The sequence below is a fragment of the Perca fluviatilis genome, chromosome 2 (genome assembly GCF_010015445.1).
Source record: "Perca fluviatilis chromosome 2, GENO_Pfluv_1.0, whole genome shotgun sequence".
Lineage (NCBI taxonomy): Eukaryota > Metazoa > Chordata > Actinopteri > Perciformes > Percidae > Perca > Perca fluviatilis.
In genome coordinates this window covers 34,231,020-34,354,224 of record NC_053113.1, presented here as the reverse complement: position 1 = coordinate 34,354,224, position 123,205 = coordinate 34,231,020, and the positions used below count along the sequence as shown (strand labels likewise).

Here is a 123,205-nt window from a genome sequence, read left to right as displayed (position 1 = left end):
CTCCATAGGGTCACCATTGGACATAGGGTAAGGAGCTCAGATATCTAGCAGGATAGCAGAGTAAGGCCACTGCTCCTTTGCATAGAAAGAGGCCAGTTAAATTGGTTCGGGCATCTGATTAGCGTGTCTCTAGCCGCTCCCTTTGGCAGTTTACCAGTAATGTCCAACTAGTAAGAGACCCTGGAGTAGACCGAGAACAGGGATTGTAAATGTTAACTGGTCTAGGAATGCCTCAGGATCCCATTTGAGGAGCTGGAAAGCATCACTGATAGTCCAACAGACGTGAATAATTGCGCCTTTGATGGCAAAAGCATGAGCTTTGGCACACTGTTAGAGCATGCCCTTAGGAAGATTTTTGGCTATAGGGCCATCGCATAGGCAGACATTTTCCAATATGTCCATTACCGGTTGTTATTTCATCAGTAGCTCAGGTTCTAGACCACACAACATCTTGATTCCGGTGGCTTATCCTGAATTTTCAAGGATGTCAAATACATTGGTACTATTTACAACACGCTAGGAACTACCTAACTACCTAATGTATATCTGGCATTCAGGGTACTAAATTAGAGTAAAACCATCAACATATTTAATGTTGGCAGTTATTGACGTTTTCGATAATTATGTGACATGTGAGACTACAATGCAGTAATAACTTTATTTTTTTGGTTTAGTAAGACAAACAGGAGGTCACTCAGTTACATTGGATGGTAAAATGCAGTCTTAGTTCTGATTCACCACAGTGACAAAGGGCATGTATTGATTGATATAATTATATATTATGTTGTACTGAATAAATGCTGTCATCTTAATATGATGTGTTACAAATTATACAATGGAGAAATATTACAGAAGTACAATACAAGTAAAATGAGGAAAGATGTCTACATGAAAGTCTACTTGACACATTGTAATGTAAAAATTATAATGGCATCTGCCGTTATATTATTTAAAGTTTTCAAAATGAATTTGGTGCCTCTTTCCCCATTATATTCTTTTTTGTATTCTTGTCAGGTTTCAGTAAGATAATATAACATTTTGGAATAAAAATACAAAAAAGCAGTCCAAAACTGGAGGCAAGAATAGCAAATATCTCCACAGCAACACTGAACTTCCCAGGAGAGCTGACATACGCTGGGATAAAAGTGATCCATACTGCGCAGAATATTAGCATGCTAAAGGTGATAAATTTGGCATCATTGAAATTATCAGGCAGTTTCCGGGCCAGAAAAGCAAGAATGAAACATAACATGGCCAGAAGTCCTATGTACCCAAGTACAGCCCAAAAACCTACAGCTGAGCCCAGAGCACACTCTAAGATGATTTTGTCCTTGAATTTCTTAAAATTGATAATTGGAAAAGGAGGAGAAATTGTTAACCAGATGATACATATGATAACTTGTATAAGAGTGAAACCCAGAACAGTGAGTTTCTGCTGTGTAGGCCCAAACCATTTCATGACATTACTACCTGGAAGTGTGGCCCTGAAGGCCATTAACACCACTATAGTTTTCCCCAGAACACAAGAGATACAGAGGACAAAGGTGATGCCAAATGCTGTGTGTCGCAGCATGCAGGACCACTCAGAGGGCCGGCCTATGAAGGTCAGAGAACACAGGAAACACAAAGTCAAGGAGAAGAGCAGCAGGAAGCTCAGCTCAGAGTTGTTGGCCCTGACAATAGGAGTTTTCCTGTATCTGAAGAAAATTAATGCCACAACAGCAGTGATGCATGTTCCAGATAAGGATGCTGCAGTGAGCAGCGCTCCCATAATCTCTTCATATGATAGAAACTCTGCCTCCTTCTTCACACAAGCATCTCTTCTCTCATTTGACCAGAACTCAGGGTGGCATCGCACACAGGTGATGGAATCTGAAAAATAATATTATTTGCTCAGTGCATTATTCAATATATTTTGTATTTTTATATACATATATATATATATATATATATATATATATATACACTCACATAAAGGATTATTAGGAACACCATACTAATACCATGTTTGATTTTTCGTGGCATTGATTCAACCAGGTGCTGGAAGCATTCTTTAGAAATGTTGGCCCATATTGATAGGATAGCATCTTGCAGGTGATGGAGATTTGTGGGATGCACATCCAGGGCATGAAGCTTCCGTTCCACCACATCCCAAAGATGTTCTATTGGGGTGAGATCTGGTGACTGTGGGGGCCATTTTAGTACAGTGAACTCATTGTCATGTTCAAGAAACCAATTTTAAATGATTCAAGCTTTGTGACATGGTGCATTATCCTGCTGGAAGTAGCCATCAGAGGATGGGTACATTATTGTCATAAAAGGATGGACATGGTCAGAACAATGCTCAGGTAGGCTGTGGCATTTAAGCGATGCCCAATTGGTACTAAGGGGCCTAAAGTGTGCCAAGAAAACATTCCCCACACCATTACACCACCACCAGCAGCCTGCACAGTGGTAACAAGTAGGGATGCACCGAATATTCGGCCACCGAAAATTTTCGGCCGAAAATGGCCCAAAAGGGCATTTTCGGTTTTCGGCCGAAATACCTTTATCACCGAAACAATACGGCCGAAAATGTTGTGATGACGCAAACAGAAAACGCGACCTGCACGTGTGTCAGTACCCGATCCGTTCCACCTGCAAAGCGTCTCCTAAGCAAAGAGGTTGAGACGGACCACGGAGTGAAAACAATGAAAAGTACGCTCTTAGAGTCTGTCAGCACACGTTTCAGTGAGATCTGTTCGGATCCTCTGCACTTCATCGCGACTGTACTTGATCCGCGTTAAAAAGACCATTACTTGGATGCGGAAATAAAGCAGGGCGCACGAGAAATGATCCAGGCCGCGATGGATGCGGAGAACCCGCGTGGAGACGGAGACGGAGCAGCCGCAGCGCGCCGCAGGAGATCAGAGCGCCAGAAAAAAGACTTGTCTCGCGCACCAGATGAGGGGCATGCACCTCGTTGTCTGATATGTTCAGTGAAATCCTGCAAGAAAGTGCCTCAATTAATAATAATAATAATAATAATAATAATAATAATAAATAATAACAACAATAGGTAAGCTATTCTGTTCTTAGGCTACTGTATACTGTATGTGACTATCAGATTGTAGCCATATTTCTGCTAGATATTTTTTTAATTAAACTTTAATATTAATTTATACAATTGCAATGCCTTGATTTTAGTAAAGTTAGTACACAGTCATAGCCATAAATGCAATGGTACTAATAATTGGCTTAATTTCTTTCGGTGTTTCGGTTTCGGTTTTCGGTCTTGGTTTCCTCTTTTTTCGGTTTTCGGTTTCGGCCAAGAATTTTCATTTCGGTGCATCACTAGTAACAAGGCATGACGGATCCATGTTCTCATTCTGTTTACGCCAAATTCTGACTCTACCATCTGAATGTCTCAACAGAAATCGAGACTCATCAGACCAGGCAACATTTTTACAGTCTTCAACTGTCCAATTTTGGTGAGCTTGTGCAAATTGTAGCCTAATTTTCCTACTTTTAGTGGAGATGAGTACCCGGTGGGGTCTTCTGCTGGTGTAGTCCATCTGCCTCAAGGTTGTGCTTGTTGTGGCTTCACAAATGCTTTGCTGCATACCTTGGTTGTAAAGAGTGGTTATTTGAGTCCAAGTTGAGCTTCTATCAGCTGTAATCACTCGGCCCATTCTCCTCTGACCTCTTGCATCAGCAAGCCATTTTCGCCCAGAGGACTGCCGCATACTGGATGTTTTTCCTTTTTCAGACCATTCTTTGTAAACCGTAGAAATGGTTGTGCGAGAAAATCCCAGTAACTGAGCAGATTGGTAAATAGTCAGACCAGCCCTTCTGGCACCAACAACCATGCCATGCTCAAAGTTGCTTAGATCACCTTTCGTTCCCATTCTGACATTAAGTTTGGAGTTCAGGAGATTGTCTATACCTGGACGACACCCCTAAATGCATTGAAGCAGCTACCATGTGATTGGTTGATTAGATAATTGCATTAACGAGGAATCTTACAGGTGTTCCTAATAATCCTTTAGGTGAGTGTATATTTATATATATATTGTTTCCTGTAAAGTATCATGCTGAAAATGTAAAACAGTTTAAGAGTGAAATGTCCAAACCTCAGTAGATGAGTCCCAAACCATCTGCAATAGTATAATTATTATATAATACTACTACTAATACTACTACTACTACTACTACTACTACTACTACTAATAGTAATAATAATAATAATAATAATAATAATAAAAAGAAAGTGATTCATAATTAACTTTATAATAATCATTTCTGGCCTTGACTCACGCGTGGTTGTATCAACTAATACACAGCTGCTGATAACGCACGCAATAATCCCTCCCTTCTCATCCCATGGATGTGAATGAAGAAGTTTGAGGATGAATGAGCTGAAACAATACAGACTGCCTCAATATTTACAGGGATTTCTCATTTTTTCTTAAAACAATGAATCTGCAGTAATTCTAAATACCTACATACTTGAGTTACATACATTTTTCATATTGTGGCTATGAACTTGCGGACATCAGTCAAATATATTAGTACTTGAGGATATCTGGTATTTGCCATATTAACTTTTTATGAAAGGATATTGATTTTCTTGTTTGGTTAAAATACTGCATACTTAGTATGTAATCCCTGCAGGGACTTCCCCTTCCCAGGCTTTTGAAATGAGATTATAAAACAAATTTCAGATATTTGTTTTTTGGAACACTTAAGTGCAAAACCTTGCATTACATGTTACTACACCTGTCATGTTGCTTATTTCTCCCTCTGCACATCTTAAACAGTCATAGCAGCAGACAGGCTTTCCTTTCTGGAGAACCTTGCGAGTTCCTGGAGGACATTTCTCACTGCAAACTGAGAAAGGCACCTGCATGAAAAAAACGATAATAACAAAAATGTATGGGCATTCACTTTGACAAGGTGTTGGCTTTACAAGTTGATATTATTATTTGATGCATCAAAACAAAGCATTAAGATACCAATACCTAATAATGTACACAATTATTGTAATTGAAATTAACTTAAATTAACAGTTAAACTGATCACATTGTAGCTTACCTGTTGTGAGTTCTGTGCCCAAATTAAAGACTTATTTTGCAAATTCAGCTGTTTGTCTGCAGGTAAAGATGCATCATAAAGACCAACTGTGACAAAGTCCACAATGCCATGTTCTGTTGGCTGCCAGTTTATAATTTCATACTTTGCTGCTGGGTCTCCATTCTCATTAAAGTAAACCTCATCTCCTTCCTTAGTGTTGAATTTAATCTTTTTCAGGCGCTGTAAAATCTAAGAAGATATGCATTAATGTAGTTCATTATCTGACAAACATGTTGTAGGCTTATTGGCTCAACAGCATGATGGACTGACAGCAACAATCTATTTTTGAAAATGTAAAACTTTCCTTGATAATGAGATTTCAAAAAACTAATTCTTCATACAATAATACAAGACTGAAGATAAGAATATAAGTCTTTGGTTTTCAACTCACCGTATATGGATCTAGCTGCACCGTTTTGTTACAGGTTTTGTTACAGGTTTTGTTACAGCTGAGAATATTATGAAGTGCGTGAGCCACAGCATACACTCCTTTATAGACATTGTAAAAGATAGGCATGAGCGACATATCAGTGAAGCTGTTTTGCACTCCAGTCAGATCTTCATGGCCAGTACATTCTGTCTGATTCCCTAATAAAGACATTGACTGTTTGAACTTACAGCTAAATAATTTCTCCCAAAACTCTAGAAACATTTCATTACTAGATGAATTGAGCGGCTTCACATCCAACATAAACTTTCTCATTCCACGGACATGTGCTTTGGGGATGGACAGGCCTACGGCACCATCCAGAATGTGATTAATATCCATGGCTGCAGTTTGGGAATCAAAGATCCAGGCCTCAGTGCCTACCCACTGGTACCCAGTCATGTTGTGGAGAGACAACTCTTGAATTAGCAAATCAATATCCACGAGGGAGAGAAAAGCGACAATGACCATGGAAGTAGAAGCCTTAATAATTTCAATTATCTTTTGTATTTTGTCTGGTGGATCTGTTCTAAAGAAAGATAAAGAGTACTCCAGACAGACACCCAGCTTCTGGGCGGTTTCTGTGAAAGTGGCCATGCCATGGTTGCCATAATCATCATTTGATCTAATAGCTCCAACCCAAGTCCAACCAAAGTGCCACACCAACTGGGCCAGAGCTCTGCTCTGGTAGTAATCACTGGGTATTGTTCTGAGAAAGGATGGGTACTTGGTTTTATCGCTCAGACAAGCACAAGTAGCAAAGTGACTGATCTAAAAGACAAAAAAGAAATGATTTCCCATGATAAAGATGTCAAATATAAACATTTACACAGCAAACTACAATTTATGGAAAAAGACCCTTTGCTATGATCAGCTGAAGGAATAAAATTAATTGTTCACAAATATTTCCCCTCCCATTTTTACGCACCATTGGGATATGAAAGGGTCCAATGACAGTAGCTATAGCCATGCATGGAGAGGAAGAGGTCTCTCCCATAATGGCCTGAACTTGAGCAGGTCTGGTACATGGGGCAGATAGTGCAGATAATACCTCATTACCATTAGCCAAGGCGAGTGCAATCCTCACACTTCTGGTAATTGATTTACAGGAATCATAGATCTTATAGCCAAGAGATATATCAGGCAGTAGAACTGTGCTGTTATTTATCTCCTCTATGGCAAAGAGCATAGCCTGAGCATACTGGAAACCTCTGAAATTTAAACTTAATGCAGACAGTTAAAAATAGTTGGTATTACAAACAATTTGTCCTTGCAATAGAAACAGTAGCATACTAAATAAAAACATTATATGATAATGATACATGCAACATAAAATATGTATATGTTTTTTTAATACTCAGTTTGATAACTTATTTTGTATCAGTACCAACTTCCTCCTAGATATTTTAAATATAAATACATTACTAAATAATAATTTACCTGGTGCATTGCAGTGGCAGTGGTGTGTGCCTGTAGGTATCCTGTCTGTTTATCCAGCTGCTGCGGAAAGAGAAGATTCCCCCCAACATAATGTCCCCATCCTTCAATAGCTGGGGGTTCTCAGGATCCCCTCTCTGCCTGCACACCAACTCCTCAGCCTGAGAGACAGACACCACTAACAACAGTTGTAAGAGGCCCCAACCCTTCTCTGGCCACCTGTGTCTAGACGTCATACTGTCTAAGAGAGCTAAGCCACTAGTTTGCATCACATGTACAATAAAGTAAATCAAAAGCATTAACCGGTCTTTATGCATTTTGGAGTAGCATAAAAAAAATAGAACAGTAATGTTTTATGTCTGTGGACCCACAAGGCGGGGCGAGAGGAAAGAGATTCCCAAATATGAAAACCAAATATGGTGCATTAGCCTCTTCTGGATAGGGATGCACCGAATCCAGGATTCGGATTTGGCCAAATATTGGGCTTTTTGATAGGGTTCGGTTTCTGCCGAACCTTACAATGTTTTCCACCTAAGTTCCGTGTAGGGTACTTCAAAATAAAAGCACTTCCTGTGACGGTTCGCAGTAAAACTAAATTACTGTTAATCAAATAAGGTTGTGTACCTTTTCACATATCAGCTGTAAAGGAAATACTGTAGATAATGTAAATAGTGAGTTTTTTAGAGTTAGGGAAAAACAGGAGCATGAGAGTAACAGGTGGATTGTTGCTGCCTCAGCAGTGCTTGGGGTGTTGTACCTGATCACTGTGGTGGAGAGGGAGATGAGCAAGAAGGCAAAGCTTTTTAGTGGTCAATCTATGGCACAACCCTCACCTATGGTCATGATACGGGATACACAGATACAAGCGGCCAAAATGAGTTCCCTCCATAGGGTCACCCTTGGACATAGGATAAGGAGCGCAGATACAGTACAGGCCAAAAGTTTGGACACACCTTCTCATTCAATGTGTTTCCTTTTTATTTTCATGACTATTTCCATTGTAGATTCTCACTGAAGGCATCAAAACTATGAATGAACACATATGGAATTATGTACTTAACAAAAAGTATTGAAAATAACTGAAAACATTCTTGCTATTTTTAGATTCTTTATTTAGGCCACCCTTTGCTTTTTATTAGTGGAAAAACTTCCACTAATTAACCCTGACAAAGCACACCTGTGAAGTAAAAACCCATTTCAGGTGACTACCTCATGGAGCTCATTGAGAGAACACCAAGGGTTTGCAGAGTTATCCAAAAAGCAAAGGGTGGCTACTTTGAAGAATCTAAAATATAAGACATGTTTTCAGTTATTCCACACTTTTTGTTAAGTACATAATTCCATTGTCGTTCATTCATAGTTTTGATGTCTTCAGTGAGAATCTATAATGTAAATAGTCATGAAAATAAAGAAACACATTGAATGAGAAGGTGTGTCCAAACTTTTGGCCTGTACTGTATGTAGCAGGATCTCAAAGAAAGGCCACTGCTCCTTTGCATAGAAATGGGCCAGTTAAAGTGGTTCAGGCATCTGATCAAGGGGGTAAGTGAGCGTCTGGCAAGCGTAGCTTTTATGGCGCCAACCATTTTGATGCTAACAAGCACTCACCCGCCGTTAGCATTCAGTTGACTGCCATTCATTTTGACGTCACTTTGACAGCGAATAACTTTACATCTGAAGCACTTAAAGACTTTATTTGTCTATTGTTTATTTCTAAAGAAACACAACAATGTATAAAACGCTCCATTGCCTTGTATCTCACTTTATGGCTCCGTAGTAGACGTTTTTGTAAAAATAGACTAACGATTGTATCATAACCTCTACTATGCGACTTACTGTCGCATAGTAGAGGAATTACATATACGTATATTAGGTATAGTACAGGAGAAGCTCGCAGGCAGTTTCGACTTACATTAGCTGTTTAATTTTAATTACTAATGTTAACTAGCATTTTAGTTAGCAATAATTAGCCTGTGCCTATGTTATCTCCTTACATACAGTACAGGCCAAAAGTTTGGACACACTTTCTCATTCAAATGCGTTTCCTTTTATTTTCATGACTATTTACATTGTAGATTCTCACTGAAGGCATCAAAACTATGAATGAACACATATGGAATTATGTACTTAACAAAAAAGTGTGAAATAACTGAAAACATGTCTTATATTTTAGATTCTTCTAAGTAGCCACCCTTTGCTTTTTTATAATTAAGGGGAAAAAATTCCACTAATTAACCCTGACAAAGCACACCTGTGAAGTGAAAACCATTTCAGGTGACTACCTCATGAAGCTCATTGAGAGAACACCAAGGGTTAGCACAGTTATCAAAAAAGCAAGAGTTTGGCTACTTTGAGGAATCTAAAATATAAGACATGTTTTCAGTTATTTCACACTTTTTTGTTAAGTGCATAATTCCATATGTGTTCATTCATAGTTTTGATGCCTTCAGTGAGAATCTACAATGTAAATAGTTATGAAAATAAAGAAACACATTGAATGAGAAGGTGTGTCCAACCTTTTGGCCTGTACTGTATACCGACGCTCTCCTTCTCTGCAAGATTCGGAATGATTGAGATTTCTCTTGGCACATCTACCAGAAGACTTACAACTTTCAGATAGGTTCCTCCCGTCACATCTACATCTTCAAGCTCTGTTATAGGCTGCACAGTAACGCTCAGCCCTCCGTCTTCTAATATCCTTCACTGGTCTCCGTCCAGAGCAACGGGATCTGTTGTTCCATTTCTTTAACTGTCAATGCATCTGATTAGGGTGCCTCTGGCCCCTCCATTTAGCAGTTTACCAGGAATGTCCAACTAGTAAGAGACCCAGGGGTAGACCCAGAACAGCGATTATAAATGTCAACTGGTCTAGGAATGCCTCAGGATTCCATTTGAGGAGCTGGAAAGCATCGCTGATAGTCCAGCAGACATGTGAGTAATTGTGCCTTTGATGGCAAAAGCATGAGCTTTGGCACACTGTTAAAGCATGCCCTTAGGAAGAATTTTGGCTATAGTGCCATTGCATAGGCAGACATTTTCCAATATGTCCATTACCGGTTGTTATTTCATCAGTAGCTCAGGTTCTAGAGCACACAACATCTTGATTCTGGTGGCTTATCCTGAATTTTCAAGGATGACAAATCCAGTGGTACTATTTACAACACGCTAGGAACTACCTAACTACATATATCTGGCATTCAGGGTACTAAATTAGAGTAAAACCATCAACATATTTTATGATGGCAGTTATAGATGTTTTCGATATGTGACGTGAGACTACAATGCAGTAATAACTTTATTTTTGGGGGTTAGTAAGACAATAAACAGGTCATCACTCAGTTACATTGGATGGTAAAATGCAGTGTTAGTTGTGATCCACCACAGTGATGAAGGGCAGGTATTGATTGATATAATTATATATTATGTTGTACCAAATAAATGCTGTCATCTTAATATGATGTGTCAAAAATTATAAAGTGGAGAAATATTACAGAAGTACGTACAATGCAAGTAAAATGAGGAAAGATGTCTACATGAAAGTCTATTTGACACATTGTAATGTAACAATTATAATGGCATCTGCCGTTATATTATTTAAATTTTTCAAAATGATTTTGGTGTCTCCTTCCCCATCATATTCTTTTTTGTGTTCTTGTCAGGTTTCAGTAAGATAATATAACATTTTGGAATAAAAATACAAAAGAGCAGTCCAAAACTGGAAGCAAGAATAGCAAATATCTCCACAGCAACACTGAACTTCCCAGGAGAGCTGACATATGCTGGGATAAAAGTGATCCATACTGCGCAGAATATCAGCATGCTAAAGGTGATAAATTTGGCTTCATTGAAATTATCAGGCAGTTTCCGGGCTAGAAAAGCAAGAATGAAACATAACATGGCCAGGATTCCTATGTACCCAAGTACAGCCCAAAAACCTACAGCTGAGCCCAGAGCACACTCTAAGATGATTTTGTGCTTAAATTCATCAAAATTCTTAAATGGAAAAGGAGGAGAAATTGTTAACCAGAGGATACATATGATAATTTGTATAAGGGTGAAACCCAGAACACTGAGTTTCTGCTGTGCAGGCCCAAACCATTTCATGACATTACTACCTGGAAGTGTGGCCCTGAAGGCCATTAACACCACTATAGTTTTCCCCAGAACACAAGAGATACAGAGAACAAAAGTGATGCCGAATGCCGTGTGTCGCAGCATGCAGGACCACTCAGAGGGCCGGCCTATGAAGGTCAGAGAACACAGGAAACACAGAGTCAAGGAGAAGAGCAGCAGGAAGCTCAGCTCAGAGTTGTTGGCCCTGACTATAGGAGTTTTCCTGTATCTGAAGAAAATGAACGCCACAACAGCAGTGATGCATGTTCCAGATAAGGATGCTGCAGTGAGCAGCGCTCCCATAACCTCTTCATATGATAGAAACTCTGCCTCCTTCTTCACACAAGCATCTCTTCTCTCATTTGACCAGAACTCAGGGTGGCATCGTACACAGGTGATGGAATCTGAAAAAAATATTAAAGCAGTTATTAGACCTAATACATTTGTATTTTGTTTTGTCTCTATGTTAAATATTTGTGATGCATACAAAACTGATACTACATAATTACCAGATAATTGATAGCCTTAGGACAAATCTACATGGTCAGCATGGTATCATCATGAATGAAATTTGGATTTTAAAAGATACAGTACAAAGAGGGAGGAATTATGCATTACATATATTTTTCAAATGTCAATTTTCAGGGCTGCTGCACAAACACATTTTCATCCACTCTGAATGCATTTATTGCAGTTTCAGAGAGAGAGAGATGTCAAACCTCAGAAGCTGAGTCCAAAATCTGCATGCTTAGATACCATTGAGTAAATACTGTAGGTATTTTTATTTATTTATTTAAGAGAGCTGACCCTTTAATGACCTTTTTTATGACCTTTTACCAATATTACTACCAACATGTACATTTTAAGATGTTTCTTGTCTGTACCTGTAATGTTGCTCATTTCTCCCTCTGCACATCTTAAACAGTCATAGCAGCAGACAGGCTTTCCTTTCTGGAGAACCTTGCGAGTTCCTGGAGGACATTTCTCACTGCAAACTGACAAAGGCACCTGCATGAACAAAACAAAATGTATGGCCATTCACTTTTACCAGGTGTTGGCTTTGCAAGCCTCTATTAATACAGAAACAATATTAATGACTTACACTATCATAGAAAATAAATGCACTGTATTACCTTAAAGTGATACCATTGTAGCTTACCTGTTTTGAGTTATGTGCCCAAATTAAAGACTTATTTTGCAGATTCAGCTGTTTGTCTGCTGGTAAAGATGCATCATAAAGACCAACTGTGACAAAGTCCGCAATGCCATGTTCTGTTGGCTGCCAGTTTATAATTTCATACTTTGCTGCTGGGTCTCCATTCTCATTAAAGTAAACCTCATCTCCTTCCTTAGTTTTGAACTGAATCATTTTTATGTGCTGTAAAATCTAAGAAGATATGCATCCATATATATCATTATCTGACCAGCACTTTGTAGGCTTATTGGCTCAACAGCATGATGGACTGACTGCTATTATTAAGGTTAAACAATTTTCTTGTTAATGTGACTTACTTTAAAAACTATATAAAATGTTGGTGTTCAACTCACCGTCAATGGATCTAGCTGCACCACGTTGTTACAGGTTTTGTTACAGCTGAGAATATTATGAAGTGCGTGGGCCACAGCATACACTCCTTTATAGACATTGTTAAAGATAGGCATGAGCGACATATCAGTGAAGCTGTTTTGCACTCCAGTCAGATCTTCATGGCCAGTACATTCTCTCTGATTCCTTGCTGAAGTTTTTGACTGTTTGAATTTACAGTTAAATAATGTCTCCCAAAACTCTGAAAACATTTCATTACTAGATGAATTGAGCGGCTTCACATCCAACATGAACTCTCTCATACCACTGACATGTGCTTTGGGGATGGACAGGCCTACAGCACCATCCAGAATGTGATTAATATCCATGACTGCAATTTGGGAATCAAAGATCCAGCTCTCACTGCCTACCCACTGGTACCCAGTCAGGTTATGGTCGGACAACTCATGAATTAGCACATCCATATCCATGTGGGAAAGGAAAGCGACAATAACTTTGGAAGTGGATGCCTTGATCATGGAAATTATCTTTTGTATTTTTTCTGGTGGATCTGTTCTAAAGAAAGCTACAGAGTACTCCAGACAGATGCCCAGATGCTGGGCGGTTTCTGTGAATATGGCCATGCCATTGTTACCATAATCATCATTTGTTCTAATAGCTCCAACCCAAGTCCAACCAAAGTGCCACACCAACTGGGCCAGAGCTCTGCTCTGGTAGTAATCACTGGGTATTGTCCTGAGGAAGGATGGGTACTTGGTTTTATCACTCAGACAAGCACAAGTAGCAAAGTGGCTGATCTAAAAGAAAGAAAAAAATATTTGTCAAGATAAAGATATAAAATATAAAACATTTACACAGCACACTATAATTGATTTTAAATTTTTTTGTGATGGCCATTTGGAAGAATTACAGAATAATAATAATTTTTCACAAATGTAATTTACTTTTTGCCAATCTTACCCACCATTGGGATATGAAAGGGTCCAATGACAGTAGCTATAGCCATGCAAGGAGAGGACGAAGTCTCTCCCATAATGGCCTGCACTTGGGCAGGTCTGGTACATGGGGCAGAGAGTGAAGATAATACCTCATTACCATTAGCCAAGGACAGTGTAACCCTCACACCTCTGGCAATGGAGCCACAGACATCATAGATCTTATAGCCCAGAGAGATACCAGGCAGTAGTTCTGTGCTGTTATTAATCTCCTCTATGGCGAAGAGCATAGCCTGGGAATACTGGAAACCTCTGAAATTCAAACTGGATGTAGACAGTTATAAATAGTTGGAACTGCAAACTATTTATCCTTGAAATAAAACAGTAGCATAGAAAATGAAAGAATCTGATAGTAGTAATGCACACAACAAAGACTATATCTTATTTTAATACCCAGTTTTATAAAAAGAAAAAATTGTTCCTGTTTTGTATCTGTACCCACTTTCTCTCACATATTTCAAATCTAAATAGATATCTTAATAATAATTTACCTGGTGCATTCCAGTGGCAGGGGTTTTTGTGTGTAGCTGTCCTGTCTGTTTATCCAGCTGCTGTGGAAAGAGAAGATTCCCCCCAGCATGAAGTCTCCATCCTTAGATAGCTGGGGTCTGTCAGCCTCCCCTCTCTGCCTGCACACCAGCTCCTCAGCCTGAGAGAAAAATGCCACCAGCAACAGCTGCAAAAGTAGACAACCCTTCTCTGGCCCCCTGTGTGTGGACGTCATACTGTCTACAAGAGATAAACCACTGGATGGCATCACACGTACCCTAACATAAATCAAAAGCTTGCACTGGTATTTATACATTTTTTGCGGAGCATAAAAAATAACAATAGAACAGTGATGTTTTATCTTCATGGACATACAATATTTGGCAAGAGGAAGGTGCCCAAAAAGAAAGAATATTCAGTTGTGCTGTACAAACGTTTTTTTTTTACATATACAGTACAGGCCAAAAGTTTGGACACACCTTCTCATTCAATGCGTTTCCTTTATTTTCATGACTATTTACATTGTAGATTCTCACTGAAGGCATCAAAACTATGAATGAACACATGTGGAATTATGTACTTAACAAAAAAGTGTGAAATAACTGAAAACATGTCTTATATTCTAGTTTCTTCAAAGTAGCCACCCTTTGCTCTGATTACTGCTTTGCACACTCTTGGCATTCTCTTGATGAGCTTCAAGACGTAGTCACCTGAAATGGTTTTCCAACAGTCTTGAAGGAGTTCCCATGCTCAGCACTTCTTGGCCCTTTTGCCTTCACTCTGCGGTCCAGCTCACCCCAAACCATCTTGATTGGGTTCAGGTCGGTGACTGTGGAGGCTAGGTCATCTGGCGCAGCACTCCATCACTCTCCTTCTTGGTCAAATAGCCCTTACACATACTGGAGGTGTGTTTGGGGTCATTGTCCTGTTGAAAAATAAATGATGGTCCAACTAAACGCAAACCGGATGGGATGGCATGTTGCTGCAGGATGCTGTGGTAGCCATGCTGGTTCAGTATGCCTTCAATTTTGAATAAATCCCCAACAGTGTCACCAGCAAAGCACCCCCACACCATCACACCTCCTCCTCCATGCTTCACAGGGGGGAACCAGGCATGTAGAATCCATCTGTTCACCTTTTCTGCGTCGCACAAAGACACGGCGGTTGGAACCAAAGATCTCAAATTTGGACTCATCAGACCAAAGCACAGATTTCCACTGGTCTAATGTCCATTCTTTGTGTTTCTTGGCCCAAACAAATCTCTTCTGCTTGTTGCCTCTCCTTAGCAGTGGTTTCCTAGCAGCTACTTGACCATGAAGGCCTGATTCGCGCAGTCTCCTCTTAACAGTTGTTCTAGAGATGTGTCTGCTGCTAGAACTCTGTGTGGCATTCATCTGGTCTCTAATCTGAGCTGCTGTTAACTTGCAATTTCTGGGGCTGGTGACTCGGATGAACTTATCCTCAGCAGCAGAGTTGACTCTTGGTCTTCCTTTCCTGGGGCAGTCCTCATGTGAGCCAGTTTCGTTGTAGCGCTTGATGGTTTTTGCGACTGCACTTGGGGACACATTCAAAGTTTTCAAAATTGTTGTTTTCTTGTTTTCTTTCCTGTTTCTTGTTGCAGACAACGGCAGATGCTTAATCCTTAACGTCCTGCGATTGAAATCCTCTACAACGAAATACAGTCACTCTTTACACCTTTTTAGCTGTATTTTAACCGGACCTGTCTGGCCGCAGTTTCTCCGTTGTTTGTAAAACTTTCCTCCGCTCCGTTAGCTAACGTCTAGCTATTTGTTGTGCTAATGGCTAGTTAGCCTGCCTGCTAGCGGGAGGTAACACAGATCCCTCAGGAGTTTTTGCCTCCTTGGAATTCTATTCTATATTTTGGCAGCAGTAACGGACTATCCACAGCTTGCTAACACAAGCAGGAGCACCTGCGTTGTATTTCGACTTGTGAAGAGGGATCGGTTTTAGGAGAGGGCCTCCGTTAACGTTGCTACTAGCTAAACTAGCGAGCCACACGATGCCCCCCCTCAGCTGTTCACCTGGCTGTGACTCGTGCCTCCTGTTCAGCCAGAAGATAGTGGAACTTGAAGCCAGAATATCGACTCTCCACCAGATCAAGGCAAGTGAACAGTTCTTCGACACCATTATCATTGGAAGTTCCCCTCACACACACACTAATGTTGGATGTCTTGATTCCACTGTGCCCTGCACTACTCTCACCCCACCACGCACTAATACAATCTCTGTCCCTGTTGTCTCTCCTTGGCTTCTGCCGAGAACCCAGCCAGCTCTCCCGACCAGCTCCACTCCACACCAGCCTGAGCCATGGCGTATAAGCAAGCACCAGAGCAGGCGGTCAGGACAACGCCGAGGTCCAGCCCAACCCCTACAACTAGAAAATCGCTACACTATTCTGATGAACGTTGAGGAGTTCCCTTCTCTGCCACGTCCCCACGCAGCTCATCCTGGTCCATCCACACAGTCGACGCGCCCTCAATCCTCTCCCCCCTCGGACTCATCAACTTCCACGCTGGTCATCGGAAGCTCCATGGTCAGGGACCTCTACATTCCCCCTTCACCTAGTGGTCCCTCCAAGGTCTACTGCTTCCCTGGTGCCAAGGTCCGTGACATCCAGCACAAACTTCCAAGCATCCTCGCCCGCCACGCTAAGGTTGATAACATCATCGTGCATGTGGGCACAAACGACATCAGAGAGGGACGATCGACAGCACTCTGGAGAGACTTCACCACTCTCATCACCACCCTGATGGGCACAGGAAAACGGATCGTCATCTCTGGGCCTCTACCTACCTACAGGAAGGGTGCTGAGAGATGGTCCAGACTGTTCTGGCTCCACACCTGGCTGGAACCACTCTGCACTTCCCTGAGCATTCCCTATGTCGACAACTTCAACTTGTTCTGGGAAATGCCCAGCCTGGTGAAGCATGATGGTCACCACCCAAACCGACACGGAGCCAGGCTGCTATCTGACAACATAACGACCACACTGAAAGGCAAGTATTGACATTCTGTTGAAAATATCAAAGATTCATGCCCCCAGGTATTGATCCTGATAGCACTATACAAGTGGATGAATCTGAAAATGTTTTCTGCAGGGTAACATGTATGACTAGTACTATTCCAGTTATAATCAACAATAGACCATACAAAGTGGCGAATCCCATAAGTAATAAGAAGTTGACTGCAAACATAGTCAATTTAGCATCCAGTTCACGTCAGCCACAGCCTGTCCCAAAAAATGAGACGGTGTCTGTTCCTCGACTCAGATCAGTTAGATCAAAGGTAACCAAGAGAGGGGCAATACTTAACAACTTAATTGGAATTAAAACTACCACTGCAATGATAGAACAGGATAGGAAAATTAGATGTGGACTATTAAATATCAGATCTCTATCTTCTAAAGCAGTACTAGTAAACAAATTGATATCCGATAATCCGTCATCAAATTGATCTATTCTGTCTTACTGAAACCTGGCTGAGCCATGTTAGTCTAAATGAAGCCACTCCTCACAGTCATATTAATACCCAAATTCCTAGAAGCTCAGGCCGAGGAGGGGGAGTTGCAGCCATATTTGATTCAAGCCTGTTAATTAATCCTAAACCTAAACAAAATTATAACTCTTTTGAAAGCCTTGTTCTTAATCTTAAACATCCAACATGGAAGTCAGTACAGCCAATTATATTTGTTGTTGTCTACTGTTAAGAAAATCAAAAAGACGTGGTCGTTTGATTTCTGAGGAGGAAGGAGAGGCTTGGATCCAATTGAAAGATTAAGCAAAAGGTTTAATGAACAACACGATGAAAACGACAGTCAAAACACAATCAAACATAAAACACGAAACACTGACAGCAGCAGACTGCAAACATGCTTCCCCTTGTGGGGTCACAGTCTGCAACGCTGGTGACATGACAAAACAATAGGCTACACTGTAAACTACTACCAACATGCTTCCCCTGTCGGGTCACAGTTAGCAGTCCTGAAATCATCTCTGTTTCCGAATTATATTCCTGTCTCTCAGGTTAAGGACACAACTCTGAATCTCAGGTTTACTCCAGGTCACAGACAAAGGTCATTTATCATGGTAGTGCCGATTCTATTCAAGTTTACAGAGATACGCATTTCCTTTGTTCTAATCAAGTCTGGCCTAGCAGGGAGTGGCTCCCCAAGTTGTTTAAACAATAAGTCTTCTAGAGCATCTACTTTCATGCTAAATAACAGACATGACCTAATTAATTCTTTAGAAGCTTGAGTTTGGGGTGAGGCAGACAAATGCTAATTAGTGTGGTGTGATGCAGATGTTTTTTTCAGATTCAGTGTTTTTTCTAGCTACAGTGTTCATTTAACTAAAAGTATATTTTTTATCAGACATCACCAATGGTTTAACTTTTTACAACCCAACACTACCGAGCACCAGGTCCATATTCTGAATTTTTATCGGAATTCTCAGAGTTTTTGTCATATGTAGTCCTAAAATCAGACAAAGTACTTATTGTAGGTGATTTTAATATCCATGTGGATGTTGACAATGATAGCCTTAGTACTGCTTTCAACTCACTACTAGATTCAATTGGTTTCAGTCAGAGTGTTCATGAGGCCACGCACTGTTTTAACCACACCCTCGACCTTGTGCTGGCATATGGCATCAAAATTGAAGATGTATTAGTATTCCCGCAAAATCCTTTATTATCAGACCACTTCTTAATAACTTTCGAATTCTTAATACCCGATTATACAAAATTAGATAAAAGCTTCTACACTAAATGCCTTTCTGACAGTGCTATAGCTAAATTTAAGGAAGATATTCCAACAGCACTAAACTCATTACCGTGCTTTAATACAACAGAGGACCTTTATGTAAACTTTAGTCCCTCTCAAATTGTGTAGATGGTGCTACGGCCTGCCTATGGACTACTTTAGACTCTGTTGCTCCCCTCAAAAAGAAGACGATGAAGCAAAGGAAACTTGCACCGTGGTATAACTCCCAAACTCGTAAATTGAGGCAAATCTCGCGAAAACTTGAAAGTAAATGGCGTTCCACCAAACTGGAAGAATCTCGTTTGGATTGGCAAGACAGTCTGAAAACCTATAGGAAGGCCCTCAGAAATACTAGAACAGACTATTACTCATCATTAATAGAAGAAAACAAGAACAACCCAAGGTTTCTTTTCAGCAATGTAGCCAGGCTGACAGAGAGTCACAGCTCTAGTGAGCCTTCTATTCCTCTAGCTCTGAGTAGTGATGACTTCATGAGCTTCTTTAATGATAAAATTATAACAATTAGAGATAAAATCCATCACCTTTTGCCCTCAACTTCTAACGGTTCACCTTTCAACGCAGGACTCAACGCAGGACTCCTAGAAAGAACGACTAGACCTGACATATACTTAGACTGCTTTTATCCTATAGACATTCAACAATTAATGGTAAAGGTATCTTCAGCTAAGCCATCTGCCTGTCTCTTAGACCCCATCCCAACGAGGCTACTCAAAGAAGCATTACCCGTGGTTAACACTTCACTACTAGATATGATGAATATGTCTCTATTAACAGGTTATGTACCGCAGTCATTTAAAGAGGTGATATTATGCTCATTTTCAGGTTCATAATTGTATTTAGAGGTTGTACCAGAATAGGTTTACATGGTTTCATTTTCAAAAAACATCATATTTTTGTTGTACTGCACATTGCTGCAGCTCCTGTTTTACTCTATTTCAACAGAGACTGTTGAGCTCTCTGTTTTAGCTACAGAGTGAAGCATCTTACCTCAGCTCAGCCGTACATGTTCCAACCAGAGTCTGATCCCGAAACAGAACCCGAACCAGCTTCACAACCTAGACTGGAGCAAGATGTTTCAGAGTGGTAAGTTAATTAAGTATTTCAGTTTGAATTCTGCACCGTTTCTATCACAGTAATAACTTTATGTCCATTTACTGTCTGGAGGGTATCTAACGTTTTTTTTTTTTATATTTAGGTGTACTTGTGGAAATTGCTCGGCAATGTCCACTGAAGTTGAAAACATCTGTTGCCAAGAAATACAAATGGTAATTATATTAGAACGTATACAACAGTCATGCAAAGTGGATATGATGTTGACTAACCTTCCTCTGTTGCGAAATACTACAAAATGTGTTGTCATGTTTACTTTTACCGTTGTGTAAAAATGTATCATTTCACATCACCTCCTGGATGTAATTATTTGTAATCAATTATATTATAGGGGCCAATCATTTCTACGATCTTTGACAACACCATTTGTTTTATACATACAAGGTTAATGAATGTAGCTTCATCAATCAGTATCTGCATTTTGCGGTAATGTTGCCTCCTCAGGTAATATTTATTCTAAATGAGTTACTTATTTTTATTATTAGGTTGTTAGAATGCAACAGGTTCCTGTCCCACCTACCTGCATGGTTTATCATCCAGACTTGGAGCCAACCTGTTTGAACCACTACACCCTGCGGAACTTCTACACTATATACAGAGCAGACTATGGACCTTTGAGGTATCGAACAGAAAAAGAGTATGTTTTTAAAACATGTAATTAACTGTCCCATAACATTATTTTACCAATAAACCAAAGACCTAATGAAGAAATCACAATTACAATGTCTTTAGTTTTATCAAATGTTGAAACGCTTATATAAATAGAACAATCTTAATATACATAATATGAAAAAAATACAGATATACACTATAAATAACAGTGATGTTCACTATTGTCCAATCCTGTCCATACAGGCACCTTGCCTATCTTGGCTTTGTCAACTGGTGCTGGGGCTACTTGGGAAGGACTGTTAGGGTGGTAATCCCGTCGTGCGTTGTACGCCGGAAACGCCTGCAGTTTCTTGATCCGGGTGCCTAGTATGTACGGTTCCGACTGTCCCTTGAGCAAAGCGGGACAGATGGCGTGCAACCACTTCCTCCTTTGAGGGTCTCTCATGTTCCGATGCCAGGTCCTTGGGGATGGGGATCAGTTTCAGCACCTCAACAAATGGAGTTGGGTCCTCAAACACCTCCTCGAAAACCAGCCTCATAAGTTCTTCCACATATTCTGTGAATTAATGCATATAAATAATCACTTAAGTGCTTAAGAAGAGCGTTCTTCTCAGACGCCACCTTATTTCTACATATTTGTTTTTTAGCTAGGGCTGCAACGATTCTTCGAATAACTCGAATAATTCGATTACAAAAAATCCTCGAAGCAAAATTCTTTGCCTCGAAGCTTCGTTAAATCAATGTAATTAAGGTTGTACGGCTCACTGCGTTTCCACACGGAGGATTATTACTAGCGCACAAGAGGTTTGCGCTTCTGCGGACACAAGACTGACGGCCCATATTACAAATGAAGGAAGACGAAAAGCGAGGGTCTAAAAGGGAGAGACAGGCGAGAGAAAACACGCAGAAAGTTTGGGATCATTTTAAGCTGCAAACATGCTGCTACATCACCTCTGTAACAAACCTCCAGTGTACTCATCCATTCCACGGAGCCAACCCGACACAAGGTAGCTAACGTCTGCTCCTCGTCCCACCCGCTGTTTACACAACTAGCCTGCAGCATGCTATTTTGCTAATAGCGATGTTTTACACAACTAGCCTACAACATGCTACTCTGCTAATAGCGATGTTTTACCAAGCTAAAACGAAAGCTGTCGGTTTGTAGTGTAACTTTTATTAGTTTGCTTCTAATCTTTGGAAAATGTAGCTGCTGCCGGAGACAAACCGCTCCTCCCCAGCATGGCTACTTAATATGCACGTGAATGACGTCATCATGCATTCTTTATTCTTTCTCCTCACCATAGATATAGCTATGCTCCTCACTGTGTATTAGGCTTCTGAAAATGTTTCCCCCAGAACAGTGTAGTTGAGTAGCCCTGCTGTAAAACCCTCTGGTCAGTGAACAGTTCTTTTGCATATCCAGTGCAAAGAGCCAGAGGCAAGAAGGGGAATTGGGTGAAAAACGTTAGCGCGCTAACGTTAGCTCGCTGCTAGCGCGCTGCAATCATGCAAAATAAAAAGCAATCCAACAGCACATTATACAACGTAAACAAAGACACATTTTCTTGCGGCAGCCTTTATAAAATGAGCAGTGGTGAAAGTTATTATAGTCCATGGATGTATTAAGAGAAAATGATAATCTAGCTAGTCATGTTATGATGGGAAGTGGAAGTGACTATGCTCTTCTTCTCCGTTTTTTGGTGAATTTCTGTAGCAGAAACAGCGCCGCCTATAGGCCTGGCATATGAAGTAGCGTGTTGAGTCATTTACAAGTGGATTCGTTTGGACGCAACTATTCTTGAAACGAATCCAGGGAAGATGGGTAAAAAAAAGATCGTTTTGTTACGTGTGGACGGGGCCTTAGAGGGAGAGGGGGTCATGGGGGGACAACTGCCAAGCAAGGCCCACGTCAATTTCCGACAAGTCACGGCAATTTTTGGTGTTACCTGTAAATTGCCGTGTACAGCCGTAAACCTGAAGTTCCATGACAATCTACAGTGCCGCATACTAACGAAAATCCCACTTTTCATGCAGTGCATGCTAATTATGCTTAAATGTCCAGCAATCAATAAGTTCAACCAGAATCACTTTAGTTTCCACTCACTGTCCCTCCAAAGGTGCAGATTTGAGCCTGCTGAAAATTGCTCCCAGAGTCTATTGTCCGTGACAGTATTACAGCCTTAGCTGCTGACGCTCCCAGTCCACGGTCAAAGTAGTGAAAAATAAACCATACCTCAGTCTCTGGTGTAAGTCATGAACAAAAAAATCTGTGGCGACAGAATGTCCAGAACGACGTGCCGCAGATGAAACCAGGGTGGATTGCTGAGATGGCGTCTGGATGGCAGGGAATCCTAACTCCAATATTCACTCACAGGGTAACGTTCTCTAAGTCACAGGTGCGGGTCTGTGTTAAGGCGATCGCTGTTCAACTCCTTCCAGTCACGAAAACTCTCCTTTAGAGCTTAACTGGCCGCTGAGTAAGATTTGACAACGCTCCTTTCCCGACTCTAACCTTTCGCCACCAGGGCCACACGGAAGGCGGCTGACATCAAACGACTCCGACGCTACTGCTCATAGCTTCGCCGACCTTTGTTCAGCTGAAGCAGTATGTACTAGTCGACGCGAACAGATTCAGCCCTTACTTAAAGCTTAGTAACCCCAACTTGTTGGCGGTCCCTCACACGATAGTTTGGTTCTTTTTTTTATTCCGTTCAAGCGAGAGTGGGGCTCTCCAGTAAACTTCGGCGTACCTTTCTTTTCGCCCCCAACTTCACACACTTTCTTCCTGTTTTTACCCCACCCCCATCACACCAGATAGGCTATCTTGACCTTAACGCTCTACTCCTGATAGGGTGATACACCCATCACAAGTGATGTGGGGCATTAACTATCTGTACCGTTACACTTCGATCTGCAGGTTTGATAGGTCGAGTTGCAGCAAGAAAGCCATTGCTAAGACGTCAGAATAAGAAAAAGAGGCTTGCCTGGGCCAAGAAACATTGTCAATGGACTTCTGAAGACTGGAAGAAGGTGCTATGGACTGATGAATCAAAATTTGAAATCTTTGGTTCATCACGCAGGATTTTTGTACGCCGTCTGAACCAAATCGGCTACCACAGCATTTTGCAGCGCCATGCAGTACCCTCTGGTATGCGCCTAATTGGTCAGGGGTTCATCCTACAAAAAACATAAGTCCAAGCTATGCCAGAACTACCTTAGGAAAAAAGAACAAGCTGGTAAGCTTAAAAACATGGAGTGGCCAGAACAGTCATCAGACTTAAACCCCATTGAGCTGGTTTGGGATGAACTGGACAGAAAAGTGAAAGCAAAGCAACCTACAAGTGCCACACATTTATGGTAACTTCTGCAACAGAGTTGGGAAGAACTTTCTGAAGAATATTTGATTTCCATTGTAGAAAGAATGCCACGAGTGTGTTCAGCTGTTATATCTGCCAAAGGGGGCTACTTTGATGTGTCAAAAATTTAGAATACATTTTGGTTTATAAATTGATTCCATGATTTCTTTTTTAACTTCAATTGTTCATTTGTTCTATTCTTTCATTTCAGAGTACAATAAAACATTGAACTGCATGAATTTCAATAAAAACCTGGAAAAATTGGGGTGTTCTAAAACTAGGGAGTGTTTAATTTCAAACCACGATCTTTTTCCTTAATTTAACTAGTCGTTTTGGTGCCTAAACTTAACTATTATCGCTACATTTTTCTGCCTAAACTCAACTACTACAGCCTCTGAAAGGACCGTCATCTGGCGGTGCCTGTAGCCGGTTCGCAGTCACCATGTTGGCAATAAAACTACTGCCGTTGGCTAAATAAACCAGCAACTTTAATTGTTCTATCGCACTTTCATATTGCAGCGGTTTACTTAGTTCAAAATACTTCTATTTTAGGTATATAATGGTTTATTGAAGAATTGTTAAGCATGTAAATCACAATCATATCAAAACACACACACATATATATATATATATATATATATATATATATATATATATATAATATATATATTATTATTTTGTAATGCAAAGTAATCTTCTAGTTTTCGCAGAGCGGATGGTTAAGGTTCCTGTGATATGTGTGGCTTGGCAAACACGAGTAAACGATGGCAGAGGAGACGGTGTTCGCTCTGCTGAATGGCAAGTTTCATGATAAAAAGCTTCCAGATGGAAGTTTTGATAAAACCAAAGTTGTGTGCACTTATTGCAATGATGAACTATCCTTCAACGGAAGCACGATAAGTTTGATGCGCCATCTTTGGGCGAAACACATTTTTGCTGATGTTAGCAAATAATGCTACTGCTAGGGCGACCTCTAGCTCACCCAGTAAGAGCGTGTGCCCCATGAAGGCTGAGTCCGCCCAGGTTTGAATCCGACCTGCGGCTCTTTGCTGCTTAGATCACCACAGGCAACCCATCGAGGGAAACTATTGTCACGAGAGTACATGAACTGTACAATGCTGAAAAAGCTAAGAAAGTGAGGCAGTTGGCAGAAGGTACTTTTACTGCACTTACTAGAGACCACTGGACATCAGAAAGTAACCATAACTACCTTTAGTGTAACAGCACACATAAACGACTGGACACATTCACTTTGGGCATGTTAAAAACAGAAAAAAAGCATTTTGCCGAAGCATGCGCTAGCCAGTTTTTGAAGCTGCAAATAAGCGGACCAAATTATGGTGGACCAAATTTTAAGTTGATCGGATGACATCTCTAGGAGGAGTTCGTTAAAGTATGACGTGGAAATGGCCAAAATTGCACTAATTTCGAACTTTCAATTCACAATGGCGGACTTCCTGTTGGGTTTAGGGTATGGCTCCAATGAGCTGTTTTGTATGTCTTGACATGCCACATATAGTGTACCAATTTTCGTTAGTCTACGATAAACGTACTGCAGGGGCTCAATTTATTTAAAAGGAACCCCGACTAGTACGACATGTTGGCCTTATAAGATTGATGTGGGCGTCAGCTATTAAAAGGTGATACAAAAATACTCCAAATGTTTTGTTTTCTGCTAATAACGGATGTGTACCCACTCTGTCGTTCTCTGGGACATGTTTTCATGCTAATTGATTGTGTTTGGAGCTTCTATGAAGCTAGCGCGGACCACTGGTTAAGCTAGCTTACAATGCTAGCTAACGTTAGTATTCGGGGCACAGGGAAAGTAAAAACAAATTGCTATTTATACCACTAAAAAGGCTCAAAATATCGGCAAACTTCAACGGTAACATAGTGAGGGTCCCTACATGTTAACCGAAGCATTGAGAACTTTGTTAAGTGTACAGACGAAGAGCTGCGTGAGCTCCGTCAAAGGGCTACGAGAGAGAGAGAGAGCTACCGGTAGTCAATGCCACAACACAGCCACGTACTTTGTGAAACTGGTGGTGTACCTGCGGACATTGTGAAACTATGGCCACCCAACAGGAGTGTCTGTGTTGCACGGAGTGGGACCTGTTGCGTCCCAACACCCAAGAGACGCAGTGTTTTGTACAGTCTGAATATTCTCCCTCTCTGATGAACAGGGACACTTTTTTCCAAGTCCCGAAAATAAATTGGAGACGGCGACCCAGACCGGAGGGACAAGATGGACAGTTATCCACTGAGTAAGTACACTAGCTAGCTAGACAAGTTATGTTTACATCGGTGCGATTATTTAAGATATATTGTGCAAATTGCTTTTGATTTTAGTTGGCATCGCCAGCTGTAAGTCATGACTGGTTTCCCGAAGTACGAGGCTCTGTTGTGGCATAACTCTCTCTCTCGTAGCCCTTTCACGGAGCTCCTGCAGCTCTTCGTCTGTACACTTAACAAAGTTCTCAATGCTTCGGTAGGGACCCTCACTATGCTACCGTTGAAGTTTGGTGATATTTTGAGCCTTTTTAGTGGTATAAATAGCGATTTGTTTTTACTTTCCCTGTGCCCCGAATACTAGCTAGTGTTGTAAGCTAGGTTAACCAGCGGACGGCGCTAGCTTCGTTGAAGCTCCAAACACAATCAATTAGCATGAAAACATGTCCCAGAGAACGACAGAGTGGGTACACATCAGTTATTAGCCCCTAGGTTCGTCCTTTAAGCCTACGGTCAAACTGAAGGCTGAACGGCAGACGTGTTCATCTCGCTGTTACTGTACTGTCAATAGACGATACGTTGGGGTACAACCATTACACGTCACTACCCCAGAATGCATTGAGACGTAAATAACCATTGAAAAAAAAAAAATATTTGGAGTATTTTTGTATCACCTTTTAATAGCTGACGCCCATGTTAATCTTATAAGGCCAACATGTCGTACTAGTCGGGTTCCCGTTTAACTTTGTAGGGGGTGCTAGCGAGTCATTTTTGTGCGCCTATTGCCGGCACCCTTAAAATACGTAAACTGTCACCAGGATTGATGCGACCGTCAAATTTGGTTTGCTTTTGAATATGTTAAACCCTTCAAAAAGGCAATTTATTTGCCGTAATAATAATTCCTTCAGTTTAAATAGGGCCTCCGCCGCTGTTGGCGCTCGTGCCCTAAATATCATTTGCATAATAATTTGGAATGCGGTGTACACATATATATATATATACTAACCAATAACTATGAAAAACATCAGTCGTAACTTTACTATAGCCATCCAGATAATATTTATAGATGGTTTACAAAGTATTTCTTAACTATTTAACAAAGTATTATAGTCATCTGTTGCAACTTTATAATAACCATCCAGACACTGTTTATATACGGTTTACAAAGCAACTAGTAACCCTTAACAAAGTTAAGTCCTAAAGTGTTAGGAATATCTGGTCCATCTATCTATGTAATATTTATAGATGTTTTAAAAATGGTTTCTTAAAGGTTTACAAACATTTTTTAATCATTAACAGATACCTAATATAGAAGGATATAATGTGTGTAACAATAAACTGTTAATTTACAGCACTACTAATAATTAGTAAACATTATTAATTATAATTTCATTGTTTGTTAACAGTAAAATGACTGTTTGCTAACAGTTAAATGACAATTAACTAAAGATTAATTAACAATCAATTTACCATCTATTAATGATGGTTATTATAAAGTGTTACCCATAATTTATCTAGACAAATATGAAAACTATATGAAAAGCTTAATATGTATGCAGATCATATGGATGTATCAACAAATTAAGATTGTTATTGAAATAATTTGCAATTAATCATGATTAATCAGAGCTCATGACTGTAATTAACTTGACTTGAGTCGATTGACAGCACTAATATATATATATATATATATATACAGTACAGGCCAAAAGTTTGGACACACCTTCTCATTCAATGTGTTTCCTTTATTTTCATGACTATTTTACAATGTAGATTCTCAATGAAGGCATCAAAACTATGAATGAACATATGTGGAATTATGTATTTAACAAAAAAGTGTGAAATAACTGAAAACATGTCTTATATTCTAGTTTCTTCAAAGTAGCCACCCTTTGTTTTGCACACTCTTGGCATTCTCTTGATGAGCTTCAAGAGGTAGTCACCTGAAAGGAAGGAGGAGTTCCCAGAGATGCTTAGCACTTGTTGGCCCTTTTGCCTTCACTCTGCGGTCCAGCTCACCCCGAACCATCTCGATTGGGATCAGGTCCGGTGACTGTGGAGGCCAGGTCATCTGGCGCAGCACTCCATCACTCTCCTTCTTGGTCAAATAGCCCTTACACAGCCTGGAGGTGTGTTTGGGGTCATTGTCCTGTTGAAAAATAAATGATGGTCCAACTAAACGCAAACCGGATGGGATGGCATGACACTGCAGAGTGCTGTGGTAGCCATGCTGGTTCAGTATGCCTTCAATTTTGAATAAATCCCCAACAGTGTCACCAGCAAAGCACCCCAACACCATCACACCTACTCCTCCATGCTTCACGGTGGGAAACAGGCACGTAGAATCCATCCGTTCACCTTTTCTGCGTCCCACAAAGACGGTGGTTGGAACCAAAGATCTCAAATTTGGACTCATCAGACCAAAGCACAGATTTTCACCGGTCTAATGTCCATTCCTTGTGTTTCTTGGCCCAAACAATTCTCTTCTGCTTGTTGCCTCTCCTTAGCAGTGGTTTCCTAGCAGCTACTTGACCATGAAGGCCTGATTCGCGCAGTCTCCTCTTAACAGTTGTTCTAGAGATGTGTCTGCTGCTAGAACTCTGTGTGGCATTCATCTGGTCTCTAATCTGAGCTGCTGTTAACTTGCGATTTCTGGGGCTGGTGACTTGTATGAACTTATCCGCAGCAGCATAAGTGACTCTTTGTCTTCCTTTCCTGGGGCGGTCCTCATGTGAGCCAGTGTCGTTGTAGCGCTTGATGGTTTTTGCGACTGCACTTGGAGACACATTCAAAGTTGTCGCAATTTTCCGGACTGACTGACCTTCATTTGTTAAAGTAATGATGGCCACTAATTTCTCTTTACTTAGCTGATTGGTTCTTGCCATAATATGAATTCTAACAGTTGTCCAATAGGGCTGTCGGCTGTGTATCAACCTGACTTCTGCACAACACAACTGATGGTCCCAACCCCATTAATAAGGGAAAAAATTCCACTAATTAACCCTGACAAGGCACACCTGTGAAGTGAAAACCATTTCAGGTGACTACCTCATGAAGCTCATTGAGAGAACACCAAGGGTTTGCAGCGCTATCACAAAAAGCAAAGGGTGGCTACTTTGAGGAATCTAAAATATAAGACATGTTTTCAGTTATTTCACACTTTTTTATTAAGTACATAATTCCATATGTGTTCATTCATAGTTTTGATGCCTTCAGTGAGAATCTACAATGTAAATAGTCATGAAAATAAAGAAAACACATTGAATGAGAAGGTGTGTCCAAACTTTTGGCCTGTACTGTATATATATATATATATATATATATGTATGTTTGATATTATTGTGTTTTACATTATATGAAATGCTGTCATAATATGCCACTTCACAAATGAAATGATATACAGTAGGAAAATTAGTAGCTACAATGCAAGTCTTCAGTAAGATAGATGTCTACATGACATGAAGTGGTTACCAAATGATTAAGTACAATCTATAATGGCATTAGCCACAAAATAGTTATACGTTTTCAGAATGACTTTGGTGCCACCTTCCCCATCATGTTATTTTTTGTATTTTTCTCAGGTTTCAGTAAGATAATATAACATTTTGGAATAAAAATACAAAAGAGCAGTCCAAAACTGGAGGCCAGAATAGCAAATATCTCCACAGCAACACTGAACTTCCCAGGAGAACTGACATACGCTGGGATAAAAGTGATCCACACGGCACAGAATATCAGCATGCTAAAGGTGATAAATTTGGCTTCATTAAAATTATCAGGCAGTTTTCGAGCCAGAAAAGCAAGAATGAAACATAACATGGCCAGAAGTCCTATGTACCCAAGTACAGCCCAAAAACCTACAGCTGAGCCCAGAGCACACTGTAAGATGATTTTGTCCTTGAATTCCTTAAAATTCTTAAATGGAAAAGGAGGAGAAATTGTTAACCAGATGATACATATGATAAATTGTATTAGAGTGAAACCCAGAACACAGAGTTTCTGCTGTGTAGGCCCAAACCATTTCATCACATTACTACCTGGAAGTGTGGCCCTGAAGGCCATTAACACCACTAGAGTTTTCCCCAGAACACAAGAGATACAGAGGACAAAGGTGACGCCGAATGCCGTGTGTCGCAGTTTGCAGGACCACTCAGAGGGCCGGCCTATGAAGGTCAGAGAACACAGGAAACACAGAGTCAAGGAGAAGAGCAGCAGGAAGCTGAGCTCAGAGTTGTTGGCCCTGACAATAGGAGTTTTCCTGTATCTGAAGAAAATGAATGCCACAACAGCAGTGATGCATGTTCCAAATAAGGATGCTGCAGTGAGCAGCGCTCCCATAATCTCTTCATATGATAGAAACTCTGCCTCCTTCTTTACACAAGCATCTCTTCTCTCATTTGACCAGAACTCAGGGTGGCATCGTACACATGTGATAGAATCTGAAAAAATTATATTAAAGCTGTTATTAGACTTGCTCAGTACATTTGTATTTTGTGTTGTCTCAATCTTACATCTTTTCTATGCATGCAAGACCGACAATACCGGATAATAAATGGATAACCATATCATAGCTAAGTGGTATCATCATGAATCATTTAGATCTTATAGTACAACATATAGTATGAATAGGTTTTATTTTTTTATTTTATTTTTTTATTTTTATTTCAAGAAGAATTATATATATATATATATATATATGCATATCAATCAATCAATCAATCAATCAATCAACGTTTTTATTCCAGACTCAAGGTCCATTCAAGAGACAAAGACATGACATACAAAATACCTTAAAAACAAATTAAAACATATACAAAGAAATAAAATCCAGAAGAAACAACAATACCACATTTCTATAAAAGACACTTATACCAGTGTTTCCATAGTGATAATTGGTATCGTATGGCACTAAACCTAGGATTTACAAATAGCATAACAAAGCTATTTCGGGAGACGTTCAGGCGACAAATGAATTTGTAGATGAGACTCTATATAGATGAGACTATGTATATATATATATATATATATATCTTAGAAGGTATCATGCTGCATTTTTCAAATGTCATATTTTTAGTGCTGTTGCACAACTACAATTTCATTCACTCTCAATGGATTTAGTGCAGTTTTAGAGAGAGAGAGAGAGAGTGAGAGAGAGAGAGAGAGAGAGAGAGAGAGAGAGAGAGAGAGAGAGAGAGAGAGATGTCAAACGTTCAGAGGTTAAGATCAAAACTACCTGCATTTTTAGATACCTTTGGGAGCACATACTTTAGACCTTTTTGTTATTTTTAGTGATCTGACCCTTAAATTACCATTTTCTTTTTGCATCAGTCATCATTGCATAATTTGTCTTATTTTAGAAGCATTGATTCATGATGAAATTGTATAGATTTTGTGTTTGCTTTTAAGACTACATATGTACTACATATCAGCCCTGCAGGAACTCCCTTAATGCTTTTAAAATCACATTACAGGACAATTTCTTAAAAACAATGTGAACCTGTACATTTTAAGACTTTTCTTTTCTGTACCTGTAACATTACTTATTTCTCCCTCTGCACATCTTAAACAGTCATAGCAGCAGACAGGTTTTCCTTTCTGGAGAACCTTGCGAGTTCCTGGAGGACATTTCTCACTGCAAACTGACAAAGGCACCTGCATGAAAAAAAAAAAAACATGAACCAGGTTTTGTCTATCAAAGCTGTTCTTTTTGCATGAAAAATAAACATTATGAAACAATAACAAAAAAAAAAAAAAAAAATTATATAATTATAACATTTCAAATAGACTGTAGTCAACAGTTACAGTAATACCATTGTAGCTTACCTGTTGTGAGTTCTGTGCCCAAATTAAAGACTTATTTTGCAGAATCAGCTGTTTGTTTGCAGGTAGAGATGCATCATAAAGACCAACTGTGACAAAATCCGCAATGCCATGTTCTGTTGGCTGCCAGTTTATAATTTCATACTTTGCTGCTGGGTCTCCATTCTCATTAAAGTAAACTTTATCTCCTTCCTTTGTTATGAACTTAATCTTTTTTATATGCTGTAAAATCTATGAAGATATGCATCCATATGTATCATTATCCGATCAATATAATGTAGGTCTATTGGCCCAACAGCATGATAGACTTACAGCATTTTTTATTTTTTTTAAATTAAAACAGTTCTCCTTGTTAATGTGACATACTGTTAAACTATAATTTAAGTATTTGGTTTTCAACTCACCGTAAATGGATCTAGCTGCACCATATTGTTACAGGTTTTGTTACAGCTGAGAATATTATGAAGTGCGTGGGCCACAGCATACACTCCTTTATAGAGATTGTTAAAGATAGGCATGAGCGACATATCAGTGAAGCTGTTTTGCACTCCAGTCAGATCTTCATAGCCAGTACATTCTCTCTGATTCCCTGCTGAAGCTTTTGACTGTTTGAACTTACAGCTAAATAACGTCTCCCAAAACTCTGGAAACATTTCATTACTAGATGAATTGAGTGGCTTCACATCCAAAATGAACTCTCTCATGCCACTGACATATGCTTTGGGGATGGACACGCCTACAGCACCATCCAGAATGTGATGCCTATCCATGGCTGCAATTTGAGAATCAGAGATCCAGCTCTCACTGCCTACCCACTGGTACCCAGTCAGGTTGTGGTTGGACAACTCTTGAATTAGCACATCCATATCCATGTGGTTGAGGAAAGCAACAATCACCTTGGAAGTGGAAGCCTTGATAATGTCAATGATCTTTTGTATTTTGTCTGGTGGATCTGTTCTAAAGAAAGATGCAGAGTACTCCAGACAGATGCCCAGATGCTGGGCAGTTTCTGTGAAAGTGGCCATGCCATTGTTGCCATAATCATCATTTGTTCTAATAGCTCCAACCCAAGTCCAACCAAAGTGCCACACCAACTGGGCCAGAGCTCTGCTCTGGTAGTAATCACTGGGTATTGTTCTGAGAAAGGATGGGTACTTGGTTTTATCACTCAGACAAGCACAAGTAGCAAAGTGGCTGATCTAAAAGGAAAAAAGGAAAATCACCTCAAGATAAAGATGCAAAATATGAAACTTTTAAACAGCAAAGTAAATATTATTTAAAAAACATATTTTTCTATGACCAGCTGGAAGAATCAATTTAAATTCCAATCTTACCCACCATTGGGATATGAAAGGGTCCTATTACAGTAGCTATAGCCATGCAAGGAGAGGAGGAGGTATCTCCCATAATGGCCTGCACTTGTGCAGGTCTGGTACATGGTGCCTCAGTGAGTGCAGATAACACCTCATTACCATTAGTCAAGGCTAGTGCATACCTCACACCTCTGGCAGTGGAGCCACATAAATCATAGATCTTATAGCCCAGAGAGATACCAGGCAGTATTTCTGTGCTGTTATTAATCTCCTCTATGGCAAAGAGCATAGTCTGGGCAAACTGGAATTCTCTGAAATTCAAACTTGATGCAGACAGTTATAAATAGTTGAAATTGCCCATGAAAAAGAAACAATTGCATAGGAAATGAAAGTATTCATTAATAGCCAAAACAGGAATTTTTAAGGAATATTAATTCTTATTTTAAAAGTTTTACCTCCTGTTTAATATTTTATCTGAATAGGTTCATACGGTATAATTTACCTCGTGCATTCCAGTGGCAGGGGTTTTTGCCTGTAGGTGTCATGTCTGGCTTTCCAGCTGCTGTGGAAAGAGAAGATTCCCCCCAACATAATGTCCCCATTCTTAAATAGCTGGGGGTTCTCAGGATCCCCTCTGTTCCTGCACACCGGCTCCTCAGCCTGAGAGAAAGATGCCACCAGCAACAGCTGTAAGAGTGCCCAACCCTGCTCTGGCCATCTCTGTGTGGACGGCATACTGTCTAGAAATAAACCACTGGGTGGCATCACATGTACCGTAATGTAAATCCAAAACTTGCACTGGTATTTGTACATTTTGAAGCAGCATGGGAAACAATAATAGAACAGTGATGTCTCATCTACGTAGAATTACAAGGTGGGGTGAGATGAAGGAGGTGCCCAGATAGCAAAAGGGCTTTGGGTTTAAGCAAACATAGCAGGTATGAAAGCTTCCTCCAGCCTCTCATGGGCTCTGTTGGTCCTTGTGTGTTTCTTTATTATTTTTTTTCCTCTCTAATTCTGGCCGTGTCCCTGCTTATTAAAACAAAGCTATTAAAACTCACCTGGTTGGGAGTCATCCCATGTACAAAGGCTCAGTCCTCACCGCTGCGTGTTTGATTCCAACCTGCAGCCCTTTGCTGCATGTCATTCCCTCTTATTTTTCCCTTTCCTTTCTTAAGCTTTACCCTTTCCTTTATTAAGCTGTCCGGTCAAATAAAGACCTAAAATGTCCAAACAAATAATCTTAAAAAAAAAGGAATTTTAATCTTGAACCTTATCTCCACCAAAATTACAGACCTGAATTCCAATTTTCTTTTAATTTAATCAACGATACCCTCAACACACCTGCGTGTACGTCTTGCCAGCCCCATTCCTGTTCATTCATGTATTCTCATTTCCTTCTATTTGGGCTTGCTACCCGTGCCAGTACGCTTTTGTATCTGAATTTTGTCAAGAAATCACTGAAGTCTTCATATCTGCCTGGGCTATAGCATTTGGGTCCTTCCCTTGTTGCTTGACAGGACAATCTGGCCAAACATGGACTTAGCAAACAGTCACTAACTCTGCCTGCCATTTTCTTGGCATGAGTTTGGAATTACCAAGGAACTTTTCCTAAATGAAGGCCAAGGCTTTTTAACGTCCCTCACTCAGTGGGTTTACACGCACAGCAGTAACCGGGTTATGCCAGTTCTCCCCGTATACAATGGGAAGAATGACGGAGTAACTCTACCTCCGGTACAGTAGGTGGCGATCTGCCAATGCACGACTGGCTTTTTCTGCCGGTTGACCAATGTCAACATTACACCCATCGGCCTCTAAATTAGTAAAATTTAACAACTTAATGTTTCATTAACACAATAGTGTGTAGGAACGCAGTGTTCTCGCCAGACAGCTGACCACTTTTTCGGCAAATTATATCAGTACCGTTAATCAGTGTCAGATGGAATTAGCAAGGTAACTTCGTTAGCTAACTAGCCAATATTAACGTTAGCCAGCGGCCGCAGCAGGGGCTGCTTGGTCCCTCCACTTTTTTGCCGAAACACACTCTGACAGCCCCAGAGATGGACAATCTGTTTAGCTATCTCCTGATGTCTGCTTCTCCCTTGGCGGGGAGTAAAACAGATGGACCGCAGGCTCCATGCAACCGATGGCCTGCTAATTCGGGCATCGCTGTTTTGTTGTATGGTATCATAGCAACGACTATGGCTCACAGTGCTGACGGATTATTTCCAGTTCAGAAATCAACCCCAGGGGAGTGGGGAGGGGCAGTTGAAGCATGCGCAGACGCTTAAACCAATCATAGTCCGGTTATGGTGTATACATGGAGCAATAATCCGCTTACTGAAGGAGTTCTCTACCTCTGTAAACCAGGTTATTTGAACTCCGATTTTAACCGGGGTAAGGCGTTTACATGGCGTTTGCGAAATCGGGGTATTGCCTTAACCCGAATATAATTGTTTTTTTAAACTGCATGTAAATGCACTGACTGCTTCTGGAAACAGTACATTTGTGGCATTTTTCAGAGGGCAGTTTTTTTGCAGTGTTTTTCTCCTGAAACCACCATTCCGGCCTCATCTGCACCTCAGTTAGCTGATCTCCAGCTTTCTCCCCGGGTTGCTAGTTGCTAGGGGGAGGTCGGGGTGGACGGGTGGGTCACAAAACAAAGCGGGGGAGTGGAGTAAGATATCATACGTATCATACGCATAAATGTTTGTCTGATATTGTACAACCTGTTCATGAGAAGGTGTTGGGTAATGTTATTACTTTTATTGGGGCCTAATCCAAATATGTGTATATATATATATATGTACATAATTAAGACAGGAACACCCTCGTCATAGATTTAACCATTTATTGCAACAAATGGAAATACAGTTATAATTGGCGCTGATTGCTCTGCTCTTGACAATGCTCCCTGGACCAGCCAAGCCAACCCAGTCTTACCACAGTTCTTGAAATGGTCATGTAATTTTATCTATTGATTCGTGTACATGGACAGGTTTATCCCATTTTTTGGGACGGTCAGCACAATTTTTTAAACTAATGTATTTCAATGGGAAGCTTCTTTTGTGTTCACAGCCTGATTCTTTCTGCCAGTTGGGCGGCAGCAGAGAAGCTGTATGGCTTTGCTACTATTGGTATTTACTTACTTTTATTTATACCCCATAACTGCTGTTTTATCAACATTTATTCACAAGATCTTATCGTGGTTTATATTTATTTCTTTTTAATATTATTTCTGTCTTATTACCAGTGAAGCTGGATTGCTTTGTTGTTTATTGATATCTTTAAAACTATAACGCTACATAAATCCACATTTATTCACAAGATGTTATCATGTTTCATTTCTTTATTTTAATTATATTATTTTGGTCTTATTACTGTTGAAATAATACAGTATGTATGCTGTAAGACAAACACTTTGCTGAGGGGGCGCAGTCAAAGCCCACTATGCCACAATGCAATGTGGTCATTCATTTCAGAGAATCGGACAGCGATCAGCGGCTCTATAACGCCAGTGTCTCTTCAATGTACTGTACATATTTAATGACTGATTTTGTGACCAGCAACCTTGGGACAAGTTTCTCAGTCTTTTTTCCAATAAGTTGTGCACCTTAGTAATGCAAAGCAAACCTATAATCCGAGACACTCTGAAGAAGTAGATATAGTAATAACTGCTGTATGATAAGCCTATAATATTGTCGCCGGATAGTTGGGTGTGGATTATGCTTCCAATTGAAATACATTAGTTTAAAAAAACTGTCTGACAAAAAAATGGGACACACGTGTCCATATACACAAATCAATAGATTAAATAACCTGACCATTTCACGAACTGCCGTGAGACTGGGATGTATATATATATAATATATGTTTGATAGGATTGTGTTTTACATTAATAATATGCCACTTCACAAACAAGATGATATACAGTGGGGAAATTAGTAGCTATGATACAAGAAGATAGATGTCTTCCTGACAGTCTGGAGTGGTTACCAAATGATTAAGTAAAAACTTAATGGCATTTTACACAAAATTATTTCAAGTTTTCAGAATGACTTTGGTGCTGCCTTCCCCATTATATTATTTTTTGTATTTTTCTCAGGTTTCAGTAAGATAATATAACATTTTGGAATAAATATACAAATGAGCAGTCCAAAAGTAGAGGCCAGAATAGCAAATATCTCCACAGCAACGCTGAACTTCCCAGGAGAACTGACATACGCTGGGATAAAAGTGATCCATACGGCACAGAATATCAGCATGCTAAAGGTGATAAATTTGGCTTCATTAAAATTATCAGGCAGTTTTCGAGCCAGAAAAGCAAGAATGAAACATAACATGGCCAGAAGTCCTATGTACCCAAGTACAGCCCAAAAACCTACAGTTGAGCCCAGAGCACATTCTAAGATGATTTTGTCCTTGAATTCCTTAAAATTCTTAAATGGAAAAGGAGGAGAAATTGTTAACCAGAGGATACATATGATAACTTGTATAAGAGTGAAACCCAGAACAGTGAGTTTCTGCTGTGTAGGCCCAAACCATTTCATCACATTACTACCTGGAAGTGTGGCCCTGAAGGCCATTAACACCACTATAGTTTTCCCCAGAACACAAGAGATACAGAGGACAAAGGTGATGCCGAATGTCGTGTGTCGCAGCATGCAGGACCACTCAGAGGGCCGGCCTATGAAGGTCAGAGAACACAGGAAACACAGAGTCAAGGAGAAGAGCAGCAGGAAGCTGAGCTCAGAGTTGTTGGCCCTGACAATAGGAGTTTTCCTGTATCTGAAGAAAATGAATGCCACAACAGCAGTGATGCATGTTCCAGATAAGGATGCTGCAGTGAGCAGCGCTCCCATAATCTCTTCATATGATAGAAACTCTGCCTCCTTCTTCACACAAGCATCTCTTCTCTCATTTGACCAGAACTCAGGGTGACATCGTACACATGTGGTAGAATCTGAAAAAATTATATTAAAGGTGTTATTAGACTTGCTCAGTACCATTTGTATTTTGTGTTGTCTCAATATTTTCTCTGCATACAAGACTGACAATACCAGATAATAAATGGATAACCATATCATAGCTACATGGTATCATCTTGAATCATCTGGATCTTATAGTACAACATATAGTATGAATAGGTTTTATTCAAATATTTTTGTTTTGTTTTGCTTTAATAAGCATTATATATATTTCTTAAAAGGTATTATGCTGTACAGAGCCCCCCTGGTCCCACTTTGTCAAAATCTCGTGGCCACGTATACGTGTCTATCTGTGGTGTTTTGTTTTGCCTGGCACTGAAGACTCCTCCCAGCGCACCTGAGGCAGATCTCATCAGGAGAGATGCTGGAGGAACACGGAACGCGCTCCAACACACCGGGAGCGCATTGTGATAATGAATGGCTGAGACATAAGGAGGAAAGAGAAGCGGACGCTACAGGAGTGCAGGACGGAGCACAGATAGACGGGCAGGACAGCGGAGCCGGAGCCGGAGCCGGAGGACAGCTGTGGATGTTTGGCGGATCGGCGCGTTGACGTTGTGGTCCGAATGGGAAAAGCAGAGTGGACGTTGCGTGCTGCTGGCCCTCTTCCCCCCTCCCTCAAACAGAAAAGGGTAAAGACTGTAGTCCCTTTCTCTATAGACTGGTTGAAATCAGATTTTCTGTTTTTGCCCAAATCACACTCGCACAACGCCAACGCGCCGATCCTCCAAACATCCATAGCTGTCCTCCGGCTCCGGCTCCGCTGTCCTGCGCGTCTATCTGTGCTCCGTCCCCAACGTTTCTTTTTCGCTCTCTATCCGCTCCTCTTTCCTCCTTGTGTCTCAGCCATTCATTATCAAAATGTGGAGCGCGTTCCGTGTTCCTCCAGCATCTCTCCTGATGAGATCTGCCTCAGGTGCGCTGGGAGGAGTCTTCAGTTCTGTGCCAGGCAAACCAAAACACCACACTATATACAAAATAAAACACCCGAAACACCACACTATATACAACATAAGAAAACTCTGGCTGCCTGGCTTCACTTTGTGACATATATACATGTAAAAAGTATAAATATAGGCTATAAAATATGAAGAAGAATTATAAAGGACTATGGATATGCAGCCTACAAGATTTACATTACTGTATTAACAGAATTGTGATGAACAGTACTAGTAAATAAATAGAAGCAGAGCTGCAGCAAACTATATTGCACACTGAATACTAAAACAGAGAATATTGCACAGAATGTGAAGTATTGCACTACACCACATCTCTACACTATCTTGTGGCCTCGAGATAGTATCTTGAGGCCATGAGATAGTATCTTGATGACACGAGATAGTATCTTGAGGCCAAGAGATAGTATCTTGTGGCCACGAGATAGTATCTTGAGGCCACAAGATAGTTATAAATAATTTTGACAAAGTGGGACCAGGGGGGCTCCGTAATGCTGCATTTTTCAAATGGTATTTTTTTTAGTGCTGTTGCACAACTACAATTTCATTCACTCTCAATGGATTTATTGCAGTTTGAGAGAGAGAGAGAGAGAGAGAGAGAGAGAGAGAGAGAGAGAGAGAGAGAGAAAGATAGAGAGAGAGATCAAACCTTCAAAAGTTGAGATCAAAACTACCTGCATTTTTAGACACCTTTGGGAGAAGGTGAGCACATACTTTAGGCCTTTTTATTATTTTTAGTGATCTGACCCTTAAATTACCATTTTCTTTATTATTCCATGTATCAGTCATCATTGCATCATTTGTCTGATTTTAGAAGCATTAATTCATGATGAAATTATATAGATTTTGTGTTTGCTTTTAAGACTACATACGTACTAAGTATATCAGCCCTGCAAGAACTCCCTTAATGCTTTTAAAATCACATTACAGGACAATTTCTTAAAAACAATGTGAACATGTACATTTTAAGACTTTTCTTGTCTGTACCAGTAACGTTACTTATTTCTCCCTCTGCACATCTTGAACAGTCATAGCAGCAGACAGGTTTTCCTTTCTGGAGAACCTTGCGAGTTCCTGGGAGACATTTCTCACTGCAAACTGACAAAGGCACCTGCATGAAAAAAACAAACCATGAAAGAATGTATGGGCATTCACCTTTACAAGTCTATCAAAGCTGTTCTTTTAGTTTTTAATACATGAAAACTAAACAGTATGATACAATAACAAAAACAAACAAAATTATACAATTATAACATTTCAAATAGACTGTAGTCAACAGTTACAGTAATACCATTGTAGTTTACCTGTTGTGAGTTCTGTGCCCAAATTAAAGACTTATTTTGCAGATTCAGCTGTTTGTCTGCAGGTAAAGATGCATCATAAAGACCAACTGTGACAAAGTCCGCAATGCCATGTTCTGTTGGCTGCCAGTTTATAATTTCATACTTTGCTGCTGGGTCTCCATTCTCATTAAAGTAAACCTCATCTCCTTCATTTGTTATGAACTTAATATTTTTTATGTGCTGTAAAATCTAAGAAGATATGCATCCATATGTATCATTATCTGACCAACATGTTGTAGTGTTTCATTAAATTTAAACAATTATCCTTGTTAATGTGACATACTGTTAAAACTATAATTTAAGTATTTGGTTTTCAACTCACCGTAAATGGATCTAGCTGCACCTTGTTGTTACAGGTTTTGTTACAGCTGAGAATATTATGAAGTGCGTGGGCCACAGCATACACTCCTTTATAGACATTGTTAAAGATAGGCATGAGCGACATATCAGTGAAGCTGTTTTGCACTCCAGTCAGATCTTCATGGCCAGTACATTCTCTCTGATTCCCTGCTGAAGATTTTGACTGTTTGAATTTACAGTTAAATAATGTCTCCCAAAACTCTGGAAACATTTCATTACTAGACGAGTTAAGCAGCTTCACATCCAAAATGAAGTCTCTCATGCCATTGACATGTGCTTTGGGGATGGACAGGCCTACGGCACCATCTAGAATGTGATGCCTATCCATGGCTACAATTTGGGAGTCAAAGATCCAGCCCTCACTGCCTACCCACTGGTACCCAGTCAGGTTGTGGTTGGACAACTCTTGAATTAGCACATCCATATCCACACTGGAGAGGAAAGCGACAATCACCTTGGAAGTGGAAGCATTGAAAATGTCAATGATCTTTTGTATTTTGTCTGGTGGATCTGTTCTAAAGAAAGATACAGTGTACTCCAGACAGATGCCCAGATGCTGGGCAGTTTCTGTAAATATGGCCATTCCATAATTACCATAATCATCATTTGATCTAATAGCTCCAACCCAAGTCCAACCAAAGTGCTTGACCAACTGGGCCAGAGCTCTGCTCTGGTAGTAGTCACTGGGTATTGTTCTGAGAAAGGATGGGTACTTAGTTTTATCACTGAGACAAGCACAAGTAGCAAAGTGGCTGATCTAAAAGGAAAATAGAAAAAATACTCCAAGATAAAGATGCAAAATATGAAATGATTTTAAAGCTTATTTTGCCATGAACAGCTGAAATAATTGATTCCAATTCCAATCTTACCCACCATTGGGATATGAAAGGGTCCGACTACAGTAGCTACAGCCATGCAAGGAGAGGAAGAGCTTTCTCCCATAATGGCCTGCACTTGTGCAGGTCTGGTACATGGTGCCTCGGTGAGTGCAGATAACACCTCATTACCATTAGTCAAGGCCAGTGCAACACTCACACTTCTGGCAGTGGAGCCACAAGCATCATAGATCTTATAGCCCAGAGAGATACCAGGCAGTATTTCTGTGCTGTTATTAATCTCCTCTATGGCAAAGAGCATAGCCTGGGCAAACTGGAATTCTCTGAAATTCAAACTTGATGCAGACAGTTATAATTAGTTGGAATTTGCACATGAAAGAGAAACAATAGCATATTAAATTAATTATTTATATATTATTTGTTGATACCTAAAACAGGGATTTTTAAGGAATATTAATTCTTATTTATCATCATTTATACATTTTAAATCTAAATTAATACGATATAATTTACCTGGTGCATTCCAGTGGCAATGGTTTTTGCCTGTAGGTGTCCTGTCTGGCTTTCCAGCTGGTGTGGAAAGAGAAGATTCCCCCCAACATAATGTCCCCATTCTTAGATAGCTGGGGGTTCTCAGGATCCCCTCTCTGCCTGCACACTGGCTCCTCAGCCTGAGAGAAAGATGCCACCAGCAACAGCTGTAAGAGTGCACAACCCTGCTCTGGCCATCTCTGTGTGGATGGCATACTGTATAAAGCTAAACCACTGGGTGGCATCACATGTACCATAATGTAAATCCAAAACTTGCACTGGTATTTGTACATTTTGAAGCAGCATGGGAAACAATAATAGAACAGTGATGTTTTATCTACGTAGAATTACAAGGTGGGGTGAGATGAAGGAGGTGCCCAGATAGCAAAAGGGTTTTGGGTTTAAGCAAACATAGCAGGTATGAAAGCTTCCTCCAGCCTCTCATGGGCTCTGTTGGTCCTTGTGTGTTTCTTTATTGTTTTTTTTCCTCTAATTCTGGCCGTGTCCCTGCTTATTAAAACAAAGCTATTAAAACTCACCTGGTTGGGAGTCATCCCATGTACAAAGGCTCAGTCCTCACCGCTGCATGTTTGATTCCAACCTGCAGCCCTTTGCTGCATGTCATTCCCTCTTATTTTTCCCTTTCCTTTCTTACAGTCACTAACTCTGCCTGCCATTTTCTTGGCATGAGTTTGGAATTACCAAGGAACTTTTCCTAAATGAAGGCCAAGGCTTTTTAACGTCCCTCACTCAGTGCGTTTACACGCACAGCAGTAACCAGGTTACGCCAGTTCTCCCCGTATACAATGGGAAGAATGACGGAGTAACTCTACCTCCGGTACAGTAGGTGGCGATCTGCCAACGCACGACTGTCTTTTTCTGCCGGTTGACCTATGTCAACACTACACCCATCGGCCTCTCAATTAGTAAAATTTAACAACTTAATTGTTTTTTGCTTTCTTTTTCGGCAAATTATATCAGTACCGTTAATCAGTGTAAGGTGGAATTAGCAGAGTAACTTTGTTAGCTAACTAGCCAATATTAACGTTAGTCAGCGGCCGCAGCAGGGGCTGCTTGGTCCCTCCACTTTTTTGCTGAGACACAACGTTGACAGCCCCGGAGATTCAATTTCAATTCAATTCATTTTTATTTATAGTATCAATTCATAACAAGAGTTATCTCGAGACACTTTACAGATAGAGTAGGTTTAGACCACACTCTATAATTTACAAAGCCCCAACATTTCCAATAATTCCCCCAAGAGCAAGTATTAGCAATGGCTATTGCGACAATGGTGAGGAGAAACTCCCTTTTAGGAAGAAACCTCGGCAGACCCAGACTCTTGGTAGGCGGTGTCTGACGGTGCCGGTTGGGGTTATGATGCACAGTGGCGTAATAATCACAATAAAGATAATGGAACAGTGACTACAATGGTAGTCGTAGTAGTTCATGTCATAGCCGGGCACAGCAGGGTGTTACAGGATGTAACGTGGCACAGCAGAGCATGGGTGACACAGTGGACGCGGCAGGACGCAGCAGGACGTAGCTGGATATTGCAGGGAATCGCAGAGCGTGGGGGGGTGGTGGGAGGGGTGTTGTGTCTGCAGCTATACACCCTGCCCCGCCGGGCTAGGCGTACACTGCAACTCCTCACTCCTTAACTATAAGCTTTATCAAAGAGGAGAGTTTTAAGTGTAATCTTAAATGTGGTGACGGTGTCTGCCCCCCGAACCCAGATTGGGAGCTGGTTCCACAGGAGAGGAGCCTGGTAGCTGAAGGCTCTGGCTCCCATTCTACATTTAGAGACTCTAGGAACGACAAGTAACTCTGCATTCTGGGAGAGCAGTGCTCTAGGGGGACAATAAGGTACTAAGAGCTCCTCAAGATATGAAGATGCTTGACCATTTAGAGCTTTGTAGGTCAGGAGAAGGATTTTAAAGTCAATCCTGGATTTTACAGGAAGCCAATGCAGAGAAGCTAATACAGGAGAAATATGATCTCTTTTCTTAGTTTTTGTCAGAACACGTGCTGCAGCATTCTGTATCAGCTGGAGAGTCTTAAGGGTTTTATTTGAGCATCCTGATAATAGGGAATTACAATAGTCCAGCCTGGAAGTAACGAATGCATGGACTAGTTTTTCAGCATCGTTTTGAGACAGGATGTTCCTAATTTTAGCGATGTTACGAAGGTGAAAAAAAGCTGTTCTAGAGGTTTGTTTTATGAGGGCGTTAAAGGATATATCCTGATGAAAATAGCTCCTAGATTTCTAACAGTAGTGCTGGAGGCAGGGGCAATACCATCCAGAGTAATTATATCTTCGGATAATGAGGTTCGGAGGTGATTAGGGCCCAGCACAACAACTTCAGTTTTGTGTGAGTTTAACATCAGAAAATTGTAGGTCATCCATGATTTTATATCTTTAACGCATACTTGAAGTTTAGCTAACTGACTGGTTTCGTTTGGCTTGATTGATAAGTACAATTGGGTGTCATCCACATAACAGTGAAAGTTAATTGAGTGTTTCCTAATAATATTACCAAGAGGAAGCATATATAAGGAGAATAGAATTGGTCCAAGCACTGAGCCTTGTGGAACGCCATGGCTAACTTTAACGTACCTGGAGGATTTATTGTTAACATTAACAAATTGAGATCGGTCAGAGAAATAGGATTTAAACCAGCTTAGAGCAATTCCTTTAATGCCAGCTAAATGTTCCAATCTCTGTAACAGGATGGTATGGTCAATAGTGTCAAATGCAGCACTAAGATCTAATAAGACAAGTACGGAAACAAGTCCTTTGTCTGCAGCAGTTAGAAGGTCGTTAGTAATTTTCATCAGTGCCGTCTCTGTGCTATGATGCTTTCTAAATCCTTACTGAAAGTCCTCAAATAAGCTATTGCTATGTACAAAATCACATAACTGATTGGCAACTACCTTCTCAAGGATCTTGGAGAGAAAGGGAAGGTTAGATATAGGTCTATAGTTGCCTAAGACCTCAGGATCTAGGGTGGGTTTTTTCAGAAGAGGTTTTATCACAGCTACTTTAAATGACTGCGGTACATAACCTGTTAATAGAGACATATTGATCATATCTAGTAACGAAGTGTTAACCAGGGGTAACGCTTCTTTAAGTAGCCTCGTTGGGATGGGGTCTAAGAGACAGGTGGCTTTACTGAAGAGACCTTTAACATTAATTGTTGAGGGTTTATAGTATAAAAGCAGTTTAAGTATGTCAGGTCTAGTCGTTCTTTCTAGCAGTCTGTCATTTAAAGGTGAACCGTTAGAGGTTGAGGGCAAGAGGTGATGAATAGTATCTCTAATTGTTTTTATTTTATCATTAAAGAAGCTCATGAAGTCATCACTACTCAGAGCTATCGGAATAGAAGGCTCAATAGAGCTGTGGCTATCTTTCAGCCTGGCTACAGTGCTGAAAAGAAACCTTGGGTTGTTCTTATTTTCTTCTATCAGTGATGAATAATAGTCTGATCTTTCTGCCAGTCGGGCGGCAGCAGAGAAGCTGTATGGCTTTGCTACTATTGCCATTTTAAGCCCCATAACTGCTGTTTTATCAACATTTATTCACAAGATCTTATCATGGTTTATATTTATTTCTTTTAATATTATTTCTGTCTTATTACCAGTGAAGCTGGATTGCTTTGTTGTTTATTGATATCTTTAAAACTATAACGCTACATAAATCCACATTTATTCACGAGATGTTATCATGGTTCATGTCTTTATTTAAATCATATTATTCTGGTCTTATTTCTGTTGAAATAATACAGTATGTATGCTGTAAGACAAACACTTTGCTGAGTGGTGCGCAGTCAAAGCCCATATCCCACAATGCAATGCGGTCATTCATTTCAGAGAGTTTGATATGATTGTGTTTTACATTAATAATATGCCGCTTCACAAACAACATGATATACAGTGGGAAAATTAGTAGCTACGAAACAAGAAGATAGATGTCTACCTGACAGTCTGGAGTGGTTACCAAATAAATAAGTAAAAACTTAAAGGGGTGATAGAATGATTAAATAGGGTATTTCACACTGTTCCTTATGGTCTCCTAATGGGGTATGTAACATTGGTTGGGCTGAAAATGGCCTGGTTGATATTTTATTGGCCCTTATTCATCCCTGTGTTTTGGCCCGATTTGTAACAAGAGCTTTTCTTCCAAATATGGTATGTCATGAATATTTAGATGAGCTGCGCGCTGATTGGTTGAGCGAATTGCCATACGCACACATTAGAGATGCGCGCTGATTGGTTGAGCAAATCCCCAATACATACACATTAGAGACGCGCGCTGATTGGTTGAACGAATCCCCAATACACACACATTAGAGAAGCGACAGAATCTCATATTCCAGACACTGCAATGTTTCCTTACCAAATTCACTTCTGAGACTTTTTTATGTGAGAAATCAACTATATAAAGCTCAAATATGGGCCGTTTTACGAAAATTGATGGCTAATTGCAAATTTGGTAAGACTGTGTGTCGGAGTTAAAGATGCAGTAGGTAAGTCTTATAAAACTAACTTTCTGTCATATTTGCTGAAACTGACCCTATATTCCAGTAGAACTACATGAATTATGTAAAATAAAAAAAAACAGCTCCTCTGGCACCTCCTACAGCCTGTAGTGCCATTGGCAAAATTCCACCGCTCCCGGTTGATTTTCTCCAATCAGGGCCACAGGGGGTGTTTATCTGCCTGTAAATCACTGCTCAGGCACGTACACGCATATATAGCGTTCTCCCCTCCCCCAATGCCCGCGCACGAGCTGCAGAAAGGTTTCCCAAAACTCCAGTGAATATTGGAGAGGCTTTTCAGAGGTGGCGTGAGCTGCGGGACTTTAAAGATCTGAAGAACGATGCAGATGTAGCCACATTTCCTCTCGACAGGTAACATAATTACGATGAATGATTTATCTTTCACTTGGTTATTAGTAGTCAAAAGTCCACAAAGCTATGTTGTTGAGGATTATAGTAACGTTTGCACAGTGGTCGGTCTGATATGATGCTGAAATGGCTACTGTTAGTGAGTAAAGTTAACGTTGTGTTAGTGTTTAGTTATTGAACATGTTGTCTGACATGCCTAGGCAGTTCTGTCAAACTCCGTTGTGTGGGAGGGGCTTAGGAGACGGTTTGGGCTGCAGCAGAAAGGGGGGAGGGACTGAGAAGTTGTCGATGTTAAAATTTGTTGGCAAAGTCCTGGATCTTCACAATCTTACCTACTGCAGCTTTAAGCGGCGGTGCTGCTGCCTCGCCGCCCGGCCTACCTTCCTTCACAGACCCTGGCCTGCTGTGAGCTCGATTGAGCTCCGTTACGGCTGGCAGCCCTGACAGAGCTCCAGGGCCTGCAACTCCCCTCTTCCTGCTAGCTAAATGGCCCGTTGTGTGAGAGTTGTGCGGTCAGCGAGCTTGTTACACCAGCAATCTCTTACCACATGTTACACACATGTCACGCCAGTTATACAACATCTAACTAAATGTCTTATAAAGCTAACAACGGTGCCCGATTTCAAGTTAATGAATATTTGTGAAGACTAGGTGTTTCGTCAGCTGCGACTGTCCCTTCAATCCTAGCTGTGTGTAGCTACAAATCACGTATAGATAGCTTCATTTTCGGCGTAATTCGAGTATATTTACAGTTTGAATTTCGTCACGCCACTTATACAACATCTAACTAAATGTCTTATAAAGCTAACAACGGTGTCCGATTTCAAGATAATGAATTTTTGTGAATTCCAGAGGAATTCTAAGAGGAGGCTAGCTAGCTCCATCCAGCCGCAGGCTCTATCACATCCAGCCACAGGCGTGTATTTCACCGATCGCTTATTTAAATAACTCAACACATTATAATTACACACATTATAAGATTAACTGGAACCTGTGGTAAGAGATTGCTGGCGTAACAAGCTTGCTGACCGCGCTCTCACTCACACACACCTGGTAACAGGAAGAGGGGAACTGCAGCTCTGTCAGAGCAGCAGCGTTTGGTAGTAGTCCATTAGCCCACAAAGCGGTGACTTTGCGCGGGTATGAAGTGCCGTGGGTTGCCAGCCGTAACGGAGCTCAATCGAGCTCACAGCAGGCTGGGGTCTGTGAAGGAAGGCAGGCCAGGCGGCGAGGCAGCAACACAGGCATCAGGTCAGTTGTGTAGCCTATGTAAATGTTTGGGCGTGACTGTTCTCTTAATACACCCACGGCTGTGACAAAGATTTTTAGATGCTTACGTAAGCAACTAGCTTTGTTGAGATTCGCCCGTTTTCAGCGGCAGTTTCAAAATATGAGATTTTCATAGTAAAGGGGTGTCAATGGGATTTTGAGCTTATATGTATGTCCTATTTACCCACCGAACTGTCGTTATTCAACTATGACAGGGTAAAATCGGTTTTGCATTCTATCATCCCTTTAATGGCATTTTCCACAAAATTATTTCAAGTTTTCAGAATGACTTTGGTGCTGCCTTCCCCATTATATTATTTTTTGTATTTTTCTCAGGTTTCAGTAAGATAATATAACATTTTGGAATAAATATACAAAAGAGCAGTCCAAAACTAGAGGCCAGAATAGCAAATATCTCCACAGCGACACTGAACTTCCCAGGAGAACTGACATATGCTGGGATAAAAGTGATCCATACGGCACAGAATATCAGCATGCTAAAGGTGATTAATTTGGCTTCATTAAAATTATCAGGCAGTTTTCGAGCCAGAAAAGCAAGAATGAAACATAACATAGCCAGAAGTCCTATGTACCCAAGTACAGCCCAAAAACCTACAGCTGAGCCCAGAGCACACTCTAAGATGATTTTGTCCTTGAATTCCTTAAAGTTCTTAAATGGAAAAGGAGGAGAAATTGTTAACCAGAGGATACATATGATAACTTGTATAAGAGTGAAACCCAGAACACTGAGTTTCTGCTGTGTAGGCCCAAACCATTTCATGACATTACTACCTGGAAGTGTGGCCCTGAAGGCCATTAACACCACTATAGTTTTCCCCAGAACACAAGAGATACAGAGGACAAAGGTGATGCCGAATGCCGTGTGTCGCAGCATGCAGGACCACTCAGAGGGCCGGCCTATGAAGGTCAGAGAACACAGGAAACACAGAGTCAAGGAGAAGAGCAGCAGGAAGCTGAGCTCAGAGTTGTTGGCCCTGACAATAGGAGTTTTCCTGTATCTGAAGAAAATGAATGCCACAACAGCAGTGATGCATGTTCCAAATAAGGATGCTGCAGTGAGCAGCACACCCATAATCTCTTCATATGATAGAAACTCTGCCTCCTTCTTCACACAAGCATCTCTTCTCTCATTTGACCAGAACTCAGGATGACATCGCACACAGGTAATAGAATCTGAAAAAATTATATTAAAGCTGTTATTAGACTTGCTCCACTTGCACCATTTGAATATTGTGTTGTCTCAATCTTACATCTTTTCTATGCATACAAGACCGACAATACCGGCTAATAAATGGATAACCATATCATAGCTACATGGTATCATCATGAATTATTTGGATCTTATAGTACAACATATAGTATGAATAGGTTTTATTTTAAAAAAAATTATAAATTTTTATTTTATTTTAATAACCATTTTATATATATATATATATATATATCTTAGAAGGTATCATGCAGCATTTTTTGTGCTGTTGCACAACTACAATTTTATTCACTCTCAATGGATTTATTGCATTTTTAGACAGAGAGAGACAGAGAGAGAGAGAGAGAGAAAAAGAGAGAGAGACAGAGAGAGAGAGAGATGTCAAACCTTCAGAAGTTGAAATCAAAACTACCTGCATTTTTATACACCTTTGGGAGAAGGAGAGCACATACTTTAGTCCTTTTTGTTATTTATAGTGATCTGACCCTTAAATGACCATTTTCTTTTTCATTCAATGTATCAGTCATCATTGCATCATTTGTCTTAGACGAATTCATTCATGATGAAATTATATAGCTTTTGTGTTTGCTTTTAAGACTACATACGTACTACGTATATCAGCCCTGCAGGAAATCCCTTAATGCTTTTAAAATCATATTAAAGGACAATTTCTTAAAAACAATGTGAATATGTACATTTTAAGATGTTTCTTGTCTGTACCTGTAACGTTACTCATTTCTCCCTCTGCACATCTTGAACAGTCATAGCAGCAGACAGGCTTTCCTTTCTGGAGAACCTTGCGAGTTCCTGGAGGACATTTCTCACTGCAAACTGACAAAGGCACCTGCATGAAAAAAACAAACCATGAAAGAATGTATGGGCATTCACCTTTACAAGGTTTTGCCTATCAAAGCTGTTCTTTTTGCATGAAAAATAAACATTATAATACAATAACAAAAACAAACAAACACAATTATACAATTATAACATTTCAAATAGACTGTAGTCAAGAGTTACAGTAATACCATTGTAGCTTACCTGTTGTGAGTTATGTGCCCAAATTAAAGACTTATTTTGCAGATTCAGCTGTTTGTCTGCAGGTAAAGATGCATCATAAAGACCAACTGTGACAAAGTCCGCAATGCCATGTTCTTTTGGCTGCCAGTTTATAATTTCATACTTTGCTGTTGGGTCTCCATTCTCATTAAAGTAAACCTCATCTCCTTCCTTTGTTATGAACTTAATCTTTTTTATATGCTGTAAAATCTAAGAAGATATGCATCCATATGTATGTTTTTTTAATTAAAACAATTCTCATTGTTAATGTGACATACTTTTAAAACTATAATTTAAGTATTTGGTTTTCAACTCACCGTAAATGGATCTAGCTGCACCTTCTTGTTACAGGTTTTGTTACAGCTGAGAATATTATGAAGTGCATGGGCCACAGCATACACTCCTTTATAGACATTGTAAAAGATAGGCATGAGTGACATATCAGTAAAGCTGTTTTGCACTCCAGTCAGATCTTCATGGCCAGTACATTCTCTCTGATTCCCTGCTGAAGATTTTGACTGTTTGAACTTACAGCTAAATAACATCTCCCAAAACTCTGGAAACATTTCATTACTAGATGAATTGAGTGGCTTCACATCCATCATAAACTCTCTCATGCCACTGACATGTGTTTTGGGGATGGACAGGCCTACAGCACCATCTAGAATGTGATGCCTATCCATGGCTGCAATTTGAGAATCAGAGATCCAGCCCTCACTGCCTACCCACTGGTACCCAGTCAGGTTGTGGTTGGAAAACTCTTGAATTAGCACATCCATATCCATGTGGTTGAGGAAAGCGACAATCACCTTGGAAGTGGAAGCCATGAAAATGTCAATGATCTTTTGTATTTTGTCTGGTGGATCTGTTCTAAAGAAAGATGCAGAGTACTCCAGACAGATGCCCAGATGCTGGGCAGTTTCTGTGAAAGTGGCCATGCCATTGTTGCCATAATCATCATTTGATCTAATAGCTCCAACCCAAGTCCAACCAAAGTGCTTGACCAACTGGGCCAGAGCTCTGCTCTGGTAGTAATCACTGGGTATTGTTCTGAGAAAGGATGGGTACTTGGTTTTATCACTCAGACAAGCACAAGTAGCAAAGTGGCTGATCTAAAAGGAAAGAAGGAAAATCACCCCAAGATAAAGATGCAAAATATGAAACTTTTAAACAGCAAAGTAAACATTATTTAAAAAACTTATTTTCCTATGACCAGCTGGAAGAATCAATTTCAATTCCAATCTTACCCACCATTGGGATATGAAAGGGTCCGATTACAGTAGATACAGCCATGCAAGGAGAGGAGGAGGTGTCTCCCATAATGGCCTGAACTTGTGCAGGTCTGGTACATGGTGCCTCAGTGAGTGCAGACAACACCTCATTACCATTAGTCAAGGCCAGTGCATACCTCACACTTCTGGCAGTGGAGCCACATAAATCATAGATCTTATAGCCCAGAGAGATACCAGGCAGTATTTCTGTGCTGTTATTAATCTCCTCTATGGCAAAGAGCATAGCCTGGGCAAACTGGAATTCTCTGAAATTCAAACTTGATGCAGACAGTTATAAACAGTTGGAATTTGCACATGAAAAAGAAATAATTGAATAGGAAACGAAAGTATTCATTAATAGCCAAAACAGGGATTTTTAAGGAATCTTAATTCTTATTTTAAAAGTTTTAATTCCTGTTTAATATTTTATCTGAATAGGTTCATACGGTATAGTTTACCTGGTGCATTCCAGTGGCAGGGGTTTTTGCCTGTAGTTGTCATGTCTGGCTTTCCAGCTGGTGTGGAAAGAGAAGATTCCCCCTAACATAATGTCCCCATTCTTAGATAGCTGGGGGTTCTCAGGATCCCCTCTCTGCCTGCACACCGGCTCCTCAGCCTGAGAGAAAGATGCCACCAGCAACAGCTGTAAGAGTGCCCAACCCTGCTCTGGCCATCTCTGTGTGGATGGCATACTGTCTAGAAATAAACCACTGGGTGGCATCACATGTACCGTAATGTAAATTCAAAACTTGCACTGGTATTTGTACATTTTGAAGCAGCATGGGAAACAATAATAGAACAGTGATGTCTCATCTACGTAGAATTACAAGGTGGGGTGAGATGAAGGAGGTGCCCCGAGATAACGAAAAGGGTTTTGGGTTTAAGCAAACATAGCAGGAATGAAAGCTTCCTACAGCCTCTCATGGGCTCTGTTGATCCTTGTGTGTTTCTTTATTATATTTTTTCCTCTATAATTCTGTCCGTGTCCCTGCTTATTAAAACAAAGCTATTAAAAATCAAATCTTGGGGGTGCCTGGGTTAACTCACCTGGTTGGGAGTCATCCCATGTACAAAGGCTCAGTCCTCACCGCAGCAGCTGTGTGTTTGATTCCAACCTGCAGCCCTTTGCTGCATGTCATTCCCTCTTATTTTTCCCTTTCCTTTCTTAAGCTTTACCCTTTCCTTTATTAAGCTGTCCTGTCAAATAAACACCTAAAATATCCAAAAAAATAATCTTAAAAAAAAAGGAATTTTAATCTTGAACCTTATTTCCACCAAAATTACAGACCTGAATTCCAATTTTCTTTTAATTTAATCAACCATACCCTCAACACACCTGTGTGTACCTCTTGCCAGCCCCATTCCTGTTCATTCATGTATTCTCATTTCCTTCTATTTGGGCTTGCTACCCGTGCCAGTATGCTTTTCTATCTGAATTTTGTCAAGAAATCACTGAAGTCTTCATATCTGCATGGGCTATAGCATTTGGCTCCTTCCCTTGTTGCTTGACAGGACAATCTGGCCAAACATGGACTTAGCAAACAGTCACTAACTCTGCCTGCCATTTTCTTGGCATGAGTTTGGAATTACCAAGGAACTTTTCCTAAATGAAGGCCAAGGCTTTTTAACGTCCCTCACTCAGTGTGTTTACACGCACAGCAGTAACCGGGTTATGCGGGAAGAATGACGGAGTAACTCTACCTCCGGTACAGTAGGTGGCGATCTGCCAATGCACGACTGGCTTTTTCTTCCGGTTGACCTATGTCAACATTACACCCATCGGCCTCTCAATTAGTAAAATTTAAAAACTTAATGTTTCATTAACACAATCTTGTCACAGTGTAGGAACGCAGTGTTCTCGCCAGACAACTGACAACTTTTTCGGCAAATTATATCAGTACCGTTAATCAGTGTCAGATGGAATTAGCAAGGTAAATTCGTTAGCTAACTAGCCAATATTAACGTTAGCCAGCGGCCGCAGCAGGGGCTGCTTGGTCCCTGAACTCCCGAAACACAACGTTGACAGCCCCAGAGATGGACAATCTGTTTAGCTATCTCCTGATGTCTGCTTCCCCTCGGCGGGGAGTAAAACAGATGGACCGCAGGCTCCATGCAACCGATGGCCCGCTAATTCGTGCATCGCTGTTTTGTTGTATGGTATCATAGCAACGACTATGGCTCACAGTGCTGACGGATTATTTCCAGTTCAGAAATCAACCCCAGCGGAGTGGGGAGGGGCAGTTGAAGCATGCGCAGACGCTTAAACCGATCATAGTCTGGTTATGGTGTAAACATGGAGCAATAACCCGCTTACTGAAGGAGTTCTCTACCTCTGTAAACCAGGTTATTAGAACTCCGATTTTAACCGGGGTAAGGCGTTTACATGGCGTTTGCGAAATCGGGGTATTGCCTTAACCCGAATATAATTGTTTTTTTAAACTGCATGTAAATGCACTGACTGCTTCTGGAAACAGTAAATTTGTGGCATTTTTCAGAGGGCAGTTTTTTTGCAGTTTTTCTCCTGAAACCACCATTCCGGCCTCATCTGCACCTCAGTTAGCTGATCTCCAGCTTTCTCCCCGGGTTGCTAGTTGCTAGGGGGAGGTCGGGGTGGACGGGTGGGTCACAAAACAAAGCGGGGGAGTGGAGTAAGATATCATACGTATCATACGCATAAATGTTTGACTGATATTGTACAACCTGTTCATGAGAAGGTGTTGGGTAATGTTATTACTTTTATTGGGGCCTAATCCAAATATGTGTATATATAAATATATATATATATATATACATATACCGCATTGCATTGTGGCATATGGGCTTTGACTGCGTCCCGCTCAGCAAAGTGTTTTATCTTACAGCATACGTACTGTATTATTTCAACAGTAATATGTAATTAAATAATATAGTTAAAATAAAGAAATGAACCATGATAACATCTCATGAATAAATGTGGATTTATGTAGCATTATAGTTTTAAAGATATCAATAAACAACAAAGCAATATATATATATATATATATATATATATATATATATATATATATATATATATAATTCAGACAGGAACACCCTCGTCATAGATTTAACCATTTATTGCAACAAATGGAAATACAGTTATAATTGGCGCTGATTGCTCCGCTCTTGACAATGCTCCCTGGACCAGCCAAGCCAACCCAGTCTTACCACAGTTCTTGAAATGGTCACATAAAGTTATCTATTGATTCGTGTACATGGACAGGTTCATCCCATTTTTTAGGATGGTCAGCACAGTTTTTTAAACTAATGTCTTTCAATGGGAAGCTTCTTTTGTGCTCACAGCCCGATTCTTTCTGCCAGTCGGGCGGCAGCAGAGAAGCTGTATGGCTTCGCTTTTAAGCCCCACAACTGCTGTTTTATCAACATTTATTCACAAGATCTTATCGTGGTTTATATTTAATTCCAGTGAAGCTGGATTGCTTTGTTGTTTATTGATATCTTCAAAACTATAATGCTACATAAATCCACATTTATTCATGAGATGTTATCATGGTTCATTTCTTTATTTTAACTATATTATTTAATTACTTATTACTGTTGAAATAATACAGTACGTATGCTGTAAGACAAACACTTTGCTGAGCGGGACGCAGTCAAAGCCCATATGCCACAATGCAATGCGGTCATTCATTTCAGAGAATCAGACAGCGATCAGCGGCTCTATAACGCCAGTGTCTCTTCAATGTACTGTACATATTTAATGATTGATTTTGTCACCAGCAACCTTGGGACAAGTCTTTTTTCTAATACATTGTGCACCTTATTAACGCGTAAGCCTACCCAATCCGGATCGTCTGGAAGTGACATTGTAATAACTGCTCCGCAGAGCAAACAACATGATATACAGTGGGAAAATTAGTAGCTACGATACAAGAAGATAGATATTTACCTGACAGTCTGGAGTGGTTACCAAATGATTAAATAAAAACTTAATGGCATTTTCCACAAAATTATTTTAAGTTTTCAGAATGACTTTGGTGCTGCCTTCCCCATTATATTATTTTTTGTATTTTTCTCAGGTTTCAATAAGATAATATAACATTTTGGAAAAAAAATACAAAAGAGCAGTCCAAAACTGGAGGCCAGAATAGCAAATATCTCCACAGCAACACTGAACTTCCCAGGAGAGCTGACATACGCTGGGATAAAAGTGATCCAGACGGCGCAGAATATCAGCATGCTGAAGGTGATAAATTTGGCTTCATTAAAATTATCAGGCAGTTTTCGAGCCAGAAAAGCAAGAATGAAACATAACATGGCCAGAAGTCCTATGTACCCAAGTACAGCCCAAAAACCTACAGCTGAGCCCAGAGCACACTCTAAGATGATTTTGTCCTTGAATTCCTTAAAATTCTTAAATGGAAAAGGAGGAGAAATTGTTAACCAGAGGATACATATGATAACTTGTATTAGAGTGAAACCCAGAACACTGAGTTTCTGCTGTGTAGGCCCAAACCATTTCATCACGTTACTACCTGGAAGTGTGGCCCTGAAGGCCATTAACACCACTATAGTTTTCCCCAGAACACAAGAGATACAGAGAACAAAGGTGATGCCGAATGCCGTGTGTCGCAGCATGCAGGACCACTCAGAGGGCCGGCCTATGAAGGTCAGAGAACACAGGAAACACAGAGTCAAGGAGAAGAGCAGCAGGAAGCTGAGCTCAGAGTTGTTGGCCCTGACAATAGGAGTTTTCCTGTATCTGAAGAAAATGAATGCCACAACAGCAGTGATGCATGTTCCAAATAAGGATGCTGCAGTGAGCAACGCTCCCATAATCTCTTCATATGATAGAAACTCTGCCTCCTTCTTCACACAAGCATCTCTTCTCTCATTTGACCAGAACTCAGGGTGACATCGTAAACATGTGATAGAATCTGAAAGAATTATATTAAAGCTGTTATTAGACTTGCTCAGTACATTTGTATTTTGTGTTGTCTCAATCTTACATCTTTTCTGTGCATACAAGACTGACAATACCGGATAATAAATGGATAACCATATCATAGCTACGTGGTATCATCGTGAATCATTTGGATCTTATAGTACAACATATAGTATGAATAGGTTTTATTTAAATGTTTTTGTTTGTTTTGTTTTATTTTAATAAGCATTATATATTATTTCTTAGAAGATATAATGGTGCATTTTTCAAAGGTAATTTTTTTGTGCTGTTGCACAACTACAATTTCATTCACTCTAAATGGATTTATTACAGTTTTAGAGAGAGAGCGATGTCAAACCTTCAGAAGTTGAGTTTTGTTATTTTTAGTGATCTGAACCTTAAATTACCATTTTCTTTATTATTGTATGTATCAGTCATCATTGCATAATTTGTCTGATTTTAGAAGCATTGATTCATGATGAAATTATATAGCTTTTGTGTTTGCTTTTAAGACTACATACGTACTACGTATATCAGCCCTGCAGGAACTTCCTTAATGCTTTTCAAATCACATTACAGGACAATTTCTTAAAAACAATGTGAACATGTACATTTTAAGACTTTTCTTGTCTGTACCTGTAACGTTACTTATTTCTCCCTCTGCACATCTTGAACAGTCATAGCAGCAGACAGGCTTTCCTTTCTGGAGAACCTTGCGAGTTCCTGGAGGACATTTCTCACTGCAAACTGACAAAGGCACCTGCATGAAAAAAACATAACATGAAAAGAATGCATGGGCATTCACCTTTCCAATGTTTTGTCTATCAAAGCTGTTCTTTTTGCATGAAAAATAAACATTATGATTAGTGCTGTCAGTTACATGCGTTATTAACGGCGTTAATGCAAACCCATTTTAACGGCGTCAAATTTTTTTAGCGCGAGATTAAAGTTCTTTTTGGCATAGCAAACTTTGTAGATCTTTTCACATGCTGTTGCAACAACTAGTAACTAGAAAAACTACAACACCACACCGGATCTAGCTAGACCGGAAACACAACAGGCATGCTGCACACCAGAGTTGCCAAGTCCGCTTATTATAATCGACTTTGGGCTTGTTTTTCTGTAAAGTTGCTTACAAATATTGGTAGTCGCGGGTCGCGTTTTTTTTTGGGCTTGTTTCTAGTTGCTTATTTGGGCTTTTTCCCAGCTTCAAAATAAGTTGTTAAGCAGTCTTGCCTGTTCCCTCTGTCCCTCCCCTTTCCCCATACACACAGGAGACAGCAGAGTTTTTCCCACCCACATCCTGCTTCTAATTGGCTCTGACCCAGATGGCAACGAATACTAGCCAATCAGAGGCAGAGCAGGTCAGTCTGTTTTTTCTGTTTAGGAAAACGTCAGTGAGTGACGTTTAAATGAAAATACGCGCGAGTCGCGTTTGATGGTGACTGGACTGTAGGAGAGTTTTTGGAGGAACAAATGCACGGGGCAAAGTGGGCGAAATATGGGAAGAAATATAACAAAGACTGGGAGAAAGAGAAAGGAGTAAAAGAATGGATTCAACCCGTCGCGGGTTGAATCAATAATTTCTCCTGTTTCTGGGTTATAGTTATTTAAAAATGGGATCTTCTGCAGTCTCTGCAATAATAAATAAAGATGGGATGATATTTATTTGTGTGTGCAAATTTTTATTATCAGAGGTTACTGTATATATAATGTACTTGGTACATCAGTCTATATGTGATATCCCATCAGTTTTCTAATGTTAAATTATGTTAAAAGGTGGTTTAACTCCCTATTGTAGTCATTGTCCTGAAGCTCGGGGGAGAAAAATAAATAAACTACCGTGTGTACAGTTTTGCAAAACTGCGCACAGTTTACCAATCTGTCCACATGGATGTAAATTGACAATCCTTCCCCACGGATTGTAAAACCGTGCACACAGTTTATTTATGTTTCTCTTCCCGGAACCTAGGGGGTCTCCGTAGAACAAGTTGCTTGTTTTGGGCTTCTTTTCACAGGCCTGGTTGCTTATTTGTCTCGCGAGATCTGGCAACACTGCTGCACACACTTGTTTGGGCTTACAGAGCCAGCCAAAGAGTAGCAGGCTAACGTTAAGCTTTGAGTGGGTGGCAAGCGCGAGGCGCTGAAATGGATGCCATTAAGATTCTGAATGGAAAGTTTACTTTTAAAAAGTTGTCGAGGGGGACAGTAGTTTCACGCACACACTGCCTGTGCTCCACGGAGAAAGCAGCCACACTTGAACTGCTGCAAAGTGAAAATGCTGTCTCATTAACCGGTGATCACTGGACATCAGTGAGTAATCAAAATTATTTACATAGGAGTTACTGCACACTATATTGACTATGTATTTCAGCATACGGTTTTAGGACTGTGTTGTTTGTATAATTTTTTTTGGATTGTTTTTGTCATTTGGGACATTGTCAAACCCCCTTTTCTGCCCAGGAGAATTGTTACATTCCTTGGTTTTGGACCATTTTGTTTGTACTGTATAAGCAAAGTGTAAGTGTTACATCTTAGTTAGGTTAGGTAGGCCTACTTGGAGGAATTGTGCAATAATGACAGATTCACACATTTTTCTTTTGTTTACAGTAAATAAATACGAAACAATTTCAAATATAAAGTCAAGTTCATAAAGTAACTTTCTTAGCATTCATTTGATTCCAAATCAAGATACACTGGTAAGAATTGCTTTCCATTGTCAATATGAACTTAAAAACAGTTCTGAAATGCAATGTGATAAAACATGCGATTAATCACGATTAACTATAGAAATTTGGCGATTAATCGCGATTAAAAAAATTAATCGGTTGACAGCCCTAATTATGATACAATAACAAAAACAAACAAAATTATACAATTATAACATTTCAAATAGACTGTAGTCAACAGTAATACCATTGTAGCTTACCTGTTGTGAGTTCTGTGCCCAAATTAAAGACTTATTTTGCAGATTCAGCTGTTTGTTTGCAGGTAGAGATTCATCATAAAGACCAACTGTGACAAAGTCCACAATGCCATGTTCTGTTGGCTGCCAGTTTATAATTTCATACTTTGCTGCTGGGTCTCCATTCTCATTAAAGTAAACCTCATCTCCTTCCTTTGTTATAAATGTAATCTTTTTTATGTGCTGTAAGATCTAAGAAGATATGCATCCATATGTATCATTATCTGACCAACATGTTGTAGGCCTATTGGCCCAACAGCATGATAGACTGACAGCAATTGTTATGTTTCATTAAAATTAAACAATTCTCCTTGTTAATGTGACATACTTTTAAAACTATAATTTAAGTATTTGGTTTTCAACTCACCGTAAATGGATCTAGCTGCACCATGTTGTTACAGGTTTTGTTACAGCTGAGAATATTATGAAGTGCATGGGCCACAGCATACACTCCTTTATAGACATTGTTAAAGATAGGCATGAGCGACATATCAGTGAAGCTGTTTTGCACTCCAGTCAGATCTTCATGGCCAGTACATTCTCTCTGATTCCCTGCTGAAGATTTTGACTGTTTGAACTTACAGCTAAATAACGTCTCCCAAAACTCTGGAAACATTACATTACTAGTTGAATTGAGCGGCTTCACATCCAAAATGAACTCTCTCATTCCACGGACATGTGCTTTGGGGATGGACAGGCCTATGGCACCATCCAGAATGTGATGCCTATCCATGGCTGCAATTTGAGAATCAGAGATCCAGCCCTCACTGCCTACCCACTGGTACCCAGTCAGGTTGTGGTTGGACAACTCTTGAATTAGCACATCCATATCCATGTGGGAGAGGAAAGCGACAATCACCTTGGAAGTGGAAGCCTTGAACATGTCAATTATCTTTTTTATTTTGTCTGGTGGATCTGTTCTAAAAAAAGATACAGAGTACTCCAGACAGATGCCCAGATGCTGGGCAGTTTCTGTGAAAGTGGCCATGCCATTGTTGCCATAATCATCATTTGTTCTAATAGCTCCAACCCAAGTCCAACCAAAGTGCTTGACCAACTGGGCCAGAGCTCTGCTCTGGTAGAAATCACTGGGTATTGTTCTGAGAAAGGATGGGTATTTGGTTTTATCACTCAGACAAGCACAAGTAGCAAAGTGGCTGATCTAAAACGAAAAAAAGGAAAATCACCCCAAGATAAAGATTTCAAATTATGAAACTTTTAAACAGCAAAGTAAACATTATTTAAAAAACTTATTTTGCTATGACCAGCTGGAAGAATTAATTTCAATTCCAATCTTACCCACCATTGGGATGTGAAAGGGTCCGATTACAGTAGCTATAGCCATGCAAGGAGAGGAGGAGGTATCTCCCATAATGGCCTGCACTTGTGCAGGTCTGGTACATGGTGCCTCAGTGAGTGCAGATAACACCTCATTACCATTAGTCAAGGCCAATGCATACCTCACACTTCTGGCAATGGAGCCACAGACATCGTAGATCTTATAGCCCAGAGAGACACCAGGCAATATTTCTGTGCTGTTATTAATCTCCTCTATGGCAAAGAGCATAGCCTGGGCAAACTGGAAATCTCTGAAATTCAAACTTGAGGCAGACAGTTATAAATAGTTGAATTTGCCCATGAAAAAGAAACAATTGCATAGGAAATTAAAGTATTCATTAATAGCCAAAAAAGGGATTTTTAAGGAATATTAATTCCAATTTTAAAAGTTTTACTTCCTCTTTAATATTTTATGTAAACAGGTTCATACGGTATAATTTACCTGGTGCATTCCAGTGGCAGGGGTTTTTGCCTGTAGGTGTCATGTCTGGCTTTCCAGCTGGTGTGGAAAGAGAAGATTCCCCCTAACATAATGTCCCCATTCTTAGATAGCTGGGGGTTCTCAGGATCCCCTCTCTGCCTGCACACCGGCTCCTCAGCCTGAGAGAAAGATGCCACCAGCAACAGCTGTAAGAGTGCCCAACCCTGCTCTGGCCATCTCTGTGTGGATGGCATACTGTCTAGAAATAAACCACTGGGTGGCATCACATGTACTGTAAATCCAAAACTTGCACTGGTATTTGTACATTTTGAAGCAGCATGGGAAACAATAATAGAACAGTGATGTTTTATGTACGTATAATTACAAGGTGGGGTGAGATGTAGGAGGTGCCCAGATAGCAAAAGGGTTTTGGGTTTTAAGCAAACATAGCAGGTATGAAAGCTTCCTCCAGCCTCTCATGGGCTCTGTTGGTCCTTGTGTGTTTCTTTATTTTTTCCCCTCTCTAATTCTGGCTGTGTCCCTGCTTATTAAAACAAAGCTATTAAAAATCTAATCTTGGGGTTGCCTGGGTTAACGCGGTCATCCCAAATACAAAGATTCAGTCCTCACCGCAGCGGCTGTGGGTTTGATTCTAACCTGCAGCCCTTTGCTGCATGTCATTCCCCCTTATTTTCTCCTTTCCTTTCTGAAGCATTCCTCTTTCCTTTCTTAAGCTGTCCTGTCAAATAAAGACCTAAAATGGCCAAAAAAAAAGAATTCTAATCTTGAATGTTTTCTCCACCAAAATTACAGACCTGAATTCCAATTTGCTTTTAATTTAATCAACCATACCTTCACCACACCTGCCTTGTCTTGCCTCCCCCATTCCTGTTCATTCATGTATTCTCAGTTCCTTCTATTTGGGCTTGCTACCCATACCAGTACGCTTTTGTATCTGAATTTTGTCAAGAAATCACTGAATTCTTCATATCTGCCTGGGCTATAGCATTTGGGTCCTTCCCTTGTTGCTTGACAGGACAATCTGACCAAACATGGACTTAGCAAACAGTCTCTAACTCTGCCTGCCATTTTCTTGGCATGAGTTTGGAATGACCAAGGAACTTTTCCTAAATGAAGGCCAAGGCTTTTTAAAGTACACGCACAGCAGTAACCAGGTTATGCCAGTTCTCCTGGTATACAATGGGAATAATGACGGAGTAATTCTACCTCCGGTACAGTAGGTGGCGATCTATCAACACCCGACTAGCTTCCGGTTGACAAATGTCAACATTACACCCATCGGCCTCTCAATTAGTAAAATTGAACAACTTAATGTTAACCCTAATCCGAATATAATGTTTTTTTAAAACTGGGTTAGTCTGCTTCTGGAAACAGTAAATTTGTGGCATTTTTCAGGGGGCAGTTTTTTGCAGTGTTTTTCTCCTGAAACCACCATTAACCTCAGTTAGCTGATCTCCAGCTTTCAGCCCGGGTTGCTAGTTGCTAGGAGGAGGTCGGGGTGGACGGGTGGGTCACAAAACACCGTGCTTTAAAGCGGGGGAGTGGAGTTAGATATCATACGTATCATACGCATAAATGTTTGTCTGATATTGTACGACCTGTTCATGAGAAGATGTTGGGTAATATTATTACTTTTATGGTGGCCTAATCCAAATATATATTTATAATTCAGTCAGGAACACCCTCCTCATAGATTTAACTATTTATTGCAACAAATGGAAATACAGTTATACTTGGTGCTGATTGCTCCGCTCTTGACAATGCTCCCTGGACCAGCCAAGCCAACCCAGTCTTACCACAGTTTTTGAAATGGTCATGTAATTTTATCTATTGATTCGTGTACATGGACAGGTTTATCCCATTTTTTGGGATGGTCAGCACATTTTTTAAACTAATGTATTTCAATGGGAAGCTTCTTTTGTGTTCACAGCACAATTTTTTCTGCAAGTTGGGCGGCAGCAGAGAAGCTGTATGGCTTTGCTACTATTGGTATTTTAAGCCCCACAACTGCTGTTTTATCAACATTTATTCACAAGATCTTATCGTGGTTTATATTTATTTATTTTAAAATTATTTTGGTGTTATTAACAGGGAAGCTGGATTGCTTTGTTGTTTATTGATATCTTTAAAACTATAATGCTACATTAATCCACCATTATTCACGAGATGTTATCATGGTTCATTTCTTTATTTTAATTATATTATTTTGGTCTTATTACTGTTGAAATAATACAGTATGTATGCTGTAAGACAAACACTTTGCTTAGCGGGGCGCATTAAAAGCCTGTATCCCACAATGCAATGCGGTCATTCGTTTCAGAGAATCGGACAGCAATCAGCGGTTATATAACACCAGTGTCGCTTCAATGTACTGTACATATTTAATAATTGATTTTGTGACCAGCAACCTTGGGACAAGTTGCTCAGTCTTTTTTCCAGTAAGTTATGCACCGTAATAACGTGTAGGCCTACCCAATCCGCAGGATCCTCTGGAAGTCACATAGTAATAACTGCTCCGCGGTTCCGAAACATAATATAGACTACATAAGCCTATAATATTGTCACACGTTGTAGGTGTGGAGCTTCCAATTGAAATACATTAGTTTAAAAAACTGGCTGACTAAAAAATGGGATAAACATGTCCGTGTACACAAATCAATAGATTAAATAACCTGACCATTTCACTGCCGTGAATATATATATATATATCAATATACTGCAAAAATTAACTATCTAAATGTAATAAATAAAACACCTAATTTGAGAAGTTAGAAACAAGTTAATATATCTGCCAGTGCAGTAAGATAATTACACTTGGTAAGATTTCTTGAAATAAGAAAATTAGAAAGGTGATACATCTCTTGGAATAAGTGCTAAAACACTCAAACCAGAACCACTAAACAAGATGATTTCTCTTAATTCAAGACTGTTCATTATTAGCTTGTTCATCCTAAAATGGGACAAAGCATAAATAAAATAAAGCACTCAGATACTTGTCAACAACAATTTATTTAGATTTGATTTTGAAAAGTGCCTTCTAACACAGTTTTTGCTTTTCAAAATATATTCACAATTACGAAGGCATTGCAACAGAAAACATTGGATATAACCTTGAGATAATTATGGCTATAATGCAAGTTAGGTGTTGTTACATTATTCATTGTGTCATCGTTACTGAACACTGAATATGATTACCTGATACTCAGATACCAAAAAAAGATTAGTGTAACAGTTTCAACTTTTGTGTTCATACCACCACTTGTAACGTTTGTATGTTTGTAAACCTAGTTAACCGTCATTGGCATTTAGTAAAAATTTTTAGTGCAAATAGATAGAATAGAATGATTGAAGGCACAAAGAAAAAGGCCATCAGTGATTACTTAAACAAAAACGAAGAATTTTCTCTTGACAAACTCTCCAATACACACTACTCCCTCCCACCCTCATACACTAGATTTTAAAGTACCAGGGCAGTGAAACTGTTAAGCGGACGAGCAAGGAGACAAGACACTTTTTGAATTTAATTTACGAGCAAAATATAACATTATAATACAATATTTGAGATAGCAAAAATCTAAGAAATGCCATAATTTATCAGGAACTCGCGAAGGAAATTACCAACAAAGGTTACGACAAGCCATGGGACGTCCTCCGGAGTAAACGGAAGGGGCTCAAACAGCAATACATGTCTCAGAAAAGAGAATTGTCTCGCAGCGGTGCCGGAGGGAAAATAAAAGGCAAGTTCCACCTTTTTGATGAGCTGAATCAGATCCTCGGCCAAAGGCCCATCGTAGCTTCCTTGGCTTCTAATATTAACAACAACAACTACTTTTGTCTAGCAAAACTTTGTTCGCAAAAGTTTTCTTGAATGTTGTTCGATTCAGTGTGAAAATGAATGGAAACACCTTAAAATGTCTCAAATCAATTTGATATACCAATTTAATCGCAAAACAGCATGTGACGTCATTACACACAATTCTTTTTAATCGCTTTAAAGCCGTTGGATGGAAACACACTTTCACCAGCTTTATTCGCATGAGTTTTTTTTACCAAACTTCAGATAATTCGATTGACAAGTGGATGGGAACTTAGCTAGAGATGATAATGATAAATATGAATGCAATAATTATTGTAATTGCTCTAGGAGTGAATCTCAATGAAGATCCCGCTGTGAGGAGGAAGAGTGTATGGGTCTGGCATTTTATTTTGATTGGTAATTTGGAAAAAGCAGCTATGACAAGCGGCACTCCTCTCCAAAAAGTTTAACTAAGGGACTGTTCGTTATTTATTTAAGGAGCCACCGGAGGAATTTTGGGACCTTTAGTCAAAATAGACATGACCCTTCCCTCACCAGTAATAATTTTTCTATGACCCTCCAAAACGAGTTGGAAAAAAGGAATGACCCTCCCCCAACAATTTATCAATACCTTCTGTACTGATTTGCACTTGGCAAAGATAAACAGATTCCCATTGTTTTTTTACAGCAATGACTTATGTGATTTAACCTCTGTAGTCTCATCTGATGCATCACACTCCTCTGTTATGATGTGGTGGCCATTTCAGTAGATTTACTCACTAAAGGAGTTGTGGAAACACAATAAGCATGGAAACTAAATGCACACTTCCTGCATTACTTCAAATACTAAGTTACTCCTCTAGTAAACTAGTATTCACATGAAATAAAACAATAAAACATTGACACCATTCGGCAAAGCATTGTGGGTAACATTCAACACACAAACTGGTTGCTATGGACTCGTCACTATTCCTCCACTTCGCTGTTTAAACAAAGTGGAAAGTAAGTCCAAATCTACACAGAACCCGCAATCAATTAGTAAGCTGACATCAAATGTATATACATGGCATTTAGGAAACCTTTATTGCAACCTTGGCATGGTAAGATGTCCAGACTAGCAACAGTCATTTTCGTTTTTTGGGTCCTGCTGCTCCCATCTTCAGCCAGGAAATATATTTTTTACTAAAGCAGTATATGAAATCAGATTTATTACCTACCACCATTTAGTTTCAGCCACCAGGGGGACAGTGCTCCCCCTGCCCCACAGCAAACTCATGGGTCAGATCCATCTGGTAGCGGGGCCGAGAAAGAGAGCTACATGAAAAATATATGCAAGCCACTTTGAAATTTTGCTGTTTCTATGAATACAAAACACAACACAAACAGCTAGACAGTATATTAGAGACACAGCAAAATGCCGTACCTGTATCCAGGTTCATGGGTGGCTTCATCACTTTCTTCGAAACACCGTAAAATTGCACCTTAGCACAGAAGTCTTCCCATCTCTTCTTTACTTCATCTATGAATGTGCTGTTGTCCTTATCCAGGATCCGTCGCAGCTAACTCATCACCTGTAATGCAAGTAAGGGATAATCACCTTACTTACTACCGCCCGACTTCGTCTCGGGCGTCAACCTTCCACAAGCCGGGCATATCAAATTGTTTATTGCCCTGCCTTGAGGTGATTATCCCGTTTATTCTACTTCTTGCTTGCCAACATAATAAAACAATTCAAATACTTTATGCTTTTTCTTATTCGTATTGCATGCTTTTGAGTTCATCTCCCTCAAAAAAAAAAAAGTAGTCCCCTTTAGAACTACGGTGAATAACGTTAGCTCAGCTCAGTTTCTATAGCAACCACACATCAAACATGCATTCCTTATTCCAAATAATTTTTATTTGCAGTAAATGTATAACAAAATTATTGATTCATTTATGTGTAATAAACTGGACATTCCCATTGATTGTAAAATGGGACATATTGAAGGGCATAGGGAAAGATGAATCGGACGAGGTAGGCTGAGAGGATTGCGCAGCTTGAGGGGGAGAGATGCTTGCTGCGGAGGCCTGCTGGGGTGCGGACAACACCCGACTCCAAACTTTTTTGTCCGTGTTGAATGGGGCCCAGTAGCTTTTGAGGCTGGATTCACACCTGCAAAAAAAATTATAAAAAATGTACATTTGCAGTAGGCTTCAGGTTATTATTACCACAATGAATTTATAACCTAGGCTTAGGCTCACCTGTGTCCCGTAACAGACATGATTTGTCTGGACTCCAGCCCGGCCTCAGACAGACGACGGACAGCCATGATTCTAAGACTGTGGTTGGTGTATCTGGTGGTCATAGCAGCTGCTTTGGACAATCATGGAAGCATGTCCCCCAGGTAGTTCTTCCCCATCGGCTGTGTGGAGTACCAGAGATGTGGTTTGGGGTCCTTCAGTGGATGGAGGTAGAAGGTGGTGACACCCAGCGGACGTCTGGCGAGATAGTTTTTGAAGCTCAGGACTGGACATCTGGGGTTGCCTGGCTACATTGCGCCTCGGAGGTTTTCCTTGTTTGGGTCATTTGAATGTTTGTGGTTCTTCGTCTCCGGATTGAACGACAAACTAACGTATTCATCCCTGGCGTCATCCACTTTTATGGCGAATGAAGACGCAGTCAGTTCCCGAGTGCCCTCCCTGCCTGCCGCCCGCAGCAAAGGCTGGAGGTCAAACCAAACTTTGGAAACTAGACCCTACGCGGGGTGTCCGGGGAGAGAGCTGTGGATTCACGCAGCAATTTCAGGTCAGCCTCGGTGACGTGGGGATGGTGTTTCGCCTTGTCTTGGCCATTCTTTCGATGGGTTTTTATTATGGATTTGAACACCCTGTTGCTGGTGGTAAACTCACTGTCCGCATATAAATTGAACCTTGAGAAATGACGGTTCAGTGAGGCTCTGATGCCGGTCATCGTTGCCACACTGTAGGGCTTGCCTACTGCGCTTTGAACTGTAGCATAAAAACGTCTTAACAAATTGTTTACTTCTTCGGCGCTGCAGGTGTCCGGGTGAGTTGTCACTGTCAGTCTATCCTTCTGCTGGCTCTTCCACTCGGTGAAAACCTTCATAGCAAAGGCAATTGCCTTTTTTGTGTTTGATTCCAGGGCCCCGTCTTGAATTGTAAGCAGCTCCTCATCTGTCAGATCTCGGAATCGGGTACACTGGGCCTTGTCTTTTTCTTTTGTCATGTCATCCTCGTCGCTCTTCAACCAGTCCTCAAATGTCTTCCCTACTCCAAATATATTAAAATTGACAATGAATTTGTCCATTTTAAAGACACTGTAATATTTAGAACTAGCCTACAGCGAATAATGTTAGCTCAACTGTAGCTAACGTTAATAGTTTCTATAGCAACCACACAAGGCTGCATCTGATCACTAACGTTAGTTTAATAAGGTAGTTGCTACATTGTATCTCGCTTGCAAAACTATATATCGACTGACCCTCCGATAGATTTCAGACACGTTTTAGAAACTTTTTTAAACAAGGTTTATTTTTACAATGGACCTCATGTTTGAAATTTCTGTGATAGAAAAAAAAATACAAGCTGCGTATTGATCTACTATTTGATGACGCTGTGCTCAGTCAGCGGGCAATACACAGCGGGCAATATGCCGGGTTAATGCCCTCCTCCCAGCCAATCAGAATCAAGCATTCTTAAACGAAGTAGAATAATAACTGTTAAAACCTGCAACAATGATTGTTTTTTTGAAGAGCTAAAATAACAAATTAATTGCTTACGTGATGAAGATCCTTAAAACATGGGTAGGCATCGAGGAACTTTGTTGGCCTGTCCTCTTCTTTCATGGCACCACTGTCGATGAAGGCTCTTCTTGCTTCAAACTCGAGGTCAAGGATTTGGGAGACCGCATCTTTGTTGGGTTTTGTTTTCTTGAACATCTCCTGCAGAGTTTTATAATGTCTGGCCTGCATGATCAGACTGTCTTTGTCAGCTAAAATGGAGAACACAAATCAGTAATGGGTATCAAACAGGTCAATTTGAATGATAATATAGGTTTCAGTAAGTAAGTGTAACAATTAACCAAATTAGAGATGCACCAATCGGTTGGCAGGTGACTGGAATTGGCTGTTTTATTTCTAACCAGTCATGACAGGTAACCCATTGATATCTGTGTAGGACATTTATTTTGAGAACTGTCTGAATGAACTATATCCTAATGTAATTTTGAAGGAAATTAGTAAAGTAATTTAATTAGCCAGGTTTTATTGATAACACACAATACATTTCTCCAATAAAGAAAAGTAAAACAATGTGTGTGTGTGTGCTGTCAATTATAGTTCTTAGAAAGGAAATCTAAATCAGCAGGTCAGACTTGCTACCTAAGAAATTGCAACCACTGCATCTCTAATTTAATTTAAATTTAAACACAAAGCAATGTTATGCATGTTATAAATTAAGCAACATATGCCCTTTCTGCTTTTTAGAGAGCCAAATGAATGAAATCAAATGAGAAATCATCTGTAACAGCAAATATATCAAAACAGAGTCAGAATTAAACTAAAATTATCAGTGTCTGTATTATATCATGATATCCAAAACTGTCAGAACATTTCCTAGTCTTCATGCCCAAAATTATTCAAAAAAAAATTGTCAAAACTACACTATTCCAACTTACGTGAGCTGTGGCCATCATCAGAACTGCTCCCAGATGTTTGATGCAAAATAATCGTTGATGCACCACTTAAATTTGATTCATAGTCTTCTCTGTCACTCGATGAGAAGTCAATGCGGCACCTTTTCTTTGGCTGGCCCCTCTCTGGCGTGGGCCCCTGCCTCTTTTTAGGGGATGTCAGTCAAAATGAATTAATAAACAAACATTAAGGGTGCTCCGATTGATCGGTCACCGATCGTTATCGGCCGATAAAGGCTTTAAATAGTTTGATCGGTGGTCTCCATAAAGGCCAATCAGATGACGCAATACTCGTGAGAAAATTTTCTACATGCAGCTAAGTTACACACCAACCAGACGGCTGACCGTTGGCAGAAAAAGCAGTTGGACTGATCAGTCTCCCCGAGTTGGTCAGAAAAAGTGCCTCGGAACACACTTAAGACACACTGAAGAACACACTGACAGTTTTTTTGTAATTTATTCCGAAATAAGGCTTTATATGTTAAGCTCTAAGCTGTTTAAGGTGTGTTTCTAACAGAAGAAGTGGAATATTGAACGTTTCCTGTCAATAAAAGTAAACAGTTGACAATTCACAATACATTATCTTCTGTTAATTTTAATACTTATACACTGTTGTTAAGAATATTAAAATTAATATATGATAAATATATGACATGATAAATAGAAGGCTTCAAATAGACCCGGTGATCGGTATCGACCGATAATGCTTCCAGCAATTGGTGATCGGCCCCAAAAATCCTGTTCGGAGTACCCTTAACAAACATATTTACCATAAATTGAAATCACTTACATGCTTCATAGTTTTGTCTTTATCCTATAGCATGAGATAATATTCCACAAGTCTCCTAGCCATTGAAGCGACTTCATGCTTGGAAGGGTATTGGACCTCCTCTCCTTGCTCACTGGCTCTCAAGATGGAAATCATGCTGGTGACAGTGTTCCTCACCAGTCTGCATCTCAGCTCTTTGGACATGACACAGTGCCCTTCTCTGCTAATGCGGGCCATCTCAAATTAGTGCTTGCGAGCTTGTTCCAACTCACTGTCTGTATAGACCACATATTCTGGAGGACTGGGAAGCTGCAGGGTCTTCTTTGGAATTTTTAATCACCAAAGGAGAAGATGTCTGGGGGAAGATTGGAGGCACTCCTCTAGGCGAAGACACTGTTCCTGCTTCACCAGGGCCAGATTTGTCTGTTAAGGTGGCATTCCCATCCTACAAGAGAAAAACAAAAAGTACAACGTACAAAAGTTAAACAACAGACTCAGTTAGAAACCACGTGTTGTGATAGGTGTTGTAGAGCAAAGTAGATAACCAGCTACCTCTGGGTTAATAAGAGCCCAAACTCGTTTCCTCCTGAGAAAGTGTTCCGGCCCAGGAAAAAGGTCTGCAAGGTCACGACTAAGGGTGTGGAGCAAGGCCTCATCAATATTGGCAGCTATAAGACAGTACAATCATTAAAAGCTTTTATGAATAAAAAAATAATAATCATGTGTTTTTTAACTTCTAAATGTACTGGTATTTAACATGACAGGTAAAAGTATACAGTATGTTCTAAATCCTCTAGTATATCTTGTCCATGCCTAAAAGTAAATTGAATACAATTTAGACATTTAGGGCCCTATCTTGCACTCAGCGCAATTGCCTTTGTACACCGACGCATGTATCATTCCTATTTTGCACCCCACGCACAACGGACTTTTCCCTCCACAGACGCATGTCGCTCCCAGGGGCGGTTCAGCGAAAAGAGGAGGCGTGTTCCGGTGCAAACGTTCCCTGGTGCTATTTTGCAGTTTCAGAAAACAATTCCGCCACAGACCAGGAAAAACCTGTCAGTCCCACTAGTCTAAAGTCAGTATCGCGTTTTTCAGATGCTATTTTAGGGACGAATGCTTGGCCATAATGTAGCGTGTGCACAACGAGCATACACTTCTCTCATCTACAGCAGTTCCCATTTTTAAAAACCATACATAATGACAAAGACAAATATTACTGAAAATGTGCTTCATGTGTTTGGATAGATCAGGAGGCACTTTACAGTACAATCCTCAAAAAGTCGCAGCATGCTTTGTGGCTTGTTGGTTGTTGTTTTACACAACATTTCCATGAATCATGGATGTGTTGATGACATAAATGAGGAAATATTAGAGGACTTAAGGAGACGTGATGTTGAACTACGGTGGGATTGGACACTCCGGCGGAATCTGGTCCGGGAGTGGCAATGCGCGATGGAGCGGGTGGACGGATATGGAGTTGGGGGAGGAGGAATGGGCACAACAGGTGCAGGTGGTGCGTTTGGAGGCCCACGCTCCATGGCTGCAGCAATCCTTTCCAGACTTGAGGAGATGCGCCCGAGAGGCCGCAACAACATCGGCACCCGGTCAAGACGGGCATTTATTACTTTGCCGCATCCCGGACAGCTCCCGCTGGCGTGTGGCAGGCAAATCCGCCGTAATAATAGCAATCCGCCATGGAACAAGCGTGCGACTGCTCTTAAAGGGAATGTGAGATGACGCTCTGATTGGTTATTTTCACGTTACGCCCAAACCACACCTAGCTACTTCAGACCAACCCATTTAAGATTTGCGTCGGGCGCAAGAGTAATTTATCCTGCTGTTAGAATAGCAACAGCGCCCGAGATCCGCCCACAAAGATACTTGCGTTTTGCGTTTCACACTTGCGTTTCAGATCGTTAAAATAGGGCCCTTAGTGTCTTGAAACTAGGGCTGGGCGATATGGAGAAAATCAGATATCACAATATTCTTGACAAAATACCTCAATATTGATATTGCGGCGGTATTCAAGGGTTGACAATTGGTGCTCTAACAAAATATCTTCACACTTAGATTTTAGATAAATAATCATCAGTAATGTGGACATAATGTCTAAGCGGGGAAAAGGCAAATAATAGAAAAGCTAGAACAGTCTGGCAATTTCAGAAAAAGTACATCACTTTACTGTAATGCAGCCTTTAAAACCAGTAAAAGACAACACTTATGTCATATCACGATATTACGATATCCAAAATCTAAGACGATATCTAGTCTCATATCACGATATCGATATAATATCAATATATTGCCCAGTCCTACTTGAAACTGTATAAAAGTTTTAAATTATTTTGTTTTGAGATCAGTGTATTTCATTACTTATCTGACAACACACATTATGCAGCTATTAACAGCTAGACAATTTATGCTGTGACATCATCCAGTTCATCCATGATTGTCCCCTCTCTTTAGGTCCCTCTACTAGCTCCTTTGTCTGGTGGGGAAGAAAATCATAACTTAATGATGTCTGCCACATGCAAGGGTGCGTAAAAACGCACATTGAATGCAGTCTGCCAGCTGAATACATGTAACGTTAGATAGGCTATTAACAACGACGCTGAACTTGGCTCCACATTCGCTCCACATTCGCTCCACATTCGCTCCACATTCGCTCCGGTTCTCTTTAAGTTTCGATTCGACCTTAAAAAAATCCCTGTATCGCAAAATCGAGCTATTCTGCATCAGTGCCGATCACACACACATATATATATATATATATATATATATATATATATATATATATATATATATATATACACATACATACATACATTGTATCTCTTTCCAATTGTTTTATCTCCTTCTCTTCAGCAGGTTCAGAGGAAGCTTCTTCCCAGCGGCTGTCACCCTACTGAACTCTAGCTGTGCATCCCGGTGACACCCGGTCAACTAAGCCCCCAATCCCCGTATCCCACCCATAGTGTTCTATTAATTTACAAACGTACATACTGTAACTACACTTATACATATTCCATATTCTACTGCTCTTCATACTATTGATCCTGCACATACACCTATTCTTACTATTCTAGTTAGTGTTACTGTTTCTACACTACAATGGTACTGTTACCACACTGCACATGACTGTATCCTACATACTGTACATATCTGTCTATATTGTTCATACTGAATATCCATATTTATTACTTCTAATAATACACTACATATATCTATATTATTCTTACTACTATTATGTTACTGCTACTACATTGCACATATATGTACATGTTGTTCTTATTACATAACCATACTTATTCTGCTATTCTAAGGTAACTGCTAATAGACTGCACATATTTTTCTTTAATGTATGTTACTCTTAACCACCTTTTGTAAATCGACTGCACACTGATGTCTACACTGTACTATATTTATTGTCCTATATATACTTTGTTGTCTTTGTACTTGTACTCTGCACAATGACAATAAAGTTGAATCTAATCTAATCTAATTATTTTATCCTCTTGTCTTCTGCATTATTGATTTTCTAATGGTTTATAAATGTGGAGGGGAGGCACACTGTGGTCCCTGATTTGAATGACTGGCAAAATAAAAAGTTTGGCAGTGACAAATTTGGTTGTCCGTTGAATTTTTCACCTGATTCACATACTACAGTCTTTAATGTTTCCAATGATGCCCCATATGTCCATATCTACTGTAGAATTATGGAGAAAATCCAGCTCAAAAATACACATTTTGAAATGTATATTGCAACAGATGCTGACTTTGCACTGCCCTCTAATGGCCAAATATGGTTGTCCATTGAATTTGTCACCTGATTCACATAATATAGATCATAATGTTTCCAATGATGCCCCATATGTCCGAATCTACTGTAGAATTATGGAGAAAATCCAGCTAAAAAATACACATTTTGACATATTTTGACATTTATTTTGCAACATATGGTGACTTTGCACTGCCCCCTAACAACCAAATATTGTTGTCTGTTGAATTTCTCACCTGATTCACATACTATAGATCATACCATATCAGACGCACACATGCTCTGTATCTTGCAACTGGGCACCCACCCACCAGATGGATGACAGCCGCTACATCTGAGCCATCTAGGAGAACATTTTGATGTACCAATTCCTTCTGACTGTGCCACTCAAACAAGAGGGATGCAAAGGACCAGCAGTGAAGTCAGCACAAGTGTCAGCCCAAATGAAATGCCTCAGCTAGAGCTTGAGGATTTTCAGATTCAACATACTGATCATCAGGTAAGCTTTCACTTTGACTATCTTGCATGATATTATAATAAATCAATATTAATTACATTTTGGTCATTTTTTAGTAACTTGTTTGCCCCCTTTTGATCTTGCAGCATTAGACTGTTAACACAAACCCATCACTTATCGTTTGTTTAAAAAAAAATTAAGTACTGATGTATAGAAGGACAAACAGAAATATATAACACTTTGGTCAGCAAGTCTGAACTCTTATTGTATATTAACATGTCTTTACAGGAATGTGCTGGTGCATCACATGAGGCTCTTACCAGATGTGCAGCAGCGTTTGTCATCAATGTCTGGGAACAATGCCACCTGTCCCAGGTATTACCCTACCATAACTACAAAGCGATTGTATGTTGACACCCTTTTTAATTCACCAGATTATTTACAACTTTAATTATATTACATTTCAAAAGTAAATTTAAATGGGAAACAAATGACAAAAATGAAGTAAATCTGGTCACACACTGCACCCTTTCTACATTTTAAAACTGTCAGTTCTACATCTATGGGTCAGTTTATAATCAATCCCATTGTCATAGCAACAACGGTCAAGTTTTGGGAAAGGAATACACAAAGAGGAAGACTTCTCCTTACCATCTATTTCTTCTGGCAATCTACGGTCTTGCTAGTGGACAGCAAAGGGTCAATCAAAAGAAATCGGGGGCAGTTTTATCTACTGCTGGGCAATATGGCCTCAAATCAGTATTAGGATTAAACATTTTACCTTGATTACGATTAATGAACGATTATTTTGTGCAATGCACTGTTCATATTCAATAACTTGATTGTGCTGAAACAGATTGGTGTTTTTTTCTCAAGGTTTACATTTGACTTCTTTTTGTTTGGTGTCGTCTTCACTAAAGCCAAAATGTGTACAAACAACAGACAGATTACGTCAGTTAGAGGATCTGAATGTCAGTTTCGATACATTTTTGATTAATTGCCCATCCCTACTTTTATCCCCAAAATGTACAAAATCAAACTTCCTTAGATCTGTGGCTATTTTTGTATGACATTTTGTTGAGTGGATTTATTAAGGAGGTTTATGCTAGTTCTGGGTGATAGACAAACAGGATGTGTCTTATACTTTAATTTCTTTTTCTTTTTTTATGTTTCAGAGGAGCGTCAACAGTATTGTCTCTGGAGTCCAGCAGTATCAAGCTGCTCTTCTGAGTACCTTAAGGGACACAATGAAGACGATCCTTGAAAGACCTTCTGGCAGTATGGAGCAGCTCCAAGAGGAGGCACTGGCAACATTGGACAATTTTCAGGATCCTTTCTCCATAATGGCCACTTCATACATGCAGGACAGCACCATTCAGAAGCTTTTCAACCCAGTAAAACCAGAGGAGGTACTGATTTCTCAAAGGCTTTGTAGAGTTAAGAAAGGACAATCAAGAGTTCTTGCAATCAAAAACAAATGTTTTTACTATGTACCCCTAATTAAGAGTCTTGAACAGTTGTTGTCAAACTCCAGGATTTTTGATATGATCGACAACGAACCACAGAGCTGTCACAAAGATGGGGTTTTGTATGACATTATTGACGGGAGCCTTTTCAAATCACACCCACTGTTTTCAATAAGACCTTCTGCTTTACAGGTGATTTTGTACACTGATGAAATAGAGATATGCAATCCCCTGGGGTCGCTTGCTTCGGTGAATAAATTAATTATGGTTTATTATACTTCAGGAAACATAGACCCCAAGTTTAGGTCAAAGCTTGCTGCAATCAGACTCCTTGCTATAGCAAAAGCTACTGATATTGATGAGTGCGGTGTTGATGTTGTTTTGCAAAAAATGTATGAAGACTTACAGTTGCTGTATAATGGTGTCAAAATCCAAATACAGAATGGTGAAATGGATGTATATGTTGCTGTTATTTCACTATGTGGGGACACACTTGCACAGCATGAGCTTGCAGGTTTCAAGGAAGGAGTTGGTTTCGCCTACAGTAAATGTAGGCATTGTGAATGTACATTTGAGGAAATGCAAAGGAGTTTTGATGAAGAAATCTTTACTAAAAGGACAGTGGAAAAACACATAAGACATTAGATAAGAAATTGAAATTGAAAGGGCTACCACAGACTTCTTAAAATCAGCCCTCAAAACCACATATGTAATAAACAGAAGAAGCAAGTTGGTTGATTTCCCAGCCTTTGACCTCATACAGCAAACTCCACAGGATATAATGCACATCATTCTTGAGGGTGTTGCACCCATGGAAATAAAGTGTGTGTTAAAACAAATTGTACTGAACAAAGGAGTTGGACATGTTCAATTCAGCCATGCAGAGTTTTCCCTTTTCAGCAGTAGATGTACGTGACAAACCCTGTCCTATCAGTGTCAGTACCTTGGCATCTAATGATGACAAACTTCTGGGCAAATGCTAATATTGTTAAAGATCTTGCCGTACAGTATTGAGAAAAATGAATATGACTTGATTGAGATAGTTCAGATAATATTTGCCCCGGTTTTAACAGTGCAAAGTGTATTGAGACTGAAACAGATGATTGAACAGCATCTCAAACAGTTTAAGCAACTGTTTCCTGAGAATAATGTAATTCCTATAATTACATGCTCCATCTCCCTGCTCAAATTCTTTCTCTGGGACCTATGGCATATGTGCATGAGATTTGAGTCAAAGCACTCTTTTTTTCAAACAGTGGTCATCTAAATTGAACTTTAAAAATGTCTGTAAGTCACTTGTGAACCATAATCAGCTTTTTGAATGTTGTCAAAATTAAATGGGCACTGAGCACCCGATTTTTGTTCATGAGAGGGAATTGGGTCCTGAAGTCAGATGTGACAAATATGGATTACATCACAGAAAAGACATATGGCATACAACATGCAGTCAGTGTAAAGTGGCTGATTCTCAATTGTAACAAGTACATCCGTGAACAGTCTCTGATAATTACTAATGCAAATGAGACAGTACCTGTTGTTGGACTCATAAAAAAACATTTATGTGACAGACAGTTTATTTTATTGTTTTGAATATCACCTTTGAGAGACTCTGGGTTGGAATAGAGATCTTTTGGCATTTGAAGTTGTTGTACCTAATTTTGCACAGGCCACAGAGTTCCAAGATGCTGAAAAGCTAGTTGATTATACATCATATTATGCAATCACTTTTAAAAACAATTTGTATGTTTTGACAAGATATAACCTTGATGATGTAATTGCACTTAAAACTGGAATTTAATAACCACACTGTAAGTTTGATACTGATGAAATGATTTGTTACTGCTTGTAAACTGTAAATAAATGTGCTGTTGACACAACAGCAGTATTTAGAATAAATACAATATTGACTTAAAGTGTTATTTTAGCAGTTGTTACTGGGCAGTCTTGAAACTAGTCTAACAGCTATAAATCATCTTAAAATACCTCAAATGCTGTCTCTAACATTAATTCTGCTTGATGTACATCAAAAATAACGAACTTTAAAATATACTAACTAAGGAGAGAAAGGAAAAATATTCCTAAAATAATCTAAATTGTTTTACACAATCTGCTCTTGCCTGGTATATTATTCTCAAAATAAGATCAATAAGATCTTGGTTAGAAATGGGAGTTTTTGCAGTATATATATATGTTTGATATGATTGTGTATTACATTAATAATATGCCACTTCACAAACGACATGATATACAGTGAGAAAATTAGTAGCTGCAATACAAGATATATGTCTACCTGACAGTTTGGAGTGGTTACGAAATGATTAAGTAAAATCTTAATGGCATTTTCAACAAAATTATTTTAAGTTTTTAGAATGACTTTGGTGCTGCCTTCCCCATTATATTTCTTTTTGTATTTTTCTCAGGTTTCAGTAATATAATGAAACATTTTGGAATAAAAATACAAAAGAGCAGTCCAAAACTGGAGGCCAGAATAGCAAATATCTCCACAGCAACACTGAACTTCCCAGGAGAACTGACATACGCTGGGATAAAAGTGATCCATACGGCACAGAATATCAACATGCTAAAGGTGATAAATTTGGCTTCATTGAAGTTATCAGGCAGTTTTCGAGCAAGAAAAGCAAGAATGAAACATAACATGGCCAGAAGTCCTATGTACCCAAGTACAGCCCAAAAACCTACAGCTGAGCCCAGAGCACACTCTAAGATGATTTTGTCCTTGAATTCCTGAAAATTCTTAAATGGAAAAGGAGGAGAAATTGTTAACCAGAGGATACATATGATAACTTGTATTAGAGTGAAACCCAGAACACTGAGTTTCTGCTGTGTAGGCCCAAACCATTTCATCACGTTACTACCTGGAAGTGTGGCCCTGAAGGCCATTAACACCACTATAGTTTTCCCCAGAACACAAGAGATACAGAGAACAAAAGTGATGCCGAATGCCGTGTGTCGCAGCATGCAGGACCACTCAGAGGGCCGGCCTATGAAGGTCAGAGAACACAGGAAACACAGAGTCAAGGAGAAGAGCAGCAGGAAGCTGAGCTCAGAGTTGTTGGCCCTGACAATAGGAGTTTTCCTGTATCTGAAGAAAATGAATGCCACAACAGCAGTGATGCATGTTCCAAATAAGGATGCTGCAGTGAGCAGCGCTCCCATAATCTCTTCATATGATAGAAACTCTGCCTCCTTCTTCACACAAGCATCTCTTATCTCATTTGGCCAGAACTCAGGGTGGCATCGTACACATGTAGTAGAATCTGAAAAAATTATATTAAAGGTGTTATTAGACTTGCTCAGTACCATTTGTATTTTGTTTTGTCTCAATATTTTCTCTGCATAGACTGACAATACCAGATAATAAATGGATAACCATATCATAGCTACATGGTATCATCATGAATCATCTGGATCTTATAGTACAAAATAACATATAGTATAAATAGGTTAAATAAGCATTATATTTATATATATATATATATATATATATCATGCTCATTCACTCAATGGATTTAGTGCAGTTTTAGAGAGAGAGAGAAAAAAAAAAAAAAAAAAAAACAGAAGAGATAGAGAGAGAGATGTCAAACCTTCAGAAGTGGAGATCAAAACTACTTGCATTCTTAGACACCTTTGGGAGAAGGTGAGCACATACTTTAGGCCTTTTTGTTTTTTTTAGTGATCTGACCCTTAAATTACCATTTTCTTTATTATTCTATGTATCAGTCATCATTGCATAATTTGTCTGATTTTAGAAGCATTAATTCATGATGAAATTATATAGATTTTGTGTTTGCTTTTAAGACTACATACGTACTACGTATATCAGCCCTGCAGGAACTCCCTTAATGCTTTTAAAATCACATTGCAGGACAATTTCTTAAAAACAATGTGAACCTGTACATTTTAAGACTTTGCTTGTCTGTACCTGTAACGTTACTTATTTCTCCCTCTGCACATCTTGAACAGTCATAGCAGCAGACAGGCTTTCCTTTCTGGAGAACCTTGCGAGTTCCTGGAGGACATTTCTCACTGCAAACTGACAAAGGCACCTGCATGAAAAAAACAAACCATGAAAGAATGTATGGGCATTCACCTTTACAAGGTTTTGTCTATTAAAGCTGTTCTTTTTGTTTTTAATACATGAAAACTAAAGATTATGATATAATAACAAAAACAAACAAAATTATACAATTATAACATTTTAAATAGACTGTAGTCAACAGTTACAGTAATACCATTGTAGCTTACCTGTTGTGAGTTCTGTGCCCAAATTAAAGACTTATTTTGCAGATTCAGCTGTTTGTTTGCATCATAAAGACCAACTGTGACAAAGTCCACAATGCCATGTTCTGTTGGCTGCCAGTTTATAATTTCATACTTTGCTGCTGGGTCTCCATGCTCATTAAAGTAAACTTCATCTCCTTCCTTTGTTATGAACTTAATATTTTTTATGTGCTGTAAAATCTAAGAAGATATGGATCCATATGTATCATTATCTGATCAACATGTTGTATGCCTATTGGCCCAACAGCATGATAGACTGACAGCAATTTTTTATTTTTTTTATTAAAACCATTTTCCTTGTTAATGTGACATACTGTTAAAACTATAATTTAAAGTGATGGTTCGGAGTAATTTCACCCTAGGGTCTTTTGCACCATGACCTCGAGCCAAACACCCCCCCAGAAGCTTTTTTCACCTGGGTCGAACATTGGGAGAGTTAGCGTAGCGTAGCTTTATCAGCTGAATAGCTTAGAGCAGGGGCTAATGGAGCCAGTGATGTATCTCGTAAATGACCCCACTAATAATGCCCGAAATGATACCAAACTTCTACACTAGTACAAATAGGTTATGTACTCATAAATCGATGGATTGGAAAGTTTGTAAGTACACCAGAAGTTTATGAACATTTGCCTGCTCTCTTCTGCTCTCTTTTGCTGCTGCTGCTGCTACCTGCAGTTAGACGAGTGCTTAGAGCCGTCTACAAATTACAACACCGAAAAGAGATGCAACAAAAATATTTATTAATTTAATGATTAAATAAGGTAATGTCTCCAAACTTACCTCAATTATAACTTGTCTCCTGCTAGTTATAATACAGCACTTACTTAAAAAAAAAAGTTAAATTAATAAATATTTTTGTTGCATCTCTTTTCGGTGTTGTAATTTGTAGACGGCCCTAAGCCCTCGGCTTACTGCAGGTAGCAGCAGCAGCAGCAGCAGCTAGCAGAAGAGAGCAGGCAAGTGTTCATAAACTTCTGGTGTAATTACAAACTTTCCAATCCATCGTTTTATGAGTACATAACCTATTTGTAGTAGTGTAGAAGTTTGGTATCATTTCGGGCATTATTAGTAGGGTCATTTATGAGATACATTACTGGATCCATTAGCCCTTGCGCTAAGCTATTCAGCTGATAACGCTACGCTATGCTAACTCTCCCAATGTTCGACCCAGTTGAAAAAAGCTTCTGGGGGGGTGTTTGGCTCGAGGTCATGGTGCAAAGGACCCTAGGGTGAAATTACTCCGAACCATCACTTTAAGTATTTGGTTTTCAACTCACCGTCAATGGATCTAGCTGCACCATGCTGTTACAGGTTTTGTTACAGCTGAGAATATTATGAAGTGCATTGGCCACAGCATACACTCCTTTATAGACATTGTAAAAGATAGGCATGAGCGACATATCAGTGAAGCTGTTTTGCACTCCAGTCAGATCTTCATGGCCAGTACATTCTCTCTGATTCCCTGCTGAAGATTTTGACTGTTTGAATTTACAGTTAAATAATGTCTCCCAAAACTCTGGAAACATTACATTACTAGATGAATTGAGTGGCTTCACATCTAAAATGAACTCTATCATGCCACTGACATGTGCTTTGGGGATGGACAGGCCTACGGCACCATCCAGAATGTGATGCCTATCCATGGCTGCAATTTGGGAATCAAAGATCCAGCCCTCACTGCCTACCCACTGGTACCCAGTCAGGTTGTGGTTGGACAACTGTTGAATTAGAACATCCATATCCACATGGGAGAGGAAAGCGACAATCACCTTGGAAGTGGAAGCCTTGATAATGTCAATGATCTTTTGTATTTTGTCTGGTGGATCTGTTCTAAAGAAAGATACAGAGTACTCCAGACAGATGCCCAGATGCTGGGCAGTTTCTGTGAATATGGACATTCCATATTTACCATAATCATCATTTGTTCTAATAGCTCCAACCCAAGTCCAACCAAAGTGCCACACCAACTGGGCCAGAGCTCTGCTCTGGTAGTAATCACTGGGTATTGTTCTGAGAAAGGATGGGTACTTGGTTTTATCACTCAGACAAGCACAAGTAGCAAAGTGGCTGATCTAAAAAGTAAAAAGAAAGAATACCGTAAGATAAAGATGTAAAATATGAAATGATTTTAAACCCTTATTTTGCCATGATGAGCTCAAATAATTGATTCCAATTACATTCTTACCCACCATTGGGATATGAAAGGGTCCGATAACAGTAGCTACAGCCATGCAAGGAGAGGAAGAGCTTTCTCCTATAATGGCCTGCACTTGTGCAGGTCTGGTACATGGTTCCTCGGTGAGTGCAGATAACACCTCATTACCATTAGTCAAGGCCAGTGCAACACTCACACTTCTGGCAATGGAGCCACAAGCATCATAGATCTTATAGCCCAGAGAGATACCAGGCAGTATTTCTGTGCTGTTATTAATCTCCTCTATGGCAAAGAGCATAGCCTGGGCAAACTGGAAATCTCTGAAATTCAAACTTGATGCAGACAGTTATAAATAGTTGGAATTTGCACGTGAAAAAAACAAACAGTAGCATAGGAAATTAAACTATTTGTTTATACCTAAAACAGGGATTTTTAAGGAATATTAATAAAAAATTTGACTTTATCATTCATACATTTTAAATTTAAATTAATACGATATAATTTACCTGGTGCATTCCAGTGGCAATGGTTTTTGCCTGTAGGTGTCCTGTCTGTCGTTCCAGCTGGTGTGGAAAGAGAAGATTCCCCCCAACATAATGTCCCCATTCTTAGATAGCTGGGGGTTCTCAGGATCCCCTCTCTGCCTGCACACCGGCTCCTCAGCCTGAGTGAAAGTTGCCACCAGCAACAGCTGTAAGAGTGCACAACCCTGCTCTGGCCATCTCTGTATGGATGGCATGTCGTCTAGAGCTAAACCACTGGGTGGCATCACATGTACCGTAATGTAAATCCAAAACTTGCACTGGTATTTGTACATTTTGAAGCAGCAAGGGAACCAATAATAGAGCAGTGATGTTTTATCTACGTAGAATTACAAGGTGGGGTGAGATGAAGGAGGTGCCTAGATAACAAAAGGGTTTTGGGTTTAGCCAAACATAGCAGGTATGAAAGCTTCCTCCTGCCTCTCATGGGCTTTGTTGGTCCTTGTGTGTTTCTTTATTTATTTTCCTCTCAGATTCTGGCCATGTCCCTACTTATTAAAACAAAGTTATTAAAAATCAAATCTTGGGGGTGCCTGGGTTAACTCACCTGGTTGGGGGTCATCCCATGTACATAGGCTCAGTCCTCACCGCAGCGGCTGTGGGTTTGATTACAACCTGCAGCCCTTTGCTGCATGTCATTCCCCCTTATTTTCTCCTTTCCTTTCTTAAGCGTTCCCCTTTCCTTTCTTAAGCTGTCCTGTCAAATAAAGATCTAAATTGGCCAAAGAAATAATCTTAAAAAACAAAGAATTTTAATCTTGAACCTTATCTCCACCAAAATTACAGACCTGAATTCCAATTTGCTTTTAATTTAATCAACCATACCCTCACCACACCTGCGTGTACCTCTTGCCTGCCCTATTCCTGTTCATTCAAGTATTCTCAGTTCCTTCTATTTGGCCTTGCTACCCATACCAGTACGCTTTTGTATCTGAATTTTGTCAAGAAATCACTGAAGTCTTCATATCTGCCTGGGCTATAGCATTTGGGTGCTTCCCTTGATGCTTGACAGGACAATCTGGCCAAACATGGACTTAGCAAACAGTCACTAACTCTGCCTGCCATTTTCTTGGCATGAGTTTGGAATTACCATGGAACTTTTCCTAAATGAAGGCCAAGGCTTTTTAAAGTCCCTCACTCAGTGCGTTTACACGCACAGCAGTAACTGGGTTATGCAAGTTCTCCCCATATACAATGGGAAGAATGACTGAGTAACTCTACCTCCGGTACAGTAGGTGGCGATCTGCCAACGCACGACTGGCTTGTCAATGTCAACATTACACCCATTGGCCTCTCAATTAGTAAAATTTAACAACTTAATGTTTCATTAACTCACTCTTGTCACAGTGTAGGAACGCAGTGTTCTCGCCAGACGACTTTTTCGGCAAATTATATCAGTACCGTTAATCATTGTCAGGTGGAATTAGCAAGGTAACTTCGTTAGCTAACTAGCTAATATTAGCATTAGCCAGCAGCCGCAGCAGGAGCTGTTTGGTCCCTCCACTTTTTTGCCGAGACACAATGTTGACAGCCCCGGAGATGGACAATCTGTTTAGCTATCTCCTGATGTCCAGTTCTGCCTCTGCGGTGAGTAAAACAGATGGACCGCAGGCTCCATACAACCGATGGCCCGCTAATTCGGGCATCGCTGTTTTGTTGTATGGTATCATAGCAACGACTGCGGCTCACAGCCATAGCCAGTATATAAACTGGACCAACAGATCCCGTTGCTCTGGACAGAGACCAGTGAAGGATATTAGAAGCACTTTTCCGGTGAGCGCTGAGCGTTACTGCGCAGCCTCCAACTGAGAGAGACAACTTAAATGTGATGTGACCAACCTGTCTGAAAGTTGTAAGTCTTCTGGTAGTTGTGCCAAGAGAAATCTCAATCATTCCGAATCTTGCAGAGACAGAGGGCATAGGTATATGTAAGGAGATAACATAGGCACATGCTAATTATTGCTAACTAAAATGCTAGTTAACATTAGTAATTAAACTTAAACAGCTCATGTAAGTCGAAAATGCCTGCAAGCTTCTCCTGTACTATAAGGTAATTCCTCTACTATGGGACAGTAAGTCGCTTGGTTATGACACAATCGTTAGCCTATTTTTACAACAACGTCTGCTATGGAGCCATAACGTGAGGTACAAGGTAATGGAACCTTTTATACATTGTCATGTTTCTTTAGAAATAAACAATGGACAAATAGTCTTTAAACGCTTCAGATGTAAAGTTATTCGCTGTCAAAGTGACGTCAAAATGAATGGCAGTCAATGGAATGCTAACGGGAGGTGATCGCTTTGTAGCATCAAAATGGCGCCATAGGAGGTTTGAGTTCTGAAGCGAAGCTTACCCCCTTGCTCACAGCGCTGACAGATTATTTCCGGTTCAGAAATCAACCCCAGCGGAGTGGGGAGGGGCAGTTGAAGCATGCGCAGACGCTTAAACCGATCATAGTCCGGTTATGGTGTATACATGGAGCAATAATCCGCTTACTGAAGGAGTTTTCTACCTCTGTAAACCAGGTTATTAGAACTCCGATTTTAACCGGGGTAAGGTGTTTACATGGCGTTTGAGAAATCGGGGTATTGCCTTAACCCGAATATAATCGTTTTTTTAAAGTGCATGTAAATGCACTCACTTTTTTGCAGTGTTTTTCTCCTGAAACCACCATTCCGACCTCATCTGCACCTCAGTTAGCTGATCTCCAGCTTTCTCCCCGGGTTGCTAGTTGCTAGGAGGAGGTCGGGGTGGACGGGTGGGTCACAAAACGCCGCGCTTTAAAGTAAATACAGTTATACTTGGCGCTGATTGCTCTGCTCTTGACAATGCTCTCTGGACCAGCCAAGCCAACCCAGTCTTACGACAGTTCGTGAAATGGTCACATAACTTTATCTATTGATTCGTGTACATGGACAGGTTTATCCCATTTTTTTTGTGATGGTCAGCACATTTTTTAAACTAATGTATTTCAATGGGAAGCTTCTTTTGTGTTCAGAGCACGATTCTTTCTGCCAGTCGGGCGGCAGCAGAGAAGCTGTATGGCTTTGCTACTATTGGTATTTGAAGCCCCATAACTGCTGTTTTATCAACATTTATTCGCAAGATCTTATCGTGGTTTATATTTATTTCTTTTAATATTATTTCGGTCATGTTACCAGGGAAGCTGGATTGCTTTGTTGTTTATTGATATCTTTAAAACTATAATGCTACATTAATCCACCAGTATTCACGAGATGTTATCGTGGTTCATTTCTTTATTTTAATTATATTATTTTGGTCTTATTACTGTTGAAATAATACAGTATGTATGCTGTAAGACAAACACTTTGCTGAGCGTGGCTCATTCAAAGCCCATATCCCACAATGCAATGTGGTCATTCATTTCAGAGAATTGGACAGCGATCAGTGGCTCTATAACACCAGTATCGCTTCAATGTACTGTACATATTTAATGATTGATTTTGTTATCAGCAACCTTGGGACAAGTTGCTCAGTCTTTCTTCCAGTAAGTTATGCACCGTAATAACGTGTATGCCTACCCAATCCGCGGGATCCTCTGGAAGTGACATAGTAACAACTACTCTGCGGATCCGAAAGAAAATATAGACTACATAGTTTATAATATTGTAACACGTTGTGGGTGTGGAGCTTCCAACTGAAATACATTAGTTTAAAAAAACTGGCTGACTATCAGGAAAGAATGGGATACACGTGTCCATGTACACAAATCAATAGATTAAATAACATGACCATTTCACGAATTGCCGTGATATATATATATATATACAGTACTGTGCAAGTCTTAGGCAGGTGTGAAAAAATGATGAAAACTAAGAATGTTTTCAAAAATAAAAATGATTGTTTATTTTTATCAATTTACAAAATGCAAAGTGAGCGAACAAAAAAACATCTAAATCACATCAATATTTGGTGTTATTACCCTTTGCCCATCAAACCAGCATCAATTCTTATAGGTACACTTGCAAAAAGTCAAGGAAAGTTGAGGATTGTAGACGCAGTGGTCGGCCAAGGAAACACATCAAGCTTATTTCCCTTCAAAATCAGAAGATTTCCAGCAGTGCCATCAGCTCAGAACTGACAGAAACCAGTGGGACCCAGGTACACCCATCTACTGTCCAGAGAAGTCTGGTCAGAAGTGGTCTTCATGGAAGAGTTGCAGCCAAAAAGCGATACCTCCGACATTGAAACAAGGCCAAGCGACTCAACTATGCACAAAAACTTTGGAACTGGGGTGCAGACAAATGGCAGCAGGTGCTCTGGACTGATGGGTCAAAATTAGAAATATTTGGCTGTAGCAGAAGTTGTTCACCGAAGGGCTGGAGAGCGGTACAATAATGAGTGTCTGCAGGCAACAGTGAAGTATGGTGGAGGTTCCTTGCAAGTTTGGGGCTGCATTTCAGCAAATGGAGTTGGAGATTTGGTCAGGATTAATGGTGTCCTCAATGCTGAGAAATACAGGTAGATACTTATCCATCATGCAATACCATCAGGGAGGTGTACAAATTTATTCTGCAGCAGGACCACAACCCCAAACATACAGCCAAGTTCATTAATAACTATCTTCAGTGTAAAGAAGAACAAGAAGTCCTGGAAGTGATGGCATGGCCACCACAGAGCCCTGATCTCAGCATCATCGAGTCTGTCTGGGATAACATGAAGATCTGTGGTTAGTTCTCCAAGATGTTTGGAACAACCTACCAGCCGAGTTCCTTCAAAAACTGTGTGCAAGTGTACCTACAAGAATTGATGCTGTCTTGAAGGCGAAGGGTGGTCACACCAAATATTGATTTTATTTAGATTCCTCTTCTGTTCATTCACTGAATTTTGTTAATTGATGAAAATAAACTATTAACACTCAAGCATTCTTAGTTTACAGCATTTTTCAAACCTGCCTAAAACATTTGTACAGTACAGAGAAAATTAGTAGCTACAATACAAGAAGATAGATGTCTACGTGACAGTCTGGAGTGGTTACGATTAAGTGCAATCTATAATGGCATTAGCCACAAAATGATTTTAAGTTTTCAGAATGACTTTGGTGCTGCCTTCCCCATTAAATTACTTTTTGTATTTTTCTCAGGTTTCAGTAATATAATGTAACATTTTGGAATAAAAATACAAAAGAGCAGTCCAAAACTGGAGGCCAGAATAGCAAATATCTCCACAGCAACAGTGAACTTCCCAGGAGAGCTGATATACGCTGGGATAAAAGTGATCCATACGGCGCAGAATATCAACATGCTAAAGGTGATAAATTTGGCTTCATTAAAATTATCAGGCAGTTTTCGAGCCAGAAAAGCAAGAATGAAACACAACATGGCCAGAAGTCCTATGTACACAAGTACAGCCCAAAAACCTACAGCTGAGCCCAGAGCACACTCTAAGATGATTTTGTCCTTGAATTCCTTAAAATTCTTAAATGGAAAAGGAGGAGAAATTGTTAACCAGAGGATACATATGATAACTTGTATTAGAGTGAAACCCAGAACACTGAGTTTCTGCTGTGCAGGTCCAAAAAATTTCATTACATTACTACCTGGAAGTCTGGCTTTGAAGGCCATTAACACCACTATAGTTTTACCCAGAACACAAGAGATACAGAGGACAAAGGTGATGCCGAATGCTGTGTGTCGCAGCATGCAGGACCACTCAGAGGGCCGGCCTATGAAGGTCAGAGAACACAGGAAACACAGAGTCAAGGAGAAGAGCAGCAGGAAGCTGAGCTCAGAGTTGTTGGCCCTGACAATAGGAGTTTTCCTGTATCTGAAGAAAATGAATGCCACAACAGCAGTGATGCATGTTCCAAATAAGGATGCTGCAGTGAGCAGCGCTCCCATAATCTCTTCATATGATAGAAACTCTGCCTCCTTCTTTACACAAGCATCTCTTCTCTCATTTGACCAGAACTCAGGGTGGCATCGCACACATGTAGTAGAATCTGAAAAATAATATTAAAGCAATTATTAGACCTAATACATTTGTATTTTGTTTTGTTTCGATCTTATATATTTTCTATGCATACAAGACTGACACTACATGATTACGAGAAAAATGGACAACCGTATCATAGCTACATGGTTTCATGATCTGGATCTTAAGTACAACATACAGTATCAATAGGTATTATTAATTAATTTCTGTTTTTTTTGTTTTATTTTAATAAGCTTTATATGTGTTATTTCTTAGACGGTATAATGCTGTTGTGTTTTTCAAATGGCAATTTTCAGTGCTGTAGCACAAACACAATTTACTTCACTCAGTTTTAGGGGGATTTATCAACCCCTCAAAACTACCTGCATGCTCAAACACCTCTAAGAGATGAGAAAATACTGTAGGCCTTGATATGACCAGTGACCATTTTCTTTATTACTCTATGTATCAGTATTTGTCTGATTTTAGTTGTACTGATTCATGATCAAATTATATAAATTTTGCGTTTGCTTTTAAAACTACGTACTTACTGTATCAGGCCTGCAGGAACTCCCTAATGCCTTTCAAATCACATTAAAGGAAAATTTCTCAAAAACAATGTAAACATGAAACATTTAAGACTTTTGTTTTGGCTGTACCTGTCATGTTACTTATTTCTCCCTCTGCACATCTTAAACAGTCATAGCAGCAGACAGGCTTTCCTTTCTGGAGAACCTTGCGAGTTCCTGGAGGACATTTCTCACTGCAAACTGACAAAGGCACCTGCATGAAAAAAACAACTATGAAAAACAAATGTATGGGCGTTCGCTTTGACAAGGTGTTGTCTATCAGCCGTTTTTTCATTTGTCATGCATGAAAACTAAACATTATCATAAAATAACAATAACTAATAACTTATACAATAATTGACTGTACTTAACAGTTAAAGTGATCACATTGCAGCTTACCTGTTGTGAGTTCTGTGCCCAAATTACAGATTTATTATGCAGATTCAGCTGTTTATTTGCAGGTAGAGATGCATCATAAAGACCTACTGTGACAAAGTCCACAATGCCATGTTCTGTTGGCTGCCAGTTTATAATTTCATACTTTGCTGCTGGGTCTCCATTCTCATTAAAGTAAACCTCATCTCCTTCCTTAGTTTTGAACTGAATCTTTTTTATGTGCTGTAAGATCTAAGAAGATACATATGTATCATTATCTGACAAACATGTTGTAGGCCTGTTGGCTCAACAGCATGATAGACTTACAGCAATTGTTATGTTTCATTAAATTTAAACAATACTGTTAAAACTATAATTTAAGTATTTGGTTTTCAACTCACCGTAAATGGATCTAGCTGCACCTTGTTGTTACAGGTTTTGTTACAGCTGAGAATATTATGAAGTGCGTGGGCCACAGCATACACTCCTTTATAGAGATTGTTAAAGATAGGCATGAGCGACATATCAGTGAAGCTGTTTTGCACTCCAGTCAGATCTTCATGGCCAGTACATTCTCTCTGATTCCCTGCTGAAGATTTTGACTGTTTGAACTTACAGCTAAATAATGTCTCCCAAAACTCTGGAAACATTTCATTACTAGATGAATTAAGCAGCTTCACATCCAACATGAAGTCTCTCATGCCACTGACATGTGCTTTGGGGATGGACAGGCCTATGGCACCATCCAGAACGTGATGCCTATCCATGGCTGCAATTTGGGAATCAAAGATCCACCCCTCACTGCCTACCCACTGGTACCCAGTCATGTTGTGGAGAGACAACTCTTGAATTAGCAAATCAATATCCATGAGGGAGAGGAAAGCGACAATGACCATGGAAGTAGAAGCCTTAATAATTTCAATTATCGTTTGTATTTTGTCTGGTGGATCTGTTCTAAAGAAAGATAAAGAGTACTCCAGACAGATACCCAGCTTCTGGGCGGATTCTGTGAAAGTGGCCATGCCATTGTTGCCATAATCATCATTTGTTCTAATAGCTCCAACCCAAGTCCAACCAAAGTGCCACACCAACTGGGCCAGAGCTCTGCTCTGGTAGTAGTCACTGGGTATTGTTCTGAGAAAGGATGGGTACTTGGTTTTATCACTGAGACAAGCACAAGTAGCAAAGTGGCTGATCTAAAAGGAAAAAATAAAAAATACCCTAAGGTAAAGATGCAAAATATAAAACGATTTTAAAACCTTATTTTGCCATGACCAGCTGAAAGAATTCCATTCTTACCCACCATTGGGATATGAAAGGGTCCGATTACAGTAGATATAGCCATGCAAGGAGAGGAAGAGGTTTCTCCCATAATGGCCTGCACTTGTGCAGGTCTGGTACATGGTGCCTCGGTGAGTGCAGATAACACCTCATTACCATTAGTCAAGGCTAGTGCAACCCTCACACTTCTGGCAATGGAGCCACAAGCATCATAGATCTTATAGCCCAGAGAGATACCAGGCAGTATTTCTGTGCTGTTATTAATCTCCTCTATGGCAAAGAGCATTGCCTGGGCAAACTGGAAATCTCTGAAATTCAAACTTGATGCAGACAGTTATAAATAGTTGGAATTTGCCCATGAAATAGAAACAATAACATAGTAAATTGAACTTTGTTTAATAGCTACAACAGGGAGTTTTATGAATATTAATTCTTATTTTAAAAGTTTGACTTTATCATTTATACATTTAAAATCTAAATCCATACGATATAATTTACCTGGTGCATTCCAGTGGCAATGGTTTTTGTGTGTAGGTGTCCTGTCTATCGTTCCAGCTGGTGTGGAAAGAGAATATTCCCCCCAACATAATGTCCCCATTCTTAAATAGCTGGGGGTTCTCAGGATCCCCTCTCTGCCTGCACACCGGCTCCTCAGCCTGAGAGAAAGATGCCACCAGCAACAGCTGTAAGAGTGCCCAACCCTGCTCTGGCCATCTCTGTGTGGATGTCATACTGTCTAGAGCTAAACCACTGGGTGGCATCACATGAACTGTAATGTAAATCCAAAACTTGCACTGGTATTTGTACATTTTGAAGCAGCATGGGAAATAATAATAGAACAGTGATGTTTTATCTCTGTAGAATTACAAGGTGTTGCGAGATGAAGGAGGTGCCCAGGTAGCAAAAGGGGTGTGGGTTTAAGCAAACACAGCAGGTATGAAAGCTTCCGCCATTTTATTTCTATTTTCTTTAATTATGGCTGTGTCCCTGCTTATTAAAGAACACTATTAAAAATCAAATCTTGGGGGCACCTGGATAGCTCACCTGGCAGAGCGTCGTCCCATGTCCAAAGGGTTAGTCCTTACCACAGTCCTTATCTAGTCTTGAACCTTCTCTCCACCAAAATGACAGGCCTTTTTCCAAGTTGGTTTTAATAGTCAAAGCCATAGGCTCCAATGATATCTTAATACATGGATATACAGAAGAGTGTTCTGTTTTGGTACTGTTGATCTCAGTGCAGTTTTTGACTTACTTTGCACGGCAGCTAGATTTTTGCAATATCGCTAAAGAATCGCAGGGTCATATATCACATGAAAATCCATCTTATCAGACTTCGAGTGAATGCGTTTGTGTCAGATCAGCGGCGGACTGAACCAATCAGCGCCCGGTGAGGAGCTACTGACAGCTACGGTCATGGTACAGGAGTGTGGCCGCCACAACCGTTCATTCAAAGCAATAATGGCAGAAATGATAGACATACGGTCCATCCATTCACCTGCCTGGTAATTTTTGAAAATGCCTTCCCTTTTCCATACAGTTTCAAACCATCTGGTGTGTCAGATAAGCTTTTGACACTGTGGACCATAGAATTCTAATCAACAAATTTAGGCAGTGGGTGTGTATCTCTTGGTCAGCCCTGCAGTGGTTCTCCTTTTATCTTTATGATTAAAGTTTGTCAATTGCTTATGGCAAATATTCCTCCTCATCTGATCCTTGGTCAGATTCTATTTGCCTATTATATGCTTCCCCTTAAACAGAAAATACGACACTTAATACTATCACTGCTTTGCAGATGATATTCATCTATATATTTAATTTAAGCCTTTAAAATTTAGCAAAATTGCCCATACATTGCCATTCTACATCCATTCACAAGATGCACTCAGACTCTAACACCTGTCCCAGTCACCTGACTCTTACTTATACCTGCTCACCTGTCTCCACTTTCCCTCATCAGCCCTCCAGTATATTTTCGGGCCAGTGACTCACTTTCCAGCCATTTGTGCCTGAACCTATACCTGTCCCTGTTCTTGTAATGTAACATTACCGTCACCAAGTGTCGCTGATTTGGTGACATCACACGGAGCTCTGTAGCCAGCGTCACGTGCAGCAGGCGGTCCCCTATTTCCGTAAGAAATCACAAGTATCGGTGTGCATACATGTCTGTACGATATCGGACGAACCCATTGTTGAGAAGGCGTTGTGTAATGTTACTTTAATTATTTTTAAATTAGCTGAGGTTCTCCACAATCTTTTTCTTGAACCCCGGCAATGCAGTAGTACCCCACAAGGTATTAGTTCCCCTGGTAAGAATCACTTTTTTTCAAACAATAAACATGCAACTTTGTGGCAACCATTTGGTGAAGGCCCTTCCTTCTTTCAAAATGACAATGTGATTATTTTGTTTTGAGTTTGTTCTTTGTCACCTTGGTGTTGACTGGGGGAATCTTTGACGCTTGTTTGTTCCAATAAACCAAAAAATATCCAAGAGTAGGGTTGAAAAATATATGTTCCTTTATTACAACAGATCCTTTATCTGGTACATAAATTAGGCAGACTGAATAATTTAACGTGCAAAATACAGAGGAACAGCAGATCGTGCAACAGTTTGCAACAAGGTCAAAAATCTGTGTGCTCCCAGTCAGCCACACCTCCAGCCACGTCACCTTCCTATTTAATGACTTTTGACCTGTGAAGGGCACAACTTAAGAAGAACAGAACAAACATTATTATAATGAATAATCAAACAATATATATGTTTAAGGAATGGCTCCTACAAATGTTGTCCTGCATGAAGCCAGGTCCATGGAAATCGGCAGTTAGTACGGAGGAATCTGACTTGCCTGCACAGAGCCCTGGCCTCAACCCCATCAGAAAACCTTGGTTTACATTTTCAATTTGATTCAACTGTAACACACCCAACATCAGTGCCCAACATTTCTAATAAATATGTGGTTGAATGGGAGAAAATCCCTGCAGCAAAGTTTAGAAATCATGTGGACATGATTTCACAGAAGAGTGTTGTAGCTGCATATTATGCTCATGGTTTTGGAGTGATATGTTTTTGGCCATCTCATATAGATAAATAGATAGATAGATAATATCTATATGCTAATACTGTACAATAGAAAACCAGAAAATGGGGAGAACAGGCAAAGGCTGCAATAACATATTTTGTTATGTTATTCATTGTAAAGTTATTGGCAAAACTAAACTTCATGGTCTACTATTTTAGATTGGCTCTCCAACTATTTAGCACATCACATTAAGTGTTGAATACCCTTCCCACATTTTAAAAACAAAGGCATAGAAACTTATATTTAATGTCTTTCTTTCTTTAATTCAATATTAAAGTTTGTTAAGTTTAAAAGGCAGTATCATGGACAAATGCTTCAGGCCACAGTCTTGACAAAGGCCTCAAGTTCTCCAGTAGAGCTCTTAAGGGGATCATGATGCAACAGCCCTGATGGCGGGAAGTTTCCAGTGTAAGCTGAAAGGACATGTGTGGAGGCAGGCTGGAGACACTTGGAACTCTAGAGGGAGTTTGTTAGTTTGTTAGAACGCTTGTGAGTGGGAAGAGCCTGAGGCACCTGCACTTCACCACATGTGTTCCTACTAAATCAGCTCCCAAAAGACATAACCTCTGGAGAGAAGTGTTTCATAAACTAACAAGCATCTAGCACACAAACAGCAATTTCTTTTTAATTAAAGAGGAGCCTAAGAGGCACATCAGCTGACTAATAAGCATCCCTTTGACTGAAAAATATCAATAACACCAAATTAAATATCATATGGTCCAATGCCTTGCTTAATCAGGTGTGTTAATTGTTTATTTTAATCAGTTGTCAAAAGTGTAACTTTAATTCCCTTATCCAAATGCAGAGTTCCCTAAGAATAATGTGACATGTAGGGTAAAATTATAGAAAATGAAATGTGAATGTGAAAAATTATTTAATAATAATTCATGGATGAGGATTATAATTGTGTAAACACACAAATATATTGTTTTAATATTTACAGCTTCTATTATTTACACAATTAATCTTTCTGGCTTGTAAAGATATATTTGGAAAAAAGGGAAGAAAATGACAGAATGAAGAAAAAAAATCATCCCATATTAGTAAGATGTTTAAGTTGTCTGATCACTGTCCATGTACTGCCTTAAAATTGCATTGACAAAGGTGTTGTGGGAAATAAATGTTATGGAGCGCAACCTTTTAACCCTTTTGTATGATGTAAAGCACAGATTGCACAAAAAAAGCATAATTCTTTTTATGAGTGGAAGTCTATACTCCTCCCAACCTTTATGACCTGTTCAAAACAGTTTTAAAATGAAGATATACTGGTACATGTTTTCAAATTAGCCTAACTACTCCTAGCTGGGATAAGCATTTTAATAAATGTTTGTATAAACTGTACATATTGTTTATATATAAGAATGCATCACATTGTGCATCACAACAAAGAAATGTATAAAGTTGAAAAACTGCCTTTAAAGTGGCTATAAGTAACGTTCAGTTTGTGTTGATTTCAGCTGTAGTGTTTTTACCACACTTCCTGTCGTAAAGGTCTTTTCTTTATGGTGCTGTATTACCCACTGTATTACTTAGTTAGCGTCACCGGGAGGTCATGTAGTTGCGATGAATGTTTTGCTGAGAGAATACGTTACAGATGCATCGTCGCATTTCAAGTGTTGCATACAGTAACTTAGCCTGGATGTATTGTTAGCTAAAGCGGGTAATGTTATTACTGTCACTGTGCCAAAGCATTACGAGTTTGTTGTAGCAACCAACATAATAATAACTTTGATTAATATAGCGCATTTCATGAAACCCAAGGACGCTTTACACAAGTACAGGGAAGGGAAAAGGGAAAAGAAAATATTAGGCCAACACAATCACGGATTAAAATGAATTACACGTACGCGCTAAATGGAAGTGGGACGTAATTTAATTTTGGCTGCTGACAAACAATCACCTCGGGCATTGGAAAGTAATTTTATGAATGAAATAGACATATTGAGAGCCAATTCGGGGTCAGTCGAATCATTTACAATCCCATAATAGTCTCCATCTATTGAAAGCCTGGCCAAGATTGACTCGTTCCGCACGTTGTCTTTCATTTTCCCTTTTATCTTTTAGTTGTTCTTTATTTCCTTTTTTCTGTGATGGCCCTGCCATGGTCTATCAGCCATAACTGCAGAATATAACTTTTTTAAATAAAAGTAAAATACAATTAGACCTATTTAAATCTCCTGCTACCTTTTACCTGCACACTCACTAACACGGTCTTTTCCGGTGTTTCGCCAAAAACTGTGACCCATAAGGATGTGTGCTCTGTAGCCCTGTCTACCTGCCGATAATAATTTTGTGATTATTATTATTGATTATATTATTTTGTGGCATTATTAAAAAATATATAAAAATAGCTTTTTGTCTCGTTTACTGTTACAGGTTATTTACCCACGAACCATAACAAACAGTGTTCCAGCCAATAACCGACAAGAAAGAGTTGGTGGAGTCATGAATACGCATTGTGGAAGTAGCCTACGTGCTAACGCTGCTGCAGTGATGACTCAACCAGCTCCTTCTTGTTGGTTATTGGTTGGAACACTGTTTGTTATGGTTTTTGGGGTAGGCTGGCGCAGTTTGTTTTTGTTGCTGTTTGTGGAGCCTGGGCTGTCTACAGAGACCGTGTTTTTTTACAGTGTGTTCAGGGGACAGACAACTAGTGGATAGTGAGGAGATGTTTGCTGTATGTGATGAAAAATGTTGTAACCTAAAAAAAACTAAGGATGTTTTCACACCTATTTGCTTTGGTCCGAATCAGTTGATGAGTTTGTAATCTTGGAGCGGATTCCCCTTGGTTCGGTTCAGTTTCACACCTGGAAAAATCCAAGCGTACCAAAATGCGTCATTACAAACACAGCACAAAAATGTTCACCCTGCTTATTGGTCAGATGTGTCTGGAGCGGAGCAAGAAAGTAAATACAGGAATAAGGTCCTGTGTTCTGGGCTAGTGCATATTTCTTGCATCTCCACCAGCTCATTTCATTTAAATAATCAGACAATGTTACCTAGACTTCGCTCTGCTGTGCCAGTGTCTGTCTCCAACTTTAGTGGCGGCTGGTTTGACCACGGAGATGCGAGTGACGTGAGTCTACAGTGCTGCTCATGAGTATAGGAACCCCTGCTAAAGTTGACTAAAAAGAGGAATAAAAAAAATCATCTTTTGGAAATTTATCTAATGCCTTAATTAAAAAAATTTGGAAAAATCCAACCTTTGAGAACAACAATTTTCTTTGTGAATGAGTAATGTATCGTAAATAAATGTTCTTCCTTAAAATACAGGGGGCATAAGTATAGACACCCCTATGTTAAATTCCCATAGAAGCAGGCAGATTTTTATTTTTTAAGGCCAGTTATTTCATGGATCCAGGATACTATGCATCCTGATAAAGTTCCCTAAGCCTTTGGAATTAAAATAGCCCCACATCATCACATACCCTTCATCATACCTAGAGATTGGCATGGGGTACTTTCCATAAAATCATCTCTCAATGCAAATCAAACCAGCTATTAGGCTAACTGAAATAAAACCATGCCAATCTCTAGGTATGGTGAAGGGTATGTGATGATATGGGGCAATTATTTTTAATTAAGGCATTAGACCAATTTCCAAAAGATTGTTTTATTCCTCTTTTTAGTCAACTTTAGCAGGGGTTCCTATACTCATGAGCAGGACTGTATCTCTGTGAAAGAAACACTGCAAGCTGCTACAGTTTGCATGTTTAGATTGAAAAGCAGCTCTGACTACAGGAGCCATTTAGCTCAGTGGAGTACACGTACAGTAGTTTGTGTGGTTCGAGGTCCGATTACCTTCTCACCACAAACGAACCGCTCCCGAGTTCGATTGAAAGCATACCAAGACCACTTCATCAAGGAGGTCTCGGTACGCTTGTTTGGTCCATTTTTGGTGGGCATCCAAGTGTGATTGCTGCATTCCCACCTGCCCAAACGAACCGGACCAAGGGGGAAAACGAACTCTAGTGCGATTTAACTGAACAAAATAAGGCAGGTATGAAAGCCCCCTAAAAGTATTAGTTATGCAGAATGAAATGGCAGCTTTCAGAGTGTTATATTACAATATATAGTTGGTTACTGTGAAGCAATTGTTCCTATTTCATACACCGTTTGACAGTTTAATGTACAATAATGCATAATTTTTATAATGTATCAGATGTTGTGTACAAAAAACTTGATCTGCAAGGTAACTAGTAGCTACACTTGCCATGGCACAATGATGTCACACAATACTTCTATTCCAAGACCCAATCAAGACTGTCCGGTATCACTGATTGGTTAGTACAGTAAGAGGCTCACCGTGCCGTCAACTAAGATTATAAAATGTTGCATTTAAGTCTGCTTTGACCCTGGCATGACTGGGTAGCTTTGCCCCATCAACATTTGGGAGTGGAAAATGTCAGAAGTGAGAGCAGGGCTGATTTTCATGGGGCTCCTGTTGGCATTTGGAGCAGCGGATGGAGCAGCGGAGATGGAAGCTCCTTTCTGTCAGATCCTCGGCAGTCAAGAGTTCCCTCTGCTGTCGAAAGAGGGAGATGTTATGATCGGGGGAGCCTTTTCCATTCACAGCAAAATCACACAACCTCCACTTTCCTTTACAGAGAAACCAACACGTCTCACATGTTCGAGGTAATTTCAAGATTTGTAAAAAAATATTTTCCTATGAGTTCTGTCACAGTGAATACAAGTTTGTAGTTTTCTCTTCTTCTCTTATCTCAGTGTCAACCTCAGGGAGTTTCGATTTGCACAGACCATGATCTTTGCAATTGAGGAAATAAACAAAAGTGAATTTCTTCTTCCCAATGTTTCGATCGGATACCGTATTTATGACAACTGTGGCTCAACAGTATCCTCCATGCGTGCTGTGATGGCCCTGTTGAACAGTGATGAGTGGACTGCGGGAAAGAGCTGTTCTAGTCAATCAGCTGTTCATGCTATTATCGGGGAGTCTGAATCCTCCTCAACCATTGTGCTTTCCCGCACTACTGGACCATTTAATATACCAGTGGTAAGATTGATGTCTGTGTATATCAATGTGTATATTACATGCAAACTTTTCTTATTCTTTCTCTCTCTTTGTGTATTCTCAGATAAGTCATTCAGCAACTTGTGAGTGTTTGAGCAACAGGAACGAGTATCCCTCTTTCTTTCGAACCATTGCCAGCGACCTCCATCAAAGCAGAGCACTCGCCCAGCTGGTCAAGCACTTTGGCTGGACCTGGGTCGGGGCAGTCAACAGCGACAGTGACTATGGCAACAATGGCATGGCCATCTTCCTTGCTGCAGCCCAGGAAGAAGGAGTGTGTGTTGAGTATACAGAGAAATTTCACAGGGAAGAACCAGAAAAACTCATGAAAGTGGTAGAAGTGATTCGAAAGAGCACTGCCCGGGTCATTGTTGGTTTCCTGGCCCATGTAGAGATGAACAACCTTCTAGAGCAGTTGAGTCTGCACAACATCACAGGTCTGCAGTTTGTTGGTGTGGAGGCCTGGATCACTGCTGACAGCCTTGTGACTCCTACCAGCTTTAGTGTGCTGGGAGGTTCACTGGGTTTTGCTGTGCAAAAGGCCAATGTCAGTGGTCTGGATGATTTTTTAATTAAAGATTTCTGGGAGACAGAGTTTAAGTGCAAGGAGACAAACAGGGCCACAATGACAGAAACACCACAATGCAAAGAAAAAAACCATCTGATTGACCTTAAAGATTATGATGATGATGTGGCAGAGCTGAGATACTCCAGTAACATCTACAAAGCCATTTATGCTGTGGCCCATTCTCTGCATAGCATTCTAAAGTGCTTCAAAAGTCAGGGTTGTGACCACACTGTAAAGGTTACTCCCTGGCAGGTAAAAAGAACAGATTACTAAACTGTTTATTTCTTAGCTCTGGTCATTTCTATATTGACGTATTGTCTTACTGCTTTTTAGGTAGTGGAGTCTTTGAAGCAGGTGAATTTTACCATTAAGAACGGGGACCAGGTGTGGTTTGACAGCACTGGAGCAGCTGTTGCTCGGTATGAGGTGGTGAACTGGCAGCGTGGATCAGATGACTCAGTCCAGTTTAAACCTGTCGGCTATTATGACGCCTCCCTACCCCCTGGACAGAAGTTTGTCCTCAAGACTGAAGCCATAATTTGGCCTGGAGAGAAGACAGAGGCAAATATCATAATTCACTGTAAAATCTACATTGATGTAATGCAGGGCTTTGCCAGGTAGTTTGACAATATTTCATCTTGAATGATTATTAGAAACGTAATATCTGTTATCTTTTTTAATTCAAAGTTGCCTGTGTCAGTGTGCAGTGAGAGCTGTCATCCTGGAACATACAAAGTCCTTCAGAAAGGAAAGCCAATCTGCTGCTATGACTGTATACCATGTGCAGAGGGAGAAATCAGCAACAGCACAGGTATATGTACCGCTGACCTTTACTATGACAAATTGCATACACTGTTTACTTTCCATACTCTGTGTTTCATGTTAAAATCCACTATTGTACAGTCTCTTATTTACGTTTTTCGGATGTAAGTGATAAAATTACAATAATAGTGACGATATTTCTATTACAGATTCTAATGACTGCAAAAAGTGTCCTGAGGAGTATTGGTCCAATCAAAACAGAGATGCATGTGTACTGAAAAATGTTGAGTTCCTCTACTTCACTGAGGTTATGGGTATAACACTTGTGTTTTTCACTTTGTTTGGTGCGCTTCTTACATTAATTGTGGCCACTATATTCTTGTTCAATAAGGACTCTCCCTTGGTAAAGGCCAACAACTCTGAGCTGAGCTTCCTGCTGCTCTTCTCCTTGACTCTGTGTTTCCTGTGTTCTCTGACCTTCATAGGCCGACCCTCTGAGTGGTCCTGCATGCTGCGACACACAGCATTCGGCATCACCTTTGTCCTCTGTATCTCTTGTGTTCTGGGGAAAACTTTAGTGGTGTTAATGGCCTTCAGGGCCACACTTCCAGGTAGTAATATCATGAAATGGTTTGGGCCTGCACAGCAGAGACTCACTGTTCTGACTTTCACTCTTATACAGGTTATAATTTGCATACTTTGGCTGATAATCAACCCTCCTTTTCCTTTCAAAAATATGAAACACTATAAGGACAAAATAATTCTTGAGTGTGCCTTGGGATCACCTGTAGCGTTCTGGGTTGTGTTAGGATACATAGGGCTCCTTGCTGTCCTATGTTTTGTACTTGCCTTTTTGGCTAGAAAGTTACCTGATAATTTTAATGAGGCCAAGCTCATCACCTTCAGCATGCTGATATTCTGTGCAGTCTGGATCACATTTATCCCAGCATATGTCAGCTCTCCAGGGAAGTTCACTGTGGCTGTGGAGATATTTGCTATTCTGGCCTCCAGTTATGGGCTACTTCTCTCTATATTTGCACCAAAATGCTTCATTATTGTATTCAAACCTAAACTGAACACAAAAAAACATCTGATGGGGAAAATGGGATCCAATTAAATCTCAATTAGCTTGCGAATTGTTTTTGATATTTTTCATTGACCTGAGCACACTATTAATTTATATGTATTATTCAGCTTTCCTTTGTTTGTATCAAAATCTACCCAAAAGCTACAAAGCAACAATATTTTTGATAAAGTCAATTCAACATGGTTGACTGTAAGATAAACTCTTACTTCTTTTAGATCATTGATTGAATCTATATCTGCTGCTACAATAAAGATGTAAACAAATACTAATAATAATATTTGAATTTCATATAAATGAATAAAAACTTTAAAAACTATCCATGACTTCTTGTCTCCTTATTTTAATTAGCAAAATTAGGGCCTGCACAGTAGAGACTTATGTGGCCACATGTGGCCCAGACCATCGCTGATTGTGGTCTGAGTGATTGGATCTCAATCCATCCTCAATGCCTCATCCACTAAGCTGTCCGCTTGTGATCCAATCACTCAGATCAGATTTTATAACCTGAGGCCCGTTCCAGAAAGCAGGTTTAGTGAAAACTCTGAGTTTGTTAACCCTGAGCTGAGGGAAACTCTGGGTTTTTTCCGTTCCAGAAAGAGAGGTAACTTAACCTTGGAGTCAGTTACTATGGTAACTGAGTATGTGAACCTAACCTGGTCAGGAGCAGGTTTTCTTCAAGAAACCTCTCAGAGTTTCTCTCATTCTCCTCCCTCTCAGAGGGAGGGGAAACTCATTTCCTCATTCATTCAGTCTGTATCAGGCGCATTTTAATGCAGTTTGTTATCTGCATGAATAAAAAAACGTATTGGTTTATGTTAGGCAGACTATAACATTTTTTTTTTCTCAAACATGTCATGTCCTTTTGTCGACGATCCCGTTGATGAAAAAGCTGTATTAATTCAGAGAGTTTACGTCGGGAGATGATATTGAGTCCCGACTAGATGTTTTTTCATTTCCACATAACCGATTTGAGTGGTATTTTTTATCACAGTCTATTAGATATGTAGATACCTTATCCTTCCACTAGTTCAACATCGTGGAAAGGCTTTAACATCCCAGCAGATTCTTTGTGTCGCATTACGTTTTTTGCAAACGGCAGTTTTCTTTATAACAGCAGCGGATCATACTGTAATAGTAAAGCCACTGTATGTAGAGCCGTCAGAAAAGTGTGATCGCTCTGAAACGTTTTTTTAAACGTTTTTGTAGTGTTCCCTGGACACAAACCAGTGAGAGCCATTAAAAAGAAATAAATGATTATACTTATAGTTCTGTTAATGATAGTTAAAGTATAGTTTACTTTTTCGCCCGCAGGATTGCACCTAAATAAAATTATAGGTGTAGCCTACAATTCCAGTTTTCACCAGTAGCCTAATATTATAAGTTAACTGTGATTAAATATGAAATTAATACAGTGTTAATGCGTAAGCATTGACTCGAGCAGCAATTTTCTCCCACACCAATTCTCTCTCTTTTGCAGCAGCAGCCGCTTTTTAACGAAATGCATGTTCAAACTCGCTGTTTGTGCGCATGAGTATTTCCGCCGACCTGTTTGTTTGTGGTTGTTACCATGGTGAATCGTAGAATCATGGCTCCATTCATACTGCCTTATGTGCACGCGCGTAACCCTGAGTGAACCTACTCCGAGTTGATTGAACCAACTCAAATCAGCTGTTCTGGAACCGAAAACTCAGAGTTTCCTATCTCAGGGTAAATCAACTCAGACATCAGGGTTACACTCAGAGTTTGTTAAACCTGATACCTGGAACGGACCTCAGGTCAAAACGGGGCTTCCGTGGATACAGTGCAAGACTTTACCATGTACACTGTCGTCACTGAACTTGACACTATAGCCTCTCCCACACAGACTGTTCTGTCTTTAGTACCCCAACATATACAGTAGATGATGAAATTAAATTGAATCAGGTTGGGAGTTAAGGGCCTTGCTTAAGGCCCGGGACACATTAACCCGATTATCGGCCGTGGGACAGTCTGGCGAGGTCAGTGACTCAAATCTGTTCGGTGTGTCCCATGCCGTCGTCCGTCTGGGGGGCTGTCGGCGTTCATTTTGGCCGACCTGACATGTTCGGTCGGCAGCAGGGAAATCGGGACTCACCCGGAAATGACGAGTATGAGGTGACTACAGTCTCTCAAAATCTGATGAAAATCTTTTAAACTGACCTTTGTTGAGCTGAAATGAAGACAGATTCAGCAACTGCATGGCCTATTTCTCGCTTAAAATGTTTTCAGAAACATGTTTCAGTGAACTATTTTAGTACAATATGAGATCGTATTCTGAACGGCCGCCATGACAGTCTGGCTCTCAATATCCGGAGAAAACAAACCCATGTGACGCGTTCGTCCAATCAGCTACCGGTTTTCATTTCTTGGGCAACATTACAGATTAGCGCCGCCTGCTGTTATGGGGATGTATTACGTCTCGTCTCCTCTCGTCTTTTTGGTCTGTTCTGTGGCAGTTTTTTGGACCTCGGGGACGCGACTGATCATATCGACGGGGTTTTCTGTCAACGGTCGCCCGTCGGCTATATGTGTCCCGGCCTTAAGGGCACAATAGTGGTCTGTGGATTGAAAGTGCAACCAAAAGTCACATGCAAGCATAAGATATAGATATAGAATATTTACTGAGCATATTTTCAGGGTTTTATTACAACATAACTAGTAGGCTGTAATGTCACAGGAAATACACACAGGAAAAAAAGCACATTACTACACTAATATACATGCTAACAACCATTGAATCATAACAATGAATGAATGAATGAATTCAGACACATTTTAAATAAACCCTTTCCAAAACAAAATAAGTACATTAAGTACATAAACACAAAAGTAAACATAAATACAAGGAGGGTACAAATGTAAAGTAAACATTTCAACATTTCAACATGAACATTAAGAATAAATTATGGTACAAATAGAAAATAAACAGATTAGGCAAATACTGTAGATATTCCAAATAAGTAGTAAGGGTGGAAAAACTGGAGAGAGAGCAAGAGTGACATGGAAAGAGATATATATATAGAGAGAGAGAGAGAGAGTATGAGGTTGTACATAAGTTTTTCAACATATGGTTGAGCACGGGCATGTGGTGTTTAGCATAACAATTAGCATGTTAGCACCATCCACCACCATAATGTCCACACTGTAAACAACTTCATTGGCACTGAGCATTGGCATTGTACTTAATCTTGAGGTGTAGAATCATCCAATATAGACGTAACCCTTAAGGAATACTAGGCTGGCATATTATGTTTTCATGTATTGATTTATTAACATAAAAATGTTGTTTAATATTAAATAAACACATTATATGATAGCATGTATGCTTACAACCACACTCCCAACACACACACACACACACACACACACACACACATAAACACACACATGATGCATATGGTTGAGCACAGACAAGAGGAGTTGAGTGATTTACACTGATGCACTACTACCTGCCTCTGCACAGATATACTGCACCATACAATTTATACAGCATATTCTAAAGCTATATTCTTCATCACTATGTTCTTTACATGAATATCAACATCAGTGTCAGGGTAGTCTATATCCACGAAATTCCACTTTTGGGATTGCTCCGATGCTGCAGGAAATTCCGCTGGATGCATGTCTTTTCGCCGATGTCTGTTTCCTTCTGCTTTCTTTGTGTTGGAATTTTAAACTCCGAAGGATTTCTGAGGACTATGGTTAACTGCTCCTCAGATCTCTGCAGGGTAAATTGAGACAGTTAGCTAAACTATCTGTCCAATCTGAGTTTTCTCTCGAACAACTACAACAACTTTTGAACGTACACGTTCCACCAAAACAAGTTCCTTCCCCGAGGCTATTTTGCAGCCAGATGAAATGAAGAAATGCCAATAAACCAGAGCACATTTTTCTCCCATCCTGGATTGCTATGTGGACTAGCCAGATCATCCTCCGCAGCGTGTGGAGTATGGTCTGGCAAAGTGAGACTAGTGTCAGGGCAATACACTCTTGTGTACTCATTTTTGGTATCTGGGTCTAAAACCTTATGCACAGCCTCACATTTTGTTTCACTTATTCATCTGAGGTGGAGCAGTGACCAGCACTGTCACCTCACAACAACATGATTCAGGGTTTGAACCTGCTGGCCGGCTTGGGCCCTGTGTAGCGATTGCATGTTCTCCCTGTGTTAGCATGTGTTCTCCGGCTTCCTCCCACAGTCCAAAGACATGCAGCCGTTTAGAATTGTTAATTGTTGACTCTGAAATGACTTCCCGTTTTTCCCTTTTCACTGATTTGGCAAATAGCTTCTTGATATCCTCAGTTTGCAACTAAAGTGGGTTTAAATTATGTGTTCCCCATCATCACATCCTCCTACAATTTAATTTACATCTTACAATAATAATGACATAATGGTCTTAAAAACAGAATAAACCATTTCAAATGAAAAAAAAAAGCAAAGCGATCTGACATCATTATACAGTGATTCGCTAAGAGGACCTCAATCGTCATCATCTGCAGAAGTATAAAGCTCTGCCCATGAAAGGAGATACATGTTTTGGTCAGCAATAGAATCAAACATCACAGAGTACAGGTCTGTGTGTACATGTTTGTGCCAGATGTTTGACTGCCTCTATGTAATGTTACTGTTTGTGCTTCTTGTGGGAGCCTTTGGAGCAGAGGAAGATACTGCGCTCTGTGAGATATTGGGGAGCCCAGAGTTTCCTCTGTTATCTAAGGAAGGAGATATCACTATTGGAGGAGTTTTCTCCATCCATAGCCAAATATCAAGGCCTCCGCTCACCTTCACAGATGCTCCAGAACCTCTCAAATGCTCAAGGTAATGTTTGTTGTCTTTTTTCTTATTTGTTGGTTTCTTGAAAAAAGTCACATAAAGTTGAAAAACTGTTAGTGAAAATTGTTCTTACTCTTTTCAGGATAAATTTTAGGGAATTTCGTTTTGCCCAAACAATGATTTTTGCCATTCATGAGATCAACAATAGCAGCTCCCTGCTGCCCAATATTTCAATTGGGTATAAAATATTTGATGGCTGTGGTTCAAATCTGCCTTCAACACGTGCAGTGATGGGTCTAATAAATGGGCCAGAGAGGACTTTGGAAAAAACCTGCTCCAGCCAGTTATCTGTTCATGCGATCGTCGGAGCCTCTGAGTCCTCCTCAACCATTGCGATGCTACAAATTTCAGGGATTTTCCAAATACCAGTGGTACATATTAGTAATATTTGTGTTAGTTTTGACTGATTTCACCATCTTCTTTTTTCCAAAAAGGCTTATCTAGATCACTATATATATATATATATATATATATATATATATATATATATATATATATATATATATATATATATATATATATATAAATAAACTGATTAGTATTTTGGTTAGTTTCACATCTCTGCTCAGGTTGTGATTAAGGTTTCTAGGGTTTGCACAGATGCAGCAGACTGACTCTAAAGTCACATGTTGAGACAAACATTTTCCCTTACTTTTTGTCACTTAATACTTTCTTGTTTTTTTGTTTCCCTCTTTTTATTTTCTGTTAGGTCAGCCACTTTGCCACTTGTGCTTGTCTGAGTAACAAAAAGGAGTACCGCTCCTTCTTCAGAACCATCCCTAGTGACTACCATCAGAGCAGAGCCTTGGCAAAACTGGTAAAGCACTTTGGCTGGACATGGGTTGGTGCAGTTAGAAGTGACAATGATTATGGTAACAATGGCATGGCAACATTTATCACAGCTGCGAGTCAGGAAGGGGTCTGTATTGAGTACTCAGAGGCCATCTCAAGGACTGATCAAAGTGAGCAGGTTGCCAGGGTAGTCAGAGTTATCCAAAGCGGCAGTGCCAGGGTATTAGTTGCGTTCCTGGCCCAGGGTGAGATGGACATTCTGCTTGAGGAAGCTCTGAAGCAGAACTTGACTGGGCTGCAGTGGGTGGGCAGTGAGTCCTGGATTACAGCACGTCATCTGGCCACTAAAGGGTACTCAAGAATTCTGACAGGGTCTCTGGGCTTCACCATCAGAAAATCAAAGATCACAGGCCTGCGAGAGTTTCTTTTGCAGGTTAACCCAAGTCAAGACCCTTATAATAATCTGCTGAGAGAGTTCTGGGAAGCCACATTTGGTTGCAGTTTCCAATCCAGTCCACATGGTCAGACCCAGTGCTCTGGCACTGAGAGACTACAGGACATCAAAAATCCTTTCACAGATGTGTCGGAGCTAAGGATATCTAACAATGTGTATAAGGCTGTGTATGCTGTGGCTTATGCCATGCATAACGTGTTAAAATGTGGACAAAGTGGCAAAGTGGTGAATCACCCGTGTATCTGGAAAGATGCTTTAGAGTCAAAACAGGTCAGAGGTCGCCTTCATGAATGATGTGAATAATTTGAAATAATTAACAATTCCCTGTACTTTAAATTATACAACACTGTTCTCTGTTGGTAGGTTGTGAAACACCTCCGAGATGTGAATTTCACTCTTCAGTCAGGAGAAAGTGTGTACTTTGATGAAAATGGAGACCCTACAGCGACTTATGAGCTGGTGAACTGGCAGAGAAACCAAGCAGGAGATATTGTGTTTGTGGCTGTAGGGAGCTACGACGCCTCACTACCAAATGGAAAGCAGTTTACCATGAACGGACTAAACGCTACATGGGCTGCCGAATCCCTGGAGGTATCAAACTTGTTATGTATTAAATACTCATAGTGGAGCTTGATTTTAAAAGTAATAACTGTTCCCTGAGCCATTTCCATAATTAGAAATAGGTCAATTTTGCATTGCTGAGGAAGTCATACTATATAAACGGAAAAAAAATGACACACAAATATAAATAGATTTATTTTGCAAACTGAAATATCAAGTGCCAGGTGTTTCTTTCTGATCTAGGAAGCTTAAACTAGAGTTTTCTAATTAAATTGGACCAATGATATTATGGATTTGGTTTACAGCTTTATCAACTTTAAGTAACTGATGAGTTGTGATGTTGTTACAGAGGCCACAGTCTGTCTGCAGTGAAAGTTGTCTGCCAGGTTTCCGGCAGGCTGTGATTAAAGGCAAACCCATCTGCTGTTTCTCCTGTATCGCCTGTGCTGCTGGGGAGATAAGCAACTTCAGCAGTGAGTAGAAGCTTTCCTATCTGCAATTATATACACATATATACAAAATACTTCCCAGTAGCTCTCATATATATTTCACTAAATACAGCCAGTGCTTATTTTAATTTGAGCTCTGCTCTCCTAACTTGCAGTTTACAGCATGAACACATTTCAGTGTTTCACGTTTTCCATTCAGATTCTGCCGAGTGCTCACGGTGTCCACTGGAGTACTGGTCAGATGAAGAACACAGCCAGTGTGTTCCAAAGGTGATCGAGTTCCTATCTTATGGAGAAACCATGGGCGCCCTGCTCACTGCTTTCTCATTGTTTGGAGCAAGTTTAACACTGGTGGTGTCATGTGTCTTCTTTTGGTTTCGTCACACACCTCTTGTCAAAGCCAGTAACTCTGAACTGAGCTTCCTGCTGCTCTTCTCCTTGACTCTGTGTTTCCTGTGTTCACTGACGTTCATAGGCCAGCCCTCTGAGTGGTCCTGCATGCTGCGACACACAGCTTTTGGAATCACCTTTGCCTTGTGCATGTCTTGTATCTTGGCTAAAACCATAGCAGTGGTGATTGCCTTTAAGGCGAAAAGGCCAGCAAACACAGTTCCTCAGTGTTCTGCTCCGCTCCAGAGAACAAGTGTTCTTAGCTGTACTTTACTGCAGGTGTTAGTCTGTATGCTGTGGTTGACTCTTGCCCCGCCATTTCCCTACAAAAATACAGCTCATGCCACTGAAAGGATAATTCTAGAATGTGATTTAGGTTCACCTATAGGGTTCTGGGCTGTGCTGGGGTATGTAGGACTCCTGGCTGTGCTATGCTTCATCCTTGCTTTTCTTGCTCGAAAGCTACCTGATAATTTCAATGAAGCTAAGTTCATCACCTTCAGCATGCTGATATTCTGTGCAGTTTGGGTCACTTTTATCCCAGCATATGTCAGCTCTCCTGGGAAGTTCACTGTAGCTGTGGAGATATTTGCCATTCTGGCCTCTAGCTTTGGGTTGCTCTTCTGTATATTTGCTCCAAAATGTTATATTTTACTGTTAAAACCAGAGAAAAATACAAAAAAACATATGATGGGGAGAAACCAATCAATATCACTATAAACGAGTATACAGAATAGTAACACTTGAATGTCTGAATTGCTATTTTAGTATTTACTTATTAAAAGCTTTGGGTTAAATATGACTTTGCAGGCCATGACCAGAGAAGTCCAATAAATGTCTTAAATATATGTTCTGCCTCATTTGCTTGTTTAGATGTAGGTCTTTGATGGATGGAAACAATGTGCCCACTAATCGCAATGAGGGACTGGCCATATTTGCAGTATTTTTTTTAAATGCAATAAACAATTTCAGTGCAGTGTTATGAAGCTGGATTCTAAATTGAAAGTTCTGAGTTTGTTGTGTTGATTAAAGTTCAGCTCCTTGTTAAATTTAACAATTTAGGGTTTATTTTCCTTGGAGGAATGGGATAGTTTTGTATATTTTGAGGAGAAAATGATCTCCTTCATATGTTGGCCCAATGTCCTAAATCATTTTTAATTCTCATTTAGCTCAAATTTTAAATTCTTAACTGAAATAGAATATTCAATACACAACAACAGCTCAGATATCCCCATGGATGCAGGAAAAACATAGATGTCATACAAATGTTGTAGGCCCTCTAATAGGCCCATCCATCTGTCAGTCACACCACAAGTTCTGCCATTGGTGGACAGAAACACAGTATTTACATTGCATCCAGGCCCCCGTGGCTTGTGCTAGTTAGAAGAAACTTCCTATAAAATGCTCAGAGTTGAGAGGTTTTATCTTTGGACCTTGGGTGGTAAAGATTGAGGTGAGCTACTATGCTGCTGATAGCAGATCTGCTACTTCTTTCCATTCTGGCTGTCAGAGGATGGGAGCCTATGTGTCAAACATATGGGAGAAAAGTAGTCTCTCAGTTTTCTAAAGAGGGAGACATCAACATTGGAGGAATTTTCTCCTTTCATCAGAACCCAGTCAGTGTCAGTCCAGCTCTCCAAGTCAACCCAGGAACAATCCAGTGTGAAGGGTAAGAAAAGAATATATGTTGTTTATTCATGTATGAAGTGTAAATCATTGTATGCTTCACATTTCTTTTTACTTTTCACAAAGTGTACAATTTGGTCCCTCTATTTTTTTCAGACTGGACCCAGGAGAGCTTCAGTATGCGTACACTATGATATTTGCCATAGAGGAGATCAACAACAGCTCAGATCTGCTGCCCGGAGTGACACTTGGTTACAGGATCTTTGACTCCTGTCCCAGTATCCCTCTGTCCATCAGTGCATCGCTTAACCTAATGAATAGGTATGACAGCGGTAAAGGCAGCTGTAGCAAACTGTCAAATGTGCATGCTGTCATAGGGGAAACAACATCCACCTCTACAATAGGTATTGCACGCACCATGGGACCCTTCCATATACCTGTGGTGAGTGTTGGGGACATGCATGCTCTCTGCCAAAAATGAATTGGTGTTGTTGAATGAGGTTTAATATAATATGTGAAAATGTTTTATTACATGTGTGATTCATATTAGGCAATGAAGGCATCTAAAAATTAGCTATTTCTCTGTTTTTTTATTTCAGATCAGTCATTCAGCCACATGTGCATGTCTCAGCAACAGAAGAGACTATCCCTCTTTCTTCAGAACCATACCTAGTGACTTTCACCAAAGCAAAGCTCTAGCAAAGCTTGTGAAATACTTTGGCTGGACCTGGGTAGGGGCTATTAGAACTAATAGTGACTATGGGAATGGTGGCATGGCCACTTTCTTAGAAGCAGCAGAAAGGGAAGGTGTGTGTGTTGAGTACTCAGTGGCTATATACAGAACTGATCCCAGGAAATGGTTCTTAGAGGTGGTTGACATGATAAAGAAATCCACCTCGAAGGTAATAGTGGCATTTGCTGATGGCACAGACCTTGACATACTTTTTAAGGAGCTTCATGCTCAGAATGTGACAGGCCTGCAGTGGGTGGGCAGTGAGGGCTGGATCACTTATCGCTATATCGCCTCTCCAGTAAACTACGCTGTGGTGCAGGGGGCAGTGGGCTTTGCAGCACTAAATGCACACATCCCTGGACTGCAGGAGTTCCTGGCTAACAGCAGACCTTCCACCACACCTGGAGACCAGGGACTGGTGGAGCTTTGGGAGACTGTGTTTGGCTGCACCCTGACTCCCCAAGCAGAGACTCAAGCTCAGGTTTCAGTCGCTGCCTGCACTGGGAAGGAGTCTCTGTGGAACACAAACTCACGTTTCACAGATGTTTCAGATGCCGGTTTGCTAAATAATGTTTACAAGGCCACATACGCTGTCGCTCATGCACTGGACATGTTGTTTACATGCAAAGACGGACAGGGACCTTTTGAGAACAATACTTGTGCTGATAGGGAAAATGTCCAATCATGGCAGGTAAACATAAAACACAAAATGCTGTGCCTAAATCAAAACTATACGTTAATGATGATGTAGTTAAATAACAACGTCACTGTTTCTCTGCAGGTGCTGCATTACCTGACACAGGTCAATTTCACTACTAAGACTGGTGAAAATGTGTTCTTTAATGAGTTTGGTGACCCTGTGGCTCGTTATGCACTGGTAAACTGGCAAATTGATGAGGCAGGTTACATAGTCTTTGAAACCATTGGTTTCTATGATGCCTCCCAGCCTGAGGGTCAGCAGTTTGAGATGAAAGCAGATGTGCAAGCCATCTGGGCAGGTGACAATCTTGAAGTAAGTAAATGTGGACAACCTGCCCTAATTTTTAAATGTTTTATTGTGAATAATCAACAATTAATCAACAACGATCTTGTGATCACTAAATAAATATGTCCAAAAGCAATGCACAAACTGCTGAGTTAATCACCATATTAACATGATTATGAGTCTGGAAGTTATTATGAATTTTTTTTTAATGCTGTCACTGTGATGCAGGTACCAAGGTCTGTTTGCAGTAAGAGCTGTTTGCCAGGGACCCGCCGGGCTTTTGTCAAGGGCAAGCCTATCTGCTGTTTTGATTGCATTACCTGTGCTGACGGGGAGTTCAGCAACAGTACAAGTGAGACAGCAGGATTCCTAGCCTTTACTCTAGCACTCATCATGTTTCTGTTGGGCAAAATCACTGCCAGCACTTTACTGGTCTATCTGAAGATGTGTGTGCTGTACAGCCTAAACATATTTATGTTTTCAGATGCAGTGAAATGTGACAAATGCCATCCCGAGTACAAGCCCAGTGAAGAGAGGAATAACTGTGACTTGAAAGCTATTGAATTCCTCACCTACAGCGAATTGATGGGTACACTGTTGGTCACCTTTTCTGTCTTCGGTGCTTGCCTGTCGATGACTATTGCCCTGATATTTTTCCACTACAGGCAGACTCCGATTGTTAGGGCCAACAACTCTGAGCTGAGCTTCCTGCTGCTCTTCTCCTTGACTCTGTGTTTCCTGTGTTCTCTGACCTTCATAGGCCGGCCCTCTGAATGGTCCTGCATGCTGCGACACACGGCATTCGGCATCACCTTTGTCCTCTGTATCTCTTGTGTTCTGGGAAGAACAATAGTTGTATTAATGGCTTTTAAAGCGACACTTCCAGGCAGCAATGTGATGAAATGGTTTGGGCCTACACAGCAGAGACTCACTGTTCTGACTTTCACTCTTATACAGGTTTTAATTTGCACACTTTGGCTGACAAGCAACCCTCCATTTCCCTTCAGAAATATGAAACATTATGAAGAGACGATAATTCTTGAGTGTGCCCTGGGGTCACCTGTAGGGTTCTGGGCTGTGTTAGGATACATTGGGCTCTTAGCTATGTTATGTTTTGTACTGGCTTTTCTGGCTCGAAAGCTGCCTGATAATTTCAATGAAGCCAAATTCATCACTTTTAGCATGCTGATATTCTGCACAGTATGGATCACTTTTATCCCAGCATATGCCAGCTCTCCTGGGAAGTTCACTGTGGCTGTGGAGATATTTGCTATTCTGGCTTCAAGTTATGGAATGCTCTTTTGTATTTTTTTGCCCAAGTGCTACATCATTTTATTAAAGCCTGAGAACAATACAAGGAAACATATGTTGTGTAAAGTGACTCCAAGAACCCTTTGAATAATGTGTTAATCACAGCAGATTTATTTTATACATTTTTTTCTAATTCTCCAATTAGTTTATACTCAACATATATTAATGTTTGAGGAAACATGACTTTTCAGGTCACACTGTCAATTGTTCATGAAGTAAAAGCTTCACAAAAATATCCCTTTCAAGATGACTTGAAAATGGATTTAATTGATTAAATATAGATAAATACAAACAAAACCTGCCATGCAGCAATGTTTTCCAATGTATTGGGCTCAACCTTTTCAACTGTTTATATTTTACCTCTGTAGATGTATTCCCACTGCAACATGAATATTTTTAAAGAATACATTTTTGCATTTAAACTATATGTATCAACAAAACAGAAATACAATAAAAAATATTGCATGAAACGTGCACTCTTTTTGTGTTGTTTTTCACACCCATGAGAAAATATTCATTAACTCCATAGTAGTACACATTACAGTACAAAACTCAACATACATACACAGTAAACAGAAAAACAGTGAAAATCAGTACACATTACAGAGACGTAATCATTCCAGAATGTATCATTGATTCAGTGTATGATTTAACATATCAGTAAATCATACATTCTTAATTAAACATAATTTAAACTCGTAGGCTTATGATCTTCCAATTAATTAGCGTACGTAACTAACGTACACACACTGTAACCTACACAGTCTCCGTAGCGTGAGGAATTCACAATAGTAACGAGTAACGATTCAGCACATAAAAAATGTAAGTTTTTTTTAAAAGAGTAAAAGTATTAAACTCATCGAAAATATGTAGTCAAGTAAAAGTGGAAGTAGGAGAAAAAAATAATACTCCAGTAGAGTACAGATACAGCTTTTTAGTACTTAAGTAGAGTAGTGAAGTAGTTCTGCTTCGTTACTATACAGCTCTGCTAAAGGCTGATTAGTTAGGGCCACTCTAACATTAAATAATACATTAGATAGGAAAAGTGATGTGAGAAGACTCTATGAAGGTATACAAGGTAAAACCTTTGTACAGCAAAACGGAATATTCATATCTGATGACATATACAAGTAGAAGGGCACTTGAAGAGCACAGACCTCCGCCAAGGCATGAGCTATATAGAATGGTGATTATTCCGACACCAGAATGCAGCACAACTACCCATCTTACAATGTTAATGAAAGTGAACAATTATTTGTGTATCCCAGATTTGGATCTGCTCCAAAATGTAATGGGATCTTCCAGGGCCCATGACACAAGTTTTAATAAAATTGTACAAATTGTTTATCTGCTGACAAAAACAAAAACAGACCAACAAACAAACGGAAAACCAAACCAAAAACATAACCTCCTTGTCCTGAGTAATTAAGAAATTTGAAATACGCTCAGGCCAAGGTGACCTCATGGGAAGATGTATAAATAGCACAACACTTTTGAGGCCCTGAGGACTACTACACAAACTACACATTTTGTGTCTTGTTTAATATCTCAAGATCAATGCAGCTAGAGACTTCCTTTACTTTTAGTTTAGAAGAAAAGAGATGCACTGTTTAAATCAGGTCTTCTGTGTGTTCGTAGTCCAGAAGTTTTTTAATCCAGCCTGGAACTACAGTTTCTTTGTATAATGAAGGATAGTTACGTATTGTAACTCCAGAGTATAGGCATAGCCCCCTAAGAGCTGTTGCTATTGGGTTTATCCCTCGCGCATGCACTGTCGTGAAGATTTCTTTTGCTCCCTTGTGCCCTGCACGGGCCTCTCTTATGTCCGCAGTTACTGTATATTACAGCTGCAAGACCAGAGATCTGCTCCCAACATCAGCATTTTTCTTCAGCCAATGTTAGTGAAGCAACTGACCTGGATCTTAAAGCAGTTACACACCAACCAGACAGCCAACCGTCGGCAGAAAAGCCAGTCGGACTGATCAGTCTCCCCGAGTTGATCCAAAAAGTGCCACAGAACACACGAAAGAGACGAGACGTAATACGTCTCCATAACAGCAGGTGGCGCTAATCTGTAATGTCGCCCAAAAAATGAAAACTGGCCGCTGATTGGACAAAAGCGTCACATGGGTTTGTTTTTTCCGGAAATTCAAAGCCAGACTGTCATGGTGGCTTGTTCAGAATACAATCTCATATTGTACTAAAATAGTTCACTGAAACATGTTTCTGAAAACATTTTAAGCGAGAAATGAAAAAAAAAGCCATGCAGTTGCTGAATCTGTCTTCATTTCAGATCAACAAAGGTCAGTTTAAAAGATTTTCGTCAGATTTTGAGAGATTCTAGTCACGCTCATTCCGTTTGCCATTTACGGGTGAGTCCCGACTGCCCTGCCTCCGACTGAACATGTCAGGTCGGCCAAAATGAACGCCGACAGCCCCTCTGACGGACGACGGCATGGAACACACTGAACAGACTCGAGTCACCGACCTCGCCAGACTGTCCAACGGCCGATTATCGGGTTAGTGTGTCAGCGCCCTTAGAGGGCTATGCCTATACTCATAGAATCTGGAGATACAATACGTAACTATTGTTCTATTTCGTATAGGCTTCGCCCTCTAAGAGCTGTTGCTATTGGGTTTAGTGCGAATCTGATGTAGTCAATGCCACCTGTGACACCAAAATTCACAAGCAGATAGCTCCTCTTCAATTCAATTTAATTCAATTCAATTCAATTCAATTTCAATTCAATTCAATTCAATTCAATTCAATTCAATTTTATTTATAGTATCAAATCATAACACGAGTTATCTCGAGACACTTTACAGATAAAGTAGGTCTAGACCACACTGTGAAGGAGTTTAAGTACCTTGGGGTTTTGTTCGCGAGTGAGGGGACGGGAGATTGGTCGGAGAATCGGCGCAGCGGGTGCGGTATTACATTCAATTTATTGCACCGTTGTGATGAAAAGAGAGCTGAGCCAGAAGGCAAAGCTCTCGATCTACCGGTCAGTTTTCGTTCCTACCCTCACCTATGGTCATGAAGGCTGGGTCATGACCGAAAGAACGAGATCCAGGGTACAAGCGACCAAAATGGGTTTCCTCAGGAGGGTGGCTGGCGTCTCCCTTAGAGATAAGGTTGAGATGCTTTCGGTTAGGGGTAAAGGAAAAAAAAGGCCAGTTGAGGTGGTTCGGGCATCTGGTAAGGATGCCCCCTGGCCGCCTCCCTAGGGAGGTGTTCCAGGCACGTCCAGCTGGGAGGAGGCCTCGGGGAAGACCCAGGACTAGGTGGAGGGATTATATCTCCAACCTGGCCTGGGAACGCCTCGGGATCCCCCAGTCGGAGCTGGTTAATGTTGCTCTGGAAAGGGAAGTTTGGGGTCCCCTGCTGGAGCTGCTCCCCCCGCGACCTGACACCGGATAAGCGGATGAAGATGGATGGATGGATAGACCACACTCTATAATTTACAAAGCCCCAACAATTCCAACAATTACAGTAATTCCCTCAAGAGCAAGCAGTGCGACAGTGGCGAGGAAAAACTCCCTCTTGGGAAGAAACCTCAGACAGACCCAGGCTCTTGGTAGGTGGTGTCTGACGGTGCCGGTTGGGGATATGATGAACAGTGGCGATAATAGTCACATTAATAATGGAACAGTGACTTCAAATGGTAGTCGTAGTAGTTCATGTCATATCAGTGCGGTGCAGGGCGTTACAGGATGTAGCGTGGCCCAGCAGAGCATGGTTCAGCAGGACGCAGCATGACATTGCAGGGCACCGCGGAGCTCAGCAGGGAGTGCAGCAGGACCACGGCGACAGCTACAACCAGGATCTTGGTGCCAACGTTCTCCAAGGAAATACGCTGGGGGAAAAAATATAAGGACTCCGGGGAGTAAACTCCCCAGAAGCTAGGATTAATAACAAGCATTTCTGGGATGGGATGCACACAAATGGTAATAGAAAGGGAGAGGAGAGAGCAGCTCAGTGTGTCAAAGGAAGGCAGTCTAAAACTATAACAGCGTAACTAAGAGAGACAGGTCATAAGGAGAGGTCGCTTGTTCGGGCTTGGAACTCTCCCCTGCCGGATCGGGCTGTGCTGGCCTGCCTCCCTCTACTTTTGTTATATATTATTAATCTAACAATTATGAAGAGAAGCAGGTGGGCCAGTTAGGTGGACACTGCAATTCCTCACTCCCTAACTATAAGCTTTATCAAATAGGAGAGTTTTAAGTTCATTCTTGAATGTGGTGACAGTTTCTGCCCCCCACGAACCCAGGTTATGTAACAAAATGCCGAGCTTCCATTCCTTAGGCATTCCACTCTGGTCTTAACATGTTTTATACATTTTTTTCTCCTGTTTATCATTTTTTGATTTTAACAGAACTTGAATTTTAAATATTCCTTGTAAAAATAAGTAACTTAAATGTACATATACATGCCATGTTTTAGCTGTTCTTCCTTCTCAAACTGGACAGGTTTTTTATCAAAATTTATATTGTTTTCTTAAAAACCTGATATCTCCATGACTGGCCTGCTTAACGTTGTGAGGCCCTGCCGCATGGATTTTGAAGATGCTCCATTATTAAAGATTAATATCATCATTAATTAATGCAAAGTGCATTCCTCACGGGCACTCTGTTGCCGGAGGATGGAGACATGGCATACCAGATCTAAGAGCGCATCACCTGCCGTTAAATGCGAATAAGACTGCGTCAGTCAGGTAAACACATTGCGCAATGAAAGATGAAAGAGGGAGATGCCCACGATGCCGCTGCACAGATGTCAGCCACTGTCATACCTCTAAGGAGGGCCGTGGGTGCAGTTGGCATCTTGGTGACGATGTTGTGGCCAAGGCGCCGCTCTCCAGGAGGAACGTTTCCACATCCTTTCCGCAACTTGGCTCATGGCTACTTAAAGGTGCGGTCCAAACAACCCACCAGGGGCTATGGGGCCGTCCAAGAGCTCATGTTTGTTATTGGCTGGGAGCTGTGACCGGTACAGGTAGAGGTTCCGCTGTGACATGTGCAGCCACATGTTGCTAGCTCTGGGGGAGAGCCAAAGGCTAGTGGTCAATGGCGGAGACAGCAGAATGTTGTTGTTCCGTGCTGCAATCACATAGGCAGCACACAGGTGCGCGCGGTCGGTAGGCATGCATGGACCTGGTCAAGAGAAGACGCCGTTGTGGGCTTCCATCGGCCAAAGGGCAAAGCCTATACGAAATAGAATCTATAATGATGAATCCATAAATTAAGTTATGCAATGTTCAGTACCTCTGCATCACTTCAAGCTAGCATCATTCTGGTTGTTTAGCATGAAAGCGAAACACATGGGTGGGCCTTTCCAAAGAGTTCTTCTGTGTTTCCAAAGCTTTGAATTCCAGGCTGCAACTGTCTTTTCAGAGACATTGCGCAATAATTCCAGAAGAATAAATCCCCAACTGAACTAGTGTTAATTAATTTTTTCGTACGAAACGAGAATAAAACTTTAGTAGATAAACTTGTCTGTGAACAGATACATTTTATTCGGCAATGGTGTTTAACAATAAGGACAACTCCTCCCACAATCCCATGCAACTTCATGTTCACATCATCAAAAGTCTGTACATCCATTGTTTTGATTGAGAGACCCCTAGAGGCAGAACATTACATGTATATATATTATATTATATTTTGAGATGACACATGACATGGCATGAAATAACACGTGAAAATTAAAAAAGTTGTTGTGACAACAATCAAAATGACTTCAGAAATTGGCGTGTTATTCATATGCCACTTGGTGATGCGAGGCTGCTGAGGCCCAAAAATCTTTTTTCTGTTTGGGCACCACCTTCCTCTAGCCCCACCTGCTACTGTATGATAGTTCCATTATTATATTTTATCTTGCAAAAATGTATAAATACCAGTGCAAGCTTTTGATTTACATAAGTGTGATGCCACCCAGTGATTTTGCTCTCTTAGACAGTATGACGTCCACACAAAGGTGGCCAGAGCAGGGTTGGGCACTCTTACAGCTGTTGCTGGTGGCATCTTTCTCTCAGGCTGAGGAGCCGGTGTGCAGGCAGAGAGGGGATCCTGAGAACCCCCAGCTATTTAAGAATGGGGACATTATGTTGGGGGGAATCTTCTCTTTCCACAGCAGCTGGATAAACAGACAGGACACCTACATGCACAAACCACTGCCACTGGAATGCACCAGGTAAATGTTTTACATATAAATCTATTTAGATTTGAAATATTTAAGTGGAAAGGGGTACAGATACAAAACAGATACAGAGAAGTTATCAAGCTGTTTATACTTACAGAAATAGTCCCTGTTGTGTGTCCATTTGTTATTCACTGCGCTACTGTTTCACAATATATTGTTTACAATTCCAATTATTTATAACTGTCCGCATTAAGTTTCAATTTCAGAGATTTACAGTATGCCCAGGCTATGCTCTTTGCCATAGAGGAGATTAATAACAGCACAGAAATACTGCCTGGTATCTCTCTGGGCTATAAGATCTATGATGTCTGTGGCTCCATTGCCAGAAGTGTGAGGGTTGCACTGGCCTTGGCTAATGGTAATGAAATATTATCTGCACCCTTCGAGGCACCATGTACCAGACCTGCACATGTGCAGGCCATTATGGGAGAGACCTCTTCCTCTCCTTGCATGGCTGTAGCTACTGTCATCGGACCCTTTCATATCCCAATGGTGGGTAAGAATGGAAAAACATAAAAGTATATATGTTAAAATATATGTATTATGTTGTAATTAGTCCACATGGTCATAGAAAAAATGGATTTTAAAAGAATGACAGTGTGCTGTGAAAACGTTTTATATTTCTATCTTCATATTGTGATATATTTTCTTTCTTTTTCTTTTAGATCAGCCACTTTGCTACTTGTGCTTGTCTGAGTGATAAAACCAAGTACCAATCCTTTCTCAGAACAATACCCAGTGATTACTACCAGAGCAGAGCCCTGGCCCAGTTGGTGTGGCACTTTGGTTGGACTTGGGTTGGAGCTATTAGATCAAATGAGGATTATGGCAATAATGGCATGGCCATATTCACAGAAACTGCCCAGCATCTGGGCATCTGTCTGGAGTACTCTGTATCGTTCTTTAGAACAGATCCACCAGACACAATACGAAAGATAATTGAAATTATCAAGGCTTCCACTTCCAAGGTGATTGTCACTTTTCTCTCCCACATGGATATTGATATAATAATATCTGAGATGTCTAACCACAACTTGACTGGGTACCAGTGGGTAGGCACTGAGGCCTGGATCTCTGATTCCCACACTGCAGTAATGGATAAGAATCACATTCTTGATGGTGCCATAGGCCTGTCCATCCCCAAAGCACATGTCAGTGGCATGAGAGAATTCATGTTGGATGTGAAGCCACTTAATTCATCTAGTAATGAAATGTTTTCTGAGTTTTGGGAGACATTATTTAGCTGTAAGTTCAAACAGTCAAAATCTTCAGCAGGGAATCAGAGAGAATGTACTGGCCATGAAGATCTGACTGGAGTGCAAAACAGCTTCATTGACATGTCGCTCATGCCTATCTTTAACAATATCTATAAAGGAGTGTATGCTGTGGCCCATGCACTTCATAATATTCTCAGCTGTAACAAAACCTGCGACAACAAGGTGCAGTTAGATCCATTGACGGTGAGTTGAATACAAACTACTTAAATTATAGTTTTTACAGTAAGTTACATTAAGGAAGACTTTTAAAATGGGAAATAAAGTCAGGCTATCATGCTGTTAGCCAATATGGCTACACAATGTTTTTCAGATAATAATACATATGGATACATATCTTCTTAGATTTTACAGCATATAAAAAATATTAAGTTCATAACAAAGGAAGGAGATGAAGTTTACTTTAATGAGCATGGAGACCCAGCAGCAAAGTATGAAATTATAAACTGGCAGCCAACAGAACATGGCATTGTGGACTTTGTCACAGTTGGTCTTTATGATGCATCTCTACCTGCAAACAAACAGCTGAATCTGCAAAATAAGTCTTTAATTTGGGCACAGAACTCACAACAGGTAAGCTACAATGGTATTACTGTAACTGTTGACTACAGTCTATTTAAAATGTTATAATTGTATAATTTTGTTTGTTTTTGTTATTATATCATAATCTTTAGTTTTCATGTATTAAAAACAAAAAGAACAGCTTTAATAGACAAAACCTTGTAAAGGTGAATGCCCATACATTCTTTCATGGTTTGTTTTTTTCATGCAGGTGCCTTTGTCAGTTTGCAGTGAGAAATGTCCTCCAGGAACTCGCAAGGTTCTCCAGAAAGGAAAGCCTGTCTGCTGCTATGACTGTTTAACATGTGCAGAAGGAGAAATAAGCAACATTACAGGTACAGTAATTTATCTGTTGAAAGTCATAAAAATTATCATTAAAGGATCAGCTCACTCAAAATACATGGCCATCCTTATACAATCGCTGGTCCCCAATCGTGAATTTCATTTCCATATTAAGCAATATTCAAATTAAAGCTATATGTTTGTCTGTTTTAAGGAAAATGACAACTAGCCTATTGAAGAACAATTAATCACATAACATGTATATATATATATAAACACATAAGACATTAAAACAGGATTGTAGTGGGACTC

The 123,205-nt window shown here is 40.1% G+C and overlaps 12 protein-coding genes across 13 annotated transcripts in view; 4 read left to right on the top strand and 8 right to left on the bottom strand.

Moving 5' to 3' along the window:
- Positions 1-958: 958 nt before the first annotated feature.
- LOC120547715 (extracellular calcium-sensing receptor-like) lies at positions 959-7,083 on the bottom strand. Its single transcript, XM_039783328.1, has 6 exons — positions 6,980-7,083; positions 6,468-6,762; positions 5,504-6,310; positions 5,074-5,301; positions 4,759-4,882; positions 959-1,872 (listed from the first exon to the last, which is right to left on the bottom strand). The coding sequence occupies exons 1-6, from the start codon at positions 7,066-7,068 to the stop codon at positions 959-961; spliced, it is 2,457 nt and encodes an 818-aa protein (XP_039639262.1). The 5' UTR covers positions 7,069-7,083.
- A 3,454-nt stretch (positions 7,084-10,537) lies between these two features.
- LOC120553566 (extracellular calcium-sensing receptor-like) lies at positions 10,538-14,225 on the bottom strand. Its single transcript, XM_039792108.1, has 6 exons — positions 14,122-14,225; positions 13,600-13,894; positions 12,638-13,432; positions 12,249-12,476; positions 11,974-12,097; positions 10,538-11,493 (listed from the first exon to the last, which is right to left on the bottom strand). Exons 1-6 carry the CDS (start codon positions 14,208-14,210, stop codon positions 10,580-10,582), a joined length of 2,445 nt encoding a protein of 814 aa, XP_039648042.1. The 5' UTR covers positions 14,211-14,225; the 3' UTR covers positions 10,538-10,579.
- Positions 14,226-29,752: 15,527 nt separating this feature from the next.
- LOC120553559 (extracellular calcium-sensing receptor-like) lies at positions 29,753-33,966 on the bottom strand. The gene is made up of 6 exons (XM_039792099.1): positions 33,863-33,966; positions 33,386-33,683; positions 32,452-33,246; positions 32,051-32,278; positions 31,756-31,879; positions 29,753-30,666 (listed from the first exon to the last, which is right to left on the bottom strand). The coding sequence occupies exons 1-6, from the start codon at positions 33,949-33,951 to the stop codon at positions 29,753-29,755; spliced, it is 2,448 nt and encodes an 815-aa protein (XP_039648033.1). The 5' UTR covers positions 33,952-33,966.
- A 3,443-nt stretch (positions 33,967-37,409) lies between these two features.
- On the bottom strand, positions 37,410-42,460 carry LOC120553552 (extracellular calcium-sensing receptor-like). The gene is made up of 6 exons (XM_039792086.1): positions 42,357-42,460; positions 41,881-42,178; positions 40,970-41,764; positions 40,609-40,836; positions 40,292-40,415; positions 37,410-38,323 (listed from the first exon to the last, which is right to left on the bottom strand). Exons 1-6 carry the CDS (start codon positions 42,443-42,445, stop codon positions 37,410-37,412), a joined length of 2,448 nt encoding a protein of 815 aa, XP_039648020.1. The 5' UTR covers positions 42,446-42,460.
- A 6,370-nt stretch (positions 42,461-48,830) lies between these two features.
- Positions 48,831-52,667, bottom strand: LOC120547655 (extracellular calcium-sensing receptor-like). The gene is made up of 6 exons (XM_039783186.1): positions 52,564-52,667; positions 52,086-52,383; positions 51,152-51,946; positions 50,817-51,044; positions 50,499-50,622; positions 48,831-49,744 (listed from the first exon to the last, which is right to left on the bottom strand). The coding sequence occupies exons 1-6, from the start codon at positions 52,650-52,652 to the stop codon at positions 48,831-48,833; spliced, it is 2,448 nt and encodes an 815-aa protein (XP_039639120.1). The 5' UTR covers positions 52,653-52,667.
- A 3,440-nt stretch (positions 52,668-56,107) lies between these two features.
- LOC120547774 (extracellular calcium-sensing receptor-like) lies at positions 56,108-61,878 on the bottom strand. Its single transcript, XM_039783442.1, has 6 exons — positions 61,775-61,878; positions 61,298-61,595; positions 60,362-61,156; positions 59,959-60,186; positions 57,666-57,789; positions 56,108-57,021 (listed from the first exon to the last, which is right to left on the bottom strand). Exons 1-6 carry the CDS (start codon positions 61,861-61,863, stop codon positions 56,108-56,110), a joined length of 2,448 nt encoding a protein of 815 aa, XP_039639376.1. The 5' UTR covers positions 61,864-61,878.
- A 17,222-nt stretch (positions 61,879-79,100) lies between these two features.
- Positions 79,101-83,803, bottom strand: LOC120548127 (extracellular calcium-sensing receptor-like). The gene is made up of 6 exons (XM_039784156.1): positions 83,700-83,803; positions 83,228-83,525; positions 82,316-83,110; positions 81,003-81,218; positions 80,680-80,803; positions 79,101-80,014 (listed from the first exon to the last, which is right to left on the bottom strand). Exons 1-6 carry the CDS (start codon positions 83,786-83,788, stop codon positions 79,101-79,103), a joined length of 2,436 nt encoding a protein of 811 aa, XP_039640090.1. The 5' UTR covers positions 83,789-83,803.
- Positions 83,804-88,784: 4,981 nt separating this feature from the next.
- On the bottom strand, positions 88,785-92,497 carry LOC120549723 (extracellular calcium-sensing receptor-like). The gene is made up of 6 exons (XM_039786826.1): positions 92,394-92,497; positions 91,918-92,215; positions 91,016-91,810; positions 90,639-90,866; positions 90,330-90,453; positions 88,785-89,698 (listed from the first exon to the last, which is right to left on the bottom strand). Exons 1-6 carry the CDS (start codon positions 92,480-92,482, stop codon positions 88,785-88,787), a joined length of 2,448 nt encoding a protein of 815 aa, XP_039642760.1. The 5' UTR covers positions 92,483-92,497.
- Positions 92,498-99,426: 6,929 nt separating this feature from the next.
- On the top strand, positions 99,427-102,451 carry LOC120549699 (extracellular calcium-sensing receptor-like). The gene is made up of 6 exons (XM_039786790.1): positions 99,427-99,607; positions 99,698-99,986; positions 100,069-100,824; positions 100,906-101,133; positions 101,260-101,383; positions 101,544-102,451. The coding sequence occupies exons 1-6, from the start codon at positions 99,450-99,452 to the stop codon at positions 102,449-102,451; spliced, it is 2,463 nt and encodes an 820-aa protein (XP_039642724.1). The 5' UTR covers positions 99,427-99,449.
- Positions 102,452-106,142: 3,691 nt separating this feature from the next.
- On the top strand, positions 106,143-110,639 carry LOC120549685 (extracellular calcium-sensing receptor-like). 2 transcript variants are annotated; one of them, XM_039786777.1, is made up of 7 exons: positions 106,143-106,167; positions 107,096-107,258; positions 107,356-107,644; positions 107,983-108,789; positions 108,883-109,110; positions 109,430-109,553; positions 109,729-110,639. In XM_039786777.1, the coding sequence occupies exons 3-7, from the start codon at positions 107,390-107,392 to the stop codon at positions 110,637-110,639; spliced, it is 2,325 nt and encodes a 774-aa protein (XP_039642711.1). In that variant the 5' UTR covers positions 106,143-106,167; positions 107,096-107,258; positions 107,356-107,389. The 2 variants fall into 2 exon arrangements, with proteins under 2 accessions (XP_039642711.1, XP_039642702.1); XM_039786768.1 differs by lacking the exon at positions 106,143-106,167 and having other exon boundaries at positions 107,038-107,258.
- Positions 110,640-111,521: 882 nt separating this feature from the next.
- On the top strand, positions 111,522-114,661 carry LOC120549730 (extracellular calcium-sensing receptor-like). The gene is made up of 6 exons (XM_039786837.1): positions 111,522-111,588; positions 111,702-111,987; positions 112,145-112,969; positions 113,060-113,290; positions 113,492-113,615; positions 113,748-114,661. The coding sequence occupies exons 2-6, from the start codon at positions 111,736-111,738 to the stop codon at positions 114,659-114,661; spliced, it is 2,346 nt and encodes a 781-aa protein (XP_039642771.1). The 5' UTR covers positions 111,522-111,588; positions 111,702-111,735.
- Positions 114,662-120,663: 6,002 nt separating this feature from the next.
- LOC120549714 (extracellular calcium-sensing receptor-like) overlaps positions 120,664-123,205 on the top strand; it is a 3,650-nt gene continuing 1,108 nt past the window's right edge. The window contains exons 1-5 of the mRNA XM_039786815.1: positions 120,664-120,767; positions 120,971-121,268; positions 121,442-122,236; positions 122,396-122,623; positions 122,823-122,958. Coding sequence (XP_039642749.1) covers positions 120,679-120,767; positions 120,971-121,268; positions 121,442-122,236; positions 122,396-122,623; positions 122,823-122,958 — 1,546 coding nt within the window. The 5' untranslated portion in view covers positions 120,664-120,678. The remainder of the gene's footprint in view (positions 120,768-120,970; positions 121,269-121,441; positions 122,237-122,395; positions 122,624-122,822; positions 122,959-123,205) is intronic.

Excerpts from the sequence above, each read along its gene's own strand:
- LOC120553566 (XM_039792108.1), bottom strand. The coding sequence starts at position 14,210 with ATGCTGGGGGGAATCTTCTCTTTCCACAGCAGCTGGATAAACAGACAG. Across the intron at positions 12,098-12,248 it reads GGGCACATAACTCAAAACAG|GTGCCTTTGTCAGTTTGCAG; the intron begins GTAAGCTACAAT and ends TTGTTCATGCAG. Across the intron at positions 11,494-11,973 it reads AGAAATGAGCAACATTACAG|ATTCCATCACCTGTGTACGA; the intron begins GTACAGACAAGA and ends TATTTTTTTCAG.
- LOC120549699 (XM_039786790.1), top strand. The coding sequence starts at position 99,450 with ATGGAAGCTCCTTTCTGTCAGATCCTCGGCAGTCAAGAGTTCCCTCTG. Across the intron at positions 101,134-101,259 it reads GGCCTGGAGAGAAGACAGAG|TTGCCTGTGTCAGTGTGCAG; the intron begins GCAAATATCATA and ends TTTAATTCAAAG. Across the intron at positions 101,384-101,543 it reads AGAAATCAGCAACAGCACAG|ATTCTAATGACTGCAAAAAG; the intron begins GTATATGTACCG and ends TTTCTATTACAG.
- LOC120548127 (XM_039784156.1), bottom strand. The coding sequence starts at position 83,788 with ATGTTGGGGGGAATCTTCTCTTTCCACACCAGCTGGAACGACAGACAG. Across the intron at positions 81,219-82,315 it reads TGCAGCTAGATCCATTGACG|ATTTTACAGCACATAAAAAA; the intron begins GTGAGTTGAAAA and ends ATATCTTCTTAG. Across the intron at positions 80,015-80,679 it reads AGAAATAAGTAACGTTACAG|ATTCTACTACATGTGTACGA; the intron begins GTACAGACAAGC and ends TAATTTTTTCAG.
- LOC120549730 (XM_039786837.1), top strand. The coding sequence starts at position 111,736 with ATGATATTTGCCATAGAGGAGATCAACAACAGCTCAGATCTGCTGCCC. Across the intron at positions 111,988-112,144 it reads GACCCTTCCATATACCTGTG|ATCAGTCATTCAGCCACATG; the intron begins GTGAGTGTTGGG and ends TTTTTATTTCAG. Across the intron at positions 112,970-113,059 it reads AAAATGTCCAATCATGGCAG|GTGCTGCATTACCTGACACA; the intron begins GTAAACATAAAA and ends GTTTCTCTGCAG.
- LOC120547774 (XM_039783442.1), bottom strand. The coding sequence starts at position 61,863 with ATGTTAGGGGGAATCTTCTCTTTCCACACCAGCTGGAAAGCCAGACAT. Across the intron at positions 61,157-61,297 it reads GACCCTTTCACATCCCAATG|ATCAGCCACTTTGCTACTTG; the intron begins GTGGGTAAGATT and ends TTTTCGTTTTAG. Across the intron at positions 57,790-59,958 it reads GGGCACAGAACTCACAACAG|GTGCCTTTGTCAGTTTGCAG; the intron begins GTAAGCTACAAT and ends TTTTTCATGCAG.
- LOC120553552 (XM_039792086.1), bottom strand. The coding sequence starts at position 42,445 with ATGTTGGGGGGAATCTTCTCTTTCCACACCAGCTGGAAAGCCAGACAG. Across the intron at positions 40,416-40,608 it reads GGGCACAGAACTCACAACAG|GTGCCTTTGTCAGTTTGCAG; the intron begins GTAAACTACAAT and ends TTTTTCATGCAG. Across the intron at positions 38,324-40,291 it reads AGAAATAAGTAACGTTACTG|ATTCTACCACATGTGTACGA; the intron begins GTACAGACAAGA and ends TAATTTTTTCAG.
- LOC120549723 (XM_039786826.1), bottom strand. The coding sequence starts at position 92,482 with ATGTTGGGGGGAATATTCTCTTTCCACACCAGCTGGAACGATAGACAG. Across the intron at positions 92,216-92,393 it reads TTGCCACTGGAATGCACCAG|TTTGAATTTCAGAGATTTCC; the intron begins GTAAATTATATC and ends GTCTGCATCAAG. Across the intron at positions 89,699-90,329 it reads AGAAATAAGTAACATGACAG|ATTCTACTACATGTGTGCGA; the intron begins GTACAGCCAAAA and ends ATTATTTTTCAG.
- LOC120553559 (XM_039792099.1), bottom strand. The coding sequence starts at position 33,951 with ATGTTGGGGGGAATCTTCTCTTTCCACAGCAGCTGGAAAGCCAGACAT. Across the intron at positions 31,880-32,050 it reads GGGCACAGAACTCACAACAG|GTGCCTTTGTCAGTTTGCAG; the intron begins GTAAGCTACAAT and ends TTTTTCATGCAG. Across the intron at positions 30,667-31,755 it reads AGAAATAAGTAATGTTACAG|ATTCTATCACATGTGTACGA; the intron begins GTACAGAAAAGA and ends TAATTTTTTCAG.
- LOC120549685 (XM_039786768.1), top strand. The coding sequence starts at position 107,038 with ATGTTTGACTGCCTCTATGTAATGTTACTGTTTGTGCTTCTTGTGGGA. Across the intron at positions 107,645-107,982 it reads GGATTTTCCAAATACCAGTG|GTCAGCCACTTTGCCACTTG; the intron begins GTACATATTAGT and ends ATTTTCTGTTAG. Across the intron at positions 109,554-109,728 it reads GGAGATAAGCAACTTCAGCA|ATTCTGCCGAGTGCTCACGG; the intron begins GTGAGTAGAAGC and ends TTTTCCATTCAG.
- LOC120547655 (XM_039783186.1), bottom strand. The coding sequence starts at position 52,652 with ATGTTAGGGGGAATCTTCTCTTTCCACACCAGCTGGAAAGCCAGACAT. Across the intron at positions 52,384-52,563 it reads CTGCCACTGGAATGCACCAG|TTTGAATTTCAGAGAATTCC; the intron begins GTAAACTATACC and ends GTCTGCATCAAG. Across the intron at positions 50,623-50,816 it reads GGGCACATAACTCACAACAG|GTGCCTTTGTCAGTTTGCAG; the intron begins GTAAGCTACAAT and ends TTTTTCATGCAG.
- LOC120547715 (XM_039783328.1), bottom strand. The coding sequence starts at position 7,068 with ATGTTGGGGGGAATCTTCTCTTTCCGCAGCAGCTGGATAAACAGACAG. Across the intron at positions 5,302-5,503 it reads TGCAGCTAGATCCATATACG|ATTTTACAGCGCCTGAAAAA; the intron begins GTGAGTTGAAAA and ends ATATCTTCTTAG. Across the intron at positions 4,883-5,073 it reads GGGCACAGAACTCACAACAG|GTGCCTTTCTCAGTTTGCAG; the intron begins GTAAGCTACAAT and ends TTTTTCATGCAG.